Below are 144179 nucleotides of genomic sequence, written 5' to 3' on the forward strand. Positions count from 1 at the left end.
ACCCCATTCAGTCTCCTCCCAACTCTCATTTCCTTACTGTCTCTCTTCTTAAACAAGTATTGTTTTCAAGTAATTCTGAGTCACAGAAAAGGCATGAATGTCCATCACTTCTGGCTAAGTATATTCACTCTAATAGAGTTAAAATTCTCAAGAGTTATGAGACTCTTTCAACCCAGTGGGTATACAGCCACTATTGGGTAGCAGTTTTTTCCTTGACCCCTTTTTTTAACCTTTTCATGTGTCTACTGAGCCTCTTGATTGATGTCCAAATTTTCTATTTAGCTCTGATCTTTTCATCATGAAATATTGCAATTCTCTCATTTCATTAAATGTCCATCTTTTCCTCCTGGAAGAGAAGGCTCAGCTTTGCTGGGTTGTGGATTCTTGGCTGCATTTCAAGCTCCCTTGCTCTTCAGAATATCTCATTCCAGGACCTTTGATTCCAGCCCAGGTCCTCAATAATCCTTATTGTTTCTCTGTGGTATCTGGTTTCTTTCTGACTGCTTGTAGGATTTTCAATTTTATCTGATAGTTCTGGGATTTTCCATAGCATTTCTTGGTGTTTTCATTTTGGGATCTCTTTCCAGAGGGGATCAATGTATTCTTTCAATAACAATTTGCCTTCTGGTTCCATGATATCAGGGCATTTTCCCATCACTAAATCCTATAATATTAAGTTCAGGCTTTTTTTCTCTTCAATGTTTTCAGGAAGACCAACAATTCTCAGATTCTCCTGTCTTGAGGTCAATGGTTTTGCTAATGAAGTATTTTGCATTTTCTTCTATCTTTACAATCTTTTGGTTTTGTTTAGCAGTCTCTTGTTGTCTCATGAACCCATCAGTTTCTACCAATTCCATTCTTTTTTTTAGAGAAAAATTTTCTTCATTTATCTTTTGCAACTCTTTTCTAGTTGGTCAATTCTATTTTCTTTTTTCTTTTTGGTATTTGCAAGGCAATGGAGTTAAGTGGCTTTCCCAAGGCCACACAGCTAGGCAATTATTAAGTGTCTGAAGCCAGATTTGAACTCAGGTACTCCTGACTCCAGGGCTAGTGCTCTATCCACTGTGACACCTAGCTTCCCCGGTCATTTCTGTTTTTGAAAGAGCTTTCCATTTGCCCAAGTGTAGTTTTGAGAGAATAATTTTCTCTTTGCATTTGCCCAATTGAAGATCTGAGAGAGTTATTCACAATTTGTATTTGTACAATTATATTTTCCAAAGATTTGTTTTCTAGTTGTAAGGTGCTAATTTTCTCTTGAGTTTCTTTTCCCAATTTTTCCAATATTTTTTTTTTTTAGTCTTTGCTAGGCAATGGGGTTAAGTGGCTTGCCCAAGGCCACACAGCTAGGCAATTGTTAAGTATCTGGGGCCGGATTTGGACTCAGGTACTTCTGACTTCAAGGCTGGTGCTCTATCCACTGCACCACCTAGCTGCCCCTCTGATTGATTTTTAAACTCCTTTCTGATTTCTTCAAGGAAGTCTTTCTGGGCTGGAGACCAATTCATATTCTCCTCAGAAGTGCTAGATCTCTCTGGGTTAGAATCTCTTTCTTCTATGTATTCCACCATGCCCCCCCCCCAACCCATTTTCGCTGGCCGTTTTTCATCTTTCCAGGATCTTGTGTTGGGCGGGGAGGTGGGTGGTGACTCTTAGAGGTTTGCTTTTGAAGATCCTAGAATCTTTGTTCACTTGGGTTAGTAATTCCAAGGGCAGGCCAGTAGGGAGCACTGGTTGCTTTCTCTGGAGTGTTTGGGACCCTTAGCAGCAGGGTCTGAGTTGACCTTTAACAATATGCTGAGCCCTGGGGGAGGTAGTTATTCTCTTTATGTTGAATGAGCTCTGTTGCCCACACCTGAACCTGAAGGGGTGGGGGGTTTGTTTATTGTTTTCTCTGGGTAAAGGGCTTTTTTGAAAGTATGGACATCAGGTCCTGGGCCCAGCTGGTTGCTCTCTAGGCATGCTCTGAAACTCACCCTCTTATAGCTCCTCTTTCTGGGGCCCCCATATATCAACCCCTCACTTTTCTTTCCCCTTTCCCTTTGCCTCTTCTTCCTTCCCTTTTTTTTTCTGTTAGTTCCTCTTTTCTTTCCTCCCTTTTCAGCTTTTAATACTTGAAAGTTAAGATAAGTTTCTTAAATTAACTGGATGTGTGTTTGTTAATCCTTCCTTGAGTCAAGATGAGTTCAGAGTAATACTCAGGCATTTTTACTTCCTCCCTTCTTTCCCTCTACTGCAATAGGTCCTTTGTACCTCTTCATACAATGTCATTTACCACATTCAATCTCCTCCTTTCTCCTGTCTCTTTATTGTCCCCCCCCCTTTTTAAGGAGATAGTGTTTTTAAATTACTCTATCAGAGTCATGGACAATTCATGAGTGTTTATTACTTCTGGCTAAGAATATTCTTCCTAATAATGTTTCAATTCTCAGGAGTTATGAGAATTTCTCTCCCAAGTGGGGACATAACAGTTTCATTTTATTGGATAGCAGTTTTTTTTTCTTTTCCCTTTTTTACCTTTTCTTGTGTCCCTTGAGCCTTCTGTTTGAAGTCCAAATTTCCTATTTAGTTCTGGTCTTTTTATCAGGAAAAGTTGGAAGTCTCCTATTTCTTTAAATGTCTATCTTTTCCCCTGAAAGAGAAGATGCAGTTTTAACAGATAGTAAATTCTTGGCAGCATTCCAAGCTTCCTTTCTCTTTGGAATTTCACATTCCAGACCCTTTGATCCCTTAATGTTGATGCAGCCAGGTCCTATGTAACCCTTACTGTGGTTCCTTGGTATCTAAATTGTTTCTTTCTGGCTGCAGGATTTTCCCTTTTATCTGCTAGTTCAGGAATTTGGCTACAATATTTCTTGGCGTTTTCATTTTGGGATCCCTTTCAAGAAGGGATTGGTGTATTTTTTCAATAAATATTTTGCTGTCTGATTTCAGGATATCAGGGCAATTTTCTGTCACCAACTCCTGAAATCTTGAGTCCAGGTTTATTTTTTTTTAATTCTCAATGTTTTCAAAAATCCCAATGATTTTTAAATTGTCTCTCCTGGATATATTCTCTAGATCAGTGGTTTTGTTGATGAGGTATTTTCCATTTACTTCTATTTTTTTGATTTTGTTTCACAGCTTCTTGTTGTCTTATGAAGTCATTAGTTTCCACAGATTCCATTTTTTTTACAGAAGAATTTTCTTCATTTATTTTTTTGCAACTCCTTTTCCACGTGGTCAGTTCTAATTTTGTAGGAGTTTTTCCATTTGCCTAATTGTGTTTTTTGAGAGAATTATTTTCTTTTTGCACTTGTCCAATTGAATTTTCCAAGGATTTGTTTTCTTGTCGCGAGATGTTAATTTTCTCTGGCAAAGTGTTCATTTTCTCTTGCATTTCTTTTCCCAATTGTTCCAATTGATTTTTTAAAATTTATTTTTATTAAAGATGTTGAGTTTTACAATCCCCCCATCTTACTTCCCTCTCCACCCCCCCCCCCCCCACAGAAAGCAATCTGTCAGTTTCTACTTTGTTTCCATGTTGTAGCTTGATCCAAATTGAGTGTGATGAGAAAGAAATCATATCCTTAAGGAAGAGACAAGAAGTATAAGAGGTAACAAGAGCAGACAATAAGATATCTGTTTTTTTCTTTAAATTAAAGGGAATAGTCCTTGAACTTTGTTCAAACTCCACATCTCCTTATCTGGATACAGATGGCACTCTCCTTTGCAGACAGCCCAAAATTGCTCCGATTGTTGCACTAATGCAATGAGTGAATACTTCAAGGTTGATCATCACCCCCATGTTGCTGTTAGGGTATACAGTATTTTTCTGGTTCTGCTCATCTCACTCAGCATCAGTTCATGCAAATCCCTCCAGGCTTCCCTGAAATCCCGTCCCTCCTGGTTTCTAATAGAACAGTAGTGTTCCATGACATACATATACCGCAGTTTACTAAGCCATTCCCCAATCGAAGGACATTTACTTGGTTTCCAATTCTTTGCCACCACAAACAGGGCTGCTATAAATATTTTTGTACAAGTGATGTTTTTACCCTTTTTCATTATCTCTTCAGGATATAGACGCAGTAGTGGTATTACTGGGTCAAAGGGTATGCACCAATTAATTTTTAAACTCCTTTTTTGATTTCTTCTAAGACGTCTTTCTGGACTGGAGACAAATTCATATTCTCCTCAGAAGTTCTAGATCTCCCTAAGTTAAAATCTTTGCTTCAAGGTAGCTTTCAATGGACCCCCTCTTTTCACCAGCTTTTCTTCAGGTTTCTAGGAACTTGTTTTCAGAGAGGGCTGGTTTACAGACCTTTGGGGTTGAAATCCCTAGAGGATTTGCTCACTGTATTTAGTAATTCCAAGGGGGCAAGACAGTAGCAGGTGCTAGAGGCTTTCTCTACAGTGTCTGAAACCTTGATTTGTGACCTACTCCCTAGGCCTTCTGGGGGGTGCAGAGCAGCAGGATGGGGATTATCCTGGACTCTCTAGTTATATTGTAAATCTCCTTAATCCTCACTCAGTACTGGGGGCTATCTGCTCCCCACACCTGAGCCTGAGGTGGGGGTTGAGGGGTTGTTACTGTGGAAACTCAGGGACTCCAGTGAAAATATGAGGCTTTGGCCCTGGTCTTCTAGACCAGTTGAGCTGACCAGATCAATGTCTAACCATAGTATGGAACTCTCCTGCCCACTTCACTGGAACACCCCCTCCTGCCACTCACACAGCCAAAACTTCAGCAGCCATTCTCAGGTCAGTTGCTGGCATTACCCCACTGCCCCTGCATTGGCTCTCTGCTCTCTGCCGACAGCTCACCCATGCACCCCTTGAAGGTAGATGTTCTCCTCAGTTCTTTTCTGGATTTTGTGGATCCAAATTCTGTTAAGAGGCTTGATTCATATTGGTTCTGAGGAAATGCCAGGAGAGCTTAGTATAGTGTCTGGCTTCTCTCTGCCATTTTGGCTGGAAGTCCCCCACAACACATTCAAGAAACTCAGTTAAAAGTGACTGCTAGTCACTAATTAGTAACAAATTTGGCAATCAAACCCAAGTTCCCTATCTCCATGTCCAGTTCTCTTCTACTAAATCCTATTAAATGGTTATACAGGCCTCCAAGATACTAGTGCTTATGGTGCATTAGAGATTAAAAAGTACATTTCACTATAATATTACCTCACTGCACTAATCCCAATATTTTCCCTCCCATGAGTGCCTACTGACTCCCATGAGTGCCCAACATTATATCCCTATCCAAAGATGAACTACTTGCTGAAGGGTAAATGCTTATAACCTATAGGGACATGATTAGTTCCTCTTCAGAACTTTTTAAAGGAGCATTTAGAAACCTGGTAGTAAGTATGATTTATACCTTGAATTTGGAAAGATCAGTTTTCAAAAGGTTAAGACTAGCAGATGTTCTTAACTTTATGCTTGTGAATTTCTTAAAAAAATATACACAATTATATTATTTTAATACAAGTGATTTCCTTTGTCATTCTATTTATTTTTTTTTATGTATTTAAAAGCATTATTCTGGGAAGGAGTTGATAGGTTTCACCAGACTGCTTTGGGTGTCTGTGACTTAATAAAGAGCCCCTGGTTAACATAAGGGTAACTGAATTTATGGATTTATATTCTCTTTGGGAAGTCAAACATGGAAGGATGGAAAGATCTCATGAAAGAAATTCTTCACATTTCTGTTTCTTGAAACATGATCTGACTAAAGTAGAGAACATGAGACTGCTCATCTTCTTTTGCCTTTCAATGCTGTCTCAATATTTGTTATTGTTTGTCCTTGATTCTTGAATAAGATCATGACCTCAGGGAGGTGATACCATGACAAGTATGTGAATTGAATTTGAGTGAGGGGGGATTATGCAAAGTCACCAATCCAAAATTTTCTTCCAGTGCCCTCTGGGTCCAGTGACAAGATATAAGATTGGGATGGGTTTGTATGAATATATTTGCAAGTATGTATGTATATATGTATGTGTGTGAGAGAGAGTAAAATTCATAAGACTCAAATGAATTCAGATGACTGGAGATGACCCTGTAAGTGAGGCAATCAGGGTTAAGTGACTTGTTGAAGTGACACAACTAATAGGTATCAAGTGTCTGAGGCCAGATTTGAACTTTGGTTCTTCTGACTCCACAGCTGGTGCTATCTAGTATAACCTCTAGTTAGTCTAACTTAGACATCTAAGTGGTTAGAATGCTTGCCTTGGAGTCAGGAAGATACTGCCCCATTCACTTACTAGATTTGTCACCACACTATGTGTCTGAATGTAAAGTTCTTTTGGCTGCCATTACATACTGTTGACTCACATTGAATACACAATTCACTATAACTCTAAAATAGTTTTCCAGAAAATTCTGGTTTACCTTTTATGCAGATTGTTAGCCCTGCTTTTCTGTGAATATTTTCCAAAGGTGCTAAATTGACACCGGTCTTTACAAAAACAAAAGAGTAGACTCAATTCAATTATTCTAGACAACCTCTTGAGAACTGTTGATCCCTGATATAGTAAATTGAAAATGGGGCATATATCAGGATTAAAAACGACTTTCAAAGATTTCTGAACTTAGACATTATCTTCTTAGTCATCTGGGACGATAATCCTTTGAAGTAAAACTGTCCTTTAACAACATGGAGTAGAACACTTTAGAATCAATGACCCATTATTTTCCCGTTACTAGACAAGACCTAGACAAATGGATTTCTCTTAGCAGAATGTGGATAAGGAAGGAGGATTCAATGATCAGATTTTCAAATCTGGGGAATAATGAAAATGGGAGAAGAACATGGGAAAGAGAATATATGGAGGAAAAGGATGAATCCCTGTTGACAATTTCCATTAATCCTTGACGAGTAAAAAAAGTTCATTTGATCTGAGTAGGTGTCTAGCTGCTAGTCAGATAGAGTAATTGCTGGAAAGCACATTGTCCTTGGAGTTAGAGGATATGATTTTAGTATGATTTCCTTCACTTTCTAGCAGTATGTCCATGATGGAAGCCCTTGATGAACTCTTCCATGATGCAGTAGAAAGAGTATTGCTTCAGGAGTGGATTCACTCTTACATCTGGTGAATACTATTCATGTGACCTTTTCTGCTGACTAGTACTGTTATTAATGCCAGCTGTTGCATATACATTTTTCATAATATGTCAGCTATTCAGTGGATAGAGCACTGGCCCTGGAATCAGGAGGACCTGAGTTCAAATCCAGTCTCAGACACTTAACAGTTGCCTAGCTGTGTGACCTTAAGCAAGTTACTCTTAACCCCATTGCCTAAAATAAATAAAAATTAAAAAAAAATTTTAATGTCCTGAGCTTCCTCCCTATCTGGTACTCTAGTAGATAGATAGGCATCTCTTTCCAGAACTCTCAGGTCTGAGTAAGGAAATGTAGAGCACTGAAGCAAGTACTAATATCCCACAGCTCCATTAGTTAAATTTTCACTTTGGTTTCAGGATTGTGTCTCCTTCAACCTGAATTATTGGATGTAGATCCACAGATCCTCTTTTTCTTGTCTTGGGTTCCAGATCATGATCAACATGTATTAATTTTCTTTTGCTTAAAATGAATTACATTTGGATATTTTATATTCTACTCACCCCAGACAAAGAATGCAAACTCCTTCAAGGCAGGGACTGTCTTGTGCTCTTTTTATCTTCATTGTCTAGCATAGTGTCTCACATGCAATTAGTCTTTTTTTATAGTTTGTTTTAGGTTTTTGTAAGGCAAATGGGGTTAAGTGGCTTGCCCAAGACCACACAGCTAGGTAATTATTAAGTGTCTGAGACCGGATTTGAACCCAGGTCCTCCTGACTCCAAGGCCAGTGCTTTATCCACTATGCCACCTAGCTGCCCCACACAATTAGTCTTTAGGCAATGTCTGTTAAATTGATTCATCATCACCAACACCACTACCACCACCATCATCATTATCTTTTTGAAAATAAAAGGGTTTGCTTCATTATTGGAATTTTCATTGCTAGTGATTAACCCATTCTCTGACATAGAAGATCAAAGATTTAGAGCTGGTAGAGTATTGAGAGTCTATCTAGTTCAATCCATTCATTTTGCATGGATTAGGAAACTGGAACCTAGAGAGGGAAAGTGATTTATCCAAAGCCTTATAAAATGTGGAATCAAAATTTGAACTCAGATCTCCTGTCTCCAAAGTTAATACACTGAGTCAAGAAGCCTCATCAGTGCATAGCAAGCATAATAAATAAAAATTTGTTGACAAGTTTATTAATCACCATCATCAACCTAGCTTATCCAAAAGATCTGTGCCTCTCTGATCTTTATGCTTCAGCCTTTAATTCTTTTTTTAGAGGTCACAACAGTATGACAATTGAAACTTTCATTTTCTCTAACTCATATCTACTCTTCTTCCTGATCCAAGTAAAACAAACAAGCAAACAAAATTAAGTTGAACTGTTGCTGCTGATTTTGTCTTTTGAAATTATGATGTTCTGGGAAGATGGCCAAATAAAAAGTTCTGTCCAAACCCAGTCCTCTCTGACTTCACCTCAAATATATGCTGTTAGCAATGGACAAAATAAAAAATCAGCCAAGAAGAACAATGATCAAGAGTTAATTTCCTTAGTTTTTAAAAAGTGAAATGCTGTGCTGTTGACTTCATCTCTGCTCCTCTTACCCTACCTCAGACTATTGCACGAAGTGCCTGTTTCTTCTCCCAGGCCTAAGCTCCTCCTAGTAAATTCTTTTGGCCAGACAGTACTGTATAAAACAAGTAGAGTTTGAACCTCCCTGGAGGTAGATCACCAAAAGGACCTTCACTAGCCTTAGAAATATCGTCCATTTACAATTTTTCAGCCAAAGTTCGCCATTCTTCAATCAGAATCTCAGGATTGAAGAGATTAGACCAGTACAGAGATGGAGGAATTGATTAAATAAAGGAAGATGTCTAATACAATGGAGAAATTTGGTAGAGTAAGAGAATCTTTTGAGAAAGTGCCAGGAGATGACATGCTTGAAGACCTCAGAACCTAAAAGTTGGAGGAATAATTGTTCCTGAGGGACAGATAAGATCAAAAATTACAGGACCAGCAAAGCCCTCACCCACCCAAGGCCACCTGTCCTCTTTCCATCCAGGCTTCTATAACTTACAGTTAGGAAAGTGAACGCTGGAGAAGGTATGCATTATCATTACTGCCAACTGACAGCCAACTGCATGGCAGCCTAAATAAAATAGCATAAAAAACCCTAAATAAAATATCTAAAAAAATCATAAAAGAAAATTATTCCTAATGATGAGAACCAGAGGGTAAGTCATAATGATTAAACTCATAGATTTCACCATATAAAAATCTTAGCTATAATACACCCAGATATGTGAATGCCAAGATACAGAGTTGCCTTGTCAAAGAAAATAAAAATTCTTCAAGTAGTCAGGAAAACAAAGAAAAGATATGAAAAAACCCTATTGGAATTACCTGAAGCTAATTAAATACTATGAGAAAGAAAATAAAAATGAGGTGTAGTATTAAAAAAGGTACCCTCACAGATTACCTCCTACAGGAGATCTTCAATTCCTCTTAATTCTATTATCTTCTCTGTAAATTATTGCCTAATTCTATTATATATAGCTTACTTTATGTATACTTGTTTGCATGTTGTTTCATTCATTATATTATCAGCTTTTTTTTTTTTTTTAGGTTTTTGCAAGGCAATGGGGTTAAGTGACTTGCCAAAGGTTACACAGCTAGGTAATTAGAAATGTCTGAGGTCAGATTTGAACTCAGGTACTCCTGACTGCAGCGCTGGTGCTCTATTTACTGCACTACCTAGCTACCCCTCACTGCGTCACCTAGCTGCCTCACATTATAAGCTTTTTGAGGGCAGGGACTATCTTTTCCTGTCTTTTTTGTATTCATAGTACTTAGCACAGTGTAGACATAATGCAGTTTGTCCTTTATTTTCAAAGCGGTATTTTTGCCTTCCATGTGAATCAAATTAAAGGGAGGTAAACCTGCACAGAGTCATTAGTCTCACTCTTACAGAGTCATAAAGGTCCAGTGGGAAGACAAAAGCAAAGATAACTGATGATATCCTAATGAATGTGAAATGTGGTGGATGACCTTTGTGTTTTTGACGTTGACCAAGCTCTAAGTTTTCTGCATGGCCTGATTAAGTTGTCTTCTTGGTCATTTGGACAAATTGTTCTCATCTGCCCTTTCTTGGGGTTGGGGTGGGGGGAGTCTTCATTTGCTGGATTTAGATATCCCCTCTGTGGCTCCAAGAAGCTGTAGGTTATGTAATGGCCACAACCTGGTAAAACTTCCCTAATAAATATTTATTGAAGTAATGTATGAGAATACTGAATCACACAAGGAAAAAAATAGACATCTTGTAGAATCAATAATTCCAAAGCATTCCTGTTAAAGAAAAGAGTAGGGAAGAATATCTGAAAGACAAAAATCATAATCAAGAATTTAATAAAATTTAAGAACTTTGAGAAATACATAAGGGCAAATGATGAATAAGAACTTATTTCCAAAAAAGCAGGAAAAAAGCATCCATTTGAGTATCCAACATATCTAAATATCAATGAGGAGAAAAAGAGAAATAAGAAAATCAAATGTTCAAAATGTAATAATCAAGAAAAGAAACTAACATAGAGAAGTCAAATGGAACCCAGATATGTAAGTACACAGAAGAGCATAATGTAGAAGAGCAAGTTAACAGGATCAATATTTGTACAGAAAGGAGATGAAAGATTTGAGAGGAAAGATAAAGTCAAGGAAGAGATAACTTCAAATAAAATAAACAACACCTTGGAGGAACTTATAACAGGAAAAAAAAAGGATCTAGTTTTGGAAAAGCAGTATTGGGGTGATATATGGATTAAATTTCTAGAAGAAATATCAGGTTTTCATGATTGTTCAGTTGGTTCAGTTATATCTGACTCTTCTGACTGGGTGAACTGTACTATCCCAAGGATTTTCCTTGGCAAAGATACTGGAACAGTTTGTCATTTCCTTCTCTAATGTTCAGTTAATCTGTCAATATTTATTAAGCATATACTATGAGATAGGCACCATGATATGTACTGGGATCCAAAAAATGAGGGGCAGTTCCTGCCCCTCAAGGAACTTTCTACACTGGGAAAACAACACAAGAAGTTGTGATGAAAGAAGTGGAAAAGATACTTAAAATGACCCATTCCACACTACCTTTAATCAGAAGGAGAGAGACCCTATAGGTGGGAAACAGTGAAATTATATTTCTCAGAGTTGATGTGATCTTACAGAATGATGAGTTTGGGAAATCATTATAAAGTCCAAAAGTGCAGTCCAGGGTGCTGTTTTGTTCTAATTTTTTCTTTTTTCTTTTTTCCTTATTTTTGTTGGCACAAAGAAATGGTAAAGATAGAAGAAATATTTTAACACAATTTATGAGAGGAAAAACAAAATTAACAAAATAAGCAATTATAGCAATAAATATCCTTTATTGAGAACAGTGCTGGAATAGAATATGGAGAAAATCTCATAATTCATTATTTCTATGAAATACAATTAAATATAAATATATAAATACAGTTAATATGAAGTGATAAAATATAATTTGCTATTCCTTAACAGAATCCAGAAAAGTAGGAGCACCAGTTGTATCATATAAGAATAGATATAGTTTAGGAGAATCAATCATGGAAATTGTATTATTCTTTAAAAAAATTACATAATAAGATGTTGGTTTCTTCTGCAGCTGTCAAGTCTAGATTTGAATTCATTTGGTTGTTCTGGGATCAAAAGCTTAAACTTTCCTATTGAACTTCAATTTTTCCTAATGCTCCCAATATGAGATTTTCTTCCTGTTCAAAGATATGTTCTAGAAGTAGTGCTGTGTACCCTAGTGGTTTCTCTTATTCCCCTTTGACTGAGATGATAGGGCCAATGTCCCCTAAGTACAATAGTCATTGGGCACTTATCCCTTCTCTCACCTTACTAATATTCATTTCATCTCAGAATTTAATAGTGGTTCTGACTTCTGCTAATCGTTTCTGCTTTTCTTCATATTGAATTTCAGTTCACTTTGTTAAATCCCTTGGTTCTAATCTTATACAAAGGATCTTAACTGATTTTATATATCTATAGTTACCTAGAGATATAGAAAGGTAAATAGATTAATATCTATCATCTATCTACTCTATCAACTTTCTATCATATATCTATCTTTTTATCATCTATCTTTACCATTCTGTCAATATCTACCTCTCCCTTCCCCTCCCAAACTTCACTGAAAGTAGCCTTAGAAACCATCTAGTATGAATTCTTCCTTTGATATATGAAAGAATAAGATAGAAGTTCTTCCACTACAATATGATCTTGTTACCGTTTGTTCATTTCTCTTTTATCCTTTGTTTAGTAAAAAGTTATCTTTGACTCTAACTTATCTTCAATGATTATTTGGAAATGTGCAATAATGGATGTTGCTGCTGGCTCATAGGATCTTAGACTCAAAGATCTATAATTGTAAAGCATCTCAGAGACCATTGAGTGCATCCATTCTCACTTATTACAAATCAGGAAGCAGAGGTATAGCATGATGTAGTAGATAGGGCACTTGACTCAGAATCAAGAAGACCAATATTCAGATTTGTTCTTTTTGAGACTATGGGAAAATTCAGACTTCTATTTGCTCATCAAGAAAATGAAGTGTTTGATCTGAAGGTGCCCAAAGTTTTCTTCCAGTTCTGCATCTATGAAATGATTACCCTGAGCCTGGAAAATTTTGGAATTTAGGATAAAATTGATGGCAGTGATTTCTTGCTCTAATGCTGAGAGAGAGCATGCCATAGTGGACAAACCATACTGTAATGCTAAACACAATAGATCATTTCTTAATAGAACATAATCCCATACCTGAAATGTGTTAAATTTGAGATTCTAGAGTTGGGAGGAAAAAGGATAAGGAAAAAAAGAAGATTAGAGGAGAAAAAAATCTGTATTATTGTTATCAAAAAGACAAAGATTAAACTAGATTTGTGGGTGGACTAGACCTCAGAGTTTTTATTCTTTTTTCTTTTTAACCATAAATATTTTTATTCTGAACTTAATAAACACCAAATAGAATTATTATTTGCTCCATCTTTACTTATTTTTCGAAAGAGTTCATATGGAATTGGAGCCAGTTGTTCCTTAAATGGTTGATAGTATTCACTTGTGAATCCATCTGATCCTGGAGATTTTTCTTAGGGAGTTCAATAATGGCTTATTGCATTTTTTTTTCTGAGATAGGGTTATTTAGGTTAATTTAATCTGGGCAACTTATGTTTCTGTAAATATTAATCCATTTCACTTAGATTGTCAAATTTATTGGCATAGAGTTGGGCAAAATAATTCTGAATTGTTACTTTAATTTATGATACTAGCAAGTTGGTTTTATTCTTCCTTTTTTTAAAAATCAAATTGACCAAAGGTTTATCAATTTTATTGATTTTTTTATAAGACCAATTCTTGATTTTATTTATTTACTCAATAGTTTTCTTGCTTTTGATTTTATTAATTTCTCCTTTAATTTTAGAATTTCTTATTTGGTATTTAATTGGGAGCTTTTAATTTGTTCTTTCTCTAATTTTTTTAGTTGCATATTAGTTCATTGTTTTTCTCTTTTTCTTATTTATTCATGTAAGCATTTAAAAATATAATATATCCCCTAACTTCCACTTTAATTGCATCCCATAGGTTTTGGTATGTTGTTTCATTATTGTCATTATCTAGGATGAAATTATTAATTCTTTCTATAATTTGTTGTTTGATCTGCTCATTCTTTAAAATGAGGTTATTTAGTTTCCAAATAGTTCTGGGTCTATATCTCACTGGCCCAACATTGCATATAATTGTATTGCATTATGAATTGAGAAAGATATAGTCACTATTTCTGCCTTTCTGCAGTTAATCATTAGGTTTTTATGCCCTAGAACATGCTCAATTTTTGTATAAGTTCCATGTACTGCAGAGAAAAAGGTATATTCCTTTCTATCCCAATTCAGTTTCCTCCATAAGTCTATCATATCTATGCTTTTAACAATCTATTTACCCCCTTAACTTCCTTCTTGGTTATTTTATTATTAAATTTATCTACATCTGAGAGCAAGAGGTTGAGGTCTCCCACTAGTAGTGTTTTGCTGTCTTATGTCTTTCTGTAGCTTTTTCAGCTTCTGCTCTAAGAATTTGAATGCTACTTATTTAGTATTGAAAGTAGGACCTTTCAGGAGGATATAGTTTCCTTCCTTATCTCTTTTAATAATATCTATTTTTGCAGCTGCATTGTCTGAGATAAGGGTTGCTACCCCTGCTTTTTTCACTTCAGCTGAAGCAAAATATATTTTGCTCCAGCCTTTTATTTTTACTTTGTATATATCTTTCTGCTTCAATTGAGTTTCTTGTAAGCAGCATATTATAAGATTCTGGTTTTTAATCCCTTCTGTTATTCACTTATGTTTTAAGGGAGAGTTCATCCCATTTACATTCAAAGTTATAATTACTATCTCTTTATTGCCCACTATGTTATCTTCCCTCTGTTTGTATTTTTCTCCTTTTCCCCTTTGTCCATATTCCCCAGTATTCTGGGGATTTTCTGAATACCACCACCTTCAGTATGTCTGCCTTCCTATATCTACCCCCTTCTCTTTCTTTCCCCTTTCCCTTTTCCCCTTCCTCCTTCCCTTCCTTCTGTAAGTTCCCCTTTTTCTCCACCTTCATGTCTACCCTCCCCTTTTCCTCTTTTAATACTTGAAAGTTTAGATAAGTTTCTTAACTTAAGAGTGTGTGTAAATTAACTTTAAGCCAAGTCTGATGATTCAGGTGGCTCTAACTTCCTCCTTTCTTTCTCTTTATTGCAATAGGTCTTGTTTTACCTCTTTGGTATAATGAGATTTACCCCATTCAGTCTCCCCCATTCTCCAGTTTTCTTACTTTCCCTCTTTTTAAGGAGGTATTGTTTTTAAATTATTCTATCTGCATCACAGAAAAGTTTGAAGTGTCCGCCACTTCTGGCTAAGTATATTGTCTCCAATAGAGTTACAATTTTCAAGAGTTATTAGAGTCTTTCTCCCAGCTAGGTATATAATCAGTTTCATCTTATTGGATAGTAGAGGTTTTCCCCTTACCCTTTTTAAAAATCTTTGTCATGTATCTCTTCAGCCTTCTGTTTGATGTCCAAATTTTCTATTTAGCTCTGGTCTTTTCATCAGGAAATGTTGGGGGTCTCTCATTTTGTTAAATGTCCATCTTTTCCCCTGGAAGAGAAGGCTCAATTTTGCCAGATAGTAGATTCTTTGGCTGCATTCCTAGCTCCTTTGCTCTTCAGAATATTTTATTCCTGACCCTTTGATGCCTTAATGTTGATGCAGCCAGATCCTGAATAATCCTTGCTATGGCTCCTTGGTATTTAAATTGTTTCTTTCTGACTGCTTGCAGGATTTTCAATTTCTTGGTGTTTACATTTTAGGATCTTTTTCCAGAAGGGATCTCTGTATTCTTTCAATAACTATTTTGCCCTCTGGTTTCATGATATCAGGGCAGTTTTCCATCACTAAATAAAGTAAAATTATGTCCAAGCTTTTTTTTTTTCACTTCAATGTTTTCAGGAAGTTTTAATTCTTAGGTTGTTTGTTCTTAATTGGTTCTCGAGATTACTGGTTTTGCTGATGAGGTATTTTACATTTTCTTCTATTTTTTTTTTTTGATCTTTTGCTTTTGTTTAACAGAATCTTATTGCCTCATGAAGTCAGTAGTTTCCACCGATCCCATTTTTTTTAGAGAAGGATTTTCTTCATTTACCTTTTCCAATTCCTTTTCCAATTAGTCAATTCTATTTTTGAAGGAGTTTTCCATTTGCCCAAGTGTACTTTTGAGAGAATTATTTTATTTTTTGTTTTTGTCCAATTGTATTTTCCAAGGATTTCTTTGCTTGTTGTGAGATGTTAATTTTCTCTTTCAATGTGTTAATTTTCTCTTGAGTTTCTTTTCCCAATTTTTCCAATTGATTTTTAAATGCCTTCCTGATTTCTTTAAGGAATTCTTTCTGGTCTGGAGACCAATTCATATTCTCCTCAGAAGTGCTTGATCTCTCTTGGATAGAATCTGTTACTTCTAAGTATTTCTTCATGGGGCCCCCTTTTTGCTGGCTTTCCTTCATTTTTCTAGGATCTCATGTTGGGGGAGGGGCTGGCTCTCAGAAGTTTGCTTTTGAAAACCCTAAAAGCTTTGTTCATTCGGTTTAGTAATTCCAAGGGCTGGCTGGTAGGGAGAGCTGGTTGCTTTCTCTGGAGTGATTGAAGCCCTCTCCCAATCCTGGAGGGAGTGAAGAGGAAGTGAGGAGGGGCAGCAGCATTTGCATTGACCTTGAACAATGGGCTTGGCCCTGGGGGAGGAAGCCAGTCTCTGAAGTCTACCCTGAGTCTGAGGGGGTGGGGGGTGGTAGCTACCTTTTGTTCCTGGAAGAATGCTTCCCTAAAAGTATGGAGCTCAGGTCTGGCACCCAGGTGGATGATTTCCAGGCATGCAGACCTCCCTTCCCCCAGGCTAAAGACTCAGTGGCTAAAGTTAGAATAGCCTCTGTAACTGAGTTTGGTCCTCTGGCTTCCCCCAATCAGTTTCCATCCCTGTGCCCATCCTCTGGTCTCTGCTCCTGGTTCACCCATGGTCTTTGTTAGTAGGTGTTCTTCTCCTAGCTTCTTTTTCTGGGTTTTGTCAATCAAGTTTCTGTTAAGAGATTTCTTTCATGTTATTTTTGAGAGGATACCAGGAACACTTAACACAATGCCTGTCTTCTCTCCACCATCTTGACCAGAAGTCCTCTGTAGTTTCTATTCTTGCCTGAGATGTTCAAGGAAATGGGAAAAATACTGTACCTGTCAAGTATATTATTATTCTGTTGTTTCAGTAATATCTGACTCTTTCTTACATCTTTTGGTGTTTTCTTGATAAAAAAAAATGCATTAGAGTAGCTTGCCATTTCTGTCTTCATTTTACAGATGATGAAACTGAGGCAAACAGGCATAAGTGATTTACCCAGGGTCACACAGCTAGTAAGGGTTTGAGACTGGATTTAAACTCAGATCTTCCTGACTCTAGGCCTACACCTATTCACTGTACCACATAGCTGCTTTCAAAAAGTAAAGAATATCAATGCTTAAAATTTACTTTAGATTCTCACTAGTTTTAAGACCATGGGCAAGTCACTTAATGATTTGGAGCTTTAGTTAGGCATTAAATATTTAATAAGAGCTTCCCCTATGCCAGAAAATATACAAGGGGTGAATGGTATGAGGAAAAGTAAAATGATTGTTCCCTCCTTCTAGAAGCTTAAATTCTAATGGAAGACAAAACATGCATGCAACTGTGTACATTTATAAACAAAATGGGATGTGATCCCCTATTAAAAGGAACTTCCAGGGACAAAGACTGGGGATGACTTCTTTCAGAAGGTGGAATCTGAGGCATCATAAATGGTTTTAGGGAAAGAGAGGGAGGGAAAAAGGGAGAGAGAGAATGAGAGAGAGAGAGAGAGAGAGAGAGAGAGAGAGAGAGAGAGAGAGAGAGAAAGAGAGAAGGATCTGAGTTTAAATCCAGTCTCAATCCTGGTCAGAGAGAGACAGAGACAGAGAGACAGACAGAGAGAGACAGAGACAAAGACAGAGAGGAAGACAGAGACAGAGAGGCAAAGAGAGACAGAGACAGAGACAGACAGAGACAGAGAGAGACAGAGATAGAGAAACAGATAGAGAGCATTCCCAGCATGAGAGAGATACCTTTTGAAAAGAAAATCAAGAGATAAGCTGTCATATTAAGAACACCAAGGAGATCATTATTGTTTGATTGTAGAGTACATAGAATAAAATTATAGTAAGAAAGATGAAAAAGTAGGAAGTAGTCCGATTATGAAGGGCTTTCAAAACAAATTTAAAAAGTTTATATTCGACCCTGGAAATTGGAAGAGTGAGGTTTTTTTTTTTTATTCAGGAGGTAATATAGTTTACTTTATATGCAGAAAATAATTTTGGTGGCCAAAGGAAAGATGGACTAGAATAGAGAAATACTTCAGTTTTTTCCAACTTTAAAATGTGGATAAAATTACTATTTGTTTCCAGACATATTCTAGTAGAGGGATGGAAGTCACTTGGAATTGGGAAGAATTGACTTCAAGTCATGATTTGGGCACAATTGACTCTTTCTTGTTTATTTTATAAAATTATTTATTATATCAACAACATATGAAGATAATTTTCAACTTTCTATTTTTAGTAAAATTTTGAGTTCCACATTTTTCTCCCTCCTCTCTTCCCTTCATTTTCCTCTTGACAGTGAGTAATCTGGTATAGGTTAGACATATATAACTATGTTAAGCATATTTCCATATTAGTCATGTTGTGAAAGAAGAATTAGAACAAAATGAAAAGAAAAACAAGAAGGAAAAAACCGTAAAGTATAAAACACATTTAAAATTAAAAATATGATAGTGACCCTGGGTGAAACATTTAACCCCTTAAAACTTGGGCATATCTCTAATTCTAAGTTATAGGAATGGTTGTACTAGTATATGGGACTTCTTCACTTTAAATGTTTTGATAACAGCAAAATTACAGGTCTGATATCTCTCTCTTTCTCTCTCATACACACATGTGTATATATATATATTCACACACACAAATATATATATATATATATATATATATATATATATATATATATATATATATATATATCTGTAATACCTATCTCCTAAGATGATTGTGATGTTCAAATTGTAGAATGTATGAAAGACTCCCTGGAACTTTAAAATTTGAATCATTGCTACCATAAAAGCTAGCATCAACTCAGGAAGGAGGAAAGGGACTGTTGACCCAGGAGAGACAGACTTTTTATTTGTCATGCTGATCATATCCACCTCTTGATCATTAATGCCAGTCCTTTGATATTTTGGTTTCAGTCAAAACACCACAATAGTCCATGTAGAAGAGAGCCAGGTACTTTCTAGGTAGGACATCTCTCTCCAGAGCATCTGGATAGTTTCCAGTGTCATAAGTACGAGTGGTAAGGGAATGGGAGTTTACATTAAGGAAACTTTTATATTGGAGGGGAATGGCCTGTGGTCAGGGCTTCTAGAATTTAGGTGGGGGAAGGGTATCAGGCAGCTGTAGGGTAGGACTCAAAGACAAATCAGTTCATCGAAGAAACACAAAACCCAGAAAATCAGCATTTATTCTTTTTTTTCCTAGCTGCCATTACATGATAGAAATGTTAATTATGATCCCTTCTCCTGACCCGTAGAACCTTGGGACTCTGGACCTCTGTGGGTAAAAATTATCCCATAGAGAGAGAAGTCCTAAGACCTTAGTTGATAGTATTATTCCTGCAACATCAATGTTTAGCTTTCACTCTTTAACTCTCACTAAGATGAACATCATGGGACCGCGTGACAGATTAAGATTCAGCTTCATCAAATCTCCTGAATTATTTATATTTCATTCTCTCTGCAATCCCTGTTAGTTTCTCATTAGGTGTAGTGGAGCAGGAGGCACTCAAATTATAGATAGAGCTTGGCCTAATTAGGATAATCATAGTTTCTCTTCTATCCCCTAATTTTAGGATGGCATCAAGTAGAACCAAGTTTGCCAACCTTGGACTCTGGGCTTGGATATTCTGACATTGTTTTCAGAAGAGTTCACTGAAAAACATGGAACTCAGGTAATAATATCCTTCTGTCTTTGATTTCTAAATGGACATTCTTCCATTCTGTTTGTATGTATGTGTGTGTGATGACTATGTGACATTTTTTGGCCATTTAATGAGGGAGACAGAAACAGAGACAATCAGAGATAAAGAGACAGAGATGCAGTCCTAGAATTTTAATAAAGTGTCAAAAAAGGCCATTAACTCAGTTCTTTGTCTTCAAAATCAAGCAAACAATAGTGGTAGATTATAAGAGATTGTTAATTTTCATTCCCCTGTTTAAAGAGATGAGAAACAACCTTGGAAATTGTATTTATAGGGCAACAGAATTAGAACTGAAGAGAACTTAAATATTATTTGCTTCCTAACCCATTACTTTTAGAGATAAGAAAGTCAAGAACTAGAGAGACAAATTCGTACAGGGTTGCATAACTAAGAGGAGAAAGTATCAGCTCCTAAACTTTGCATTTAAGATTCTTCACAATTTGGCCTTAATTTACATTTCAAGTCTTACTTAACACTACTCCCTTTTATACATTCTGCATTGAAGCTCAGATGAAGCCCTGGTTTTTCCCCTCAAATCTATCTCCAACTTCTATTTATTCTCACTTGTTATTTCCCATGACTAAAAATCAAGCTGTCTTTAGTCTCACCTATGAGAATTCTTTTTTTTCTTTTAAGCCCCAACCCAAGAGTTGTGTCCTCTGATTCCTTCATTTATCACCCTACCTCCACTATTACTATCTAAAGTTTTCTTGTACAATACTTACTTTATACATTCTAATGAGAATCGAAGTCCCATCAGGTATGGGTTAATCTCCTTTTGTTATTGCATGCTTGCAGCATAAGACATTACTATGTCCTTGTTGAATTGAATTAACTCATCCAACTCCATCATTTTTGAAAATAGGAGGCCTGAGCCCCAAGTAGATTAAGTGACTTTCCAGAACTCAAACTAGGATCATGTTAAATTTTTTAAAATTTATTTATTTATTTTCATCCATATGCACATGTATATTTTTAAGGTACAAAATTTCCTTCCAACCTCCCTTTCCACCCCCCTCCCCCTTGTCTGAGTGGTGAACAGTAAGGTTAGAATTGTACATACATATTTTGATAAACATGTTTTCAAATTAGTAATTTTTGGTATGGGGAATTAGGATTAAGGGAAAGATATATAAAAGGTAATTTTTATAAAGTGCTCATCAGATTCTGAAGGGTTGGTTGTTTGTGTGTTTTGTTTTGCTTTGTTTTCATTCCTCTGGATGGGGATAATATAGTCCATACCTGGTCTAATACAGTTGCCCCAGCTCTCTGGACTTTCGAGAGGATCTGCCTCCATTAAGGTTGTTCATCTTACAATTTTGTTTGTTGCTCCCATGTTTCTTGACATCCAACCAGAGAGATTCTACCAGCTATGGCTATATCTTGAGTATGAGAGAAATCTCCCATAATACTTTTGCATTCAATAATTTCTTGCAATGTATTTGTAAATAATGGATGTATTTGATCAATAAATAGAGGAACTGCCTTTCATTTCAGAGCCCCTTTAATTTTGTTTTTACAAATGTTTTAAAATTTATTCATTTTCAGGTTGTCTGGATAGCAATTTTTGTTGCTGCTTACATAGCTCTCTTAAAGACTATGACTTTGAGCAAGTCATTTATCTGGGCCACAATTTCCTCTTCTATTAAATGAGAGAGTTGATAAAGTTCTTTCCTATCTCCTGAAGACTTTCTAGCAAAACACAGAGGGTTCATGATCAGTGTATAATCATGGATATTTGACTTATTGAAGTATCCTCCCTTTTCAAATAATCATGAAAACCCCAGATATTTTTTTTTCTTTCCAGTAAGAAAGCAAAATTCCCCTCAAAATTCTGGTTCCTTCTCAGCCATAGAATGATCCAGAATTTTAGAGGTGGAAGTAACCTTAGAAGAACTTTAGTGGTCATTTTGTCTTTCCTTTCATTTTGGAGATGTGAGGCCTTGAGAGATGACATGATATCTAAAGTATTATACATCTATGGACTTTCAGACAGTTTTTTGCAGTGCTTGTACGTTGATTTGCAAATCTTAAAGTCATTTATAAAATAATTAAAGTTACTTGTGTACATGACTATAAATCCTGCTGGACTGTTAAGTTCTTTGTGGGTATGGATGATCAATCTTCTCGAAATCTGTTAGCACAGCTTTACACAAGTTTTTCTTTGAGGCGGGGGGGAGACAGGCATTCAAGTATGAGTTAATAAGCTTAGGGAAGTACTTTTAAGCAGTTCCAAGACTTATTGTGTTACCTGGGACACTGTTGGGTTAAAACACCTGATTATGGTCCCCTATTTCAGTATGGCTCCGAGCCATATTCATTCTGATTCCAAGAGTAGGTATTTATTCTCTATGCCAGAGGTGAATCAAACCAGAAATATTTAACAGAATAAATAAAAATACAAAAAATAGCATTAGTAAGTGGATTTCTAAGTCAATATGAGAGCATTTTTATGGTTTGGTGGTTCTCATTTCAATTTATCTAATGCCACCACCACTGTGCCTTTGTGAATTTTAGGGCTCTAATAAATGTCCAAATCTAAATGGATCTTCATGACAGCAATATACCTCTACCTGAAATTTGTTTCTTAGCAGCCCTTCCTTCTTTAAAGATAGGGTTCTTAATCATTCTTGGATAATGGATCCCTTGGGCAGTTTAGTGAAGTCTGTGGAACCCTTCTCAGAATATTTTCAAATGCATAATAAAATAAAGAGAATTGCAAAAGATACCAATTATGCTGAAAAGTTATTATGAAAATAAGTTCATGGCTCATAGGTAAAGAACCCCTGATTTAAAGCATAGCTCATATACCACCTCCTACTCAAAATTATTCTTAATTTCATCAGTCATTAATACCCTCTCCTTCATGAAATGGCCTAGTATATATTTGCATTTCCTTGTTTCATACAAGTTGTCATCCCTCAGTATAATGGAAGCTGCCTAAGGGCAGAGATTTTTCCCTCCCTATAGTTTAATTTCTATTGTCTAGCTTTGTGTCTTGTCCATGATAAATATCTAATAAATACTTGTTAAATTGAATTGAGTTGAAGAGAAATAAATTAGAATTATTCCCCACCCCCCAACACACCCCATACTGCCTGCTCCCTAAGCAACAAGAGTGATCTATGAACGTAGAATTCTACATTTTTTTTTAGTGGAGAATATATTTATGTGGTGACCAGTTTGTCTGCAGAAAATAGCTTATATTTCATCAAACACAGTTGGGCACACATTGTGAATAGGCCTAGGATAGAACAGTGGGTATCTGGGAAGCAATAGAAGGAATGAGGCTGAATATTTCACAGGAGTTGCCAGAGGAAGAAATAGCATTGAGTTGGACAGTTACAGTACAAGGACCCATTGCAATGTGAACATATGGTGGGTGATGGCTGCCATCATCTCATTCGGGCCGGAATGGGGGTTGTGCATTGGAGGTATTCAGATAGATTTTAGGAAGCAAAAACACTACAGCTGTTTTTTTCCCCCCTTTCACCTTGGCCGGGGAACTCTGAGAGAGCAGATGGTTACTGGTTTCCAGCCATGTTTCCTACTTGCCAGGTCTTGTCAAGCTGCTTTTAACATGAAGTGTAGACAAAATCCGGGAGGTAATATTTTCATTACTATTGGACTTAGTCAGATGAGCACTCTTGTTGCTGAAATGAGTCTCATTATGAAAAAAATCTGTAACTTGGGAGCAAAATCACAAGAGTCAGTAAATCAATATGATTTAATGTTTGAAAAAATGTTTGAAAAAAATTTAATGGTTGGAAATCTCTGATGATGATGTTTTTCTTTCCTGTGCCAAACAATGAAAGAAGGGAAAGGGGGACTGAAGCCTTCAGTTCATTTATGATTAGAGACAAAGTGAAGTATTTTGATCTTGTTATGCTTGATTCTAATATGAATTATTTTATTCTTTATTCTATGATAGTAAAATATACTTTATTCTATACTAAAAGAGTAAAAAATATTTTATTTTAAGATAGGAGAATTGATCTCTTATTTTATTGTAAAATAGTTACATTTCATTATTTTATTATGAAACCCTTTCAGTAAAATACATGGTCTCTGATATTGAGGACTATTATTTTTTATTGTTTTTCCTTTGCATCATTCTCCAATATCTGTCACAATGCATTGTAGATAGTAGGCACAAAGTAAATGCTTCCTAGAATAGAAATAATAAAAGTCTATTTTATTATAAAATTAACTTATTTTGTTTTACTCTATATTATGGAATAATTTTAACTTGTACTTTATTTTCTCATTATTTTGTGATCTCTTCTCAAATAAAATATGAATTTTAAGAGCTTTTATGTATTATAATATTTTTAGAACGACTGCTTCAGAAAAGATGTACGGAACAAAGACTTCTGGGACTTCTGGGGCAACCAATGTATTATGTGCAAAGTGTTTATGTATATATTATATATATATATATTCATTTATGTGTGTAATGATATTGTGTTCTACTCTAAAATGTTATTTTAATTTTATTTCTCTTTATGATTGCAATGTTAATTCTATATTAAATAATATAACAATGATAAATAATAAAACAAAATATACTTTATTTAATACAAATAACAATAAGATCTAGCATTTATATAATATTCTAAGGTTTGGATATTACTTTGGTTCATTATCTCATTTATCTCCTGACATAACCCTCTGAGATAAGTATTCTTTTCATCCGCATTTTACATTGAGAAAACTAATGCTCATTTATTTACTTGACTAAATTTACATTGTTCGAAAGTATCTAAAATATCATTTCTATTCAGTTTTGAGTATCTGGAAATATTTCATTTGTTTATCATTTAAATTATATTTATTTTAGTTTTTCAATATTTAGTCTTTTAATGTTAAAAATAAGGCATTTTAAATTTAGATTTGAATTTATTGTTATAAATAGTTTCTGAAAAGTTACTCATTCATTTTTAATATGACAATGTTTTGGGGCTATTTCTTTGTCATTGACAATGAATAAAGGGCAATAGGATATACCCTCTCCAAAAAATTGAATTGAATTTATTTCTTGATTATGATAATTTTTGGTGCTGGACATATATCTACCTTATAGTTGACTAGTTCTGCTATAGAATACTACTTTTTTTGTTGGGGAATATTTTTATGTGGTGACCAATTTCACTGCAGAAAATAGCATATATTTCATCAAACATAGTTGATTGATCACACATTGTAAAGAGTCGTATCATAGCATGGCAGTTATTTGAGAAATAATAGAGGGAGTGAGACTGAATATTAAACTAAACTAGTAGTTATGATGTAATGGAGATTCTGTTGAATTCGAAGTTCATAGATTTGGGTAAAATTTTTTTGTTTTACTTACCTGTGTGTTCCTGTGATAGTTTCTTCATCTCTTTCTCTGATCCTCAGATTCATGAAATATAAAATGAATGGGATTATAATAGATGATCTTTTTAAAAATATTTATTTTCAGCCATTTGTATATGCATATTTCCAAGTTACAAAATTTCCCTCCCCCTTTCCTTCCCATTCCCTCCCCTCAGCAGAGAATAGTCAGGTTAGCATTTTACATGCATATTTTGTTGAATAGGTTTACAAATTAGTAATTTTTGGCATGAGGAATTAGGATTAAGGGAAAGAGATACATAAGAGATAATTTTATAAAGCGTTCAACAGATTTGGAAGGGTTTATTTTTTTTCCTGTGTGTTGTTTTGTTTTGTTGTTCTTCCTCTGGTTGGGGATAATATAGTCCATAACCAGTCAAATATAGTTGTCCTAGGTCTCTGGATTGTTGAGAGGAGTTGGCTTCCATCAAGTTTGTTCATCTCATATTGCTGTTGAAGTGGACATTATTCTCTTGCCTCTGCTCCTTTCTCTCAGCATCAGATCCAAGAATAGATGTCTTTTGATGTCTTTTGAAAGTCCATATGTGTGAGTCTGTGAACTATATCTTAAAATCTTCTATTATTAGTTCATTCACCCTAAGAAGAAATTAGTAATAACTTCATGAGAAATAATAATCAATAACTGTTTATATAATAATAATATATATAAGAATATATAATAGTCCAGGCTTATGCGTAACAAGACCCAAGAGTGAGTTACCACCAATATTCAGGTTTTTGATTTCACATTATGCTTCTTATTATTAATCATTAGACCTCTGTTAACCCAAGTTTCCTCATCTACAAAATGAAAGGAGTGAACTAGAGATTCATGCCTTTATTAAAACCTCTTTTAAATCTACCATTGTACGGTCTCTGTTCTTTTTAAACTATTCAAATAAAAAAATCAAGCATGATTCTGGAGGATCCATGGTAGGAATCAAATTAAAAGATAATTTATTTTTAACATTCATTCAATTTTTTTGTATTTTGAATTCTCTTTCTCCCTCCAGTCCCTTCCCAAGCCATTGAGAGGCCAAGCAATATGATATCAACTATACTTGTGAAGTCATGAAAAACATTTTAGTCATGTTTCAAAAAAAAAGCAAGAAAAACAAAGTGCAAAAGTATGCTTCAATTTGTACTTAGAGTTAATCAGTTTTCTTATTGGTGATGGATAGCTTTTTGCATAGTCAATCACTTGGAATTGTCTTGGATCATTGTATTGATTAAAGTAGCAGACTCTTTTATGTATGATTATCAATACAATAATTGTTATTTCTATGTCCAGTGGTATCTTAGTTCTGCTCACTTCACTTTTGTGTCAGTTCATATAAGAATTTCCAGGTTTAGGGGCAGCTAGGTGGTGCAATGCATAGAACACCAGCCCTAGAGTCAAGAGTACCTGAGTTCAAATCTGGCCTCAGACACTTAAAAATTACCTAGCTGTGTGACCTTGGGCAAGTCATTTAACCCCATTTGCCTTGCATAAACCTAAAAAAAAAGAATTCCCAGGCTTTTTTCTGAAACTATTTGAGTCAGCATTTCTTACAGCACAATAGCATTCCACCTTAATAATATATCAAAACTTGTTCAGAAATTCCTCAGTTGATGGGCATCCCTTCAATTTTCAATTCTCTGTCACCACAAAAGAAGTGTTTTAAATACTTTTATGCCCATACGTTCTTGATATGTTATTTGTGGATCAATGGGTATACACAATTTACTAGCCCTTTTGATATAGTTCCAAGTTATTCTCCAGAAGGTTGGACCAATTCACAACGCCCCAGCAATGCTTGGCATTCCTGCCTTTCTACCTCCCTGCCCTCCTTACAAGGAATCACACAAAAGATATATCTTGTGAAGGAAACTTGTAGATTATAAGAATGTAATTTTTTTGTCCAAATTTGTTTCTCCACTCACTAGAAGAATTTATGGAAGACATGCTTATGTGAGAAAATTACATAAAAGTGATTACAAAGGCTAATATTTGGGCTCAGATATGGGATTGATGTCAGTTACTATCAAGGATTCTGCATATCTGAAAGTTGCTAAATTTTGCAACTTAGAATAAAGCTAAAATCAATTTTTAACACATTTTTATTTATTTAAGGAAGTAGCGTTAAGTGACTTGCCCAAGGTCACACAGCTAGACAATTATTAAGTGTTTGAGTTCATATCTGAACTCAAGTCCTCCTGACTCCAGGGCTGGTATTCTATCTACTATGCCACCTAGCTTTGCCTAATACCAATTAAAAAATAAAACCATGTATTATTTTCTCTTTCTGTCCTGTTAGTCAACCTGATAGGTGAAAGGTGATAGTTCAGAGTTGTTTTAATTTCCATTTCTCTAATCAAAGTGATTTTACTAACTTTGTTTTTTTATTTTTTGTTTAATTTTTTAATTTAAGGCAATGGGGTTAAGTGATTTGCCCAAGGTCAAACAGCCAGGCAATAATTAAGTGTTTGAGGCTGGATTTGAATTCAGGTCCTTCAGACTCCAGGGCAGGTGCTCTATCCACTGCAACACCCAAGTGCTTCAAAGTTTTGAACATTTTTTTCGCATCACTATTGAACACTTCGATTTCTTTTTATGAAAACTAATAGCTTTTATTCTGAAAACTGCCTTCATATCCTTTGACCATGTATCAAGTGGGGAATGGTCTTATTTTTTAAAATTTGTCTTAGTTTCCTATATATATTTGAGAAATAAGGTATATGACCAATGTTCTAAGAAACTTTCCGGCTATTCTGTCAACATATTCTATTTCATTATCCCCATCTCACCCCTCTTTTCTATATGTTAAGGTATTATATCTCCAACATTCTGTGTTCTGTCTTAAGGTCACTTCTGTCATATTTTTTGCTTTATTTTCAAATGTCTTTTTCAGTTTTAACCTTTTTGGTAAATGTTCCAGAGTCCTTTTTACCTGTGCCATTCTGCCTGAAGATCCCAAATAGCTCTTCTAGTCAACTCATTTTTTGAATTCTTTTATTAGAGAAAAATAAGATTGTTTATGATTACTCCATTTTCTTTGGGGAAAACATTAACTTCCTTATAGAATTCAATTGGATCAGGACAGATTTTGGAACTTTTTCTTATACCAGCAATAGAATAATTTGTAGGTAGAGAGAATTTGTGATGAGTTATTCTCATAATCATTGTTTCTTTTGGGAAAATCTCTCTAATTTATTTCAATAAACATTTGTGCTTTTATGTTTCAGGTTTACCCATTTTAGAAATAATTCTTCTCAAAACATTAAAAGAAATCTATGAATTTCAATATTGGATATGTGAAGTATATAAAGCCTCTGCATGCATTAATGTAAGAATAGTTATATTCATTCATCAAACAATGCCTCCATTGCTACCTGTAATTTAGTGACCAGAGTCTTTCTTTAGCTTTTCATTCTGTTAAGTTAATGGGGATGTCTCATTTATATCACATATTTGGTAGTATATTATTCATCTGAAAATTATCAAACCATCAGAACACAAAATGGACCTTGATCATCACACATGTTGACACTGACAGTTACCTTTCTGGGTTTCAAACTTTGACAAGGACCTCATTTAACACATCTCACTCTTAGTACCTCTGAGAGCACCAATTTTGACGAAGAGAACCCACAACAGAACCCTTCAGAAATCAAAGTATGACTGTGAAATACATCGGATGAGAAGCGGTCAGATAGATAGAAAGAAAGGAGAGCATAGTGTTACCAAAGCCTAAAGGATTTACAGAAGAAAAGGAATGACAATGTCATTGGCTACAGAGAACAATGAGGATTTACAAACAACCATCAGATTTGGAAAATTGCCCTGCAGTTCTAGAACAAGACCTCAAAGTAGAAATAGAAGAAAATCCACCAATCATCACCTGAAAGAGATCCCAGATAGAAAATGTACACTAATACCATAGCCAAATTTTGAATGTCCCAGTTTATGGACAAAATATTGCAAGCAGCAAGGAAAAAACCCCAATTTAAATATTACAGAACTAGAATGAGGATTATACAAGATCTATCAGCTACAGTATTAAAGGACCATAGATATTATAATTCTCTATTTTGTAGAGCAAAAACACTGGGGTTGCAACAGAGGATAACCTACATAGTAAAGTTAAGTGTAATCCTGAATGAAAAAAATAGACAATTAATGAACTGAAAGATTTTCAAATATTTGTGACAAAAACAGCAGAACATAATGGAAATTTTAACATATAAGATTCTGAAGCAATATAAGCTAAACATTAAATACCCATAAAGTCAAATTGCATACTTAAATGTGTAAAAGTTATCATACTATTATGACTATCATCATCATTTGGGTAGTTTGAAGGAAAGGTTTGGACTTAGTCAAGTATGATTGGGTAGCTAAAATGTATAGGCAGAGAGAGGAAAAATAAACAAATAAGGCAGGATTCTCTGGGTATCGCAGTAGAGCAGATAATACCACTCTAAAGAATTCATTTACTCTGATAAATTCATGTGAATTTCTGATGTTTAACATTGGTCAGTACCAATGACTTTGCTGATAAGAACTTTCTTCTTTGGCAATTGAGATTGTAGAACTTGGAAGAACAGTGGCCAGATTGTGTATCCGTACGGCTTGCTTACCAAGATGATAACTATGGACATTGACCTAGAAGCATTTTTGCCCACATTTTTCCAAAATATTCATAGCAGCCCTTTTTTTTGTAGTGGCAAAGAATTTGAAATTGAGGGAGAAAAATTCTTACCTTGCTAGTGTTTTTCTTTTCCCCTTACCCCAGCCTCCCCAAATATCTTTAGTCTACTTTTACAATCATGGCAAATTTCTCCTCACAATGCAATATAAGTCCTTGAAGGCAGGGATGGACTCATTGAGTCTTTGTATCTCCAGTACAATGCACAACCTGAAGAATAGTATATGTTCAATAAATGTGGATTGTTGCTATCTGATTGACTGAATTAGTATACTAGTGACATAAATAAAACAAAACCAATTAGTTAACTGCACCATATAGTTTTACAAGATAAAAAAAAAATAGGGGGAATTGGATAGAAACTTCTCTTGGGGGATGAGGGTGGCGTTTCTTTTTTAGTATGTTATTTTAGCACAAATTTCCATGTTGTTTTTCACATCACATCATTTAGGAGCTATGGTTTGTAATTGCTTAAATATATGAGTATACCTGCCACCTTCAGCAAAGGTTAGTGGTATCTGAGGACATGTAAATCTTCTTTTATGAAAAAAAAGATGTCAACTTAAATTATGTCTTTAGTCAAGGTGTTATAAAACATTGGCTTAGATTATGCTTGCCTGAGGAGAAATTGTATTTTAATTCCTCACTAGAAAATCAAGCCTTATTTATGTAAGATGGTCAAGAAAATGAGATCTTTGACCTCCTGATAGATGGGACTGGTAGGAAATCAGGTCCAAAAGTTGAATTGGCCCCTGTTTGGAATCACTGAATATTTTACACCCTATATTATTGTTTCATGTACTTTCAATGATTAGACAAATAGAGCCCCAGGTTTTCCTTTTATGAAGATATAAATAAATGAATAGAGATTACCAATCAGCCCAAAGAACAAAGATATGAATGAAGATATAACTGTGGAAAATTCAAATGAAATGGTCCCCTTAAGAAGTACATGAGAAGTGAGAGATGTAGAGAGTTAAGCATTTCATATGGGGGAATGATAGGAACTAGCCCTCCATGGGACACACTGTGTTGGATCATATTAAACATTTATTCCATTAAAAGTCCCAGAACTTTGTTTCTTCAAAAAATATTTGTATATGCCCTCATTTAGCCTGAGTAAGTAAATATTTTCAGGTTCATTGAAACTTTAATTCTTTTATATTTTTAATGATCTGTGAATTTGATAATTTAGGTCCCCTCACCAGTGGTGAAATCTAATTTAAACCCTGTTGAGAGATCTTCCCAAAGTTACTAATAAGCAGAACTAGCATTCAAACTCTTGTTGTTTCATATAATTCTCAGAAATTCACTTGCGTGTTCATTTTTTCACTCCTAAATTCACTATTAAAGATGTATTCAAATTGTTAAAATCACTTTTACCATGTAAAAATAGCATGCAATAGTATCTGGCATGACATCAATAGTCTATCCATCACTGATTTTTTTTTGCAAAAAAAATGGATGCATCCCTGGCAGATATCCATTTTTTCCTTATATTTCTTGGATGATATCTATTATGCTTCTTCCTGTGAACAAATTATCATTAGTCATATACTGCACTTTATCTCTCCATTTCCCTTTTGGTTGCTTGTAATCTTAATTTTAATGAAACTGAACTATTCTATTACTTCCAGTCATATAACATCATTAGAAGAATGTCAATGTTACATTGATAGATTTGTCTTGTTTATAGGAATGTGGAAGAGGTCTTGGATATTTGGGAATAAGCTAAACTTTCTCAGTGGTCATCAAACTCTTTCTTCATTCTATTCAATTTTGTACCCAGTTTATTTTCTAGAACCTATCTTGCTGGATCAAGATAGATGCATTATTAGTGATATTTATAAATATCTCACCTAAAATTCTTTAGTAAATTTGGTCAAATATTCTAGCTTATTTAAACATTTTTTTTGCATCCTGACTCTCTTATTCAAAATGTTACTTATTCCTCCAAGCTTTTGTTCATTTAAAATTTGTTATGCATGCCATACATGCATTTGTTGTATTTGAGAAGAAAGAAGAACTCAAACCAAACATAAAAAAAAATCCCCAATTGAACCTTCATATTTTGAAGTAGTTTTTCTCCACCCTTCAGAGTTCCCATAAGCTGGTTTCAATTTTTTTCTTTTTTCTTATTCCATTCCTTTCACCACATTCCTTTTCTCAAATTCCAAAGATCTGACCTTTCAATGGCTAAAAGATTCTGAGTTAGAAACTCCCAATTATGTTCTTATAGGACAGAACTATTGGAGAAGATTTATATTGGATGCATATAAGACACCTGAAAATTGTCTTGATCTCCAAGTAAATCTGACTTTTGGAAGCTGCACTGCTATATGGAGTGAAGAAATGCAGAATCATAGGGTAATTCATCTGGAGTTTGGAGAAGTTCTAGAAGTAACCAAGCTCACCTTTCTCATTTGGATTAAGGAACTGAGATTCACAAAACATAAGTCTCTTCTTAGAATCACAGAATTTGAGAGTTTAAAGGGAATTCAATGACCTTGTATTCCAACCCCCAAATGAAGGGACTCCCATTAGAAAATTTTATGTAAGTCAGCATCTAACCTTTTCTTGAAGATTTTCAAGGAAAGAGTACTTGTTTTTTTTTCAAGGCAGCCCATTACACTTTTGGACAGCTCTAAAGGTTAGGAATTTTTCAATTATTCAAATTTAATTTGCTTCTTTGAAATTTCCAGTTATCACTAATGTTTACATCTTGTATCAACAAATGTACTAAATCAAATCCCTTCTCCACATGACAACCCTTCAGATGCCTTCTCCAATATAACTATTCACAGTTCCTTCAAATTTTCAAGTGACATTTGCCTTTGTCTAAGTCTGTAATAGCTCTCCTATAAAAATCATGATTTTTATTGATCACAGTCATTTTTATTTGTCATATAAGAAGAGAAGCTTTGGGGCGGCTAGGTGGTGCAGTGGGTAGAGCATTGCCCTTGGAGTCAGGAGTACCTGAGTTCAAATCCAGCCTCAGACACTTAATAATTACCTAGCTGTGTGGCCTTGGGCAAGCCACTTAACCCCATTTGCCTTGGAAAAAAAAAAGAATACAAGCCTGGGTCCTAGCACCAGATTTTCCGGACTAGAGTGACCTCTTACTATATACAATTTTTACCTACAAATTGGGACTAAGTTGGCAAGGAAGGGAACAATCAGTCAAACTTGAGAAATCATATGCTACCTCCTTGAAGCTCCCATAACATTATAAATCAGGACTATGTTCTCTTGTCCAATTCAAGGAATTTTTCTCATGTTACCAGTGCTGAATATTTCCTTGAAGCAGATATCATAAGTTGAATATTTCAACATGTTCAGAAGCTGATAGATTGGTTGTAATTTGATTTTACCATGGGGGCTGCAATCACCATAGACAGGTTAGGTCAGGACCTCTTTTGGTTTTGAGCATCCTTACTTTATGGCTACTTTCTTCCCATTCATTTGAGTTCCCATCCTGAATATTTGCTCACCTTATTTCTAAGTTCCTACTATTGGATGAGCTATGGGGACAGACTTGCTAAGGACAGATAGAAATTGTTTTTTTTCAGGATTTGAAGTCAACTATTTAGGTCCTCCTTTTTGGGAATGAATACCCCACCCCTAATACCTTTTCTTAGTCTACTTACAAATTAAAAATGTGTGAATTTAATAAAACCCTCATCTCAATTATGCCATGACTAGGCAGGCCCAATTCACTAATTAAGACATTTGTATGTCACAGGATCTAGATCTAGAAGGAGTCTAATAATGGGTAGCCAATCCAATATTACAGATGAGGAAAATGAGACACAGGGCTGTTAAACTATTTGGTTAAAGTCATAGAAGTGACTGTAAGAGGCACTTTGTCTTGATCACATGTCTTCTCACTGTAAAACCAATGTAATTAATTGAGCTTGTTGAAGGATAGTCTTTATTTTGTCCTTGCGTTATGTATATACACATATTTACACACATATACTTTTTTCCATCATCTATATGAGTGATTCTTTTGTTGGGAAGTGTTCAGAGTGTTCACCATATTTTGCCTATAGATTCTCACAAAGCTGAAATGATTTTTCTCCATTTTATAAGCTTACCTCTTTCCTAGTAGATGGGACAATACAACTTATCTATTACTTATTCCTTGCTCTATTTCTTATCCAGTTTTTCCATTGTCTCTCTAATTAGCAATAGTTATGTCTAGGGAAATCAACTTTTATTTTTCTTTTAAAGTAACTTCTGTACTTTTCCATTATAAAATTTTGGACAGGATTTTCATATATATATATATATATGTATATATATATATATACATATATATATATATTCATTTATTTACTTTAATCACCTGTTAGATATACTGAGAATCCTTCCTCTCAAGAAGCTGAATGAACACTTTTAGTTTTGTTTAGCAAGATGCTGCCTTAGGCTCCTCAATAGGAAGAGATGTGGAAGTAAAAATGATATAATTTCACAACTTATTGAAAAATATGGAATTTAAGAGCAAATAGTTGAGGATGATAGTGAATTTACAATTTTGAGTGATTAGAAGAATGCTAGTGCTCTAAACAGAAATAGGGAAGATAGAAGTGGGCAGGTGAGATGGGATGAATTTGTTTTATTTTAATCATATTGAATCTGAGATGCTCATATAACATCAAATGTAAGACAAACTTATCTTAAGTTAACAAGAGAAGTTGTAAATTGATTTTAATAATATTGGATAAGAACTTGGCTGATAACTAGAGGACCATCTGGTGAATCTCTTATTTCTTAATTACCTCTTATCATGCTTAGTTGCTAGTCATGCAATGAATTAGTCATTTTTTAATAACAGTGTCAGAAAGGCACACATCTTAATCAATATACACCTTATACATGTCACTTTTGGCCATTGATATAAACTCAGATTTGGGGAAGTTTAAATCTTTGTAAATTGGAATTTGTGTGCATCACCAGAGCATATTGTTATTGATAGCTAAGGTTATGAGACTTTTCTTTATCTGGAATAATGATAACAATGCATTGCATTCATGTATTCTTAAATATAGTTGATCATGACTCATCTCTGTTCTTTATTCTCATTTGTTGGTTTGTTTATTTATTTATGCTTAGAAGATGGTCCCAAATCAAATCTCTTTGATATTTGATTTTTGAAAGCTCCCAGCCTCTTGTCATGTGCATTGAGGCATAAATGAACATATTTCTATTCTATTTCTGTTGGTACATATGTGTTCCACAAATGGGCTACTGGTGTGAAGGTGCAATGTTTAAAACATAAATAGAGGATAGGACATTTTTGCTTCAGAGATGTGTTATCTGACCAATTTTGAGAGCTGAATTGAGAGTGACAACTCCATGGTTTTTGATGAATGGTCAAGCTATACTTGGTTCAATCAGACTTCTATTCATAGAGCTTTCTTTCCATTAGTATGGACATTGGTTTGTGCTTGGAGTTGGGTACTTTCTACTTGACTGAAATCATGTTGCCATTTGACTTGATATGATGAGAACAAAAGGTGCGGCTTCAATCTAGAATGTTTACCTACTCTCCCTGCATACCTCCCTCCCTCTTCCCCACTCCCTCCCTCCATCATTTCCTTCCTTCCTTTCTTTCTCCTTCCTTCCTTCCTTCCTTCCTTCCTTCCTTCCTTCCTTCCTTCCTTCCTTCCTTCCTTCCTTCTTTCCTTCCTTCCTTCCTTCCTTCCTTCCTTCTTTCCTTCCTTCCTTCCTTCCTTCCTTCCTTCCTTCCTTCCTTCCTTCCTTCCTTCCTTCCTTCCTTCCTTCCTTGGTAATCTGGAATTCTGTCTTAAATGGAAAAGCAAGAGGCAGCATCTATCAGAAAGGAATGCTAGACTGGTGCACCACAGAATAGAAAACAATCTTTGTGGTTATCTAGCCCCATGTCCTTATTTATAGATATAAAAATTGGGGGTGAAAGTGATGAAGTGACTTGCCTAAGGTGATGCATCAGGCTAAGCAGCAGGTCTAGAACTCAGGACTCCTAAGGTTACTTTCATTATTCTTTTTATTAATTTTCCTTTAAAAAGGCAACTGTCTTTCTATTCATATATTCTCTAAAATGCCTTTGACTTTGGAGTATCTCACTAATTTGAGTCTACATCTGGTTAAGTATAGATTTGAATGGGGCAAATGAATAAAAGGTGAATCAGAGATAAACTATTAATAAATGTCAATGAAGTGTCTACTATATTTCCAGTAAAGACTTATAAAGACTTTGCTGATACAAACATAAATTATGTGATAGTCTCTTTCCTCAAGGAGTTTATGTCAAATTAAGTGACTTGCCCAGGGTCACACAGCTAGTAAATGTCCATTGTCTGAGACCAGATTTGAACTCAGATCCTCCTGATTCCAGGGCTGGCACTCTATCTACTATGCCATTGGTCTTGGAGTCAGGAGGATGGGAGTTCCAGTCCAGTCTCAGACACTTGTCACTTACTAGCTTTGTGATCTTGGGCAAGTCACTTAACCCTGATTGCCTCATTTCCAGGGTCATTTTCAGTCATCCCAATATATATCGGGCCACTGGACCCAGATGACTCTGGAGGAGAAAGTGAGACTAGTGACTTAGTCTCGTACCCCCTCACTCAAGTCCAGTTCACATGCTTATTATGGCATCACCTCCTTGATGTTAGGATGTTCTTTGAGGAATGAAAGACAAATTTCATAGTCAAGTGATGCGATGAAGGAAAAGGAGAAAGACATTCTGTAATGAAAGAAGCTAAAGATACTTGGCTTTGAGGAGAGTGTTGAGAAAACCTAGTGATCTTACAGTGTATTCCAGAAGTAGCATCTTCAAATCATACAAATTTCAATTTAATATCAATTGTTAAATTCAGACAGAGGACATTAAAGCTGCAATGACCCTTAGAATACAGAATCAAAAATAATAGAACTAACAAGAATCTTAGAGATTACTGACTTGTAGAGAGAGAGGTGAATGTAATCTGAAGTAGAGATGTTATTGTACATGCATTTAAAAATGTATAGCTGTACCCTCTTGGAAGTAGAGTCTAAGAAAATGTGATGACTGATGAGAAATAGTAGGGCATAATCAATGGAAGGCAGGCTTTAAAATCAGAAAGTATGAGATTTAAGTCTTTTGCATGGCACATATTAGTTTTGTGATCATATGCAAATAAAAAGCTCTTAGTATTGTTTTATATATGTGTGTCTATGTACATATGTGTATGTATGTATTCTATCTATCTATCTATCTATCTATCTATCTATCTATCTATCTATCTATCTATCTATCTATCTTATCATTATTTTACCAACAAAGAAAACTAAGGCAGACAGGTTCAGTGACTTATCTAGGGTGACTTGACTAGAAAGTATCTGATGTTTATTATATTAAAACTATCCAATAGACCAGAAGTCAGAGTGACCTGAGGTCTAATTCAACATCAGATACTTTCTAGTTGAGTGACCTTAGGCAAGTCACTGATTCTCTATTTGCCTCAGTTTTCTTGCCGGTAAATGATGATAATAAATAAATGAAGACCCTACCTTACAGAGTTATTGTGAAGGTCAAATGAAATAATATTTATAAAACTAAGCCTATAAGCCAAGTGCCTAGCAAAAGCAGATGCATTAAATGCTTATTTATTTTGCCACCTCTACACATATACATAAATACATGCCGATGTATAATAGTTATATGTCTGTATACACATGCAATTATCATGTGTTATTGTCATTCAGTCATTTCAGTTGTGTCCAACTCTCCATGACCCTATTTGGGGTTTTCTTGGTAAAGATACCAAAGTGGTTTGTCATTTCATTCTTCAACTTATTTTACTAATAAATTAAGGCAAATAGAGTGGCGACTTACCCAAGGTCACAGCTAGTAAATGTCTGAGGCCAGATTTTAGTTCAGTTTTTCTTTCCTTCAGTTTGATATTTCCCTGAGGGAAAAAGTCCTACTGTCCATGTCCATGCTATATTATAGCTAGGGGATAATGATTAGGAGGTTGTCCTTAGAATGATGGGGACTTAACTATAAGTTCTGGCTTTGTCATGTGATGACTACTTAATAGAAAATCACTAAATTCTACCAGTATTTAACTGTTTAAGACTAGAAATCAGGGTATATACTAACTTTCATTGGGAAGGAGACTTTTCTAACCAGGAATTCTCTTTACCAAGCAAATCAAAAATTTCACACCATCAAAACTATCTGTGCTGAAAGAACAGATTTGCCTATAATATGCATGTGATGAATGTGCTATTTCATTTGTTCTTATTTTCTATAGTATTCCTTCCTCTAGTCCAGAGACTCTATTCATTATACTACTTACTGTCCCTATTATGTGCACACCCATGCACCCACACATCATGCATGCGTATATTTGTACTGCATATCATATGTATACATGTCATGTGTATATGTATGCATAGATATACATATTCATACACAAACATGAGTTAGTAGTTGTCTTTCATAATCAAAGAAGATCGTATCTTCATATTTATATGATGGTGTGACTTATACATTATATTTATTATAGAGAGGTGAATGCTGTGCAAAGATATCCTTATTACTGCCTTTTCCAGAATCATTTCCCGCCATGGTCTGGTTTAATAGGAAACAGGACTTCTGGAGAAATTCTGGATGCTGTGAGAATCCTTGGTCTTATGGACATGGTTTCCCTCTTACATCAGCAAGGCATCACTGCACCCCAGCAACAATGGGCAAAAACAATAGAATATGATTTTTTAGTGACAAACTGGTGACAACACAGTACATCCAAACCTGTCTCTTGTTGGTCTAATCATCAGTACTCTTTTCCACTCAGGCCAGCAACCATACTTCCCCTGGAATCCAAAAATTTTGTTTTCCCAGAAACTACACAGTAGGTCATGGGAATAATGCCTCTATATCATTAGTGAGCATTATTTATTGTCTGAACTATGAAGGTGCCTCTGACATTTATTCTTGATTAATGGAAACACTCTTGGCAAGGGCTTTCACTCCGGTTCATCTGGCACTGCTCCAAGAATTTCACCTCTAACGGCATGTACATATACATACCTATGTGTTTTAAATATAAATAATTTTGTATATATTTATGTATATATATATATGTAATTATACACACATATAAGTATATAAATATATTTAATACCTATAGAAAATGAGATCAAATAAAATAGCACATTCATCACATGCATATTATAGGTAAATCTGTTCTTTCAGCACAGATAGTTTTGATAGCGTGAAATTTTTGATTTGCTTGATAAAGAGAATTCCTGGTTAGAAAAGTCTCCTTCCCAATGAAAGTTAGTATATACCCTGACTTCTAGTCTTTGACTGTTAAATACTGGTAAAACTTGGTGATTTTCTATTAAGTAGTCATCACATGACAAAAGCAAAACTTGAAGTCAAGTCCCCATCATTCTAAGGACAACTTTCTATTTATTATCCCCTAGCTATAATATAGCATGGACATGGACAATAAGACTGTTTTTCCTCAGGGAAATATGAAACTGAAGGTCTATAGTTTTGGTAAGGGGAAGTGACATAATTTCTGAACTCGGAAGGGTCCAAATACATAAAAGTGGGCATCCCAGATGTTAAATAGTGGCTCTGCCATTTGGATGCTAGTGTCAGCAGTTGTTTCTAACAGTGGGAGGAGGATTGAGAGGTAAGAGAATCTTTTAATAAGGTATATGTCACTCTGAGCTCAGATTCTTTATTAAAAATAGAACTAAGTATTCAAGATTGCACTCTGAAATTTCGAGGAAGTATTTGGAATCCTTTGAAAGGATAATAATGATGATGACAATGACGATGGTGGCAGTGATGAAATGTATATGATGTTTTAAGATTTGCAAAATTCTGAAAAATTCTATTTCATTTTATTACATATGGTTTCTTTTAATCATTTCTCCTTTTTTCTTCACTTTTTTTTAAACATAAGCATTCCTGGCAGGCATTTGGCTGAGAAAGAATACAGATCGGCCATTTGCTCAGTTTGTTTAGAAGGTCAGAATATAGAATATGAAAGTCAATGGAGCTTCTTGCCTTGGCTAGAATCCCAGTACTAAACCCCCTCCCTCTCATCTAAACTCTGCTTCTCCAATGTCTGATTGAGGTTTAAATAACTTGGTGCCAATGGGACCAACAAAATGAACTGAGCCTCTGAGTCCCCATTTACTTGCTCACAAACAGGCTCCTTATGCTGTTTTCATTTTTGTCTCTGTATGTACATTGTCATCACAGAGCTTTACATGTAATAGACACTTATTGATGGCTTGTGTAACATGTATAAGAATAAAAATGAATGAAAAATGAAAATGTCTACTAGAACCACTAAGTTGGAGTGCTGCTTAATCAATAACAAACATTTGTATTTAAGATCAAAATAATTATTTTAATAGAACAAAAATCTATTTTTTCTCCTCATTTCACTTGCTTGGATAAAGGAGGACTCTTGTAAAAAAAAATGAGTGAAGCAAGACAAATTCCCCCATTAGTCATATCCATATATGTGGATAATTCACACAGATGTATTCATGGTCATGTATACTCAGTTTCTCAATTGAATTTCAAGCTTTAGAAGTTCAGCTTTCAAAGTGTATACATATATGTTTATATGAATGTGTTTGTGTGATTCCTAGAGTCCCTCATCATCTCTCCATCAAAAAAGTGGTTAGTATGCTTCATCATTTGTTCTATGAAATAATGACTGGTAACTATTGATCAAAATTCTCAAGTCTATAAAAGATATTTGTCGTTTGCTGTGTATACACAATATTCCAGGCACATTGGAGATACAAAGGCAGAAAGGAAATAGTCTCTAACTTGAAGAAACTTGCCTTTTTGTGAAGAAGACAATGTGTACATAGACAAGTAAATACAGATTTCATAAAAGCTCATCTTGGAAGAGAGGGTAACTGGCTGTTACATTGACTACCACACTTTTTTTTTTCATTTTTTCTGTGTCTATTTCTTATATCAATGACTAAGAATCAAATATCTCCACAGAGCTAAAAATAATGTGAAAACATAACTCCTGGGTTTCATTAAGGTGGTAACCAAAATCATCAGAACCATCTGAATCGAAATGATCCCTTTGGTCATTTGTTTGGTTTTCTAAATATTCTATATTATTGCCTATTTAATTATGCAATCATTGGAAATTACCTACATTCAGTCTGAAGTCCAAATGATATAAGATCTCTACCACCTACTACCTGTGTGACCCTGTGTAAATCAGTAAACCTCTTTGGGCTTCAGGCTTCTCATCTGTAATATGACTAAGGTTGGACTAGATAGCCGCAATTGTCTCTTTTAACTCTGAGTATATAAACCTACTTCTGTATAGTTCATTGTTTGGAATCTAAATTAGATCATTGTGCAACACTGAAAAATTACAGAAATTAGATGCTAGATTTCATTAAAATGGTATGTCAAAAATACTAAAACTATCTGATCCAAAATGATTTCCTTGTCATTTCCTTAGCTTCCCTGCTTCATGCCAAATAGCCTATGTATGTGAACACGTGTACATGTATATATCCATATAATACATTATATATACTTGATCTTGATTCTACTTCCACAATACTTGTTCTGTTGGAACATACACATATACAGATAAAAACAAATATATATCAACAAGATGTGGCAACTGATTTGAGATAGGGTATGAAAAAAGGAAAAGTCAACACACAGAAATTTCCTTGAGAACTTGGATCATTTTTAGCTTTCTTCATATTTCCAGTGTATAGTAATCAGTTCTGTAAGTGAAGGGAAGTAATATAGCTTCTTTCATCCTCAGTTTCCTCATTTACAAATTTTCCTATCCACTTTTAAGGACTCATTATTGTATATGGAGAGAACTTAGCCATTTTCTAATACAAACACTTCGGGATCAGAACCAAAGAAAAGGTTAGGTCTAAAGATGTTATGATTTGTCTGTGACCTCAGAGGTGGTTAAGCAACAGAACAAAGATTTGTACTCAGAATCCTTGACTTTAAAGACAGTACTTTTCCCCCCAGAAATGATATGTGTAAGGCATTTTGTAAATTTTAATGAATTATACCAATTTAAGGTATATAATGAATAGAAAGATTTCTGAGCTAGGAAGTCTGGCTCCATCATATTGAAGTGTACAGCTTTAGGGTTATATTTTTATTAATGGGAAATAAGAGGGGTAAAAATAATTTTGTGACAAATAAATATTTTAAAAAATATATTGCCTGATGGGAGATTTTAGCAGTAGTATTAAGTTAAAACAAATCAGTGAGCATTTTAAGAGCTTATACAGACAGGCAGTGTGCTAATTCCTAGAGATGTAAAAAATAAAAAAAAAAAAATAAAAAGCAGACACTAACCCTCAAAGTAATTCCTAATCTAAAGAGTATATAGTGTAGGCAGTGAACTCAGAAGAAGATGGGGAAACTCTTAAGAATAAACCCTTGGATGTCATTGTCAATGTTATTCCATATGACAGAAAGCTGAATTTCACACTTTCCAGATGGACAAGTCTATAGAAATGAATAAGATCCATATTAACCGGAAATCTATGTGTTTGCAGCCAACTTTAGGATGACATACTCTCTATGGTCCCTGCCAGATCTAAAATTAGACTGGCATATACATGGATGTAATTTGTAATTGAGGTGTAAATAACTTGGTGGCCTGGACTACCAGGTAAATTGAATTGAACATCTCTCTGTCCCCCTCCAGCTGCTCATAATCTCTTTATGTCTGTGATAGAATGCCAATGAGCCAAGCAAATTGGGCTCCTTGTTCATGCGATCTCTAAACTTTAGTGACTGCCAGGATGGGGAATGAATATTGTCCAGGGCAAGGATTCTGTTTATATTCTGTCCTGTATCCTCAGTGCTCCATAAATAGTAAGGGTAACTTTATATTTCTCTAGTGCAGTGGTTCTCAAAATTCAGTCTGGGGACCCCTAGGTTCTTGTAGGGGACTTGCAGGTCCAAGCTACATTCATCATCATCATCATCATCATCATCATCATCATCATCATCATCATCATCATTTGTTTTTAATTTTTAATTAGATAAATATCGATAGATATAAACCACATATTTAAAAAGCTCTTTGAAATCTTTAATGATATTTAGGGGTATAGAATAGTTCTGATACCAAGAAAATTAAGAACCACTACTCTAGAACTTTAAGATTTAAAATTTTTTCTTCTAATACATTTTCTTATTTCTTTTTTCTTTTTTGCAAGGCAATGGGGTTAAGTGACTTGACCAAGGCCATCCAGCTAGGTAATTATTAAGTGTCTGAGGATGGATTTGAACTCAGGTACTCCTGACTCCAGGGCTGGTGCTCTCTCCGCTGAGCCACCTAGCCACCCCTTCTAATATATTTTCAAAAGGGATTTAGTGATTTTGACCAGTCAGATTCTAAATTTTATGTTGTTCTCTCATAGGTCTTCAACTGGAAAGAAATTTAGAGGTCAGGCGATCATGAATCTAGAGTGGAAACAAACAACAGACATGACAGTCGTATCTCCTTATTTTGCAAATAGGGAAACTGAAGCCTAGAGACATTAAATAATTTGTTTGCATTCATACAAACATCTAACTCTCTCCTGTGGCTCCAAAGGAAGTTATAACATATGTAGTGGTCACATCCCAATAAAATGCATCTCAGCATACAGGCTAAACAAGTTTGAGTGTAACTAATGGAATTCAAATACATTGGTGTGCTCATAGGATGTCTACCCAAAGTGCATGTGAAGACTTCTTCCATAGAATGGGCAGGTGAAAATTATTTGTTAGAACAGACATCAAGGGCATGGAAGCAGGCATTGTGGAGCGCTTAGAGCATGGTTAGATATCAGAGAGGACAAGAGTATCTACTACAGCCTGGTACATTTCTTGTCCATTATTTTGACTTGTCTAGTCAGCAAATTTTGATGATTCTGAAAGAGTGAGGCTGATAAATTTGTGCAATTCTTCCTGATTTAAATCCAATTCACATACAAGTCAAGACATTACCCCATGACGCCATTGGGCCTCTTAAAAAAGAAGCAAGAGGGGCAGCTAGGTGGTGCCATGGATAGAGCACCAATCCTGGAGCCAAAAAGAAGCAAGAACAAGTAAGTGTCCTAGAATTCTCAGGTTTTGTGATTCCAAATATTCTTGCCAATGTACTACAGAGCTTCCCAATCACTGTTTTATTCCCCTCTGCTTTGACTCTGCCCATTCTGAGATTAATTTATTGAAATCTTCAAAACCAATCCATTATTTTTGCCGAGAAAATCCCAAATGGGGGTCACAAAGAGGTAGACATAAGTGAAATGACTGAATAATAACTTGATGGGTTTATAATTTTGTTGATGTGAGTCCTCCTGATGCTGACACCATTACAGTCTAATTTTCCTTATTAGATAATTATGATAGTTGCTATAGCCTAAAAATTCATCACTTTATTCAGTATGTAAACCTTCAAGTGTGAACTTGGTCAATAGATATAGGGTCCATCATTGGCTTTCTGTTAGGACCTAACTATACTTGTGCTCCCCTAACATGGCTTTGGAAAAGCTAGGTTCAATTTCACACCAAAGTATCAGAGGACTTAAGCAGAGGAATTTATTAGATACCCAGAAAATAATGCAAATTGCTTATGACAACATAATAAAACATCAAATTAGTGATCCCTAGAGAGCAACCTCATCTTACAAAGAGATAGAAATATGAGATCTAGGAATGCAAACTCAGGTCTCCTGACTTCAAACACTGCAACCTCAAAAATTAAGTTGTCATGACAATGATAAAAGTAACTATTTTTTCTTGAAAATTGGTCATCAGAATGTGGAATTTTGAAAAAAAAATAACCTGGAAAGACTTGCATGATCTCATGCTGAGTGAAGTGAGCAGAACTAGGGGAGCATTATATACAGTAACAGCAACATTATATGATGATCAGCTATGATAGACTTAACACTTCTTAGCAATACAGTGATCAAAGATAATTCAAGAAGAGCTATGATGGAAAATGCCATTTACTTCCAGAAGAAGAAATTTGGAATTGGAATGGAGATCAAAGCACACTGTTTTTACTTTTCTAAGTTTACCTTTGGTTTTATATATTCTTCCTGTATTTTTCCACCTTTCCTGATTCTTCTTTCACAACAAATACTATGGAAATTTTCAACAAAACTGTATTAGTTTAACTTATATCAGATTATTTGCTTTCTTGGGGAGGGGAGAAGAAAGGGAGGGAGGAAGAAAAATTTGGAAATTGAAATTTTACAAAAACATATAGTGAAAACTACTGTAATGTAATTGAAAAAAATACTGTTAAATAAAAAAAAATGATCAACCAATACTGCAAATATCCTAGAAGCCATATTGAGTCATAGATCTAGAGATAGAAGAGATCATGGAGTGCAGTAGTTCAATGCTCTCATTTTGTAGATCAATAAATTGAGACTCAAGGAGGCTAAATAAATGGCTCATAATAAAACAGGATGCATTAGAAGCAATATCTGAAATCAGATCTTCCACACTTGATTCTGATGTTAATGCTACTGCTTTTTTGAAGTCTTTATTCCTTGTAGGGGACATTCATATTCAAATTCATGTTTTTCTTGACTTCTTGTTGGCACATTGTGTCAATAAATGGAATTTTCTGTAGAAATTCATGAAACTAATGATATCTGTCAATCAGTCCATAGATGAACTCAGTCAACTTACACTATCTCATCAAAATTATTTGAACCAAGACCATTCCTTCTTCTGGTATGAAGATGTTAGCATTATTGTCTTGGCTAGATGTTCTGTAATGATATAGTTAGTCAGGCAACTTCAGACTTATGGTGAAGGGGATCATGAATAAAATGCCTTTCTTCACTGTTGTTCTTTCATGTTCCATATAAAAAGGTCTTCATTTAAGGAGTGGGGAATAACCTAGACCAATAAGTTAGTCAGTCAACAATTTTTTTAATCATTTGCTCTGGGCTAGGTACTTTGAAAGATAGTGGGAATGCAAAGACAAAAATAAAATATCCCTGAGCTCAAAAATCTCATGAAGAGATCACAAGGGAAAAGCAGCAGAACATAGTGAAATGAAATACCATATCTAAAGCTACAAAATCTGTATTTTAGTTCACGTTTGTTCATGTAATATCTCTATAACTTTGGACAAGTCATTTCATTGCTCAAGAGATAACAGAGTAAGGGAAACAGTTCTGTATCTGGAATCATATTTGAGTTTTGAATCCTGGTTTCAACCTATGAAAGCTTGTATGTCACTTAAATTTTGTGGATCTTGGTATCCTCATCTGTAAAGCATCTGGTATAAGTTTCTAGGGGCCCAGAGATGAGGAGGGGATACATATTATTTTTAGGATTATTGGAGAAAAGAAAAAAAAGAGGGGCTGCATCCTTACCACTGTTCAGTTGTATATGGATAGATGATTATCACATGAATGATGGACTACTCATTCCTTGCTTTTATTTTCTCTCCCAGAAAAAAAAATGGTTTTTGGATTAGAAATAACAAAAAAAAATGTCTATTTGGGAGTTGATACTAGAAAATATCTCTCTTTGATGACTTTGTCTTTAGATGCAGATGAATTGCATTTTTGCATAGTGAAAAAAGGGGCAAATGATATTGCTGTACCTTTGATGGTAATCTTTGAAAGATTCTGAGAACTAGGGAAGAGTCATGAGAATGGATAAGGTCAAGTGTTCAAACTTTCTAAAGATGAAAGAATATGGAAGTTGCAAACTATGCACTGACAAAGTAGAATATGATTTCTGGCAAAATGCTATTATTAAAGGAATAGTGGGCATACAAATAGCTATAGAAATGGGAATGGCAAAGTAAAAGAATGACTCCTTTGAATAGGTCATGTGAGAGTAACTTCATTTCCCTTTTGGAGAGGGTGATTAGACTGTTGTAGATCAAAAGAATTCTGTGGAGATAACTAGATTTTAACAACAAAGTTGAAAAAATTACTAATGATTTTCTTGTGGGGAAAATAAACATCAATTTTATGATTGCAAGGTTATATAAAATTGAAATTGAATATATAGTTCTATATATATCATATATATATACATATATGCATATATATATATATATATATATATATATATATATATAGTACCTATTAAAAGTTTAATGCCAAATCAAAAGTTCTCTAGTTTGAGTGTCCCCCAAATTTTGTGTTTTATCTTCTGACCGTGGACATTTTGGGCAATAATTTGAAGCACAGATACCATCTTTGAAGCACTCTCATAGACAGATGATACCAAGCTCATATGAAGAGCTAGTCCTGGATTAATATAGTAAGAATCCACAAAGATTCTAAATGGTGAGATGAACTGAATATAACTTGAAAATTTAATTTAAAAAGTCATCTTCATGTGTAAGATGATGGAGGCAGAGTGTGTTTTGGAAAAAACTACAACTGGGGATTTTAGATGACTAGAGGTTTATTATCAGTCAACTCTATTACATGGAAGACCCCCCCCCCCCCAAAAAAAAAGCTAGTGCAATCTTTGACTTTGTCAAGATAGGCATAAATTCCAGACCTAGATAAGTGACAATCTTGTTCTACTCTATCTAGTTTGGAGTATTATTTCATATAGTTTGCTGTATTTATATAATAAACTGAAAACAGAGGATGGAAGCTAGAATATTGAATGGTCTCAAGATCATGGCATATGAAGTTGAGAAGGGATATTTAGCCTGAATAAGAGCTAAGAAGTATAGAGGGGCATGAAAACTGTCTTTAAATATTTTAAAGAGTTGTCATATTAAGGAAGTATTTGATTTATTCTGCTTGGACTCATCAAACATTTTGAAAGTTCCAGATGAGATTTTAGCTTGAGGGGGAAAAAAGCAAAAAAAAAAAAAAACTTCCAAAAGATTAGAGCTAGCTCAAAGTAGAATACAATGGCTTAAGACAAAGTATCATTAACTTTAATTGAAATTTTTGAGCTAAATCTTTATGACAACCTCTCTAGTATATTATAATAGATTCTTGTTCAAAAATACATTGGATTAGGTTATTTTGAGGTCCTTTCTCACTCTGAAATTCCATAACCATGAGATTCTCTGTCATCATGTTCTGAGGACTTCTACTACTCTTATACTGACTCTTTTTAAGATATAGATTACATTTTAGGACCTGTCCACACATTACATAAAAAGAAAAAGGAATTTTGTAGTAATACAGAGATAGATCTTAAGATAGTTATATAAGCTTCAATAGGTGAATCTATTTGGCCCCACTTGTCAAACAGGGAGATGGGTTTATGTATTATGGGAAACAGATATGTAGATTACGGTTGATACATAAATAGAGGTCCATATAAAATCTATTAACTAATACTTCTTAGGGCCAACTACATTTTGAAAGCAAACACCAATGGCTAATCTATGTAGTACTTACAGTATACAAACTTCATTTGCACTATCTTAGTTAACAACTGACAACTACATATTTCAAATGGGTCATAATCTGAAATAACTTGTCCTCTGGGTTACAGTTTAAAAACTTGGCTGTATATTATAAAGAGGACTATATCCTTAGACTAAAACCCTATTCCCTGGGGAGGGGAGCAGAGTCAAGATGGTGGTGCAAAGACAGGGACCTGCATAGCTTTTTCCCACACTACTACAAATACTTTAAAATAATTATTATAAACAAATTCTAGAGTTACAGAATCCACAAAAATAGTGTGAAACACTTTTCCAAATTGCATCTGGGTGAGTGAGAAATACAAGAGGGATCTGCCCCAGCAATCCAGGAACAAGAAGCAGAGCAATTAGATCAGTGACAGCAGCAGAGGTTTCCAGACCTTTCAGTCCAGAGACACTATAGAAAATTTGATCTCTTTCCTATCAGTGAGGAGGAACTCTGCTGCTTTGCCATACTCAGATCTGTTTCATAGTCCTGGGTCTCTGTCCCAGGAAGAGGAGGAGCAGAAGCACAGCAAAACTTGCTGCCACAGAAGAGTTTTGGAAGCTCCTCATAGTTCTAGAGCAGAAAAAATGTGCTTGTGTTCACACATAGACCAGAGTACAGGCAGGACAGGAGAGTATTAATTACCTCTCCTTAGGTCATATTGGAAAAACTGAAAATTTATAGGTTCCTTGAAGAACCTCTGGAAACAGTTGCAAAAAAATTCAAAAGTTTGAGACGATTCACCCTCTACTCTGAAAGCACTATTTTAACAAAGAGTTAAAATCAAGTCATAGACTTGAGAAATGAGCAAACAACAGAAGAAAAAAATGACTGTAGAAACTTACTATGATGAAAAGGAAGATGAAAACATAGTAAGAAGAAGACAACAAAGCCAAAGCCCCTACTTCCAAAGCCTCCAAGAAAAATATGAATTGGTTTCAGGTTATGGAAGAGGTCAGAAAAGAATCTGAAAATGAAGTAAGAGAGATAGAAGAAACTTAGGGAAGAGAAATAAGAGTGATGTGGGAAAATCATGTAAAATGAGTCAGCATTTTATTGGAGGAGACATACAGTGAAAAAAATGAAGAAAATAACTTTTTAAAAACCAGACTGGGACAAATGGCAAAAGAAAGACAAAAAAGCCAATGAAGAGTTGGGGCAGAATTGACCAAATGGAAAAAAGAAGTACAAAATCTGACTGAAGAAAATAGTTCCTTATAATATAGAATTGAGCAAAGGGGAGTTCATGACTTTGTGAGAGAACAATAAACAGTAACACAAAACCAATAAAACATGGAAAATAGAAACACAATGTGAAATATCTCATTGGAAAAACAACTGATCTAGAAAATAGATCCAGTAGAGAAAATTTAAAAATTATTGGACTAACTGAAGACCATTATCAAAAAAAGAGCCCAAACATTTAAGAACTCCTTCATCAAGGAGAAAATATTGCAAGCAGTCAGAAATAATGTAATCATAATGGAATCACAGTCAGGATAACAAGATTTTGCAACTTCTATGTTAAAGGATCACAAGACTTGAAATATGATATTCCAGAAGGCAAAAGAATTTGAATTACAACAAAGAACCAACTTCCCAGCAAAATTGAACATGCTCTTTCAGTGAAAAAGATGGATATTCAATGACATAGTGAACTTTCAAACTTTACTGATGAAAAGATGAGAGTTAAGCAACAAAAGAACCTGATTTTCAGATACAAGACTCAACTGAATCATAAAAAGGTAAATAGGAGAGTCAAATCATAATAATGCGAATTGCTTATATTCCTGCAAAGGAAGATGATGTTGATAACTCATGTGAACTTATTTATTTATTAGGGCAGAGCATAGATAGGATATGAACATGATGGGATAATGTATTAAAAAGATGAGAAAGGAATCAAGTGAATGCCTGTTATGGAACATTATTTTTCTATTAGAAACCAAGAGGGATAGGAATTCAGAGAAGCCTGGAAAGACTTGTATGAACTTATGATGAGCAAGATGAGCAGAACCAGAAGAACATTGTACATCATAACAGCAGAGATGGCAGAGATGATCAATATTATTGGAATTGCTCATTCCATCAATGCAATAATCAGGGAAAATGTTAGAGCATCTGTGATGGAGAATACCATCTGCACCCAGAGAAAGAACTGTGCAGTCTAAAAAGAGACCAAAGTCTATTAATAAACTTCAATTTTTTTAAATAAAATGTCTTATGTACTACATAATTTTGCTAATTCCAATATTTTATTTTTTCCTCAAGGATATGATTTCTTTCCCACACATTCAATTTTGATCAATGTATAGCATAGAAACAATGTAAAGATTACCAGACTGCCTTCTGTGGGGGGATGGGGGAGGGTAGGGAGGATGGAGGAAAGATTGTAAAATTCAAAACCATACAGAAAATGATTTATAGAAACTACTATTATATACAATTGGAAAACAAATAAAATATTCATTAAAAAAGATGAGAAAAGGAAAGAGTACGATAGAATGAGATAAGTTATTTCACATAAGAGGCAAGAAAAAGCTTTTCTAGTGGAGTGGAAGAGGGAGGAAGTGGAGTGCGTGAACCTTATTCTCACCAAAATTGACTCAGAGAGGGAGTCACATTCACACTCAATTGGGTATAGAAAGCTTTCTTACACTAAAGGAAAGTAGAAGGGAAAGGAAATGGGAGAAAGGGGATATTTGAAGGAAGGGAAATGAGTGAATAGTTAGAAGTGAGTAGTCCAAATCAAATCAATTTGAGTAGAGACAGGGTCAAAGGAGAGAGAGAATAGAATAAATGGGGGGATAGGATAGTGGGAAATAGAGTAGGCAATAATAACAATGAAAAAAATTGAAAAAAATTTCTCTGATTAAAGCCTCATTTCTCAAACATAAAGAATTGAGTCAAATTCATAAAAAATAAAAGCCTGTTCTCAATTGATAAATAACCAAAAGTTATGAGGAGCAGTTTTCAGATGTTATTAGTGCTGTCTATGATCATATTTAAAAAAGTTCTAACTCACTTTTGATTGGAAAAATGCAAATTAGAACAACAATCCTGTTGAATTGGTTAATAGAATAGAAAGAGAAAATGCTAAATGTTGGAGGAGAAGTGGGGAAAATGAGTCAGTATTGTACTGGGAGATGAGAAATGATTTGATCATTCTACAAAGCATGTTGGAAGGGCATAGTCTTTGACATATCCTTTGACCTAATCACTACTAGGTCTATGTTCCAAAAGAGATGAAAAATAGTAAGATATATATACACACACATATATACACACACACACACACACACACACACACACACACACACACACACACACACACAGAAATAAGGAGAGAGAGAGAGAGAGAGAGAGAGAGAGAGAGAGAGAGATTGAGATTTTTGTGTCAAGGAATTGTAAAATTGTAAATTGAGGTGATGTCCATCATTTGGGGAATGGCCAAACAAATTGTGGTCTGTGATTAAGATGAAATGCTAATCTATTGTAAGAAATGATGAGCACAGGAAAATCTGGAAAGACTTACATGAACAGATGCAATGTGAAATGTCCTGTGTATGCAGTAACAATAATATTTTAGGATAGTCATCTGTGAGTGACAGCTTTTCTCAGCATTGTTGTGACTCAGCACAACTCTGAAAGACATGATAAAGAATGCTATCCATCTCCAGAGAGAGAGAGAGAGAGCTGATGGTGTCTGAATACAGATCAAAACATACTTTTTTAAACTTTATTTTTATTTTGGGGCACAGGGGATCTTTGTCTTCTTTTACAATATGACTATTATGGACATATTTTACATGACAACACAGTTTTAACATATCAAATTATTTGTTTTCTCAGTAGGGGGTGGGGCAGGAAGAAGGGAGAGAAATCACAACCCAAAGTTTTCAAAAATGGATGTTTAACACTTGTTTTTGCATGTAGTTGTAGAAAAGTAATGTTAAATAAAAAAAATTGTTAGGAAAAAAGATGTTGCCTCGGTAAAGCAACTAGATAGTGTGGTGTTTTGTGTCCTGCACTTGAAGTCTGGAAAACCTGAGCTTTCAACAACATTTACTAGCTTTGTGGTCCCACACAAGTCACTTTAATCTCTATCTGCCTCAGTTTTCTCATATATGAAATGAAAATAGTAGTACCATCAGTCTTCCAGAATGGTTGTGGATAAAAATTAATCAATATTTCTTAAATGCTTTGCAAACTTTCAAGTGCTATATGAATTTTGTTATTATTGTAATTACTGGTTTAGAAGAACTTGGAATATAGATTTAATTTTTGATTTATCCTTGGAAAATAGTATTAGAAGCTGCCTCGGTTTATGGTGAGAAGAAAAATGACTAGGATCAGGTTATCTAACTTGATTAGCACTAATAGCTATGGCTTTCAGACTCACATCTTTTGTAATATTTCCTTTGCCATGAACCCCTCCCTTCTGGTTGGGCAGGGAAAATGAGTTAACACTATTCTCCCCCCCCCCCCACTCATTGGTAAAGGAGAATGTAAAGCAAAATCTCTGTTGCTGAGCTATAAATTTTTTTTTCTTTTCCTTTCTCTTGTTTTTCTGTTAGAGTTGGGAGTTTGCTTTGTGTCAAAGAAAATTCCAATTGGATTAGGACAGTGTCTAAAAATGCAGATTAAGCACATAATAAATACCTGTTGACTTACTGAAAGGTATATATTGTTAATCTATGGATATGCCTGCATCTTATATTTTAGATTTATAATGGAGAATTCTATTTATATTATACAGAATTCAAATTTGACATATGAGCATATTTGTTCTGAGACAAGAATTCCCCCTTTTTATATTCATGATAAGGCTCCACTTATATTAAGTTTATGTTTACATTATTGAACTTATGATTTCCCCTAAGAAGTATCTCCTAGACCTCATTAAAAAAGTCTTTTTTGCAAGAAAAAAATATGCATCGTGCAATTTAGTCTCCATATACTCTTATGACCCATACCTGGAAAATTTCAAAACTATCAACCCCCAACAGTTTTGTGTTGTAAGATTCAAAAAGATTACTTCATTTTGAATGCTGAGACAATCCTGTAAGATAGGAACTAAAGGTATTATTAACAATCTCATTTTATAGATGTGGAAACTGAGGCTTAATTTAAAAAAACAATAGTTTTAGAAGAACAGAAACCTATATTTTCCTTATGTCAAGACCATGACTCCATCTAAAATGAAATATTGCCCCAAATATGAATCTTCCTAAGATTTATTTGGCATTTATGGATTTCACTTACATCTCAATTTTTATTTGGCATTATGGATCAGCATCACTGGGGATGCAAAAATTTTTCTTTCTCAGAATATAGATGGTCATTTCTGGGTAAAACTATTTTGCTTAGAGGATCCCTATTGTGATCAGAGACAATTAAATCACTCCAAGAAATATTTAAAAGTATTAGAGCTAAATCATCCTTTTAGTTTTTTACTATCACCTTTCAAGGGACTCTGCTTGATATTCATGTTGACTTTTCTCCCCATTCCTCTGCCTAAGTCTAAGTCACTACATATGTATTGACTATAATAAATAGGTGAGAATAAATGTCTTAAAGAAATTACACAACTAAATTAGAAAGGAAATTGAATCAAAGAGGAAAAACAATTTTTAGCCATCATGCCAAATAATTAAACTGTCTTTTGATGAATAGAAAAGAGAGAGGGTTGCAAGTGTCAGACCTCTCCAACAAGACTATTACAGTGATGGGTGCATGGGTGAATGAGGTATTAAGGAAGGACTAGTTGAGCCCTTTGGAGTCCACCTGATTTACTCAACTTTCACCTATGGTTCCAATAAACTGTAACAGGCAAAGCAGTCACATTCTGATAAAAATGTCTCTGAAGATAAGCCAAATCAAGTTGAGGCTAACAAACAGGCATATTCATGAAATAGCTGTATGTGTCCAATACAAGCATGGGAAGACTTCCTCTGTTTGAATTGACTGATGAAAACACTTTGAACAGTTATGAAGGTGTACCTGTCTCACTTAAATCCAATTCATTCACGAGTCAATTCATCACTCCATAATGTCATTGTTTCTCTTGAAAACAAAGAACAAATGACAAGGAAAGGTTCGAAGAAACCTTAAGCCTACTACTGGAATGCTTCCAACAACTTGGCCACTTCTGATGGGAAAAAGGAAAGGATATGTTTATTAGAAAATGCAGTTTGGTAAATGAAAAACAGGAAATAGATCTTTATTCAAGCTCAGCAAATACCTGGGCCTTGAGGGTATCCATCTGTGTTTTGGAAGAAAGTACAAAATTGAAAAAAAAAACATTAAAGATGGAAAACTTTCTGTGATGTTTTTCTCTTGAAAGAAAATTTCAGAAATCACATGTTAGACTCTCCATTAATCTTTTTTAAAGACAAAGAGATTTAATGAATGTTTTCAAGGCTAGGAGTCTATGAATATAAAGGATGTAATTCTTGACTAAGTACAACCTGAGGAGGTCAGACATCTGTGACTGCTTTCCTAACCTGTCGGAATTTTCTGAAACACTAACAAAATAGCAGATAAAGACACGTTTGTGAGTGTAATTTACCAGGCTTTTTTTAAAGCTTTTGATAAGGTCTCATATAAATGAGGTTATTAGGAAATAAATAACAGTGGGCAAAAAAGGCACCATCTTGCTATAGATTAAAAAACTGGTTAAGCTTCTTGAAATGAGTGTGGGGTTTTTGAATGGAGAAAGGTTAATGGAAGGGTGACCCTGGGGTTGAGATAGGAAGCTGTGGTGTTTGATATATTTATTAAGGATTTGAAAGAGGATGAAATAGTGTGATTTGGCTGTCTTAGCAATGAATTGGGTCCTGGACTCTTGAGAGCCAATTCTTGGCCCAAGGGGAAAATATACCCAAACATTTATTAATGTCAACTTAATTCTCCTTTTGCACAAGACGGATCCAATGGAATTTTTGTACATTCACATTGAGCATAAACATGGTATTAGCATTGTGGGTCTTTCAATGTGCAGAGTATGTCCTCAAATCATATAACATATGTTAGATCAATGATTTTATTTTTTCATTTCAATAAACACCTACTATGTGCTAAACCCTTTGCTAAGCAACAGTGATACAAATATGAAAAAAAAGCCAAAACCTTCAAGGAGCTTACAATCTAATGTGGGAAGATAACTGAAAAGAAAGCTGAAAAGGAAGTTATAGGAAAAAAGTAATTGGGGAAGGGGCATGGTGGAAAAATTAAAGAAATGCAAAATGAGAGGGATAGGATAGAAAATCTTAGGGACAAGATAGGATAAAAAATGAGATGTCTCTCCTCAAATGGAATTGTTTATAGCGTCATACTTTAATCAGAGGGTCAGTGGTTACCATGATGTATGAGTATTTCACTTGCACAAAAAGGACACTGATTAAAGAAAATTTATAATCTTCCTTTGGGTTTCATAGGGTAGAGAATAACACACACACACACAGACACATGGAAGCAAACACACACATCACCTGAATGTTTTGCTGGACTTCATCTCCAGAAACTCAGCATTTTCCAAAATGAAATTAGCTTTGAAACTCTCACTTCTTTATACCATTTCTCACCCCATATTTAGAACTTCATCATGCCCTCATGCCTCAGCTTTTACACTTCTTTTTATATGTTTTCTTTCTCATAATAATTTGAGTTCCTTGAAAGCCCATGCTATCATATATCATATCATATGTAGTATTCATGGTACTTAACACAATGTTTGGCTCTAATTTCTCATTTATTCAATCTGTCTATCTATCTATCTATCTATCTATCTATCTATCTATCTATCTATCTGTCTGTCTGTCTGTATGTCTGTCTATCAGTCTAGCTAGCCCACTATGTAACATTGTCTTACAAAAATATTACCTTTATCTCTTTCTCTTCTTTTCTCTCCTCTCTTATATCTCTCTTTATTTCATCTCTCTCCTCGTCTTGACCATCACCTTAATTTAAGTAATTATATTATGAATTAGAATAAAAATCACTTAGTTGCATCCCTTCATTTCTTAAATGATAAAACTGAGACATGGAAATTCTAAGGGATGTGTCCAAGGTTGTGCCTGGCACCCTCAGACATATATATTTTTTGAGCCATGGTCCAAATTCACTGTAGTTCCCACTATATCATGCAGTTTCTTAGTAACTAATTCTTAGAAATCAAACTTGAAAAGGCTTTCTGACAAAAATACGTGATTTCCCTTTTCTCAAAGCTATTTAAAGGAGTTACTGAAGTTATTAGGATTTCAACATGGCTATGGGATGAGGAGTCATCCTCCATGTCTTTGATATTTAGCAGCCATTTTCCCTTCAGCATTCTGCCAGACCATGACCTTGAAATCATTATTGCTCACAGTTTGGCAGACACTGGCTCATTATGGTTTCCCTGCTCCACAGGCAATCAGACTTTTTGAAGTTTTAAATGGGGAAGTATGTAATTAACATAATTTAAATTACAAGCCATCTAATTTTGTACAGTAAATAGAAGAAAAATGAAAATCTTTTTCCAGGGTTCCCCCAGAGCTGGAAATACGTGGCCTTCAGAATGGCCTTAGCTTCAGTCATCAGATTATGCTAGCAGCATAATTGAGCTCTCTGAATCCTTAGAGTGTTATATGAGAATATGTGGTTAAAAGGCATGTTTCAGTCAATAAGTAAGAAGGGGTTAATTGAAGGAAACCAGAATCATCACTGACTGACTAAGTTTCAGGAAATTCACTTTAAGTACTGACTTCTCTTTCAGAAATTTTATTCCCTCATTTCCTCATTCCCTCACAAAAACTTTCTGAGTGTACCCACCATCTGTAGTATCGTTAAACTACATCTATTGTTCCTTATTTTCAATTATTCTAATGATTGTCAAAGGGAGTCTCATTCCCAGCCCTTATCAATGCCCACAACCCATTGGATTGGTTGAGAACTAATTTATAGTCTTGAGGTTAGAGGAGGTCTGCTTAACATTAAATGAGTATTAGAAATGTTGGCTCCTTATCCAATGTGGACTCCAACATTAAATCTTTTGAGGTTTACTCTTCTCTGGAGACTACTTAGTGTCCTAGCTATGAAATTGAGTTTCCTTGGCCATTATCACTTTTCTGAACTCTAAGGAAGGTTATATCAATTCATGACTATTGAGTTATACAGTCCATCCTTGATTAGCCAGAAAGAACCCCACTAACATTCTCTCTCACTGAACTATAGCGGGTTTTCTTGCAATTGTGATTTTTCCCTCTCTCTTTTCAAATCATAGAAAAACATGTAACAAAATAATCTTTAAATTTATAATGTGTGCCCTTGGTTCAGTATGTAATCAAATCAATATTTTACATCCTTTGCATTTATAATTCTCATAGACAAGATTTGATATTTATAATGATGACACCAAAACAACTATCCAGTACCTTCAATCATACAGAAAACCTAATAATAATTTATTTCATTAGACTTTTATCTTATTAGGCCATTCTGAAGGTCACACATTTCCAGCTCTGGGGGGACCATGGATAAGAATTTTCATTTTTTCTTCTATTTACTGTACACAATTAGATGACTTATAATTTAAATTATATTAAGATAAATGTAAATACTAAGTTATTTGCCAGTATCCCAGTGTGGGTATGTTCTCCGAAGAGTACATTCAAAAGGAAGCCAATGATGAAGCCCTCTGATCTCTTCTCAATGGTCTTTTTAGGATTTTTTTTTTGCAAGGCAATGGGGCTAAGTGGCTTACCCAAGGCCACACAGCTAGGTAATTATTAAGTGTCTGAGGATGGATTTGAGCTCAGGTACTCTTGACTACAGAGCCAGTGCTCTATCCACTGGGCCACCTAGCTGCTCCTTCTCAATGGTCTTTTGATAAATTTGCATAGTCATCAAATGTAAAAAATCTGGATGAAAAATTCAACTTATAAGCCATTCAGTTAAGAGTCATTTTAGTTAATGGCTATGTATGAAAATGATGGACAACAAATGCATTTGTAGCTACCCTTGAGTAAAGAATCAGAGGACGTTTTCAGTGAACTTGGTTAACCATCTATGAAGGATATATGGAAAAAAAAACTGCAGGTTTAATTCAACTCACAAAGTATTTATTAAGGCTCTACTTTGTCTTAAGAACTGGTCAATCTGAAACAAAATAGAAATAGTTCCTAACCTCAGGATTTCATATGCTATTTGGGAGGCAGTATGTACAAGAATAGGCAATGAGATGGAAAAGTGAATAGAACACCAGGCCTACAAAAAGGAAAAACCTTACTTTAAATCTGGCTTCAGACATCTAACAGCTGTGTGACTCTCAGAAAATCACTTAATCCTATTTTTCTCAATTTTCTTATCTGTAAAATGAACTGGAAAAAAGAAAGGCACCCCACTCCATTATCTTGGCCATGAAAATCTCAAAAAAAATATTAAAAATCTCAATGAAGAATTGAACCCGAATCCCTGAAAGGACTGAACAGCAAACATTCTCTTAATCAATAAACTCTATTAACCATTCCACATACAAGAAATTCCATCTCTGAGTTCCCCATTTTCTCTGGAATGCTTTCCCTCTCTCCTCTCTACCTATTATCTTCCCTCACTTCTCTTTAGTCCAACTAAAACCACATCTACTATAGGAAACTTCTCTTAACCCCTCTTAATTCTAGTGATTTCCATCTTTTAACTATTTCCTATTAATCAACTTTATTATGCAACTTTATTATGTAAATTGTTTGAATAAACTATTTGCTTATTGTCTCTCCCATTAGATTGTTCTTAGTACTGTGCTTTGAAAATGTTAGATGTTCAAATGTCTGACTAACTGAAGGAAATGCTAACTCACGGGATTCTGAAAAATACTCATGTGAACATGGACTTTGAACTGGACCTTTTTTCCATATAGGAATTGCATTAGGAAAGAACCAAGAGAGAAGGGTATATTCATTATTGGATAATCCTAGGACAGAGATTATTAAACTACTAAATTCCTTCTAAATATTTATGAAGACTAAATATTAAAACTCTTCATACCCTTTGATACAGCAATACAGCTACTAGATCTATACTCCAAAAACATCAAAGAAAGCACAACCCCCCCCCCATATGTACAAAAATAATTTATAGCAGTTATTTTTCTGGTGCAAAGAATTGGGAACTGGAGAAGGAATGCCTCTTAATTGTGGAATGGCTGAACAAGCTATGGTAGTTGTTGAATCCCACTTCTGGACTCCCTCAATCTTCCCTAGGCTAGTGCTGGAGGGGTGAGAGACAAGGATAACAAAAGAAACAAGTACTCCATCAAGATCTCCAAGTGCTCCATTTATTTTCCAAAACACAATTGCTTAAATACCTTCGAGTTTCTAATCCACTCCCACTCCTGTTGCACTTAGTAAGATAAGACTCTGGTACTCAAGGACACCAAGTGAAGATAATTTACAGTGCTCTCACACACAACAGTCCCTAATAAATCCCCCTTCCTGTTTTTGAAACAAAATTATTACATAATGAATGTCACATAAGTTGTAAACAAAAGTTCAAAAATAGTATATACAAATGCCAATTTAACAAAACCAATATTCCCAAATTCCTTGGAATACATATTATCCCTAACCTATAGACAGACAAAGATTAAAAAGTTTTTCTCTTGCCAACAAAAAACTTTTTCAAAGCAATCAAATTCAAAATTCAAACTAAAAGGAGTAACTTTTAACTTTACCTATTTCAGAATTTAGACACTAACACAAACACAGAAAAGAATTCTTTTGTATTTCAAACCAAAATCTTAAAACATAGAAACATTTTCCCACCTCTCCAGGCCAGTGGAGAGATGTAAAACATCCTATTGATGATTAAATACACATATACACATACACCAAAATATTAATCATAGGCACAGACTTCATTTGAAAGACAAAATCCAAATTTCTCAATCCCAGAAAAAAATCTTTTCCCCCTTTTTTCTTAACTAATTAACCACAAATATTCTCAATCAATAACTTATTGAAAAAGATAGTCATTGCCCACTCTCCCCCTTCCCAAACCAGGAAGAAGGCATGGGGGTCCTTTGAATTCTAAAATAAGCTTTTTGAGACATGGGTTTGAGTTTCAAAGTTCCAAAAAGGAAGACTTCCCTTCTCCCTCCCACCTCCCTCTGCAGAGGGTGGGAACAGCAAAGAATGAGAGAGAGCATTTGCAATTACTTGAGTTGTTGACCACAGTACAATTTGGAGTTGTTGCATTTTGTGAACAATAGTCATCATCATAACAAATTGTCCAACAGGATATGACACTTTAGCTCTTAACAGAGGAAGCTTGCAATTCAAAGTCCTCTGCTGCTGGAGCAAAGTTCTCTACCACAGGGTGTAGGCTGAAAAGAGAAACTAGCTGTATTTGTCATCTGTGTCAGTATCTGCATCAAAGTCCGCATTGGGGTCTGCATAGGCATTGAGAGGTCTTTGCAGCTGGTCTCAGGTCTAGGGACCTGGATCGTGCCCAGAACGCACAGCTTGGTCAGGCAGGCAGCCGGGCCAAAAAGAACACCAAGCAGGTTCTCTGCATCCTGTTCATGGAGCTGGTGCTTGGTGGCAGACTGCTGCTTGAAAAAGAAGCTCCATCCCCTGGAGCACTGCCTCAGAGACTACTTCCTGCTGACTCCTCAATGTTAAATACTTTCACTGGTTCCTCTTTGTTTAAAATTAACCCCCAAAGTAACAAATCAACCTGTTACTTTCTCCAGTCTTCTGCTATGGGATGTCACCTGGTTCTCTTGCTTGTATCTGTTATGTCCTTATATTGGACTTTACTGAGATAACTCTGTCTTTATTGTCTCAGTTCAGGTGCCATATGTTTAGTCCCAGTTCGGACACCAATATGTTGAGTCCCTTTATCTTCCCCAGGTGAGTGTTGGAGGGGCTGGAGACAAGGATGACAAAGGAGACAAGTACCCATCAAGATCTCCAAGGGCTTCATTTACTTTCGAAAACACCAGTGCTTAAATACCTTCCCAGTCTCTAATCCACTCCCACTTCCGTGGCACTCAGTAACATAAGACTCTGGTACTCAAGGACACCAGGTGAAGATAATTTACAGTGCTCCCACACACAACAGTCCCTAACAGGTAGCTTTAAAATAAATTTTTTGTGCCTTGCTGTAATTAATAAGAAAAACTCAGGAAAAGAAAGTTAAAGGAATTTTTTTCAGCTCTAATACAATAAGCTTTAGTTGGACCTCAACTAAAATACTAGACAGGATTAAACAGCATTCATAGAAGGGTAGAGGCATTTTGATTGGAATAGGTGATGGCTATTATCCTTTGAACTTAAAGAGGACCAAAATGACGTCCCTGTCTTGGGGTCAAGATTCAGTGTGTCCAACTGTGGCTGATCAGACTGGTCAGAAGGCTCTACGCCAGGTCAGGAACATATAGGCCACGTGAACTTTTGGAATGGATATGTCTCTATATGCATATTTCATTTTTCTTTTGAGCTATTGCAATTCTGCTTTGCTCATTGATCACAATTAGTTCTTTGATCCATGCTATGCCTTCCATGCTATGCCTATACCAAAGTTCTTCAGAAAGATTGTCCTTGCAGCCCTTCTTCTGGGCTCCTTTTGAGTATTTGCCTTGTATGAGTTGTCTGTAAAATAGTCTCTTAGGCTAATATGCATTTGGCATTTGAACAATATGATTGGTCTATTCAAACCCTCGGCAGTAGAGTTTGAATGTAGACAATTCGACTCAAGAGAGCACTTCACCATAGAATACCTTATCTTGCCAGATGATTTTCAGAATCTTCCTAAGACAATTCAAATGAAAGCAAACTGTCCAGATTTCAAAGGAATATAACAATGAGTTCAGCACAGTGGCTCAGCAGACCTTCAGTTTAGTAGGCAGCCTGATGCCGATTGTTTCCCACACTTTCCTCTTGAGCTAGCTCTAGCTGTGTGTGTCAAACTCAAAATCTTTGTGTTCATCCTTGGAAAGTATACTACCAAGTTATGGGTATTCATCCATGTGTATTCACATGAATCTCACAGTATTCAGAATTTTTACACTGGCTGTAATGAATGGTCACCTATATGAATGGTGTAATGCTAACTGGTGGAGACCCTCCATTGTCTTAATTTTAATTATCAGGCCAATATTGGCATGAGTGGCAGAGAATCAATCTATACTCTGTTGCTTCAGAGCCTGCATCAGCTACACAATCAACTGAGAATAAAAAATCATGCACCAACTCTTCCTGTACTTTAGTCTTGGCTTGTGACCTTTGAATAAGTTACTGTCAGTGCAGTAGTTGACCTTAGAGTGACTTTTTTTTCCTTATTGACATCAGACAATATCACTAAAAACATACTCAAAAGCCCATGCATTACTCCATTGGTATTTGGGAAAACTACCATGGAACTTGCATAGAATACTGATAAACTTCTCTTGAGAACCAGATTTTCTCATGCTCTTCCACAAACCTTTATGAATGACAGAATCAAAAGCCTTGATCAGATTGATAAATGTTATGTACAGACTTCTATTTGCTCCTATCATTTCTCCTGGAGTTGTTGGGCAGCAAACACACATCAACTGTTCTTTGGTCCTTTCTGAAGTCACATTGGCTCTTGGGTATATGACCACCCTTCAAATGAAGTGCTGATCTATTAACAAAGACTCTGGAATGAATCTTTCCAGCAATGACTAAGAGAGAAGGAACACCTTAATTATTTCAGGACACTTCTTTCCTTTGCCTTTAAAGAGATGGAAGCATACTTCACCTCCTGGAGAATAGCATCCTCTTGTCATATAACCTGGAAGATTTTAGTCAGCTAATGTATGAGTTGTGGACAGATGTGTATTTCAGCACCAGGAATGGAATCAGAACAAGGACTTTGCTGTGTGAGAGGTACCTATCAGGAGTGCCATGAAGCTGGCATAGGTTTCATAAACAAAACAAATCTAGTCAACAAGACTGTTTGCCTCCCAAACAGAGTGAATGACAGACAGATAATGTGATTTCCAGGTACAGGAAAGTACCATACTACAATCATCAGAGTTATGCTCCCATTATAGTGAGTCATGATATGGTCAAATAAACAAATATTACGAAAACTTGGAGATTCTTACTTTTAAACCAGAATAGACATAGAGTGTTAGATATAGCAGGTTGGCTTTGGGATGAATAGTGTCAGAAACAGCAACAACAGATATGTCTTACTACTGAAAACTTCTGTATATCATGACCTCATCACAATACTGCCTTCTATTTACTTAAAATGTCCCCTTGCAGAAAACATTGGCATTTAATAGATAATGCCACAATAAAAATAATAGACAAACTGAACATGAGAGTAATGTAGGCACTGTAGGATGCAGAATGCTGGAGCAATCATAGACTTTTCCTCTCCAATCTAAACAATTGCATTCAACAAAAGCAGAAGCCCCAAGGCAAGAAAACTACCAGCAGATTTATTTCCACAGACCAGAGCACTTTTCTGTGAGTGAACAGTGTTACTAAGTTGGAGGGAGAGCTGAGTCAACACAAAATTTTCAGAGATTGGTGTGCAGCATTGTATTTACTTATCTGGTCCAGGATCCTCAAAAACATAAAGAACTATTTGCTGAAAATGATGGGGAGGGGTGGAATTCAGAAGTTGTTAAGTGAAAAATGAGAACTCCAGGTGGTTAACTAGCATGAAAAATCTATATCTAAGAAGACCGTGTTTAACTGCATCAAAAACAAAGTGAAAGAAAAGCTTAGGGAGATTCAGGGTTCTTGGTTCAGTAAGAAGATAGAGGAAACTCATTTCAATATTTATAATAACAATCCAAAGCACTGTTATGGTGCCCTGAAGGCTATTTATGGACCACAACCCTGTGATACATCTCAACTACTCAGAGCTGATGTAGTCACATCAATTAGTAATAAGGGCATAATCCTGGGGATCACTTCTATGGTGTTCTTTACAGACCATCATCAACGAATGCTGAAGTCATTGACCATATCCCAAGGGTTGAAGTCTATTCTTCTATGGCAGAATTTCCATCTGAAGAAGAGAGTGGACATATCATTATGAGAAGAGAATAGGGTTGCCTTAGCTCCTTCCTCAATATATAGTATCATGGGGAGATGGTATGCACGATGTCATTTTTTACAGGTGTAGTTTCTTCATCTGTAAAATCACAAAAATCTCAAAATTGGAAGAGATTTCAAAAGTTACACAGTCTATATGAACCTGAACATGGATCCCTCATTATATTTCCTAATATTTTTGCTTCTGATTGCACAATTCCAAAAACAAAATAGGCCCTTAATTTCCTATCTGATTTTTGCTTGTGAACATCTAGGTAGGGGCAGCCAATTCTGTTGTTGGATAACAATAATTTTTTAAAGAAAAAAAATATCCTTTTATTTAACTTAAATTTTCACATTTGCAACTTCTGCTGTTAGTTCTGCTCTCTGGGGTTTTACAGAACAAATCTAATCCATCTTTTAGAATAGTTACTTCTCTAATCTCCTTGATTTTGACATTTGCTTCAATAATGTATTTCCAATGTGTTCTACACTGACAGTCCTTATTCATGTCTTCCCCTGAGTTCACCAGAAAGAGTCCATAGAGATATTTTAGTACCCATGTATTGTATAATTTCCTTGACTTTTTTTTTAATATTTTAAAGATACTACTTGAGTATATTGGGCACCTACTGTCATTTCTCCTCATTCCTTCTGACTCGCTCATCCTGTCTTTATAGAATATCTTTTGTGAGGGGATTTTTGCTCCTTTTACTTCCAACTTTCTGCTCCAATCCATCATGCATCTATCCCTTGCACCTGTGCCCATTTTTACATTTCTCAATTCTTCCACAGGATAACCCTTCAAATAATTGAACACAACAGTCATTTACTCTTCAAAAACCTAGTCTTCTCTTCTTTAAGGTTAAGTATACTCAAATTCTAAAACACATATTCCACTATGGTATGGACTCTAGAAATTCCACAGTCCAATATAGCTTCCTCCCCCCTCCCCCACCAACATATCAATCATATCAATGCCCTGTCCTCTAAACAATCATGGTTTTAATGATTTAAATTACCTGTTTAAACCATTTTATTTAGTTAAAACCTTTAAGAATGCATTTAGGGTTACCCAGTCACATGCTTTTTAAAAAATGTGTTGATAGTCATAGCATGGTGTTGGACTAGTTGATCCCTAAGGCTTCTTCTAGCTTGCAAATTCTGTGATCCAAGACAGGGTTTCCTTGGGCAGATGCCAGAAGAGTAATGTTTCCTTGTGCTCCATGACCCTGCCATAGAAATCACAGTGCTTGATCTGTCTAACAAGGAATTTTATTCAAAGGACGGCATTAATTTTTCACGCCTGTATTTGGGAGCAGCTTATTTTCAAAACAAAACAGAAACCAAGCCTAGCCAGGTCTCCACCCTTTGATGCTAATAAAGCAATTGTGCCTTCACCTGGGTGATCTTCTCCTGTAGACAATCAAAGCTGTGACTTTGAAAAGTTACTGAATAATTCATTGATCTGATACCTTCAGTTTTCAGTGATTACTGGCTGTTTGTTCTGAGCTTGTCAGCTGTGAAGTTGTATGAGGGGCTGATGCCCATCAGTCACAAGGGTCCATTCTCACTGCCTGCGACATAACAATGTCTGTTTTGATGATGTATAAAATGTAACTGATAAACATCTTTGCAGTTGATGGAGCACACATTTGAAAGTGGACAGCCTAATATACCAACAGAACAAAAAGTAATTCCCCTTACTTTCCAATCCTTTGCCTATCTCAAATCCCCCAATCCTCTATAATATTCTTGACAAAAAAATTTTAAAAAATATAATGATTAAAAAAACCCTGTTAAAATGTAAATATTATTCAGAGTAACAAAATGTTAATCTTTTCTTAGTCATTCATACTCTAGTTTGGACTCGTTTATAGAATAAAATTTAATAGAGCATGGAACTCTTATATAACAAATATTCATCTTAGAACTTTCTACTCCTCAAATGGGTAACTGTAAAATATATTGTGGTATGTGAATATAGTAGAATGCCAGTATTATGCTGGAAGAAGTAATGAATATGAAGAATTCAGAGAAATATTGGAAGATTTATATGAACCGATGAAAATTGAAATAAATGGGGAGACTAGGTCCCATGGTGGATAGAGCACTGGCCTTGGAGTCAGGAGTACCTGGGTTCAAATCCAGCCTCAGACACTTAATAATTACCTAGCTGTGTGGCCTTAGGCAAGCCACTTAACCTCATTGCCTTGCAAAATCCTGAAAAAAGGAAAAAAGAAAATTGAAATAAATAGAACCAGAAAATCAATATGTATAAATACTTAAATTGATTTGTAATCTTGTATATTTGTGAATTCTGTCCAGTGAATCATATTGCATCTCACTGATGGCTGTCTAAACTGTGCATCTAAAAGGCAAATGAAGAGAGCAAAATAAGAAATAACACTGTTTAATGATGACCAAATTTATCCAGAAAGATATGAGATGTACCTCTCTCTTTGGTGGGGGATTATAGATGTGGAATATTACATTTACTATCAGATCATTAACACGTTTAATTTTGCTTCCTTCCTTTTCCTTTTCAGTCTGCCTCCTTCCTTCCTTCCATCTTTCTTTGTTTCCTTCTTTTCCCTACTACACAACACATTATAGGAAATCTTTACATCTAAAGCTATCCCTTTTCTAAGTTTAGCTATTTCTATTAAGAATACTGAATTCTCTCTTACACTGATTCACAACCTCCTAGTAATCCTTGACTTCTATGACTCACTTTTGTCAACTCTTGTCACTTCTATTTCTACATGTTTTGCCTTTGACCCTGGTCCTCTACTCTCATGATCACTACCTTAAGTTCCAGACTTTATCGCCTCTTACCTAGACTATTGTGATAGTCATCCAAATCAATCCCCTTCTTCCAATCTTGCCACTTTCCAATTTATTCTGTAAATAGCTGCCAAATAAATGTTCCTTAGACATAGGTCTGCTTCTCATTATTTTGCTAAAAAAATCTCTAATGGTTCCTGTTGGCTTCTATCCAAAAAAAAGCAACACAAAGTCACTGCATATTTTTTTTACTAAAATGTTGTGTGTGTGTGTGTGTGTGTGTGTGTGTGTGTGTGTGTGTGTGTGTATGTGGACATTGAAGAAGCTACTGTAGTCTTCCAGGTAAAATGTAAAAAGGGCCTAAGCTTGAAAAGAAACTATATGAGTACAGAGAAGAATCTGCTCATGAGAAATGTTGGACAAGTAGAAGCAACAAAATGCTGCTGATTGTCTATGAAATGGATATAGGGAAAAAAAAGAATCAAGAATGATGACAAGATGTCAAACTTGGGATGGCATATTACAAAACAAAAGCAAGGAAAGTAGGTCCTTTAAGGGATAAATTGCACTGTGTGTGTGTGTGTGTGTGTGTGTTTGTGTGTGTGTGTGTGTGTGTGTGTGTGTGTGTGTGTGTTCATTCAAGAATTGGGCTTTCCTGGTTGTAGTCATTTGACATCTTTTGATCTTGGAAAAGGAACTTTCTCTTTTCTGGGTCTCAGTTTTCTTATATGCACAATGCAGGGCTTTCATGTGATTTTCTCTAAGATCCTTACCTAAGTTCTGTTATACTTTGAAATAAAGCATTTTAGTGTTGTCAGGATGAAGGACCCTGATGATCTCACTATTTTCCTTCCTTGTTACCCAACTATTATTTAATGAGTGCCTTAATATAATTGCATAGTACATTAGCCTTAAACTTAATTTAGGTCATTTGTTACATGCTTATGAAAATGGGTCGACTGAATACTTAGCTAGAATATATGTCTATTGTTATTTCCCTTTCATTTCAATATACTATATTGAAAAAAAAGCAGTGAAGGTTAATGAATAGTGGGTTGACCTTGGACTCAAGGAAGATCTGGGTTCAAGTACTGTCTCTGATTAGCTCTGGGATTTCAGTGAGTCTTTGGGCAAGTCATTTAACTTCTTTATATTTCAGGCAACTCATTTGTGGATATGTTGCCTTCTAGATGGTGGTGTTCCCTTAGCTGACAAAATCAAATATCTTTTTTTTTTATTTTCTTGTTCAGTCATTTTAGTTATGTATGACTCTTGGTGACCTTATGTGATTTTTTTTTTTTTTGGCAAAAATACTGGAATGGTTTGCCATTTTTTTTCCTCCAGCTCCTTCTAGAGATAAGAAAACTGAGGCAAGCAATTAAGTGACCTGCTTAGAGTCAAATAGGTAGTAAGCATCTGAACTAGATATGAATTCAGGATAAAGAGTCTTCTTGACTCCTCATCTAATGTTCTATCTCCATTGTGTCACTTAGCTGCTTCCTTTAGACTAGAATGCTATCAAGTTATAACAGGGTAATTTAACATTCTTAGTACACAATACATAAATATCAAAATGGCCCCATCACTCTTTACAAATCCACCTATATTATGTAAAAATGAATCCAGGAATCTTCAAAACTCAAGTTTTTTTTAAAAGTAGGCATTAATTTAATGTAGATTGAATAGATTCAACTCTAAGATGGAGTTGCTATTAATATACTTTTAAAATTTTCATCTTTTTATATTAAAATTAAATAGAAATAGTCTTAAATCCTTGAGGGATGTGCCATGAGGTAGCTGGGTTCTCATTTGAAATACACACATATAAGAATATATACATGTTCAGAAAGACACATATATCAACAAACCTGAAATCTCCTTATCATCAGGGGTCATCATAAACCCAACAGGAGAGAAACCCAGGAGTGAAATTGCAGGTAATTCTTTCCTAAGTATTGCTTTTCAGTTATTTGGAGCAAATCTCATTGTGACATGATAGGAAAAGTATGATTAAGAAAAGAAAAGAGTATATAAGAAATGAAAACTCATAGTACTGTTGGTCTCCCCCTGTCTATTGCTATCTTCCAAGTACATGTATAATAGTTGTGGTTATGTCCCCAGAGGTCTATAGTAGACCATCTTCATTTTACTCTCTAGTTACTCTATCAATTCCCATAAACATTTTTTTTCAAAGTCAGTTCTTACAGATGAGTCACATCCAGGCTGGTCCTTTTAATTTCTGGTCCCATAGCAATGTCCAGTTGGTCATTTTGAGGGAGCTGTCCCATAGACTTGTTTCAAAAATACCATCTGCACCCTACCCAACCCTACCCTTTATCAAACATCCCAATTCCTACTGTGCCCACCATCAATCAATTTTTCAATCACCCAACTTCACAACCCAAATCATCCTTGGTTTCTCATTCTTTCTCACTTCATATATCCAGTCAGTTGTTAAGCCTTGTCATTTTTTCCACCACAACATCTCTTAGGTTCCTAAATACCTGTTTAGTCACACTTCTTTATTACCACTCACCACTAAATGGTGAGATGAATCCAGTCATTTCATTCTTGAGTTTCTTGTGCAAATTTCACAACTGACTTGTTGATAAACCAGGAAGCAGAAGTGAGGAAGGAGAGGATTCCTGTCAGTGGGAACATCCAGTTCAAAAGCAGAGGGTTATAGGTGGAAAACTATTTAAAACAGCTCTTTTCATTGTGGCAAAGAACTGGCTATCTAGGGGATGCCCATCATTTGGGGAATGACTGAACAAAGTGTGAAACATGAATATAATGAATCATTTTTGTTGAATAAGAAATCAGGAGGGATGGAACTTCAGAATAACTTGGAAAGACTTGCATGAACTGATGCTGGGTGAAGTGAACATAAGCAGAAGAATATTATATGCAACAATTAGCATCATTATTTGATGACAAACTATAATGGACATGTTCATTTCAGCAGTATAATATTTATAGAGGGAAGCTATGTGGTACATCAGGCCAGAGCACTGGCCTTGGAGTCAAGAGGACAGGAGTTCAAATTTTGCCTCAGACACTTTATGCTTACTAGCTGTGTCACCTTGGGCAAATCACTTAACCCCAATTTCTTTGCATACAGGGCTATCTCCAGGTGTCCTGATCCACATCTGGCCATTGGACCCAGATGGTTCTGGAGGAGAAAGTGAGGCTGGTGATTTAGAATAGCAATCCCTTCACTCACTCAAATCTATTTCATATACTTGACATGCACCACCTCCCCGATGACATGGTCTTCTTTAAAAATGAAGGACACATATGTGTGTGTGTGTGTGTGTGTATGTGTGTGTGTGTGTACATAACTAAAGATAATTGTAAAAGACTTGTGTTGGAAAATTCCATTCATATCCAGAGAAGGAACTATGGAGTTTAAACGCAAAGCAAAGCTTCAGTTTTTAAAAGTTGTCTTAGGTATTTTTTTCACCCTAATATTTTTCCCATTCCAATTTCACTTTTCTTTCACAACATGATTAACATGTATTTATGATTAACGTAGTTATACATGTATAACTTATATCAAGTTGCTTTCTGTCGGGGGCTGAGGGTAGGGAAGGGAGAGAAGGAGAAAATATGAAACTAACTACTTTTCAAAAGATGATTGCTGAAAACTATCACTACATATAGTTGGGAATGTAAATGAATAAAATATAAAAATGAAAAAACATAACGTTGAAAGTTGTAGGTAGAGTCATATGAATATGAGATGGGCAGTGAGTGGTTCTGTGTAATTGGATCATAAAGCATATGAAAAGACTAACAAGTAGGAAACCTGAAATGATTATGATGAACTTTAATTTTCAAATACAGGATTTTATATATGATTGTGGTAGGGATAGGGAGCCATTGCAGATCATTGACCATAATAGTGACATGATCAGATCTCTACTTTAGGGAAATTCCTTTAACAGCTGAGTGGAACAAGGTGTTTGAAATTCTTATGGTCAAAATAATCATCCTATGATTTATGAATTTTTGAAAATACCTGAATTTGACCCCAGACATGAGACACTCCATTTCAGGACTATATTTTAAATCTTTCAATCTTATTGACATTTTCCAGAGTTTATAGTTTATGGTCATAACATTGAGGAACCCAGGATTACTTCCATGTCACAAGAAGATGTCAGAGTGGAATTTTAGTGAGGTATTTTTATTTGTTTCTATTCTAGTCAGACTCTAGCTATAACTGTCTTTTCCACTTTATCTTCTTCTCCCTCTCTTTCTGTATCTTTAACTTCCTTTCTTTTTCACAAACACATTCTCATAGCTGTTATCTCTATTTCTCCTATTTTTCCTCAAGGTTTACTCACAGGGCAGTATCGTGACACTGGAACCCAGAGCTTGATTGGGAGATGAAGCACTTATATTGTCAATTTACCAGTTTTCTTACCCTTGACAAGATATTTCATCTCTCAATCAGTTTCACATCTGCAATTTTACAAAGTTGGACCAGACATAGCTTCTGAAATCTATGATCTTGTAGACAGTCAGTCAGCCAGTCTATCAATCTGTTTGTGTATGTATTCATCTGCCTGTCTTATCTGTCTGTCTGTAAGTTTATATCTATCCATTTTTAATCTGTCTTTCTGCCTAAATATCTCTCATCTATCAATCTGTATATTTATCTACCTATCATCTATCTACTTTTCTCTATCAGAAGAAACATGCTTTAAATGCAAGAAAATATATCTGGAACATTTTCCTTTTAAAAATCAAAATCAATAGTTATCACCATTCCCATTCCCTTTGACAAGTAGCCCTCAAGGGCTCCTTTTGTCTTTCTTAAAGTACTAAATGGTCCAATCTTCCATATACAACTTTTATCTTTTTCATGGGCAGGTGATCATTTTTTTTCATTTCTCCATTGTATGCTTGTGTTGTTTTGGTGCCTTGAGCTAATGTTTTCAATGGCAGCATTCTTCAGTTCTCTTTTCTAATATATTTAAAGTGATGACAGCTTTTGTGTCTCTATAAAATGGATTTGGGTCACTCTCGGGTTTTAGCATCAATCTTGGGAGGACCATGGCCAAGTTAGCCTCCATTTCCCTTCTGTCAACATGTCAGAGAAACACAGGATGTATTTGTATCACTATAAAAATAATGCCACCAAACTAGTCATGAAATGACCATAGAAACAAGTTTAAATGAAAGCATTTTCCAGTCTTTCAGAGAAATACGTTAGAAAGTCATTGTGAGAAAAAACAAGAACAAAATAAAAACCTATTCCTTACATGGTTCTATACCACTACAGAATAACATAATGAAAAAAGTCTTGAATTAAGTAGAGGACCTAGTTTTGAATCCAAGTTCTGACCATGGCTTTACAAACTTAGACAATTCACATAAATCTCTGGGCCGTAGTTTTCCTTGCTCCATCAATCAAAAAGCATTTATAAATGGCAAGTATGTGCCAAGTATTGGGGATGGATTTTATCATCACAGACTTAACATTCTATTGAAAAAAGACAATTGTAAGGTTATAAAGTGTATGTATAATTGTTAGAAATTTTCAAAACATGCTGTGCCAGATGCTAATGATAAAATACAAACTTTCAAAAAAAATTATGTTCCTGAAGGAACTTATATTATAATGGGGAAGACAACATATAACGCAGAGAAAAAAGAGATTTGAGGGGGTAGGCTCTTATTGGAAGAATATACATGTAGAATGATGGAAATTGTATGTAGGGCAGATTTTACTTATCAAAGCTGGGGTAGAGAAGAATAGGATCCCAATTTGTGTTGGTGTGGTGGAAGGGGTGGAAAAAAATGAGGAAGACAGATGGCGGGGGATAGGCAGCTCAAAGGAAGGCACTAGAAACTAGATAGATCAGATAAGGGAGCATATAGAAATTGGCATTTGTATTGTGTCTTAAATGAAACTAAATCTTCTAAAATGTGGAGTTGAAGAGAGTATTCCAGGAATGGGGTGGGGGGGCTGGCTGCTGTAAAAATACAGACATAAGTTTCAGTTTGTCTGAGGCAAAGCCAATTCTGAAAGTAAAGGCCAGGCAAGAATTGTGACAAAAAATGGTCTAGTTTGCCTTCATAAAGGAAGTCAAGATCTCATCCTCCTGATGTCAATTGTCCTTTTGAAGAATGAAGGATGGACAGCAACAAGAGAGGGAGGTTCATGTGTGAAGAATAGTTAGAAGGCTTGATTAGCCAGATTTTACAGTATATGGAGGGGGTATAATATAGAATGTGTTTGGAAAGATCAAGTATGTCCAGGTTTTAAAGAGATTTGAATATAAGAAGGGTCAATATTAAATCTAAGAGCTAATAAGGAAGTTATTGAAAAAGCAAATTTCATGGTCAGAGTTATTCTTTTTTTTAACTTTTTGAAAACTTTTTTTACTTTTTACTTTTTTCCAGTTACATTTAAGATAGTCTTCAACATTTATTTTTATAAAATTTTGAGTTCTAAATTTTTCTTCTTCCATCTCATCTTTATCTTTCCCCAAGATCACAAGCAACCTGATTTAAGTTATACATATACAATCATGATAAACAAATTTCCATATTAGTCTTGTTGTAGCAGAAGAATCAAAATAAAAAGGAAAAATCTTAAGAAAAAACAATAAATAAATAAAAAAGTGGAAACCATATACTTTGATCTGCATTTAGGCTTCATAGTTCTTTCTCTAGATGAGGATGGTGTTTTCTATCTCAAGGATCAGAGTTATTCTTCCAAAGAATTTTGGCTTAAGATAAAAGGTAGATTCTCTATGACTACAATGAGGATAATAATATTCGAGGTTTATATTATGATATTACTCTATCATAAAACTCAATGCCCATAATAATTTTTCAGTTATCATCGTATTTTCTTTTTTTTTTAAGTTTTTTTTTTTTTTTGCAGGGCAAATGGGGTTAAGAGGCTTGCCCAAGGCCACACAGCTAGGTAATTATTATGTGTCTGAGACCGGATTTGAACCCAGGTCCTCCTGACTCCAGGGCTGGTGCTTTATCCACTGCACCACCTAGCCGCCCCTATTATCCTATTTTCAAAAGGAAAATACATACAATCATAGAGGAATAGAATCTGAGAGTAGGACTGTGACCCCGTTTCCATGGAATTCAACCCATCTCATTTACAACACGTCTGGAAAATGTTAAGCAATCCAATATCTCCTTAGAGACCTCTCGTGAGAGGGGGAAAGTCAACCACCACTTATGTTTGGGATAATGTTAATTGGACTAATTACCTAATACTAACCCTAAATTTACTTCCTCATGACTTAAATGCAAAGCAACTAATTCTGTCTTTTGGCGACAAGCTAGAAAATATTCAATATTTCATGTGGCTAGAATTATTTTGGCCTATTCAATATTTCATACTATATTGGAAAAAAAATGAAAGAAATACATATGATCATTAATGTACAATTCAGAAGCAGTGCTTGACATTTTTTCCTTAAAAGATGCAAATATTCAGGAAGTCAATTGTTAACTGTAATATGTTCTTATCTCTGAAATCCAGAATAAAACAGCTTCTCTTGTGGCCTTTTGTATTTGCTTCTATTTAATGTAAAGCACATAACATCCTTGAACCCATAAGCAAAGACAAATTTTGTAATGATAATTCCATAGTGTAAATATGTATTAGATATTCTGATCTGGCTCAAGGGACAGGCTGATGTGAATATAAACAGCATGAGATTTTATGAGTCTCACTCTGCATGTATAATAGTTGCACAGGTAGGCTGGCCATCAGGTGATGGTTTCCTCCTACTCCCCCATAGCTACAGAAATGCAGAAAAATATTCTCCTAAACCAAAGAGGGGTTGTGACCTTCCGCAAAGGAGAAAATTAAGTACAATTATGGATCCATGAAGTCCTTAAGTATTTCATTCCAGTTCATCCAAATAGATTGATTCAAACATTCAATTCAATTGGTCATGTGATGAGATACCATAAAGGAGAGAACAGCCTAATATAAAGGGCTGAGCTTTGGTTTCAACTTCTAAAGCAACCTGGGTTTGAATCCTGCCTCTGATACTTATTTCATGAGCATATTCATGTCATTTAATCTCTTCTAAGTCCTTCATTTGTGAAATGGTTATTACTTTACTCAACTTAGCAATTTATCTTTGATTAAAAAAAATCATTAAACACTAACTTTTGACAAGACACCGTGACAAATATTGCGAATACAAACAGAAGCAAAGAGTTTAACTTTAAGGTGTTTATTTTTTAAATTTTATAAAATTTTATTTAGGACAATGGGGTTGTTACTTGCCCAAGGTCACACACCTAGGCAATTATTAATTGTCTAAAACCTGGATTTGAACTCAGGTCCTCCTGAATCCAGTGTCAGTGCTTTATCCACTGGCCCACATAGCTGCCCCACCTTCAACATGTTTAAACTCACAGAGGGAATATATATTAGAAAGTTAGCCTATGAACCAGGAAGTTATAAATTCAAATTCTACCTTTGATCCATAATAGTTCTGTGAATTGGATATATGACTTAATCTAGTGTTCTAGCAACTTTTTAAGACTATAGTTTGCAGAGAAATGATTATTCTAACATAGCTAAAGTAAAATACCTCATTTTCAAATTCCCCATAGCAATGAATTCACATATCCACATAGCCTTTCCTTTCCCTACTATTTCTGTTTTTGTTTTTGCAAGGCATTGGGGCTAAGTGACTTGTCCAAAGTTATACAGCTAAGTGTCTGAGATCTGATTTGAACTCAGATCCTCCTGTCTCCGGGGCTAGTGCTCTACCCCCTGGGCCACCCAGCTCTTCTCCATATTCCTCCCATTCTTACAACATTCTTGTTGGGTAGTTTTTTTGAACGTTCTTGAAAATAGGAATCTCACAACTTTCAAAAGAATGAATTCCCTTCCATTCTTGATGATATTTTCATTTCTTTTAGATCTTGTAAATTCCTTCTTAACATTAGTCTCCTTATGCCATTTCTACCCTTTTACCCAACCAGATTCCTCAGTGTCTTTCCCTTCCAATTTTTAGCTGACTGCTAATTCCAAGTCCTGCCACAGGGAAGTCCTTTTTGCAAAATGAATTGAGGACTGAGCAATCATAGTTCTTATATTAAGTACTGTGATCTTAAGTCATAAATGATGAAGGTTAAACACCTCTGGCTGTTGCAAAGTTACTCTGAGCACAGGGAGACAGGACCAGGGAATCAATCTTTTTTTTTTTTTTTTCCTGGAGTTCACTTGTAAAAAGAATCACCAGCTCTGACAATGCTTTTATTGCTATTATGTAGAGTAGTACAGAAAGTAGTCAATCATAATGCTTGTCATAGTTTTCTATATATACACAACTTGTTTGACTATATTGTTGATATAACCTTAATGTAGTAATTTTCATTTTCTATTAGTCACTGAATAAAACATTTTAAAAATCAGTTGATTTTTTAAAACTAATCTTGAAAATTAGGATTGAGATAATTATATTGTGTTCAGGTGCAGTTGTGATAATATCCTGCATTGTTTGTCTATTTTTTTATATATACTTCATTAGCACATTTTCCCCTTTAATAGAAAATAAGCTCCTTGAGGCAGGGATTATTTATTTATTTATTTGTTTATTTAGGTTTTTGCAATGCAAACGGGGTTAAGTGGCTTGCCCAAGGCCACACAGCTAAGTAATTATTGTCTGAGACCAGATTTGAACCCAGGTACCTCCTGACTCCAGGGCTGGTGCTTTATCCACTGCGCCACCTAGCTGCCCCCCTTACTTAATTTTTATACACAGTTTTTGAACTTGCTTTTGTACCCAAGCATCTAGCATGGTATCTGGAATAAATAAGATCTTAATAAATATTAGTTGATTAATTGATTGAAAAGTAACCTGAATATACTGATATCATTTGATTTTTGTAGACAGTGTAGATCTTTGTAGATAGAGAAAAATCAGTTTTAATACAAATAGTATTCAGGTTTAAAATATTCTGAAGTAAATCCATGAAATTATAATATAAGATATTTGAGGGCATAGTTAATTAAAGAAAGGATTACCAAAATTCAATTCAACATATAAGGTGTAAATTCCTGGATCCAGGATTATTTTTTATCTTGGTCTCTCCATTACCTACAATCCTTGAATCACAGTAGGATCTCAAGAAAGACTTGTCAAATGGTTGATTTATTGAAAGGCACCCTGCCTAGGCACTGGAGAAATCAAGAAAACTGAGAAAACATCCCTAACAACAAAGAGACTGTATTTACTGGAAGTACATAGTCTGTAGAGATAGATGTCTCTCTAGGGTTGTGGCTTATTAAGCTTTGCTTTTGTGTTTGATGGGGATGTTTTCTCCCTATACTGTAACTACACTATGGGATATCTAGCTTAGTAGACAAATACAAGCAGTTAGCTACTTCCATTTTCTTCTTCATTTAAAGTTATTTTGGTTTTCTGAACAATTCTAGGCATATATATAACTTATCAGGTTTCAGTAGATCAGTTCCATCCTTCCCTAAGCAGCTGTCATCTTTACATTTTAAGCCATTGTCCAGAAAGTTAAATCACATCACTTTCATACTTTTTAATTGCAAATTCAATTCAATTCAAATCAATTCATCATCCATTTAAGAGCTGCCTCCAGTATACCAGGAACTTTGATAAGTTCTGGTGATACAAACTTTGATTAAGTTCTGGTGATACAAAGGCCAAAAAAAAAAGAAACATTCTCTGCCTCCAAAGAACTATTATTGTAATGACATGAAAATTTATCTCACTAGTCAATGCAAGTATGACTTTTTAAAAAACCATTCAATCTAAGAATCCTATGAGAGAAGGCCAAGAAAAACTTGAGTTAGAATTAAATGTTGGTTACTTAGGTGAACAATCTCTTTTGCCCAGAGCTTCCTTTGCCTTACTCTTTTTCTTCTCTTTAGTAAGACATTATGAAAGGGGGTATTTTTCAAGATTAATGTTTTGTCAGATGCTAATCTAGTTTTTATGGAAGAAAGAGTGACATCTCAGTGTTACATTTCTATAAGGAGATGATGCCCAGTTAAAATATGACAAGTAATATTAGCAGCATATAATGCTTTCTCATCTATAGATGACCTTTAAAGAGAATTGTAGTTATTATCTTATGATATTCCTTCATTTATTATCCATCCTATTGCTGGATTCCATTGCCTTTATGTAGCAGAAATATAGATACTTGGCTTAAAAATAGAGAAATATGATTTAAGTATTATAATGGCTCTAGGCATTCAAGTCTAATTCAATTTTTTTCTCATTATGTGAGGAATTTTGAAGATGATGGTGGTTAGTAGACCAGGCAGTTTAGTGGAGAAACTCAGACAACTTTATCTTTTACAGTTAAATTAGTCATAAAAGGCATTTTTTTCCAGACCTGGCAGAAGTTCATTCAAGTGATTGGATGGGATTTTGAAATTGCATTATAAGATATTATTGTTGAGTAAGACTTCAATATTATAAGTAAAAATGACTGACTTGGACAGTGAAGAATAAGAAGACTATCATTTTTCTTGCTCCTTACTTACTGGAACATCCCCTAGCCAGGGTAGAAGTTGTCAATTAAAATGATTAAGAGAGATATCTTAAACCCCAAATCACATTTTAACCCTAACTTTAACCTTAAAGGAATTTATTCTGTGATTCTAGAAAAGACTTAGTCTTGGTTTAGTATCTTTCTTCAATTGGAACATATTTATTCCATCCCCCCACCCCCCGAAACAACAGTTCTTTTTTTCCAAAGATTTTTACTTGTATTTTTGGGAATAAGTTTCTTTTAATGATTGAAGAAAATGTTTTTATAAAAGATCTGATTGAAGAAGGCTACTAGAGGTCAAATGTCTTTTATTTTATGTGGCCTTCCAATTTCAAACATACAGGAACAAAGAATGTTTCATGTCTCACTGGAGAAGATGTCATATCCTGTTTCTGTCTTTTAGTCATCCTTAATTATTTCAGTGTTACATCTCTGCTTTCTGCTGGAGGGTGGTCATTTTTTTCAGGAACATATGTTACCAAAATGTCTGATTATTGCTGAAGCAGAAGGAAGAATGAGCTTCAATATTACTTTCCAGGTGACATGTGAAATCCACCAATATTTCTATGGACATTGTTTGGAGGAAAATAAATATGGAACTTTTATTAATACATACCATGGAAACAATGTTAAAGACTAACAAACTTTCTTCTGTGGGGTGTGGGAGGAGGGAAGCAAGATTAGGGGGAAAATTGTGAAATTCAAAATAAATAAAATCTTTCCAAAAAAGTAAATTCATTTTTATTAATATTTTAAATGAAACCAAAAACTAAGGGATTATTTATTGATATTTTATTTTTCCAAATACATGTTATGAAAGGTTTTTCGACATTCATACATATGCAAATGTATTTTTTAAGTTACAAAATTTCCTTCCACCCTCCCTTCCCACCCCCCCTCCCCTCAGGGGTGAAGAGTCAGGTTAATACTGCACATACATATTTTTGACAAACATGATTACAGATGAATAATTTTCAGTATGAGGAATCAGGATTAAGGGAAAGAGATACATAAGAAATCATTTTTGTAAATTGTTCATTGGATTGTGAATAGGTGTTTATTTTTTCTTTGACTTGTTTTTCTTCCTCTGGATGGGGATAGCATTGTCCGTAGCCAGTCTAATAGGGTTATCCCAGCTTTCTAAACTGTTGAGAGGAGCTGCCTACATCAAGGTTTATCAGAACACAATGTTGTTGCTGATGTACATTGTTCTCTTGGTTCTACTCCATTCCCTCATCATCAGATCCTGCAAGTCATTCCATGCTTCTCTAGAGTCCAACCATTTATAGTTTCTTATAGAACAATAATATTCTGATACCAAAACTTGTTTATTTTAGTTTACCAAAACTTGTTTAACTACTCCCCCATTGATGGGCAGCCCCTCAATTTCCAATTATTTTGGCCACTAAAAAAAGAACTACTATCGATATTTCGCAACATGTAGGACTTTTCCCATTTTTTATAATTTCTTCTCGATATGGTCCTAGAATTGGGATTGCTGGGTCAAAGCATATGAACAGTTTTATTGTTTTTTGAGCATAATTCTGTATTGCTCTTCAGAAAGGTTGGATCCATTCCCAACTCCATCAGCATGTATCAATGTCCCAATCCCTCTCCAACCTCTCCAACATTGATCATTTTCCATTTTTCTCATCTTAATCAACCTGATAGGTGTGAGGAGATAACTCATAGTTAGTTTAATTTGCAGTTCTCTATTCAATAATGATCTGGAGCACTTTATATGATTATATATATAGCTTTAATTTCTTCATTTGAAAACTATTTATATCCTGTGACCCTTTATCAGTTGGAAACTAAAGGATTTTTAGTGACATTTCATTTTGATGACAATTAGAATGTAAATTCCTTATCAGAATGTAATCTTTTTTGAATGACAGAATGGATAGAGATTTTTTGGTGATAGAAGGGATAAAGAACTAGATCTAGAATCAGGAAGACCTGAGTTCAAGTGTGACCTCAAACACTTAATAGTCATGTGACTTTGGACAAGTAGCCTAATTGCTGCTCACTTCAGTTCCCTCAATTGCAAAGTGGAAACGATAATTATATTTACATTTCATGGTTTTTATAAGAATTAAAGAAAATAATATTTGTAAAGCACAATTCCCAGCACATAGTATGTATCATATAAATAGCTATTCCTTTGTAGTTGCTATTACTTTCACTCAGCATGGTATTGCTGCATTAATAGGTTCCTAATATATTTTACTTTAAAATTGATCCTTAAACAGATTTAATGAATTCATGAGCTCTATCTTCCTTGGCATTTGAGCTTAGCTTCCCCTCTCTTGAAACAAAAGACAATTGAATGAAAATATAAATTGAGTCTAACTTGTTTCATAATTCTAAACATCCATGTGAACACAGGACACAGGAAATATAATCAGAAACTAGAGACTTTGTGTACCTAATACAAAACTTAGAGATTTCTGAGAACATCCACCTCATATATTTCTTCTTTTATCATTTTTATCCTAGGATTTGGCACCTTGAAAATACATCATTAACTTAATCAGCATCATCACGTTATATATCAAATTCTGTACTTCAAAATAATTAGCATTTGGCAATGGAAATGACAAGCAGGAACCAAACATTGAGTCCCTACTATGAATTTTTTTAGATCAAGTCCTACCTACTTAATCCCACTTCCCCAACATTAGTTTTAAATTTATGTATGAGTTGAAAATGATCACTAATGTCTCATAACTCTTGAATCTTATGATACTGTGATTCTAAAACAGATGAAGTATATTAGGTCATAAGCTGCAACAATGGAAATAATGTCCACAATGATAAAAATACAATATCCAATTCTGAAGCAAATGCATGTTGATATTGGTTAATTAATGTTGAAATTTACATATCGATAAACTCAGATTTCTTGTTAGCCTTTTTTTCTCTTCCATTAAAAGAAAATCTCAGTATTAAGAACCAAAAGAAAAGGAGAATATTTTTCTATAATCTTTCTAGAAACTCAAAAGGCAGGTTTTTAGTTTAACTTGATCAGGACTATTTACAGCAATGCCCAAACTAATCTGCTGGACTGAAATTCCATTAGAACTTTGCAGTTAATGAACCTTGTTTGGATTCTGATGAGAGTTTTCTTCCTGAGACCAGCATAAATTCAACAAATCATGTAAATATCTGTTGGAAAACTGCTGCTGTAGTCCTGGAATCTACACTGCAGAAAGAAAAAAAGGTGCTGTTCACTTGGACCAGTGCTGAAGGTAAGTTTATCAGCAGAGGAAATATTATCTATTAATCTGAAGCTTAGAAAAGTTGCTAGAATGGTCTGATAGGAGGCTTAAATATATTCTTGTATTTTTAAGGTTAAAAAGAATTCTGTCAAGATACAAGTTATGTAATGAGTGGTGTTGTTGTCATTGTCATTAGTAAATAACACATCTCACTTGATGAAGGAATATAGCCTTCATTTAGGTCTTAGTGAAAGGAACTTTTAAGCCTCATTATTGTTCATTCTTGGATATTGATATTGCTTGAGGATATTGATCAATGATCTAATTACAGTCCAACCTCAGTCTCAGAATAGATTTCTGGAATTCAGTAATATTTTCCTATGGGAGGGGTGGCTAGGTGGCCCAGTGGATAAAGCACCGGCCCTGGAGTCAGGAGTAACTGGGTTCAAATCTGACCTCAGACACTTGATAATTACCTAGCTGTGTGGCCTTGGGCAAACCACTTAACCCCATTTGCCTTGGAAAAAACTAAAAAATATATTTTCCTATGGGAAAACTAAATTACCCATAAGTCAATTGGTCATCTAAATAAGTTATTTGAATTTCATTGTTCGTATGGACTAAGGAGGGAGGCATCTAATAAACAAAGATCCAACTGTAGGAGGAGTAATGAAGATGAAACAAACAGGTCATAAGTAATGGATAGAACAAGATCTCTTTTGTTAGTTGTAGAGTCACAGAATCTTGAAGGAGACCTCGGAGACCATTGAGTCTATAATGCAACTAAATAGGAATCTCCTAAATAACATACACAAGAAATGAACCAGGATTTACTTGCTTGAAAAACCTCTAATAACAGCACATTTCCTAACTCCTGAAGCAATAAATTCCACTTTGGGTAGTTCTAATTATTGTGAAGGTTTTATTCCCTTACATAAAACTTAAATTTACCTCCCTCCTTGCAACTTAATTCACATTTTCCTAATTTTGTTTTCTGGGACTAAGCAGAACCAAATTAGTCTCTGTTCCATGAAGTTGTTCTTCAAATACTTGAAACAGTTATTACATTACCCCGCCATTTTTTCAATGATCTCTTCTAGGATGAATCACAGGTTCTTTCAACTAATACTTGTATGACATATTCTCTGGATTCTTTCCCATTCTGATAATTTTCTTCCATAAACTTTCTAGCTTATCAATTTCTTTCCTAAAGTATGGCTTCTAGAAATGAATACGAGCAATGCTCTCAAAGTGGTTGTATTAGGAAAGATTATAGTAGGAGTGTATCCTATCTAGTCCTAGAAACCAGGTGTCTCTTGGTTCAATGTAAAATGGAATTTGCCATTTGGGCTATCATATTACAATTTAAATATTGAGGTTTCATCTATTAAATGGCAATTTAAACAGTGACTAGACTGATTTGATGATAATTTGATTCAATTACTAAAACAATTTCTTATTTTTCCAAAGAGCACTTTGTTTAAAAATAAACAAATATACTTTTTCAGTACATTTAAAATGATCATTATTTTAATATTTTCATATGTGTCACCTATTTTCAATATTTTTCTAAGCTCCATAATCATATGGAATTATTTTATTTATCATTGTATTTATTACTTGGCTTCAAAACCTACTTCTATCATGGAAAAAGCAAGACTAATTGTTATTTCTTTTTTTTATTTTAAAGTCTTTAGCAGTTATTTAGTTATTTAAAAGGGAGAAAGGATGATAATCCCAGATTATGACATGCTTGATTAAGTTATGTATTATGTAATAGCAAATATATAATATATATAATAAGTTATAATACAACTAGATAATAAATTCAAATAATTTTTGATAAGAAACAAAGTTAAAGTGCATGTGTGTGTGTGTGTGATACATCACTACAATAAAAAATCTTATTTGACCACTTAGTTTCTGTGTGATTTATGACAAGTCACTTCAGCTATGTTTACCCGAGCTGATGTATTTGTAATATGGGGCTCATAATACTACTTAACTCCAAGGATTGCTGTGAGGCTTAAATGAGATAATATTTCTATCTGATAGGTAGGAGACCTTATTTGAGTGCTAGATATTACTTTACATATCATTTATTATTCTTACATCTGGGCTACCAAAATGCCTTAAGGGTAATAGCTTAGGAGTCTGAGCATTAACTATCAGAAATACAGTCAAAGCTGTCTCCAATGAGTTTTTGACTTGATGCAGGCTGCAATGTTAGCAGAAAACTGATTACCAGATTACCATATAGTGGCACTATCAGATGCTTCCATGAGGAATCAAGGCCAGAAGCCAAGGGAAAAGCATACATATCTACTTTGTTCTTCAAGATACTGTTCCTAAGATTGATATAGTCCATATTAATTGTATAAAGTCATATTAGGGAAATAAATCCAGACAAAATATCAGAGGTATTATTATAACTTCTTGAATTATCTCGAATACTTCAAATTATCTGAATTCATAATGGTGGATAAACCTAATTGCATCTTTCATGTTGATACTTCCATTCATTCACCTTAAATATCATTTTCACTGCGACATTCATTGCTACTTCAAAAGTGGAACAATGTTGTTCATCATTCAGTGTTTTGATGATGTTCCTGATCTGAGTTCTAAACTAACTAGTTTTGCTACAAATACTATCTGTGATACTAATGAACTCTCTCATAATAATAGTGTTCAGAATATCTTCCATAGAAACCAACATAAGGTCATGCACATAATAGGCTCTTAAATATATATATATATATATATATATATATATATATATATATATATATAAAGTTGAAATTAATAGAATTGCATATTTTCAGAAGCATTGACCAATAAGTATATCCCATGAATTTTTGGTGAAAATATGAAAGGATTTTATTCTCCATTGAAATTATAGACTAATAAAATTGAGTGGATTATCAGTAGAATAATTAAAAGAATACTGCACTTGGAATCAGAAAAAAAACTGGGTTCAAATTTGACCTCAGATACTTACCTGTTATGAGACTGTGGTCAAGTCATTAACTTCTATTTGCCTCAGTATTCTAAACTGTATTATATGAATAATGCTTTCAGGATGGTTATAGGAATAATGTGAGATAGTGTTTCTTTTTTTTTCAAAATTTATTAATTTATTTTTAATTTATGGAATAAAAAAGGATTTCCATAAAAAAGTATAATAAAAACATGATTGCACATGAAACTACAAATGTGATAGCATTTCTAAAGTACTTAGCATATGGTCATATTACAATGTTATCTGTTCTAATCATCTGTGCATGTCATGAAATCATTTACCTGATATCATCATCATCTTTGAAAACAATTCAATCAATCAATTAATCTATGTAACCAAATATTACCATACTAATGATTAGACCATCAAGAGACAGGTTAGCTTTACTGCACTGTGTTAAGATTGTCACCATAAGATTATCATCCTATCTCTCTGCCCAACATTACTATAATGTTCTAGTGCTTCAATGATGAGGGAAAGACCTATTTCTAAAAGCCCACAATCTTCTACCAGTACCAAAGGTCCTCTTTCCTAGAATATCAATCCAGTGAGCTTAAGATACTCTTGGAAGAGGCAGTGAGAAGGATACCATTGCACAGCATTTCTCTCACTTTTCTTAATGTAACATGTATGTCATATCATCATCCACTTCATGTCATGGTCTTCTCTGATTTTGAAGGAAGGCAATCAATCAAGTGAGCAAGCTGGCATATAATAGGTTTCTTACCTTGTTTCTTTCCTTGCTAGAGATAGAAGAAATAAAAAATAGAATCTTCTTCAAAATCTTACATTTTATAACTATTGAAACTGAGACCAAGAATGACTTGACAAAGATAAAGCAGGTAGTAAGTAGTAAAGTAAGAATAAGATTTTAAGTTATTGAAGGGCATTAAAAGATACCAAAAAAGTAAATTCCCATTTTTTAAATAAAATTACCTTCTTTACATTACATTATCTTATTTGAACATCATAAAGATTTGGTCAAGTTAATACTATTAACCTTTCATAAAACTCTGTGAGACACACTATTATTACTCTCATTTTACATTTGAGAAAACCAAAGTAAATAACAATAATGTATCCAGTGATACACAGTTAATTAATTCATTAAATGTCATTTTAACCCAAGACATCTTTATTCTGGGTACAGCAATGCATCCATAATACAAAGCTGCCTCACATCCAGAAAAGATAAAATATTAACAAATATGAATTTGACTTAATTTTTGTATTAGTTAGCTTTGAGGGAAGGTGACTTGAGATGCAAAAAAGTCACTTGACAAATCTGGAGAAGTACCTAGGGATACTATAATAAAATAGGTCTTTACCCTAGCACCTCCTAAAGATTTTAGATTCAATGTGAAACTGATGAAATACCTTGGGAGAACATATACTAAAAGGGATACAAGGACTGACAAAGTACAATGGTTAACAAAAAATTAATGCACCACAGCTCTGCTCTCTTTCCTCCTAACTAACACAGTGAAAGAAAATAAGAGTATTGCTCCCAAGAATGATTATCCACTGAGGATATAATAATGTTTGAGTATGTGACATGATCTGATGATAAAGTAGCAAACCTCATGAAAATCGGCCCAGATCATTAATCTTATGGGAAAAAAAAACAGTGTTCATAGGAACATGGTGAAAGAAAGGGATTTTATTTCAGGTACAGGTAAGACCAATTGATTTTTGACATTCTTGTCACATTCTATGATCCTCTCTTTCTATAAAGGCTCATACTTGACTAGCCCTTTATGGTTCTAAAGATCTTTCACAAATATTATCTAATTTAATCACCAAAAGTGCTTATTGAAAGTATTACTATTCCTAGTTTGTGGATGGAGTGACTGAGGTTCAGAAAGGTTGCTTGAACTTTAGCTAATATGGTAGATTTGGAAATCAATCCAGACTTCTTGGCTCTAATTATCAACTATGGTATTTATATCATACAATCTCTGAATTGTAATGAATCAAATTTTATTTATTTATTTGTGTTTATTTGTTTATTCAGTCATTCAATTATTTATTCATTGATTGATTAATTGATGGTATTCTGGGCCTTTTCTGCATCTTCAATGTTTTACTATAGTCCTTGTGTTATAATCCTTTGCATCTTTCTCTTTTGTTTTTGGGAAATAAAAACTTCAAAAGGGAGTTAACATCTGTGGTGCAGGCAGTGGCTGACCACATCTTAATGAAGGGAATGAGTGAGTACAAGACCTGCAACTATCAAGTTCTGTTTGAATTGTGTGTTCTCAATGTCGCAATTCATATGGGACCATATGGCCAAAGAGCAGTATCAGAGTCATAAAATTAGAGAATTTTACAGAGGGAAAAGACTTCATAATACACCTAATGAAACCCATATTTAATTCAGATTTTCTGCTATAATTCTACTTTTTGCTTGAAAACCTCGAGTGAAGGGGAACATGATCAACTGAGACAGCCCATTCTATTTGGAGACAACTCTATTTTTAAAGAAATGTTAATTAATATTGAACTCTAATTCTGCCTCACTGTAGTTCCTATTCATTGCTCCTATCTTACCCCTTCAGTGCTAAGTAAATATGTCTTCCACATAATAACCCTTCAAAGCTAAAGATGACTTTCATGTCTTGCTAAGTCTTATAATTCTTTTAATTGATCTGTATGCAACATGGTACAGTCTTCTCACTTTTATCTTCCTATTCATTTAATATCTTGTAACCCTAATATCTGTCATCCACAAATGGAATTCCCATCACTAAAAATCACCTTTCTTCTTTCTGTTCATAGGAATATATTTTCTCAACTTCTAACTTCTACTGTAATATTGGGAGAAAAGAGAAACATAAAATTTTAGAAAATAATGTAGCTAGGCAAAAGAAATCTCCACTTTGGTTATATTTGGAAAATGCATATTCATTCTGTATCTTGATTCCATTCCTTCTTGAAGCTTTCCAAAGACTTCTTATCTTGCCTCTCAATTCACCCCCCCAAGAAAGACAAAATTCGTATGCATTTATTCATACTTGTTTTTTTATGATAATCAAGTACCATGTATATCAAATGTTGGAACAAAATTCCCCAGAGTGAATTCTTACAATTTCTGAATTCTCAGGAAGCCTGAAAATGGCCTTTCTTGGCATAGCCTTCCTGTGTTGTATCGGAGCACCTGTTAATACTATCGTACCTTTCTACATCAAACTGTAATTGGTTTGTTCTTGTTACTTTTCTGTATGTGTTCCAACGAAACAACATATGGAGAGAAAGGTAATGTGTCAGATTCCTTCAAGAAGGGGATTTTCTGTTATTTGCTATTTTAGGGTTGCTGCCTTTTTAGTTTTTTCCTCTACTCCTATAGAGTAACTGTCAGAGAAATAATCTAAGAAACTCAATTCTTCTTGGCTTTTTTGCCTACCTGTTTGATTCTGTCATGATAGAGGGCTTAGAATCTCTTCATAATTTGTTAAGACACATCAACATTGTATCTATATGACATGTATACATGGACATATATAAGTGCATATAGATGCACAAATGTACACGTTAGTAGTGACAGGACATTTTATTTCTTTTCATACTTGCAAGACCATTGTTCTTTTTTTACAAATTGACATATTTCTCTCCACTTTTCTGGAGGAACTGTTCTGATCTCTGATCTTTGCCATATGGACAACTGAGGGATTCATTCCAAAGGCTGAGACAGATTATATACTTGACTTCAGTATTAGGAGAAATTAAAATGGATGCTTTAGGATTTCATGCTGTCAAGTGAATTTGTATTTTGGAAACAAATAATGAAATGTTTCACTGAAGGAAAGGCTTACTTTTCATTTATTCCTCATAGGTCTGATAACTTTTAATCTCTTCCCATATAATTCATCTTTGGGAGAAACAGCACATTCTTCATGTAGAGGTCTGGTCATACTATCTTCTTGCTTTACAATTGTCAATGACTTATATCAACTACTCAATAAATTAAATTTACATCTATAAACATGTATTAAATGCATACTGTATACAACTAAGATTTATTATTAAAGATCCAAAGATAAAAATAGACTCAATTAAATGTTTACACTGATTAATCAGTTTACATTGATTGAGTCAGGAGTGTCAACCAGTTAGCCATCACTCAACATTCATTTATTGAACATTTAATATTTGTTAAGCAAAATATTCTTTGCCTGGTAGGAGCTCAAATTCTATTTTTCAGTTATAAAAATTTTTTATTTGTTTTCCAATTATGTACAATGGTAGTTTCTACCAATCTTTTTTTTTGTTTTACAATTTTACAATTTTACAATTTCCCCCCTTCCCTTTACCTGCCACCCAACAGAAGGCAATCTGTTAGAGCCTTTACATTTATTTCTATGACATACATAGATCAGAATTGAATGTGCTGAGAGAGGAAAAACCAGATACATAAGTAGGAAAGAAAACATTAGAGATAATAAAATGTAACACATAAGACAACTTTTTAAAAAATTGACTAATAAACTTTAATCTGTTTTTGAACTCCACAATTCCTTCTCTGGATATAGATGGTATTCTCCCTAAAATTGTCCCTGACTATTGCACTGATAGAGTTAGCTTGTGCAGCAAGGTTGATCATCATCCCCATGTTGATGTTAAGGTTCTTCTCATCTTACTCAGCATCAATTCATATAAGTCTTTCCAGGCTTTTTGAAATTCCAACCTTCATGATATCTTATAGAATGGTGTTCCATCACATGCATATAACCACAATTTGTTCAGCTGTCCCCCCAAAAGATGGACATCCCCTCAATTTCCAATTCTTTGCTCCTACAAACAGAGCTGCTTTGAATATTTTTGTACATGTGGATTCCCCCCCCCCCCCATTTTCATGATCTATTCAGAATATAGACCAAGTAATGGTACTGCTAGATCAAAGGGTATGCACATTTTTATTGCCCTTTGGGTATAATTCCAAATTGCTTTCCAGAAAGGTTGGATCAGTTCAAAACTCCACCAACAATGTCCTAGTGTCCTAGATTTCTGACATGCCCTCCACTATTGATCATTATTCTTTCTGATCATATTGGCCAATCTGCAAGTTGTGAGGTAGTACTTCAGAGATCCTTTAATTTGCATTTCTGTAATCAGTAGTGATTTAGAGCAGTTTTTCATATAACAATAGATAGATTTGATTTCCTCATTTGAAAATTATGTTTGCATAGCCTTTTAACATTTGTCAATTGCAGAATGACTTTTTTTAAAAAATAAATTTGACTCAGTTCTCTGTTTTAGAAATGAGTCTTTTGTCAGAAACACTAGCTTTAAAAATTGTTTCCCAATTTTCTACATTTGTTTTGATCTTGATTACAGTGATTTTCTTTGTGCAAAAGCTTTAATCTAATTTAATCTAATCAAAATTATCCAATTGGTTTTTTTATAGTGCTCTCTGTCTCTTCTGTGGTTATTAACTGCTCTCCTTCCCTTAGGTCTAACAGGAAAATTATTCCTTGATCTACTAATTTGCTTATGATATTGTCTTTTATGTCTAAATCCTGCTCCCATTTTGACCTTAACTCAGTAAAAGGTCTAATTCTAATTTCTGCCATTCCATCTTCCATTTTTCTCAGCAGTTTTCATTGAAGAGTGAATTCTTATCCCAGAAACTGGATTTTGGGTTTATCAAATAGTAGATTACTGTAATTATTTCCTGCTCTCTCTTTTGCATCTAGTCTATTCCATTGATCCACCAATCTATTTCTTAGCTAGTATCAGACAGTTCTGATGACAGATGCTTTATAAAATAATTTTAGATCTAGTAGGGCTAGACTATCTTCTTTTGCATTTTTTCCATTAAATCTCATGATATTCTTCACTTTTTGTTTCTCTATATGAATTTAGTTACTATATTTTCAAGCTCACTGAAATAATTTTTGGAGGTTTGATTGGTATGGAACTAAATTAGTCATTTAATACAGGTAGAATTGCTGTTTTTTTCTAATAACTTGGTCTATCCATGAGCAGTTGATATTTGATCAGTTATGTAGATTTGATTTTATTTGTGTGAAGTGTTATGTAGTTGTTTTCCTAAAGTTTCTGAGTCTGCTATAACAGGTATACTCTCAAGTATTTTATGTGGTCTGAAATTATTTTAAATGGGATTTCTCTTTCTAACTCTTTCTGCTATATCTTGTTACTAATATATGGAAATGTTGATGATTTATGTGGGTTAATTTCATATCCTATGACTTTGCTAAATTTGGCTTATTGTTTCCAGAAGTTTTTTAGATGATTTTCAAAGGTTCTCCTAGGTATAATACCATGTCATCTGCAAATAGTAGTCTAATTTCTGTCTAATTCTTCAATTTCTTTTTCTTCTCTTATCACTGAAGCAAACATTTCTATTATAACATTGAATAGTAGTAGATAATTGACATCCTTGTTTCACCCCTGATCTTATGAAGAATGCTTCTAGCTTATCTCATTGCATATAATTCTTGTTGATTGTTGCAAATAGATCCTGCTTATCATTTTAAGAACCAATTCAATTATTCCTACACTCTGGAGTTTTTAGTAGGAATGGGTGCTATATTTTGTCAAAAGTATTTTCAGCATCTATTATGATAGTCATTTGATTTATGTTAGGTTTGTGTTTGATATATTCAATTATGCTGATAGTTTTCCTAATATTGAACCAACCCAGCATTCCTTGAATAATACCTACTTGGTGATAGTGTATTATTAGTAATAACTTGCTATGATCACTTTGCTAATATTTTATTTAAGATCTTTATGCCATATTCATTAGGGAGATTGGTCTATAGTTTTCTCTCTCTCTCTCTGTTTTGACTCTTCCTGATTTAGGTATCAACAACACTTTGGTGTCAGAAAGAGTTAGGTAGAGGTCCATCGTCACCTATTTTTACAAATAATTTATATAGAATTGGAATGAATTGTTCCTTGAATGCTTGATAGAATTCACGTGTGAAGTCATTTGGCTCTGGAGATGTTTTCTTAGGGAGTTCATTGATGGATTTTTGAATTTCTTTTTCTGAGATAATGTTATTTAGGTTTTTATTTCCTTTTTTTAACTTTGTAATTTATATTTTTATAAATATTTCTCCATTTCACTTAGGTTATCACATTTATTGGGTGAAATCATACTGAATTTCTTCTTTACTGGTAGTAAACTCACCTTTTTTCATTTTTGATATTAGTAACTTGGTTTTCTTCTTTCTTTTATTAATAAAATTAACCAAAGATTTATCTCTTTTCTTGATTTTTTTAATAAAACCAATTCTTGATTTTTTATTAGTTCAATACCTTTCTTGTTTTCAATTTTATTAATTTTTCCTTTAATTTTCAGAATTTCTAATTTGTATTTAATTGTGGATTTTTACTTTGCTTTTTTCTCTAACTTTTTAGTTGCATACTCAGTTCTTTGATTTCCTCTTTCCCTATTTATTCATGTAAGCATATAGAGTAGGAATGGGTGCTGTATTTTGTCAAAAAGTTTTTTCGGCATCTATTGTGATCATCATTTGAATTCTCCTTTAATAACTGCTAATAATGGGATGGAATCACCAGTAATATCTGCTTTAGCTACTATATGCCATAAGTTTTGGTATGTTTCCTCATCTTTATCATTGTCTTGGATGAAATGATTATTTTTTTCTATGATTTATTTGATCCACTCATTCTTTAAAATGAGATTACTTAGTTTCCAATTAGGTCTATCTCTCCATGGTCCTTTATTTATTTTTTATTGAATCATGGTCTGAAAAGGATTTATTAAATATTTTTGCCTTTCAGTATTAGATTGTGGGGCTTTTATATCCTGGTACATGGTCAATTTTTGTGTACTGCAGAAGAAAAAAGTGTATTCCTTTCTATCCCTATTTAATTTTTTCCAAAGATCTATCATGTCTAAATTTTGTAACATTTTATTTACCTCCCTAATTTTCATCTTGTTAATTTTGTAATTAGATTATCTAATTCTGAGAGAGGGAGGTTGAGGTCTCTCATCAGTAGTTTTGCTGTCTATGTCTTCCTATAACTTATTCTGCTTCTCCTCTAAGAATCTAGATGCTATACTGCTTGATCTAAACATATTTAGCACTGAAATTACTTCATTGTCTATGGTATCTTTTAGAAGAATATAGTTTCATTCCTTATCTCCTTTAATGAGATGTACTTTTGTAGCTGCTTTGTCTGAAATAAGGATTGCTACTCTTACCTTTCTAATTTCTACTAAAGCATAATATATTCTGCTCTAGTCTTCTCTCTGATTATGTATTTCTTGTAAGCAGTATTAAGTAGGATTTTAGTTTTTAATCTACTCTGCCACCTGCTTCTGTTTTATGGGAGATTTCATCCCATTCACATTCAGTTATACTTACTCTTTTTTTTTTAGGTTTTTGCAAGGCAAATGGGGTTAAGTGGTTAGCCCAAGGCCACACATCTAGGTAATTATTAAGTGTCTGAGACTGGATTTGAACCCAGGTACTCCTGACTCCAAGGCGGGTGCTTTATCCACTATGACACCTAGCTGTTGAGGACCAAGTAAGTATACTTACTCTTTATTGCTCTCCATGCTATCTTCCCTAATTTGTATTTTTCATATTCGCCAGTATTTGGTACTTAATACCACTTACCTCAGTGTGTTTATCCTCTCCTATCCAATCCTCTCCTTTCCTTCCCCTTTCCTTTAACCCCTTCTTCTTTCCCTTCCATCTGTCAGCTCCTTCCCCCTCCACTTTCCCCTCTTAATACTTGAAAGGTAAACTAAGTTCCTAAACTAAACTGAATGTTTGTGTTTGTGTGTGTGTGTGTGTGTGTGTGTGTGTGTGTGTGTGTGTGTGTGTGTGTGTGTGTTTTAACCACTCTTTGAGTCCTATCTGCCTATATGCTGAGAATAAGATTCGGGTGGTTCTCACCTCCTCCCTTGTTCCCTTCTATTGCAATAGGTACTTTGTACCTCTTTATGTGTTGTAATTTACCACATTCAATCTCTCCCTTCCTCTCATCTCTTAACTGTCCCCCCTTTTAATGAGATTATTTTTAAATCATTCCTTCAGATTAATGGACATGTCATGAGTGTTCATTACTTCTAGCTAAGCATATTCCCTCTAATAGAGTCACTGTTCTCAAGAGTTATGAGAATCTTTCTCCCAAGTGGGGTTATAAAAGTTTTAATCTTATTGGATAACTTTTTTTCTTTTCCCCTCTTTACCTTTTCATGTATCTCTTGAGTCTCCTGTTTGAGGACCAAATTTTCTGTTTAACTCTGATGTCATCATCAGGAAAAGTTGAAAGACTGCCATTTTGTCAAATGTTCATTTTTTTTCTCCTGAAAGAAAAGGTTCAATTTTTCTGGATAGTGAATTCTTGCCTGCATTCTACACTCTCTTGCTCTCCAGAATATCATCTTCTGGACCCTTTGATTCCTTAATGTTGATGCACTCAGATTCTGTGTAATTCTGAGGCTGTGGCCCCTTGGCATTTGAATTGTTTCTAACCCTGTTTGCAGGCTTTTCTCTTTGATCTAATAGTTCTGGAGTTTGGCTATGATATTCCTTGGTATTTTCTTTTGGGGATCCTTTCCAGGAGGTGATCGATGTATTCTTTCAATGACTATTTTGCCTTCTGGTTCTAGACTATCAGGGCTGAAGTATGAAATCCAAGTTTTTTTCCAAGGTTTTCATTCAGTCCTATGATTTTTAAATTGTCTCACCTGGATCTATTTTTGAAGTCAGTTGTATTGCCAACGAGGTATTTTGCATTTGCTTCTATTTTTTCATTTAAAAAAATTGTTTAACAGATTCTTGGTGTCTTGTGAAGTCATTAGTTTCCACAGATTCCAATCTTTTTTTAGAGAAGTGTTTTCTTCATTTACCTTTTGCATCTCCTTTTCCATTTGGTCAATTCTATTTTTGAAGGAGGTTTTAAGCTTTTACATCTGCCTAATTGTGTTTTCAAAGGATTTGTTTTCTTGTTATAAAAAGTTAATTTTCACTTTCATAGTGTTAATTTTCTCTTGAGTTTCTTTTCCCAATTTTTCAATTTGTTTTTAAACTCCTTTCTGCTTTCTTCTAAGAAATGTTTCTGGGCTGGAGATCCATTCACATTCTCCTCTGATATTCCACCTCTCTTTCAGCTGGAATCCTTATCTTCAAGGAAACATTCAATGTACCCTGCATTGCACTGGCCTTTCTTCAATTTGAGCCCTCTACCTAGGGTCTTGTCTTGAGGGATGCTCTGGTTTCACAGACCTTTGGTGTAGAGATCCCTTGAGGCCCTGCTCACTGGGGTTAGGAACCCAGGGGGTTACTCAGTTCTCTGACCAGTAAGGGATGCCAGAAGTTTTCTATGGATTGTCCATGTTGTTGGTTAGTGGCCCAATCCCTATGCCTTGGCAGAGTCTGTGCAGTTTTCATACAATCTAAGTTGGGCTCTCAAGTTGGAAAGTTGATGGGTTTAGTCAGCAATTTGCTCTGGGAGAGATCTACCATCCACACCTGGACCTTAGGGCAACTTCTTAACACCTGGGCTGTTACTGAGTTTGTTCTGGAGAAAGTCAGCACCACTCAGAGGAACAAGGGAGGGGCGAGCTCAGCTGGAAATGTGGGGACTCTGCTGAAAACACAGAGGACTCATGGCCTTGATCTTAGAGAACACCTGAGCTGACAGGATAAATGTCTGGGACTTGTGCTGGATTTCTCCCATACCCATGCCAAACATACAATACAAGCTTCTACAGCTGTTTTCAGGTCAGTCCTTGGGCCTCACCCCACTGCCCCTGCACTGAGTCTCTGCTCTCTGGCCTCAGAATGCCTACACAACCCCATGACAGACTTTGTTGCTCCTCGGTTCTTCTTTGGGTTCTGTGGATCCAAAATCTTTTAAGAGGCTTTTTTTCATGTTAATTTTGAGGAAGGGACAGGAGAGCTTAAAATGATACCTGGCTTCTCTCCACCTTCTTGGCTAGAAGTCAGGAGTTCAAATTCTAATGGCAGAGACATGTTGATAAAAAGGTATAAATGGGTTACATCAAGAGGAGCTGGGGGATAGTCTAAGGGAATAAAGTAACCTTTATTCACCAGGACTGAAAAAACATAGTAATTAGCCATAAAAGTCTAAATTTCTGGACATAGTTTGAGTTTATCAAATTGTCAATTCCTTGTATTCTATGTTAATTGACTTTAAACTCAAGCATATTCCTTTGTGTTTGAAATTTCTGCATGCTAACAAGATTATTAATTTGCTAATATCTCAGATCCAATAGATATTCATAATTAGGCAAGTCTGATTTGAGATACTTCCTATCTTCCCAACTAATGTTTTAGCTCTCTAGTCTTGGGTAGGGACTGAGCATATACCTCTATAAATTTTTCCATTCCTTTTTCAGCCACATGCAGTGAAGCTTAATGTTGGCTTTTTAATTCAAGATGTCACAAAAGTATCCAACCCCAAACCTGATCTTAATAATGATTTTAATAATAAAACCTTAGCTTAGGAACTGGAAAGAAAAGTAAAGTCCCTCAAGTCCAATTCCTTCTCTTTAGAGTTGAGGAAGTTGAGATGCAAAGAAATTACTTGACATATTTAAGATCATATAATAAGGAGGTTGTGAAACAGAATTTGAACTCTGTCCCCATTATTTCAAGTTAAACAGTTTTTTTTTTTCTCTCTGCACCATGATTCAGATCAAAGAAATTAAACATAAAAGAAAAAATAACACTTGGTCTTTATTATCTCATAATCTCTTGACCTTTTTTCTGTCCAAATTCCATTAAAAACTTAGGGAAATAATGTTATGATGATGAAAATATCAGCAATTCACATTTCTATAATGCTTCAAATTTTACAAAGTTCTTTCTGTGACACAATTTTGCAACCTAGATAGTGCAAATATCAATGTCCCCATCTTAAATATGAGGACAATGAGACTAATGAGGGATGTCTTGCTGAAGGTCAAAATTTGAGTTGACACTAGAATTCGAGATTTCTGACTTTGAGACCATTGAGCTCTCTTTGAACTATTCCAACTTTGAACCCAACCAGAAAATAAAAAGCTTCCTTTTTCTTTTTTCTAAGAAGAATAAGCTACAAGGAGGAAAAATGATCCATAGTATTCACATTTGTGAGAAAGGTAATCCCCCTCCCCATACAATGGATTTGAATGACATTGGCTATGTAGATATTATCTAGTTACTTCAGAGAATGCAAGGGGGAGAATGACTGAAAAACATCCATTATTTATACATTGACAAAAGAAAAGAGAAATCTGAGCCTAGTAAAATCAAATAATAATACCTTAAATATGAGCTTTGTGGCCAGAAAAATACATTAGTGTCAAGTGTGCCTATATTAATTGAAAAAACCTAAAGTGGAGTAGCATCCTGGGGCTTTATTCACTGAAAAGCAATGCAAATCACCAAGAAGAGCATTTAAATTGAATGTCTAGACTGGACATCCCAATAGTTGGATATACCACTTGCCCCTTACTATATACTTTAACCTTGAGCAAATCACTTAACCTCCCTGGGCTTCTATTTCCTCACTGGAGAATAGGAAATATGGCTAATGTTTTTCCAGTTCTATATCTATGTTGATTATATAGGAAATATTGCTTGCTCAAGAATTATATCAGATGTTAAAGTAAATGCCATCAATAATAAAGATAATAAAACAAAAGTTTATAATCCTTTTTTAGATACTATGCAAATTGAAACTTACATAAGCAGATTCACAAGAAATGGACAAAAGCAAGGGAATAATACCCAAAACAATAAGATTATAAAAATGAAAAAAGTGGAAGAATTCACAACTCTGGTCAATGTAGTTATCAACCATGATTGTTGAGGACTTGTATTGAAGCATGCTACCCACTTCCTGATAGGGAAGCAATGGATTCAATATGCAGAATGAGATAGACATTTTTTGGATGTGAAAAATTTATCAATTTGTTTTGCTAAACTATTATAAGGTTTTTTCCTCTTTTATTTAAGGAATCTGGTAGAAAGAGAAATGAAATGTTGTTAAAATATGGCATATTATTTAAATAATGGAATTAGCTTCCCCTTGAAACAAAACCCAACTCAAAATTTGATAGTTAATTAGAAAAAAAAAGTCTAAAAAAGGAAGGGAAATAAAAAAGAATAAAGGGAGGATTTAAAGATAAGTTTTAAAAATATTTTTATTTAACTATTTCCAAATTAATTGGAAATTTTTTAACAATAATTTTTTAAAATTTGAATTCCAAAATTATCTCTTTTCCTTCTGACCCTTTGAGAGAGCACACCCTTTGATATCAATTATATATATATATATATACATATATATATATGTATATATATATATATATATACATATATATATATATATAGTGATTAGTCTTAGTCTTTTTGGAAAAGAAAACAGACAAAAATAAAGTAAGCAAATATATGCTTCAATTCACATCCAGAGTCCATTATTTCTTTCTCTGGAGATGGATAGAATTTTTCATCATGGTATTTTGAAATTGTTTTGAATCATTATATTGATCAGACTAGTTAAATCATTCATAGTTAAAAGATGACAAATTTTGAGAATGAGTAACTAGGTTTGCATGCACTATTTTCCTAATGGAATGTAGTCTTCTTGTGAGCAGGGATTATTATTATTTTGTTAATTTTTATTCCAAGAGCATGCATAGTTCTCACATAGTAGTTGATAAATAAATTCTTCTTACTTAAAAATGGTATTACCATTAAAAGAAGTAGAAAAATCAACATAGGAAATAGATATCAGTTGATGTGAAAGAATGAATTCTGTATCTGGCATCAGAAAAATGCATTTGAATTTCTTTTCTTTCTTACTTTCTATGTGGGACTGCACAAGATTCTTCAATTTTTTAGACCTTAATAACAGTATCTGAAAAACTGGTGAATTAAATAGACTTCAAGGACTCTTTTAGCTTTACATCTCCAACAATCAGTGAATCAACAAATATTTGAAACATTACTCTGTTATAGATATTGGGGATACGAACACACACACACATACACACATACACACACACAGACACACCAAGTCCCTGACCTCAAGGCATTTGCATCCTTATGACTTATAAGTTCTGCTTTTGGCCTGTCCACTTTGAGGTATGATCAAGTAGATTATATTTAGAAGGAAGTAAGAATTGAAGTTTGGGCAGGATTAGGCTACAGAGCTTGTTTTGGAGAACTGATGCTTAGAGGGAATGACAACTTTTGTTGAAGTGGTTGTAGGGAGATGATGTCTATTCTCGATTCTCTAAGAAGATCGTATCTATTGGATTTGAGTGGGTGGGAGGACTGTGAAAAACCACCAGTCTCATTTTCTCCTTTGGAGATATATGGATTATATGATCCCATATGAATCAGGATGACTGTGGATGACCCTGGATGAGAAGCAATCAGGGCTTAATGATTTGCCCAAGTTAGTGAGTATCAAGTGTCTGAAGGTGTATTCAAACTCCTGCCCTCCTGAGTCTATCCACTGCACCACCTAACCATCCACCTAGTGCAGGTAGAACAAAGGAGAAGAGTAAACTCATAATAATGGGAGGTAGCATTTATGAAGGTATTTTATCAAGCATGTTAGTGTAAGTAAAGTCGCTTGTATTCTATGTGTGATACATGTATATATTATATATACATATATATGTACATATCTATACACACATATATATGAATCTGGATATGAATATTTAGAAATATGAATGATGGATAGCACCTTATTTATATTAAGATATTAAAATACTAACACCAGCATTATTGTACAGTCTACTTATATTTGCCTAATCACCATTTGGACCTGGCTCCCTTGATTAGAACCAGAGCAGTCTAATGCAAATTACCCTTTTCTGAAAACTAGGACAAGCTTCATGCAAAAGTGGAATCAACAGTCACTGATTCTCTGTTCCAATTGGCGGAAAGTCTAGAAGCCTAACCTCTATTTGAACAGATGTGACCAAAAAGCAAAACAAACAAATAAAAAACAAAAAAAAAAAAAAAGCAAAATGAAACAAAAACAAAAGCAAAGCAAAGAACCAAAAACAACCAAACAGCTGCTTTCTGTCCCATTAAAAACAAACTACCCAATTTTCATCAACACTTAATTAAAGAAGTAAATAAACTTCATGAGCTTTTGGTCTCCTCATTCTTTCCCGCTCAACTTCTGTTTTGATTTTGTTTCCTGCTATAAGGAGATAGCATGTGCATACTTGAATAATTTTCTTTTACTGGGACATCCTTCTTGCCATGGAATTAGTATCTAATAATGCCTTGTCCACCAAACATGTCATTTGGCAGGATGTATTAGGCACAGTTCATCTTCCACTCTAATTTCCTTGTTAGCTCAAAGGGTTCTTTATAATTGTCCCTGAGAGCTCATGTCCAGTTAGTTTAAATCTCGTTGAGACCCATTATTGTTTTCTTCAAATCTCCCTCAAATGGTATAATAAGACTTTTATTGTTTAAATTACAATACAGGTCTGCTGGGTTGCTCTGTTGGATGTGTTCTCAGTGTGGGATTATAGCCTGTGAAGGCAGGGCCCTTCTCCACCTTTGGCATCTAATATGGCATTCAAGTGCACTCTTCTAATGATTTAATCTGAATTGCAAAGCACAGTCTTATGGCCCCATTTACATCTCCAGTTTTAGAAACTACTTTTTATGGTCAACACAGATTTTTAAAAGAAAGCAATAAAATGGATGAACTATGTTCATTAAGTGAAGGCAAAAGAATATTCGGTAACTTGGGGATGTGATAAACTGACCTTGAGACTAAAAACAGTGATTTCTTCATAGCACTTCTTAATTCAGGATTCTGAAATGATCTAGTAAATCAAGTCCAGATTTCTCAGTCTAGTATGTCTGCTTCCATTCCCTTGCTGCTGCTGTCCTATGAGGATTTTCTTTTAAATGTTGCTGTCTGGTAGCTAAAGTTCTGCCCATTGACAACTCTTTGTAAGTATTAGTTATCATTGATGTGCTCTAAATGATATCTGCAACACAATAATAATAACCCATAAGGTGGGATAGCCAAGCAGTGAGAGCAAAGGACAACAGATGGATTATTTTGGGAGCCAGCTTGGTGAAGTGAAAGAGATCTGTCTTGGAAAAAGAAGCTGAATTTGAATGTCTGTTCTGCTATTTATTTCCATGTATTTCTGAGTCAGTCATTTAACCTCTCTGGGCTTCAGTTTTATCATCTGTAAAATGAGACAATTTATAAGATGGCCTCTAAGGCCCCTTTCAATTTTAGAACTCTTATTTTATGGTCTGTTTTCTTCCACTATTGATATTCTAGTATCCATTTAATATCAGAATACTCAGAGAAAGACCCCTTTATTCTGGGTCAACTTTTATTTTTAGTTTTTGCAAGGCAAAGGGGGATAAGTGGCTTGCCCAAGGCCACACAGCTAGGTCATTATTAAGTGTCTGAGGTCAGATTTGAACTCAGGTACTCCTGACTCCAGGGCTGGTGCTCTATCCACTGCACCACCTAGCCACCCCTGGGTCAACCATTAATGAAGAATTTAGTTCTCAATTAGGACAAGAACATATGAGTTCACTTCATTCTACAGTCTGACTTTCTCCATGATGCCGTCACTTCAGTAAAACATTGATATATCTTGTCAATACGTTTTATTTCTTATTTTTTTTTAAATCTCCCCATGGTGTGGAACATTTTGCAGCAAAGACATTTGAGAAATAGTTGTTGATTTGAATGATACCCAGATCAATCCATGAGTGGTAATGTACAGAATTAATGTACAGTGGTAATGGACAGAATTGTGGACTTTGAATGGGGAAGTTTTGTATTTGATTTCTTTCTCAGATTCTTAATGGATAGAATTGTGATCCTGGGGAAATCATGTAATTTCTCTGTGTATCATTTATAAAGTGTGGCTAATAATACCTCCTATCTCCCACAAAAGTTGCAATGTTCGAAAGAGATAACTTCTGACAAGCACTTTCCAAACATGGAAGGATTTTAGGAATGTTCACTATTATTATTTTCAGTAAGACTATAAAGAATGGCAGTATAGTGTAATGAATAGAAAATTGTCCTCAAAGCCAGGAAGAGTGGTGTTGAAATCCCACTTCTGACAATGATTGGCTTTGAAACCATAGACAAATGACAGCTTCTATATTTCTCTTAGTGACTATAAGTGGCAGTGAGCATGTAAATCTACTTTAGTAGAAGGAATATCTTCAGTTACGATTTCTTATGTCAATGAAAACCAAAGTCCAATTCCTATCCTTATTGCAAAAGACCTGGAATAAAATGGATGTAATAGTTGTGCTTCTTTCTCCTGTAAGACAAGATTAGAAATAATGACTTATGGTCATTTAGGTTTAAGGATAGGCAATATAGGCCTAAGAGCTTATGCATTGATGGAAGTGGCAATTCCAATTTCAAATATAGTAATATGGACAAAACTATATGCAAATAGTAAAATGCTATTAATTGTTGGCTACTATTTTGACATGAGTGGGCTGGCAAATGATGACCATTCCTTGACCTATGCATAGTTCATACTACCATATGGATGACACAGGGATTTCTACTGGTATTTACAAAACGTCTTCTATTTAGGTGTAAAGTCAGAAGAACATAGACACAATGACGAGACAACACTGAATGCGTATATAAAAGAGGAAGCATGGCCCTTTTCATTCTTTTTCTTTCTGACTTGGAGCAGGAAAAACTAATTTGAACTGCCTCCCCAAGAGTCAACAGAATGAAGGGTGACTGTCTGGTCTACCATCATTGCAGAATGATAGCTGACATCTTCCCCTTACTTGGGGACTCCACCTTTTAATTGTCCAAAAAGGGGAAGATGCCAACTATCAAGCCCATCAACAGATCAATCTATCCAGTAGAGATGCCATACCCTACAAAGAGCTGGTTCAGCAAAGTGAATTAACCGTTATTAGCTCAATGTTCTGTAGTGATATTCTTGAGGACTCCATAAAAAGAAAAAAATCTGGGGGCCAGGAGGGGGAGAGAAGGTTCATTTTTGATACTTGAGTTGTACACGTGCTTTATTATAATATATTGTGACTGCCCATCATCACCAAGAATTCCACATATTCGTGGGAAAAGTATGTTTCAGGTTTTGAGGTTAGATTATTTTGTACATCTCTTCTTGCTATACTTTTTTAGTAAATATTTTTTGCATAAGGTAATTAAGTTTGGCTGGCTCGTTGTTGATAGTGAGTCCAGTGATAGTGGTTCAGGGGCACTAGCAATAGAAAGCACAGCTGTAGAAAATAATCAAATATAGGAATAACTGGAGGAAACATATTTTTATATTGAATTATCGCCATTACTAACTATTGTTGCTATTATTATTAGTAGTAGTAGTACACTCTTGAAATGCCAATCTATGCTTATATTAGTCTTATTTAGAGGGGAAAGAAGAGGGGAAAGTGCCATTATAATGACAAAAGAAGATAGATGAACTAAAAATGCCACACTTGTATATAAATGATCTCTATGGCGAGCTGAGTTTTCAACAGTGTGATTTGGTTCTAAGGAATCATCATCCTCCATCTTGCCTTGTTTTTCATTTCCTCCATTACTCTTGGAATGATCTCATTTGCTGTGTCTGTCCCTTGAAGAGTCACTTTGCTTATTATAGGCACAGACCGTGTAGAGTCAGCAATAGACTATAAATTCCCCTAGTGTGATGAAGCACTTGGTCTTAATTGTTTTCCCTTTAGCACAGTCAGGAGGTCTGAAGCTAAAATGGCTAACTGAGGCATGATTGGCAATTTGCCTCAGTTTGTATGTAGCCTTATGGACATTGAAAATTAATGACTGCTTCAGATATTAAGGTAATTTGAAATAAAAAAATCCAAATAAACCCAAAACACCAGTGCCAAAATCACTACCTTGTTTCCCAAATTCCAACAAAAGTCCAGGTTCCATGGAGGCTCAGTTGACTGGAATCCAGTTAATCAAGCCCTAAGCAGGTCAATTGTTTTAGGTTGAGAGATCTGGAACTTTTGCTGTATCACTCTGCAGAATGTGTAACCTCCTCCTCATTGTCCCCTATTTCTCCCTTGTATCACCAATCAGTTGCAAAGTGTTGATGCCACTTCCAGAACATTATTCTCATGCCACCCCTTCCCTCTAGTCACATTCCTCCCAATCTTATTCAATGCCTCATTGCTTTGTACTAGCATGGATGATTGCATTTGTTTCTTCTTCTCTCCAGTCTTTCCTTGTTTTCCCCTTCTCTGTGGCCAATATAATCCTTGATAATCTTCCTCTAGCCTGTTTTATCCTGATGGGCATCACGTTATTTTTCCTTATGGACTATACATTCCAAGTCAACTAGACTCCTTGCTGTTTTCTGGAAAAGACATTACATTTTCTTATTTTGGGGTAAATTCTCTGTTCTTGCCTGGAAAGCATTATTTTCCTCTAGAATCCTTTCCACTTGTCAAACTCTATCTGTCTCTCAAATCCATTTTTTCCTTTCAAAATTCAACTGAATCATCATGTTCTACATGGGACCCTTTGTCATCCCATCAGTTGTCTGTTTTCTCCCTCTTGAAATTATTTGATATTTTACTTCATGTTCGTGTATAATTGACTTTGTGTCTATTGTACATGGACATATTTCTTCCAAGTAAAATATCTCCTGAAGGCAAATACTGCTTTATTGTTTGCATCTCTAGCAGAGCGCTTTGCAATATTCACAAAGAGTATTTTTAGTATTCTGTGACCTCCATCTCATTCAAAGTTCTATTTAGTACTAGAAACTTTAAAAATAAGATTGTATCTACTTTAAGATAGATTGTGTTCTTTAGTCTATTGTGTGCATTATAAATAGAAGAAAATGAAAGCATGTCTGACACAATTTCTCATCTGTAAAATGGGGTGAATAATAGGGGTTATGAAGATGAACTGAAAGGAGCATTTTGCAAACCTTAGATTGGTATATAAATGCTAGCTAATGTTGGATTCGAATACATACATCCCCATTGCTTATCTACTTTTCAACTACCTTATTTAGACACTGACTATTTTTTCCAATTATAAATGAGCACATGATGGTTTACAGAGCACTTTGAAGCAGGGGCTATTATTGTCCTCCTTTTAGAAATGTGGAAATTGGGGTCTTGAGAAATTAAGTGACTTGTTCAGTGACCCACAGCAGTATCTTTGATAGGATTTGAACCCAGACATTCCAGAGTCTGGCAATCTATAAACAGAACTACCTAGCTGTCTATTTTTTAATCAGTCTGGTAAGCAACTCTCTCAAAGTTTTATCATTTAAAAATCTATAGCCTTTGGAATAATAATTGTTTTTGAAGATCCAAATATGTAAATTCCTTTTTTTTATCTTTTCCTTTTATTTTTTAAAATACCAATTCCTGGAAATGAACATGAAAATCAATTAGCCACCATGAGCAAAAGAGCCAGCAACCCCAGTTGCTAGTGTTTGTATTGATTCCTCATATTGTAGAAGTTGCAAACCCAAAGGTGTTCAGTTTGCAAGACCCTCTGTCCTGCAGAGACATCTAAAAACCTGATGTGCTTTAGTTGCTGACAGGCAACCCTAGTTGACTTTTGGAGAAGCAGGTTTGAATTTGAAAATCTTTTCTATTTCCTGCTAGAAATGGGTGTGAGAAGGCAGAAAATTCTGTCTATTCTTTTTTTTTTATTTCCAAGTTTAAGGTGACCCAAAGAATTTACCATAGATCTGCAAAGCTGGCCAATCTTGCAGAATCAATGTTGGGGCTCAAACTGTTCAATTTTATCAATAAGGGTCTTGATTTGACTTAAATGAATCTTATTAAAATTAAAATAAAACACAATATGCATTTTCCAGACAGTGAATTAATTATGAAAGGGTTGCAAAGTTTCTAACCTTAAATCTGTTTTTGTTCTTTGTCTGAAAGTGACCTTTTTTTCCCCTTAAATTTACTCCAAACTTAATGTGGCTTCATGCTGTGAAATTATATCCAAATCACACACACAGCCTATTTGGTCTCTCTTTTAAATGCAAATAAAAGTTCAGGCAAGACGTTTTCCATCTTTGTCTCAAAAAGGGAGGACTCATGATTCTGAAGTCTGGTCTCAGTAGCCAAATGAGTGGGAATTAGGTGAGCTCTTTGTGGAAATGACCTGCTTATGTAAGACAAGAACACATTATACAATGAAAAGGATCTTGGGTTGGAAATCAGAGGATCTGAGTTCAAATCCTGTTTGGGTTCTTATGACCATGACTCTTCCCATCAATCAAATGGAAAAATAAATGCTTTTTATGTTAAAGGATACTGGCAGGAAAATTTAGTGAGAAAAGATACATATAGTTCTTTGCGAACTTTAAAGCACTATTGGAATACTAGCTGTTGTGTCTATCCATAAATGAACATGTCCTCTGAAGTTTTCTCTAGATCTTTATTTGATATTAAGCCACTAAAAGCAATCTATGTCTCAGTTTCCTCTTTTGTAAAATGAGGATAATCGCCTCTTCCTCAAAGTATTGTTGTGAGAATTAAATTAGAATCTCTATTTAGGTATCTTTTTATCATCTACCTATCATATATATTATAATATATATCTATTAAAGATATATATATATATATATATGCATATATATCTCTTTGGAGACATTAAACTGTTCTATAAATGCTAGTTTTCAGTAATATCTATAAAAGGAGAGATTGGATTAAATGATCTCTGAGACAATTTCTTGCTTTTGACCTGTGATCCTAAGTTATTTAAATAACTACATGCCTCAGCTTGCTCATCTGTTAAATGAGGGGTTGAACTAGATGGCCTTTGAGGAACCTTTCAGCTATGCATCTATTACTTAAAGATCCTCTTACTTGGTGACCTTTATTTCCTTTCAGCTTTAAGCTGATGGTTTAGGGTATCAAAGGGTCGGCAAGGAAAATAAACAGATCATCATCATCATCAACAGCAACAATAACAAGAAAATGTCTGTCATTATCATGAAATGCATACAAAATAGAGGAATACAGGAGCTAAGAGGTCATATACACAAAGGGCTGATTCACGATGATTTAGGCATTCACTGAGGACATTTAATGGTTCTTAACTACTATCTCCTGACATAGCCTTCTCTATTCTTCGAAAGCTCTAAGAAAAAGGAAATTATTCTATTAACTGAGTTAAAACTTTTGTTTGTACCATCTGTCAAGGCCTTGGAGTTCTGCCCCACTAGGGATCAAACTGAAAAACTATAATTTCTTGTTTTGAAATAGACCTCAAAATTCTATCAAATTATTTAACCTATAAACCCTACCCAGAGGAAGGATTGTTCTTCCTGATTCCAAAGCTGGCTAGCTATGACATCGTGCTGCCTCACCTCTTTGTTGTGCATTGGCTTCTCAGTAAAACGAGAATTTTTATGTCACATGAAAGTTTATAAAACAATTTACATATATCATCTCATTTGATCATCACAATCACTCTGGAAGGTAGGAACTATTATGACCCTCATTTTCCAGAAAAAAAGTAAGAGACTAAGGTGATTAAACTGACTTGCCTGGGGTCACAAAGCCTAATAAGTATTTGAGAAAAAATTTGAATTTAAGTCTTTCTGACTTAAATTCCAATACTATACCATAGATGTCTACATGCATATTTTCTTCATATTTTTATAAAAAACTTTTTGAGATAAATGGGCTAAATAACTTACCCAGGATCACACAACTAAAAAGTGTCTTCCTGCACATACTATTTCTCTCTCTTTTTTAAATTAGAAGGGTTTTTTTAGACAATTTGGGATTAAGAGACTTGTCCAAGATCACACAGCTAGTAAATGCCTGAGGACAAATTTGACCTTAGTTTCTCCTAACCCTAGGACCAGTGTTCTATTCAATGCATCACCTAACTATCCCCAACATTTTCTCATTAAGATGTAAACTATAGAGGTGCATGATAATATTGATCATGCCTAGAGCTCAAAGTAGAAATATGAAGCATATCTGTATTGCAAAGCTAATGAAGGTCTCAGGGTTTTCTTTACCATAGAAGAATACAAAAGGCAGAGTTAGGAAGGACCTAAATAGTGTTATGTCCTACCCTTCTTTTTTACAGAGGGAGAAACCGAGGGCTAGTGAAGTTAGAGTATATATCTATAACCACACAAATACTTAGTGAAAGTATAAGTAAGGTCAATGTCTTCTCTGTTTACTAGGACCCCACTCACCTGAAAGTTATGATTTGAACAGTTATTAGAATGCTACAGTTGGTACAATTGTGGGAATGTTTTCTCACAGCACTGAAATTTAGAAAATGGAAAAATGTTATGTTTCTTTTTTTTAGCAGCATACAGACAACTGATCTTAGCCTCTAGATAGCAAGAATAGTTAGGCAATGTAGGAAGAGACAAATGACTCTTGCTTACTCTCCCATTCTCATCACCATTGTATTATGGCAACTTTTGCATTCAATTTGGCATTACAGAATCATTTCTTCTGAACATAATAACAATAGCTAGACTTTGTGTAGAACTTGAAGGTTTATAAAGTACACAAACATACACACACACAACATTATTGATCATGAAATACATTGACTACGGTTCAAGATAGCAATATGAGGCATATCCACATTGCAAGACTAATGAAAGTCTCAGGAGTTTTCATTACCAGGACTTTTAACATTTTTAAGCTCCTTGAGCTCTGCAACTTCCATATTTGTCTTTGAATGTACATTGCTTATCATGCTACCTTTTAAGTGATTATGCCTCATATTCACATAGTGTCAGAGACAATCTTTGAATCTAGGTCTTCTACTCTGTGTGTGTGTGTGTGTGTGTGTGTGTGTGTATGTGTGTATGTATGTGTGTGTATGTGTATGTGTGTGTGAAGTGTAATTTGCACCTTGATCCAGATCTAGCCCTATCCATTGCCCCACTTGATTACCTTGATGCTGATGTCTACTTGAATTAACTTCCCCAACTTCAGCAAAACTCATATAATCTCCAAGTTTCCCCCCAATAACAACAGATATTCAATAGTAGATATTTTTTTAAAATAGCGTACTATAGTAAAAGTCCTACATCACATTAGTCAATAACATCCAAGAGTTTTTTTTAATTGAGAGGGGAGGACAATATTGGGTGTTCTCCTTTTCTATCAATTCAGTGTTCCTTTGAAATCTCCATCTTTTGCTTATTGAAACAAGGTCTTGCCATCTAGCACTAGCCACTTTTCTATATCAATCATGCATCTTAGAACTATACAGCTTTTATTACCAACTTTCTATCAAATTATATTAGTAATAACACTAATCTTACCATAACTAATATCGACTTAATCACACAAACAATAATATTCCTTTATGGTTAGTCCATTAGCCTACTTTCATCTTCATCCAAACATTCTGATTTTTAACAGCTCTGTTACCCAGGGAACAAGACAGCCAACCAAAAAAAGAGAGAATGGTCAACGGGGAATTAAGGTAACACAGATGTTACAATGTTCCAATGAGAGAAATCTAATACAACATAATTTTTTCCTTCTGGTAACAATGCTGTGATAACAAATTGGGTCACCTAAACATTCTCTTCATTAATTGAGGTATTATTGCATCTTGAAGGCAATTCTTATCTTCTGAATTTATTGAGCAAAGTAATATAGTAAATAACAATATCAAATAAATACTATTGCTATTTAAGAGAAGCTAGTTGGCAAAGTGGATAGAGTATTTGGCCTGGAGTCAGAAGACTTGAGTTCAAATGTGACCTCAGACACTTACTAACCGGATGAATCTAGGCATGTCCCTTAATCCTGTTTGCATTGAATGAGTGAGAAGTTAATGGCAAATCACTTCGGCATCTTTGCCACAAAAACCCCAGATAGGGTCATGGAGAAGCAGACATGACTAAAATCAATGAACAACAAAGTTGGCCTAGGAGATGAAGCACCAGATATGGAATCAGAAAGATTCAAGTTCGAATTGAGCCTCAAGCACTTAGCTGTATTCTAAGCAAGTGTACTCTTACCCTTTGAGGTAGAATAGATATATGGTAAAGCACTTCAGTGTCTTGGCCAAAAAAAATTCAAACGTAATAGAAATTGATATTTATATAATACTTTAACATTTTAAAATATTTTTAAACTCTTTGATCTCTGGAACATCCATGTTTGTCTTTGAACATACATTAGTCACACTATCTTTTGGAGTGAATATGCCTCATATCCACATAGGTTTCAGAGGTAATATTTGAAGTTAGGTATTCTAGACTCCGACTCTTAAGAATTTGTCCCTTATATGAGGAGTCACAAATTTATGAGGTGTCTGGGGGTGACTTCATTTTTTATAAGGTTTTCCTTACTGAGGTCATTTCTTTGGTAACATGGAGGTGACCATGGATTTTTGAAGGCACCATCAGTAAAAAGGAGCTATGGAACACCTGCTTATTATAGAAAGATTCTTACTGTTCACCCTGAACCATATTTAAATGGAAGACAAGCCCAGGTGGGCTCAGAGAGACTCAATGCAAAGTTTACTGTTACATATAGGTTTCTTTTCAGCTCCACACATCATAATATAGTGTGGAATAAGACCATTCATTAAGGTAAGGAAAGTGTTTGGTCTTCATCACCGGAGATAGTATCCTTAGTCAAACTTATTGATAAATGCATAGGTCATTGAAACATATGTGATCAGTGAGATATTTTCTCTTTTTTCCTTTCTTTTCTTTTTCCTTTCCTTTCTTTTATTTTCTTTTGCTGTCTTTTCTTTTCTATTCTATTCTTTTCTTTTCTTTTCTTTTCTTTTCTTTTCTTTTCTCTTTTCCTTTCCTTTCCTTTCCTTTCTTGTCTTGTCTTGTCTTGTCTTTTCCTTTCCCTTTCCCTTTCCCTTTCCCTTTCCCTTTCCCTTTCCCTTTCCCTTTCCCTTTCCCTTTCCCTTTCCCTTTCCCTTTCCATTTTTCTTTCTGGAAAGGCAATGGGCTTAAGTCAGTTGCCCAAAGTCACACAGTCCTCCTGACTTCAGGACCACAGTGCTTTATACTGTACCACCTAGCTACCCTTCAATGATATTTTCTGAAGAGATTTTCTTCTTCTGCATGTCAGCCACTTTTAGTTAGAGTTACACATTAGAAGTGTATCCATGAATTCAATAATTCAATCCGACCATTACTTATTAAACATGTACATTGTAGATGATATTGTGCTAGGTGATGGGGATAGAAAGCCAAAATGGAAAGAAAAAAATATCCTGACCTTAGGGACCTTATAGTCTTTATCTAAATGGGGTGTTAAAATGAATGCAATAAAAATAATTTTATATGTCCATTTTGTGATGACACAGTCATTTTGGGAAAATATTTTCCCACCCTCAAAATTGAAATCTTCAGAACAAAGCCAAACACCAAATATAAAGACATCTAATAATTTGTGAAACATTCTACTTCCTTTCTTCCATGAGATATTTTGAGAAAGAGGAAGAGATTAACCTCTATGAATATCCCATGAGTCGAGCCTTAAGATAATTGGGAAATTTATAAGAGATGGAATGATTATCCAAGCTCAGGGAATTTTAGCATAGAAAAGCATAATTAATTTAATAAGACATCTTCTTTTCTTCTTTGAATAAGAGGATTATTTTATGGGAGTAAGATGTATGAACAATTCCTAAGCACCTCTATGAATCAACACTTGGGAAAATCAACTTAAACAAGCAGGTTTGGAAGGAGTCAAGTGCTTCAGCCAATTGGATAAAATCAATGTTGAAATGAAATCTATTGTGACAGGTATAAAGAGTTTGATTTCCCCCTTGGACAATGTATACTATTAGAAGGAAATTCTCAAAGATTATTCCTTTATGTGCTTCAAGAGTCAGGAACCTTAGAAGGCAGATGACTTGTGCCTATACCAGACAACAGCAAGTTAGGATTGGTAGGATTGAGATTGGCATTGAAGTACAAAGAAGTGTCACACAAGAGCACCCTCCTCCCTCCTCCAGGAGTGACTGGACTAGTTGCAAACAATGCACCCACCTGTGTTCTAAGAGAGAACACAATAGACATAGAGAGGAAAGGCAACTTCAAGGTGTGTGTCCTCAAGGATGTGGAGAAAAATATGGGATCAGGATATTATGATGGACTCAAACTTTGAGGTATGATAAAAAAAAAAACTCCTCCCAACCCCACCTACAAACCTACACCTCACCTCCAACCTCCTAAACACACGCCCAACCCCTCATACAAATAGAGAAGAAATGTCATAAGGACTCCACAAAAGGAGAAAAGAGTTTCTATCAAACCTGGAAATATGAATTACCTCTTTGCCACATATGCTCTCTAAGCCTATGTTTGCATTGCCTTGGACTGAATATATTTGGGTTTTTGGGGTGTTTTTTGTTTTGGTTTTTGTCCAAGGCAATGGGGTTAAGTGGCTTGACCAAGGCCACACAGCTAGGTAATTGTTAAGTGTCTGAGGCTGAATTTGAACTCAGGTACTCCTGACTCTAGGGCTGGTGCTCTATCCACTACTCCACCTAGCTGCCCCCATATATTTGTTTTTTTAATGTTATTTTATTTTTTTCTAGTTACAGGTAAAGATAATTTTCAACATTCATCTTTCTGCAGACTTTTGGGTTCCATATTTTTCTATCATATTCCCTTCCCTTCCTTTCTCCATGGCAGTCAGCAATCTAATAAAGGCTGCAAATGCACATTCATATTTAACTTTTCCATATTAGTCATGATATGAAAAATAAATTAGAACTAAGGGTAGAAAAGCCATGAGAAAGAAAAACCACAAAAGAAGTTTTTAAAAAATGAACAGTATATACTCTGCTCTGCATTTGGATTCCATAGTTCTTTCTCTGGATGTTGGTGATATTGTCCATTACAGGGAATTTAGGATTGACATTGATCACTGAAATGCTGACTCTGCATGTATTTGTTGAAAAATGTTTCCCAGAAATTTTTTTTGAAGGAAAAGCTGTTTTGTATCAACAACTTTTACTCTATCTCCATATCTCTGGCCAGCTAATTGATAATAAATGAGGAATGAATCATCTGGGGATCCTGATTGACTATTGGAACAGGATCCTAACACCTTAGGGTTATACCTAGCACCCTGAAAGAAATCATCAGCTGCCATCTGTGGATTCAACTTGCCAGTCTAAGCAGGATCTGAGAAGCATCGCCAAGGAGATTTTCCACATGCATCAGTCTAGATAGAGGAGGTATGATATCAGATTTATTGTTCCCATTCTAGAAGTTTGCATTTGAACATGCTTACAGTTTTTACTACATTGGTCAGTAGGTTGATAAAGGAAAGCATGATCACCAAATCTTTGTCCTTTATGAAGTTTCAGCAGTTTCATGTTTAAAATCCACCTGTTTATAATTATTTCCATTAGGAGAATGAAATATACTCCTATGCTCAATAAAGGTAATGATACTTAGAACTCTCTGCCTCCTCCCTCATCAGACTGGAAAGGATTTGAGTGTTGGCTCTGCCTCAGACTATATGTCTGCTGATGGAAGACTGTCCCTCCTTGGTTCAGATTGGTTCATCAGCAGTTTTTCTGCCAGGTGAAGAATCATTCTGGAAATGGAGTTTTTTTTTCCCTTAACAGCTTATCATTTATCAAATGTATTCTGCAACACCTCTTGGGGACAATGGCATCTGGCATCCCAGGAGTAGTAAGGTCCATGCCAGATAGAATTCTGATAGGAAGCTTGCAAGAAAAATCATAGGTCCATAGACCATTTGGGAAGGGAGGGAACCTTGATGTAATTTAATTTAACTCTTTCATCTTACACAAGTAAAAACTGAGACGTAGTGAGGTAATCTGACTTGCTATGGTCACACAGACAATTTACAAGGAAGATTCAATCAATCCAAATATGCCAGTTGCATATTTAGGGATCCAAAGACAAAAGTAAACTTCTACCTTCAACAAACTTTCTGTCTACCTTACTCTAATCTCACAAAACAATTTTGGAATTACCTTTAACAGAGGTGCCTTTAAGACACATAATAGTAAATTGCACATTATGGTGATTCTTTCCTGTGAGCTGGGACTTTCAGATTACTGTTATATACTCTCCATAGTATTGTAGTTCATTCTTTATTTCACAGATAACCAATAAAATCACAGGATGATGTCTTGACTTGTTCAAGAATTGGATTTAAGTGAGGTAGAGTTGTGCCATGGTGTAGAGTTGTACCTCTGGGTTGAAGTCTTGCTGAGACTTTCAGGGCTCTTAATCTACCTGAGGTGCCACCTCCAAGATGTTGTAGTATGCCCAACGGTCACACCTTGGCAAAACTAACTTGGCAGATGGGCTAAACCAGATTGAGGGCAACTAAGGGGTTTTAGACATATAGAAAAGTTAGGGGGACTCTATATATCTATCATATGCGAAGATATTTATTTATTCATTGTCTCCTCCTATTCGAATGCATTCTTTGTTAAGGAAATCATTTTTGGGGGCGTCATTTTTTACTCCTTGGCCCTCAACAAAGCATCTTACGTTTTAGTAAGTGCTTAACAAACACTTGTCGCCCAACTGCTATCACTGAGCATAGTACCAATAAGATTATATCCTATAGAACCAAAACAAGAGCCACAACTGGTATTAACAGAGCACTTTAATGTTTAAAGAGAGCATTGTAGACTTCATCATTGAGCATCCCAACCATCCTGGAAAGTAGGTGCTATCGCTATCTTAACTGTGACACCAGTTAATTTATTCACCAGGGTCATACAGTCAACAAAAGTTGAGGCCAAATTTACAATCAGGTCTTCCTGACTCCAGGGCTAGGACTTTATCCATGATGGTATCTATCTCACTTAAATAAACCTGAATGGTTTATAAAGCAATATTCTTTTGACTCTGATGGGAGGTAGGGCCTTCAAGAATCTTTGGTTTCATTGATGTAGGTACTCCCTTTCCTTCTGAAGGTGTTCATGCTTCCCATGCCTTACTGGATGATTTAGGGAGTTCTTGTTGCATCTCATTCCATTCTGAGGCAACCAGCTATTGAGGAATATTTTCAAGCTGGTCTAATCCTGTGTCACCAGCAGACTCATAAATTGCTAGTCATTGGGAGACCATACTTTTCAGCTCTGTAGAGCATTCACTGCTATGGTAGAGTAATTGAGAATGAATGGTCAAGAGCATACTGTGTTCACTTTTTGAAGTTTCTTTATGTTTTTTCTCTTTAATTTTAATTCTTCTTTCATACCATGACTAATTTGAAAATATGTTAAAAATGACAGTACATGTATAGTTATAAAAGACTGCTCACTGCTATGGGGGAAGGGAGGGAAGGGAGGGCGATAGAAAAATGTGGAACTCAAAAACTTACAAAAGGGTGAGAATTGAAAACTATATTTGCTTGCCACTGGAAAAAAATAAATTTAAATTAAAAAGAAATCATTGTTAACTCTATGACACAAAAAAAGACTTTTGGAGATGATTTTCCTTTAGACAATAATGACCCTGTTATCCACTAATTTTTTTACAAGTAAGAAAACTGAAACTCTAAGAGGTCAAGTGAATTGTCTATATATTCATTTTGAGTAATTGCCTGAACTTCAATTTGAGCACATGCCTTCTTATCTCAAGATCTTATATTCTCTATTAGTTTCCTTGAAAAAATTGAAAATGATAACTGACACTTACAGTACTTTCCTTTTATTGATGCATATGGTTCTTGCAGTCATAAGAAGCAACTATTTCAGTTGTTAATATCTCCATTTTATGGAGGAGGACACTGAAGCAAAGAGGTTAAATGACTTGCCTGTGGTCATAGAACCAAGAGACACGTGGTGTCTCCTGACTCTAACAATAGTTACGAATGGTCATTAATATGAAAATTGCTAATGTTTATAAACTTTAATAAGCTTTACAAAACACAACATATGTTGTCTTTTTCTGATTAGTTATATCTGATATTTGGAATAAATGGATACTTAAATATTAGGAAACTATCATGATAAATCATGAATGAGAAGTCAACATAAAAATCACAGTATTCTCAACAAATACATAACAGACTTTTCAAGAAATATAACATTCATTTTCATTAATTTTTAAATTTGAATTTTATTTATTAATATCTTATTTTTTTAATATTGAGCTTAACAACCTCAAATAAACTGAGTTTGTTCTTTTACATCATAGGAGAGAAAAAAGAGGATTATATCCAAAAGTATAAATTATACCCACATACATTATCTCAATTGAGACTGTTGTAAGATTATTGTGATGTCTATGTTATCATTATTATTCCCATTTTGAGATGCAAAAATTGAATCTGAAAAAAAATGATTTCATGAGAATCACAGGAGCTAGTAAGTATCTGTGGTAAGATTTGAAGTGAGGTCTTCCTGCTTCCAAAATGCAAAATGTCAGGTGCTAGGGTAATCTGAAAGAAGATGTTTGGAATGCTTTTTGTGCATTTTATTTATATCTATTTTGTTATAAATGAGACCCCCTAGTCTATGTTGAAATCCTCTGCTTTTCAATAGGAGCCTGTTGATATTTATACAAGCTCTTTGCATTTTACAAAAAAGAAAAGGATGCCAAGGATGTACTGTTAACATGGAAAAAAATAAAAGCAGTTTTGTACTGGTTAGATCTTTTAGCTCTTATGAAATGAAATAAAAATATAATAGATATTTCTCTTTTTCCATCCCTTTGGGCATATAAAGAATTATTGGCTGTTGAGAAACAAGCTGATAACCCTTTATATCATCTTTTGACAATGCACCAAAAAATAACCTTTTTATCATCTGCAATCAACAAATCGTCTCCATTAGAAAAGCTCTAAAAAGAGGGCTAAATAGCTTGTCATTGGGGGTGTTTGAAATTCTTTACACCAAGCTTTCTGAATGCCTTCTTGATTGTATCATTTGGGCAAATAAATGGTTGGTACCACGTGCTTCACAAGGAATGATGAACTAATTCCACTAGAACCTCCAAAGAGTCTCTTTTAAATCTTCCCATTTTAAATGCCAGACTCCATCCCAAAACTTTGCATTCAAGGAAGACTGCTAGTCTAAGAACACCTTACCTCATTCACCTCTTTTCTTGCATTTGAATGAAATAAAGGGAACATGAGATGACCTTGCCATAGACAAGTAGAATTTTCACTTTATATCACCTTGAAAAAAATTGGGATTTTTGACATCAGAGAAAGTCAGTGTGTGTACTCCTAAGATTACAGATTGAAAGCTGCAAAAGATCTTGAGGGGGTTACTGAATCCACTTCTCCCCAACATTATGAATGAGAAAGCTGAGCCTCTGTGATCTTAATTGACTTTCTCAGATAAAGTGACTTACCTAAGGTCATATAGCTAGGCAATTAATGAGTGTCTGAGGCCCAATTTGAACTCAAGTACTCAGACTTTCTCAGAGTCACAAAGCTAATAAGTATCCAGGACAATATTTGAACTCAGGTTTTTCCAGACTCTAAGTCAACCAATAAGCTTTCTTGTATTTTATACATTTTCTCTATCCCCTTTCTAACAAATCTACTAGAAAGTGGAGAAAATTTAACTCACATTGGAGTCAATTTAACAAGTCCACCACTAATGTAACTTTGAACAAATCACTTAACTTTATTCTTTTCCTCAACTAAGAAAGGTGTAGGTGGAGTAATAGTTCCCTCTTGCCTTTAAAATAAAATAGAGTCTCTTAATTGACTTTTTAAAAAAAAGTTTTATTTATTTAAGGCAAAGTAACTAAGGTCACTTAGCTAGGCAAGTAATAATTGTCGAAGGCTGGATTTGAACTCAAGTCCTCCTAACTCCAGGGCTGCTGCTCTATCTACTATACCACCTAGCTGCCCTCCTAATTGACTTTTAAAGATCTAGATTTAGCTGAATTTCTAAATTCGTTGCATTTCCCTTCTTTCAATTCAATAAGCATTTTTAAAGCCTTTTCTATGTACAAAAGCTGTGCTAAATGCTAAAGATATAGTTAATAAAATGGAAGGCATTATCTTGGCCTATGGTATGAGATGATCTGAGCGAGGGAAGAAGGGATGGAATTTGAAACTCAGAGCATAAAAACCCATAGATTTAAAATTATTTTAATATGTAATTGAGAGAAAAGATATATAAATATGTAAATATACACATTTATATATGCACATTCATGCATACACACAGAAACACAATACAATTCCTACACTTAAGAAATTTAAAATATAAAGGGGAAAGGACACAAAAGGAGTCAGGAGTGCAAATGAGAGGTGAAAGAAGAGAGACTAGTGGGTACTAGGCATGGGGGCTTCTAACTTGTTGAACCTAGGCAAGACAGCAGAAGCAGAGTTGGGTGAACACAAAAGTCCAGGATCTATAAAGGATATCACTGGACAGAGTTTGGATTTCCACCTCCCAGCTCCCCAGTCACATTCTCTCTTTTGATCAAACTGATATATGTGCTATTCTAGCTCTTATTTATATATCTTTTGCACAGATTGTCTTTAATATCAGTAATGTTTTCTGCCTCAGCACACCTCACAAAAATCTCTGACTTACTTCAATACTCACCTCACATCCTATGTCTTACAGGTATCCTCACCTCATTCTTGCAATGACTAGTTCTGTAAGCCCAACATGACTACATACAGCGTACCCCTAATTTTTTCATATGCTATTTTTTTCCTTATCAATAGAATGCATCTTCCTTGGGAGTTTCATTTTTCTATTAGCTTCTCTTATATGCCTAGTACTATGATAGGAGTACTTTGTTTCATTTACTTGTTTCTCAGTTATGTCAGATGTTTATGTTCCCATTTGGGGTTTTTTTTGCAAAGAAACTGAAGTCATATGGCATTTGATTTAGCAGATGAAGAAAATGAGGCAAACAAGTGACTTGGCTGAAAGTCACTTGGCCAAATTTGAAATCCATTCCTAACTCCAGCATTCTAGCTGTCTTTCCTGGTAGAATATATAAGCACTTAATAAATGTTTTTTTGAATGAAAGAACAAGTGGATGATTTCTGTGGTTCCCTTCTAAACTACAATGTTTGAGACAGGATTTGAAGTCAATTCTTCCTTAGAATGTGTTCTATGCATTTGCAGTCATTTCCATATTGTCTTTCCCTTTAGAATGTAAGCTCCTTGAGGAGAGGGAACTTTTTTCTTATTTTTTTGTCTTCTTTCAGTGTTTGGGACTTTGTATGCTTTTCATCAATTTTTTAAAAAAATTACTCTATATCCAATCACTTTTCTTTTGCAAGGCTTTGAGTTTTACAGTTTTTCTCCTTCCCTCCCACCCTCCCCCTGACAGAAAGCAATCTGATAATAGTCTTTACATTTGTAACTACGCTAAAAATAATTGATTGTGTAGTGAGAGATAATTCAGATCCAAAAGGAAGAAAGAAAACATCAGAGATAATAAATTATATAATACATAAGACAAATTTTAAAAATTGGAAATAATAAGCTTTGTTCTTATTTAAACTCCGCAGTTCCTTCTCTGGATACGAATGGTATTTTCTATCACAAGTCCCTTAAAATTATCCTTGATTATTGTACTACTGAATGAACAATTTTGGTTGATCATCACTCTAGCTTCCACTAAAAGCAAAGCAAAACACTAACCAGTAATATACAGCCCCATGCAAACAAAAGGGGCCACAGCTTCATCAAGGAAGAGCTTATTTTGCCTGTCTAACCTTTAGAGATTATTGTATACTTGTATGTGTAATTCAGGACTTCATCAACAAGTTTATTCTTCTCTGGGCTTTGTGACTGCATGGTAGAGTTGAAAAAGTATGAGATAGAAAAACCATACTTGAATTCTAATCTTAGAACTGCCACTGAATTATAAGATGACTTGGGACAGTCACTTTTTCTCCAGAGTTCATTTGTCACAGGTGAAAAGGGAAGGGGACAGATATGATAGCTTTTGCCTGGAAACAATAGGGAAATATTGTGCCAACCTTTGTTTTAAGATGGTTATTTTTATGGATGTTAAGCTCAATATAATTCCATAGTGTGATATGTGATCCAAGAAGATATGTAACTTTAGAGACACAAAAAATATTGGGCCCTGAGAGAAGGAAATGATAGCTGAACTCTGTTCTTTACTCAGATTATCTCTGTAGTACTGTGTTCAGTTTTGGTCACCATAATTTAAAAGACAAACTAACAGCATGGAAAACATCCAAAGTAATGACCCCAAAGTAGACTTGAGAAAATAGACATGAGAAAAGGTCCAAAAAGCAAGTAGGACATAGGAATGGACATGATCCCTGTATCAAGTGAGATACCATGGGTGACATATTTCTAATTTTAAATATGTTGAATATTATTATAGTTTCCATATAATCTTTTTAAATTTTAATGTATTTTATTTTCCACCAATTACTTGCTAAAACAGGCATCACAGCATATTTAAAAAAGTTTTGAGTTCCAAATTCTATTCTTCTCTATACTTCCACTCCTCCTCCTATATGGTAAGCAGTCCTATATAGTATTTACAATGCTTTTGCCAAATAATCTTAGGAGTCATAATCCCCTTAGGAGGGGCTTTAAGAGCTTTTCTAGTTCAACTTTTTCATTTTGAAGATGTAGAAAATGAGTTATCAAAGTGACTTGCCAAAATATTGAAAGGGCTACCATTAGGAAGGGGTTTCCCCACAGAATTAAAGTCACTAGAAATGTTACAGGGAGGCATATTTTGACTCCTCAAAAAAGGGGAAAAAGTTCTTTCTAACCATTAGAACTGGACTTAAGTGAAACAAGTGGACTAAGTAGTGAACTCCTTTTATCCAGATACATTGAAGCAGGGGTAGGTTGACCCTGTCTGATACAGAGCTTTCAGTTGGACTTAACTTTTAATATCTAGAATCCCTTTTACATTTGCAACTATATGTGCGTGTGTATGTATGCATATATATATATATATATATATGTTTAAAACATAAACATGGTTAAAACATATTTATGTTTAAAAATAATATGATATATTGATATATATGATAAATAATTAGCTACCTAGAAAATAGTGTTGAAAAGGGATTTGAAAAAATATAAATGACCTAATTTGTGTGACAAAGAGGCAAACATTAGCAATGAGAGTAAAAGAACAAAACAAATAAACCAAAAAACCTGCTAAAATCTACCAATTTCATCTTTCTCTCATTTTAACTAAGTCATAACTGCTGGTTCCTGGCTCTTTGTCTTTCACTTCAGTATTGGTTTTTCTCAGGAGCAAAAATCCCAGTGTTTAACATTCAAGTGAACAAGACTGTTAATTTTTGCTAGCAAGTCACAACACTCTCCTTTCAGATGGTTTGATTATTTCTTCTTGGTACTGATTGTCTTTACCCCAAAGTTACTTTTCTCTCCAGAGAAGTCTTCTCTTAGGAACATTCTAATTCAATTTCCTTTTTCTCTCCTCTAACTTTTGTAAGGAAAATCTATATCAATCCCATCTACTTCTAATTCATTCCTCCCCAATCTGAAACTCAATAATTTAACTTTTTAAAAGAATCAGATTATTTTGTAATCATATCCAAAAGAAGATCACAGTTAGTAGATTTCAAAGTTTTAAATGGCAACTGTGAGTTTTATGACAAGAATTCTCCTTTTTCCTTTAATGACTCCATAATATGAAGGCTGAACTGAATTCAAAAAATTCCAGTTTTAGAAGGGACCCGAACCCTGAAGCCCTTTGATTCAAACTGTAGGTGAATTTGAATATCTATTACATATCCAGTGCCCAGTAGTATTTGTCCAACCTTTCTTTGAAGACCACTAATGAGGAGGAGCCCATTGCCTCCTATATTTTCTCTCCTCTCCTCTCCTCTCCTCTCCTCTCCTCTCCTCTCCTCTCCTCTCCTCTCCTCTCCTCTCCTCTCCTCTCCTCTCCTCTCCTCTCCTCTCCTCTCCTCTCCTCTCCTCTCCTCTCCTCTCCTCTCCTCTCCTCTCCTCTCCTCTCCTCTCCTCTCCTCTCCTCTCCTCTCCTCTCCTCTCCTCTCCTCTCCTCTCCTCTCCTCTCCTCTCCTCTCCTCTCCTCTCCTCTCCTCTCCTCTCCTCTCCTCTCCTCTCCTCTCCTCTCCTCTCCTCTCCTCTCCTCTCCTCTCCTCTCCTCTCCTCTCCTCTCCTCTCCTCTCTTTTACACACACACACACACATACACACACACACAGTATTTCTCCTGCCATTCTTTCTCCTATATTTAACTTTACATATAGAAAATATATATCCATATATTTATATATTAGTTTTATATTTATATTACATAAATATGTATGTGCTTTTCTCCCATTAGAATAAGAACTCCTTGCTAGGAGAGACTACTTCATTCACTGTATCACCTCCTATAGTGTATCTTCACCTTAGCAAGTGTCTGACACATAGCTGATACCTAATAAATAGCTGAATGATTGATTGATGTCAGGCTTCAGTCCTTCAAATACTCTAAGACAGCTTGCTTGTTCTTCTCAGCTTTCTTTTCTCAAGGCCAAGCAAACATGTTCAGTTCCACTCACCCAGCTCCTTATAGAGCAACAACATGATCTCCGACTCCTTAATGAACTGTCAAAAAATGTGGTACCTGGAAATCTCATGATTTCTTTTAGACATCGATAATTCATTTAAGGCATTTACTACTACATTTTACAGTCATGTAGAAAACAGATCTCTCCATAGGGATCTGTTTGGGGAGAAGTAATTTTTCATGATAAAATTTTTAAACGTTGACAGTAAATTTAGGTTGATAGATAGCTATCAAATAATCTCAAAACATAAAAAGAAATAAAACTGAATTGGAAAGGACCTTGCAAGTGGTCACTGAGATGCCCTGGAACCCTCCTCTTATCCTGATGCACACTGACTGACATTATTATGACACCATTCTTATTTTTTTTTCTTATTAGCATTCCTGTCTCTCTGACCTGCCATCCTCAGCGAGCTGGACATTTTGCTGAAATCCAGGATGCAAGGTATCAAACCACAAGTGCTACATTGGCTGGGTCCCTTCACTTGGAAGCTAAATTGCCAGCATCTCTCAACTTCCATGCCTGTAGTCAGTCTAAATAGAAGGGGGATGCTTTCCTTTCCTGTGAGCCTTTGTCCCTACCATGCAGCTGGGGACAAAGATAGAGGCATTAGCATTCAGCTGGTCGCCAGGGGTGGCTGTGTCCTCTCCTTTCCTGCAAGGGCCCAGTTATAGTCGGTCTGACAGATTTGCTTTCTCTTCTACAAATACAGAGCTCTTCTCCTCTTCTTACACTGCAGTAAATAACATGGCAACTTTTTGACACCAGAAATGGAAAACTCATTATATACAGTGGTGTGAGTGCTTCATTTTAGAAGGCACCGAGTGAAGCTTGAACAATTCAGACTTCTCAAGTGTCACTCTGCCGGATTATTGCCCAGATGCACTTTTTCTTTCCTTGGCCAAAAGAAAAAAAAATGGCACTCAGGTCGTGTAAGTAAGTACTTCTCCAAAAGAGGTAATAAACACCATTCTTTCCCTGGAAAAGTGTACTGTTGGAAACCCAAGAGAGGGGCCTGCACTTTTACATGGGGAGAAAACAGTGCTCACTCTTGCCCCTGCAGAATCATCAGGTTGAGGGGAGCATTGGGCCAGAACTGGCTCTGTGAATAGACAGAGGAGAAAGTTACGTTTTGGGGATGATTTGAAGTGCTAGGAGGGCTCTCCTACTTCAGTTTTGATCATGATGCAGCAGGCATTGTTGAAGGTATTGAGGTTATAACAATCTTAATCATTTAAGTTGCTAAATAGCAAGCCCAGCAAGAGATCAGGAACTAAGTGACATAGTAGGCAGAATGTCAATCTCCTGCTTTTCTTGATTGTGTGTTGTACCACAAAATAATCTTTTGTTATTCAGATTCTAGAATGCAAAAAAAAGATTAATTTACGTGTCTAATATATTAGTGGCATAGAGAATAGACCACTGGCCTCGGAGTCAGGAGGACAGGAATTTGACTTAACCCTGAGTGCTATGCATCCAGGACCATCTCCTGATTCATATCTGGCCACTGGATCCAGATGACTGTGGAGGAGAAAGTGAGACTGGTGATTTAGCATGGGATCCCCTCATTGAAATACAATATGGGGGCGGCTAGGTGGCATAGTGGATAAAGCACTGGCCTTGGAATCAGGAGTACCTGGGTTCAAATCCGGTCTCAGACACTTAATAATGACCTAGCTGTGTGGGCTAGCCACTTAACTCCATTTGCCTTGCAAAAGCCTAAAAAAAAAGAAAATAAAGAAATATAATATGATGTGCTTGTCAAGCCATCACCTCCCTGATGTCATGGTCTTTTTCAAGAATCAAGGACAAGGCAGCTAGATGGTGCAGCAGATAGAGCACAGGCCCTGGAGCAAGGAGGACTTGAGTTCAAATCCAGACTTGGACACTTAATAATTACCTAGCTGTGTGACCTTGGGCAAGTCACTTAACCCCATTGCTTTGCCTAAAAAAAGAATGAAAGACAAATGTTAAAATTATTTTTGACAAATAGCTTTCTTTGTTATTGGACATTAAGAATTTGCTGGATAGCATGAGCACATGGACTGATTTAGAGATGACCAAAACAAGAGCTGTCCCAAAGTGGAACTGGATTCTAGGGGAGGCTGTATTTTTCCCCCACTGTAGGCTCATGACTGTGTTTAGTCTGGAGGAAATTCTTTTTCTGATATGGATTAGACTATATATCCAATTGCAAATTCTGTGATTTAGTGATCCTAAGGGACAGAGATGAGACCAAATAGTAGTGGAGATCAAATTATCATAATTATTTGGAACTCACAGTATATCTTGGTCTTTTAATTTCAGTTCAGATTGGGGGGGTTAGAGAAACAAAAAAATTCTATTCTTAGAATAAATATCTAATCTGAAGTAACATGAAGTACCCAGCTTAATGCAAAGAATCTCTTCTAGATTATTCTAGATAAATGGGTAAACTAGCTTTGAACCTTTCCATGATGATTAATATATTGCCAGACAAAATATCCTATCCCCTTAGTACCTTTTTTCCTCTCACAGCTCCAATTGAGGGTAAAAAAAAAAGCTTTCCGTTATTTTAACTGAATTTTGTCTTTAGCTCCTGATCATTGGAAGAAAAAAATCATAGCAACATTTATTTTTATTTTTAATTAAATTTTTATTGAAAACTTACTACTGAAAATCAATGAAATTACCTAAATTTGCTTAGGAATCATTTACAGTTAAATTAATTAATTTTAGTGAGCAGAATATCATGCTTTTTTATTACTGCCTACAATTCCACTTCCAACTAACAGCATTTTCTCTTTATTATTTTCTTCCTTCTTGCCTTTCTTTCCATCCTTTTGTCCCTTCTTTCCTCTCTCACTCTTTCTGTCCCTCCCTCTTTTCCTCCCTTATTCCTTCCTTTCTTCCTGCCTTCACTCCTTCCTTTCTTTCTTGCTCTTTCTTATACTCTTAATCTCATTGACTCCTTCTACAGTAACTTTACCTGTCTCTGGTAAATCCTTTTACATATGATGTAAAAATTCATTATCTAATTAAAACTTACAAAATACTTAATAAGCCTCTGTTTTCTGTAGAACACATTGCTAGGCAAAAAAAAAGACATCCAAAGAGCAACAGTCACTGAATTCACTAATCTAATAGAACAAACTATGCATAAAATTTGCAATAATATATAGAAAGTGAAAAAAGAAAAATGCAAATTAAGTGCTAAATATGAAATATAAAATCAGACATGTTTCTTCTGATTTGGGTCATCAAAGAAAACTTTAAAACTGAGTTATGATATGTTAACCTGGACCTTAAACGATGGTACTATCTCAATAGTCAAAATTGAGAAGGTTAATGAAGAAAGAATTTCAGCCATGGGAAATAGCATAGAAAAAAAAAGGGAAGAGGACATGGGGACAATGAACTTCCTGGTTTAGCTGAAACTTGTGAAGGGGAGTATTATGATTGAAGCCTTTGATTATTTAGTAAGGAGTTAGAACTTTACGTATTAAGCAATAGGGATCCATTGAGGTGTTTTGAAATAACAAATGATACCACAATGTGTGTACATAAGGAAGATTAATTTGATTTTCAGGATAAAGGACAGATGGGAGAGAAGAAAGAATAGAGACTAGGAAACTATTCACAAAACATTAATTTTGACATGGAACACTGTGAGGAATTGACATAGGATAGTGGCCAAGGAAATAAAAAGAGGTTTAATATTTAGTAGTAGAAAAGACAGGATGAGACTTACTGGGTTTGGAATGAAGGTATGTTGGGGTTTTCCTCTACAATTTTGCATGATTGACAAGGACTTGGATCTTTATTCCCATTGTAAGGTTCAGCAAATGAGACCCAAAGAGATTAAGTGACTATCTGAAATTCACTCAAATGTAAAGGCACAGAGCTGGAACTGGGGCCCAATCTTCTCTGGTAGAGAAGAGATTGGCTTTTGTAGAAATATCTCCAGTGCTTAGCAACATGATTTGTATATAGTAAAGCACTGAATAACTGTTTTTCATATATTCTTACATATATTCATATATTCACTCATTCATTCATTTATTCTGACCACACATGTTGAAATCTTCCCAGTACTCTGTAGTAGGTAAAACCTCATTATTTTATATTTTCTCCTTAAGCAAGAGGGATTAAAATGAAAATCATAAATCCAAGCAAATATTGCCTTTGAATAAAAAAAAGATTTAAAATTTCCATACCTCCTTCTCTCCAGCAGTCAACTTTATTTTTTGTTAGTGTTCATATGTTCAGCTCAATTTGAACACAGCTGACAGATTAGATTACTCTAATAGAGCAAGAAATGTTAATTGGTCTTTCCATGGTTCACACATCAAAGGCAGAATGGAAATCCTTACCTTTTCATTTCCCCAGTAAAAAAAAAATCAGGTGGTAGATCGATTACCATTTGAAAATTATTTGGCAATGATATGTCTATAGTTACCTTTTATACTTGTATAGCTCATTACAGATTAGAAACTCTTACCTTAAACCATCTGTAAGATGCAAAGATGGTGCTTTATCTTTAGTTTACACATGAGGAAATTGGTGCTTCAGAAAAAAAATATTTGCCCAAGATCACTTAGCTATAAAGGAAGAAATATATGTTAACTTCTCCACTCCAGGTTTAATGTTCTTTCCAGGAGATAACTTTCCTTCCAAGTTTAGCATTTAATGTTCATGAACTTTATCTCTTCCATGCAGTGCAATGTCTCTCGCTGAGTTCTCCAATGCCCCCAACAGATTCATAGATCCATATCAGTTATCTCTGTGTACTTGACTGACCCAAAAAAGGGTACTAGCTATTTTAATAAGAAACATATGTTATTACTATCCTTTCTGGTCATATTGGCCAGAAAAGGACTCATTTCTAAAATATACAGAGAAGTGAGTCATATTAAAAAAGCTATTCCCCAATTGACAAATGGTCAAAGGATATGCAAACGCAATTTACAGACGAGGAGATCACAGCAATCCATAGGCATATGAAAAAATTGATCCAGCAATACCACTACTGGGTCACCATGAAGAGATGACAAAAAAGGTTAAAAACATCACTTGTTCAAAAAAAAATTCATAGCAGTCGTGTTTGTGGTGGCAAAGAATTGGAAATCAAGTAAATGTCCTTCAATTGGGGAATGGCTTAGCAAACTGTGGTATATGTATCTCATGGAATACTATTGTTCTATTAGAAACCAGGAGGGAGGGGATTTCAGGGAAGCCTGGGAGGGATTTGCATGAATTGATGCTGAGTGAGATGAGCAGAACCAGATAAACACTTTACACCCTAACAGCAACATGGGGGTGATGTTCAACCTTGATGGACTTGCTTATTCCATCAGTGCAACAACCAGGGAAAATGTTGTGCTGTCTTCAAAGTAGAATACCATCTCTATTCAGAGAAAGAACTGTGGAGTTTGAACAAAGACCAAGGTCTCTTATGTTTAATTTAGGGAAAAAACTGTTATCTTATTATCTGAACTTGCTATCTCTTATAGTTTGTTTCTTCCTTAAGGATATGATTTCCCTCTCATCACATTCAATCTGGATCAATATATGCCATGAAAACAATGTAAAGACTGGCAAATTGCATTCTGTAGGGAGAGGGAAGTAAGATTAGGGGGAAAATTGTAAGACTAAAAATAAAATCTTTAAAAAAATAATGATTTGGGGTATTTTTCCATATGATCATATATAGCTGTAATTTCCCTTTGAAAACTGTCTGTACATATCCTTTGACCATTTATCAATTGAGGAATGACTTGTGGCCTTATAAATTTGATTCAATTTTCTATATGTTTTAGAAATGATACAATTATCAGAGCTCCTAGTTGTGAAGATTGTTTCCCAGGGTTCTTCCTTCTTAAATGATTCCTCAGTTAGAGAAAATAATCACCAAATTTAGCCTTCCTTTCAATTAAACCTCAACTTCTTTCCTATAAATCAGTTACTGGAATGCAAAACTGCTCCCTGACTCCATTGGATGGAATTTTGACGACAAGGATGGTGATATGACACTGTGATATAACCTGTCAAGTTTTTTCTTTATCAGAGTTTTAAAACAATCATCAAACTTACTTGGCAGGTATAGGGAACAATAGAGAGAATCAGGAAAACCTTACTTACTACCTATTTTACCATGGGCAGGTTACTTCACACCCTAACCTCTGCCCCCTCATCTTCAAAATAAGGATTATAAAGTGCCTTCTCTGAAGAATTTTTTGGAGGATCAGGTAAGTATATAAAGACTTTGCAAACATTAATTTCAATAAATTCTAGTTCTTATAACAACTCAGTAAAATAAAACTTGGACATTCATGATATTCATTCATTCATTCAAGACACAAGAAATTTCATCTCTATGCATAGAAGTTAAATAGATAAGATATTATTCCTACCTTCCAGGACCTTATACTTTATAGTGATGGAGAGAATATATAAATATAAGTAGCTATAATGCATAATGGGATATAAATGGGTTAGACAAGAACCAACAATGCTCATGGGGAAGAAATCTTTGAATGGTGTTTTGAAAGATGAGAAATCTTTTTTATAGAATCCTTTTTTATTAAATATTTTATTTATATTGAGTTTTACAATTTTCCCCTAATCTTACTTCCCTCCGCCACCCCCATAGAGAGCAATTTGTCAGTCTTTACATTTTTTCCATGTTGTGCATTGTTTCAAATTGAGTGTGAGGAGAGAGAAATCCTATCCTTAAGGAAGAATCATAAAGTATAAGAGAAAACCAGATCAGACAATAAGATATCAGTTTTTTCCCTTCTCCATTGCCGATAGCTAATATGATGCAATCAAAATTATCTAGTTTGTTTTTAGTGATGCTCTTCATCTCTTCCTTAGTCATAAACTGCTCCCCTTTCCATAGATCTGACAGGTAAACTAGACCTTGATCTTCTAATTTGCTTTTAATATTGATTTTTAAGCCTAAATCCTGTATCCATTTGGATCTCATCTTGGTTATAGCATGTCAGGTGTTGGTCTAATCTCAGTTTCTTCCATACTAACTTCCATTGCAGTTTTTATTAAAGAGAGAGTTTTTATCCCAATAGCTGGACTCTTTGGGTTTATGAAACAGCAGATTACTATAATCGTTTCCTGCTTTCGCACCTAGTCTATTCCACTGGTCCACCACTCTATTTCTTAGCCAATACCAGACAGTTTTGATGACTTTATATTATAATTATGGATTGGGTAAAGCTAAGCCCCCATCTTTTGTACTTTTTTCATTAAATCCCTGGAAATTCTTGACTTTTTAGTTCTCCATATTAATTTACTTACAATAATTCTAACTCATTAAAGTACTTTTTTGGAATTTTGATTGGTAGGGCATTAAACAGGTAGTTTAGTTTTGGTAGAATTGTCATTTTTATTATATTAGCTCTACCTATCCATGAGCAGTTGATGTTTGCCCAGTTATTTAATTCTAATTTAATTAGTGTGAGAAATGTTTTATAATTGTTTTCAAAAAATTTCTGAGTCTGCCTTGGCAAATAGACACTTAGGTGTTCTATTTTGTCTGAGGTTTCTTTGAATGGGATTTCACTTTCTAGCTCTTCCTGCTGTTCCTTGCTAGACATATATAGAAAAGTTGAAGATTTATGAGGGTTTATTTTATATCTTGCAACTTTGCTAAAATTGCTAATTGTTCCCAGTAGGTTTTTGGATTTCTTGGGACTCTCTAGGTATACCAACATGTCATCTGAAAAGAGTGAGAGTTTTGTCTCTTCCTTCCCAATTCTAATTCCTTCAATTTCTTTTTCTTCTCTATTTGCTGAAACTAACATTTCTAATACGATATTGAATAGTAGTGGTAATAATAGGCATCCTTGTTTCACCCCTGATCTTATTGGGAATGCCTCTAGCCTCTCCCAATTGAATATAATGCTTGTTGATGGTTTCAGATACGTACTACTCATTATTCTAATGAGCCATCCATTTATTCCTACACTCTCTTGTGTTTTTAGTAGGAATGGGGGATGTGTTTTGTCAAATGCTTTTTCAGCATCTATTGATATAATCATATGATTTCTGATAAGTATATTATTGATATAATTAATTATACTAACAGTTTTCCTAATATTGAACCAACCCTGTATTCCTGGGATAAATCCTACTTGGTCAAAATGTATTATCCTAGTGATAACTTGTAATCATTAAATAAAATCGCATTATTTTATTTAAGATTTTTGCATCTATATTCATCAAGGAGCTAGGTCTAAAATTTTCTTTCTCTGTTTTAACTCTTCCTTGTTTAGGTAACAGCACCATATTGGTGTCATAGAAAGAGTTATGCAGAGTTCCGTCTTCCCTATTTTTCCAAAGAGTTTATATAGAATTGGAACAAATTGTTTCTAGATGTTTGGTAGAATTCACTTGTGAATCAATTAGGCCCTGGAGATTTTTTCTTAGGGAGTTCAATGGTGGCTTGTTGAATCTCTTTTTCTGAGATAGGGTTGTTTAGGTATTTAATATCCTCTCCATTTAACATGGGAAACATATTTTTGTAAATATTCATCCATTTCACTTAGATTATCAAATTTATTGGCATAGAGTTGGGCAAAATAATTTTAAATTATTACTTTAATTTATTCCTCATTGGTGGTGAGTTCACCTTTTTCATTTATGATAATGGCAATTTGTTTTTCTTCTTTCTTTTCTTTGAATCAAAATGACCAGAGGTTTATCAATTTTATTGGTTTTTTCCTAACCCCAACCTTTGGTTTTATTTATTCAATAGTTTTTTGCTTCCCATTTTATTAATTTCTCTTTTAATATTTATAATTTCAAATTTGGTATTTAATTGAGGATTTTAATTTGTTCTTTCTCCAGTTTTTTAGTTGTATATTTAATTCATTGATTTCCTCTTTCTCTAATTTATTCATGTAAGCATTTAAAGATATAATGTATCCCTTCACAGCCACTTTGAGTGAGTCCCATATGTTTTGGTATGTTGTTTCATTATTGTCATTATCTGGAATAAAATAATTCTTTTTATAATTTGTTTTTTGATCCATTCATTCTTTAAAAATGAGGTTATTCAGTTTCCAATTAATTCTGAATCTGTATCTCCCTGGCACCGTATTTTGTATGACTTTTATTTCATTGTGATCTGGGAAAGATGCATTCGCTATTTCTGCCTTTTGGCAGATGATCATTAGGTTTTTATGTCCTAGTACATGGTCAATTTTTGTATTAGTGTCATGTACTACAGAGAAAAAGGTATATTTATTTCTATCCCCATTCAATTCCCTCTATAAGTCTATCATATTTGTTTTTCTAACAATCTATTTACCTCCTTAACTTCTTTCTTGTTTATTTTATGATTCGATTTATCTAGATCTGAGAGTGGGAGGTTGAGTTCTCGTAGTAGAGTTTTGCTGTCTAGGTCTTCTATAATTCTTTCAGTTTCTATTTAAAGAATTTGGATTCTATCCCATTGGGTGCATATATATTCAGTATTGAAACCACTTTATTGTCTATGGTACCTTTTAGGAGGATAAAATTTCCTTCCTTATCTCTTTTAATGCTATCTCTTTTTGCAGCTTCTTTGTCTGAGATAAGGATTGCTACCCCTGCTTTTTTCACTGCAGCTGAAGCAAAATATATTTTGCTCCAACTGTTTTCCTTTAGTCTATTTGTATCTCTCTGCTTCAAATGAGTTTCTTGTAAACAGCATATTGTAAGATTCTGGTTTTTAATCAACTCTGCCATTCGCTTACGTTTTAAGGGAGAGCTCATCTCATTCATATTTAAAATTATAATTACTAATTATTTATTGCCCTCAATTCTATCTTACCTCTGTTTGTATTTGTCACTTTTTTCCTCCCCATTTATCCATATTCCCCATTATTTTGTTTTTGAGTACCATACCCTGCAGCCCTCCTATATTCACCCCTTCCCCTTTCTTTCCCCTTTCCCTTTTTCCCTTTTCCCTTCCCTTCCTTTTGTTAGTTCCCATTTTTCCTGTACCCCTCCATTTCTCCATCCCCTCCCCTTTCCTGCTTTTAATACTTGAGAGATTAGATGTTTTTTAAGTTAACTTAGTATGTGTATAAATTACCTTTAAGCCAAGTCTGATGAGATGAAGATTCAGGTGTTTCTCATCTTCTCCCTTCTTCCCCTCTATTACCATAGGTATTGTGTACCCCTTAGTGTAAGGAGATTTACCCCATTCAATCCCCACCCTCCTCCCATCCCTTTCCTGTCTGTTTTTAAATCATTCTGAGTCATAGAAAATTCTGAGTATCCATCACTTCTAGCTAAGTACATTCTATCTAAAGGAGTTACATTTCTCGAGAATTATTAGAGTCTTTCTCTAAAGTAGGGATATAGCCAGGTTCATCCCATTAAATAGTAGTTTCATGGATAAGCCATGAGTGTCCATCACTTCTTCTAGGTATATTTTCTCTGTTAGAGTTATAATTCTCAAGAGTTATGAGAATCTTTTTCTCATGCTGGGATATAGCCAGTTTCAACTTATTGGATAGCAGTTTCTTTTTCTTTATCCTTCTCTTTTATTCCTTTTCATGTGTCTCTTGAACCTCCTGTTTGATGTCCAAATTTTCTATTTAGCTCTGGTCTTTTCATCAGGAATTTTTGGAATTCTTCCATTTCTTTAAATGTCCATATTTTCCCCTGAAAAAGTAGATTCAGCTTTGTGGGATAGTAGATTCTTGGCTGCATTACAAGCTCCCTTGCACTTCAGAATATCTCATTCCAGGCACTTTGATCCCTTAATGTTGATGCAACCAGGTCCTGCATAATCCTTACTATGGCTCCTTGGCATTTAAATTGTTTCTTTCTGGCTGCTTGCAGAATTTTCCCTTTTATCTGATAGTTCTTGAATTTGGCCACAACATTCCTTGGTGTTTTCATTTTAGGATCTCTTTCTGGAGGGGATCGATATATTTTTTTCAACAACTACTTTGCCCTCTGGTTTCATAATATCAGGGCAGTTTTCCATCATTAGATCCTGTAATACTAAGTCCAGGCTGTTTTCTCTTCAGTGTTTTCAGGAAGTCCAATAATTCTCGGTTTGCCCTTCCTCAATCTATTCTCGAGGTCAGTGGTTTTGCTGATGAGGTATTTTACATTTTCTTCTATTTCTTCTAGTCTTTGATTTTGTTTAACAGGTTCTTGCTGTCTCATGAAGGTATTCATTTCCACAGACTCCATTCTTTTTGTAGAGAGGAATTTTCTTCATTTACCTTTTGCAATTCCTTTTCCAATTGGTGAATTTTACTTGACCAATTGAGGTTTTGAGAGAATTATTTTCTTTTTGCATTTGCCCAATTGAGGATCTGAGAGAATTATTCTCATTTTGTACTTGTCCGAGTTTATTTTCCAATGATTATTTTTTTGTTGCTAGTTGTTAATCAACTCTCTCAAATTTTCCAGTTGATTTCTAAACTCCTTCCTTATTTCTTCAAGGAAGTCTTTCTGTGCTGGAGACCAGATCATATTTTCCTCAGAGGTTCTAGGTTTTTCTGAGTTAGGGTCTTTTCCTTCCAAGAATTTTTCTATGGATCCACCTTTTTTGCTGGCCTTTCTTCCTTTTGCTAAGACCTTGGGTTGGGGAGGGGCTGGTTCACAGAGGTTTGGTGTTGGGATCTCTAGAGACTTTACTCACTGAGTGTAATTTCTTCAGCTGGTCAGTAGGAGGTGCTGGTTGTTTTCTCTGGAGTGTCTGTGACCTTGATTGAGTCCTTCTCCCTTAGCCTGGAGAGCATGATTGAAGCTGTTAAATACTTTTGTCTTCCATCAGTGGTGGGCTTTACCCTCCGGTGAGGTCATCCCACTCCCTACTTTCAGCTGGGCTAATTCTTCTGCTCACACAGCTATGCCTGGGGCCGAAGTAGTCCATAATTGTGTTTGTTCTGGGAAGAGGCGTCAGCAGCAATGGAGGCATGGACTCGGAGTTCCTCCAGACCAGAGGAATACAGGGATGATGTCCACTGCTCTCCTGCACCGGAACTCCCCCCCCACCCAGTGCTGTTGGCAAGCTCCTGAGGGTCAGCACCAACACCAATGCCTCTGCTCCCTCATTGACCTAAGCCCCAATGGTCGACCAGGCTTTAGCCCCGCTGATCAAGCAGCCCTGGCTCTTGGGCCCTCAGGCTCCTGGGCTCCAACCCAGATGCTAATCAGACTGATCTGGGACTGATCTGCCCTCTGTCCCCAGACTTACACAGGATAGCAGAAAACAAATTGTTAAGAGGTTTGTTTCATATCTTAGGTGGGGAAAGGTCAAGGGACTGTAGAACTATGCTTGTCTTCTCTTTGCCATCTTGGCTGGGAGATTGGATGAGAAATCTTTTGATAGGAAGAGCTGGTAGGGGAAAATTTTCTTGCTGTAGGCAAGGGTCTCAACCACTTACATATTTCACAGAGATTCTCCTTGAGATAAAAAAGCAAAATATTTTCATCCACAATGGAGAGTTTTGGGCACAAAATAAAATGCATAATTCTCCTTGCTACTACAATAACCATGTATGTATACAATAAGTTGCATTAAAAGTAATATTAAGAATTTGCTTCACTGAAAACGACTAGCAGTGTAGTGAGAATGAGCAGGAGACATTGGAGGAAGACTGTTTTTATTTCTAAGAAATAGTAAATGAATAAGAAAAGGGCTTCTATAATAGTGTAGGGGAGAACTATCTATGGAAAATCTGTTCAAGAAAAATTTATTAAATAGCAATTATACATGTGGTATTGGAGGACAGTCATTTTTGGAATGCTATGGGTAAGTATCAATATGGAAGACAGGCATTGTTTTTCATTGATAAGGTCATAAGTCTTTCGATGTTTTGATGCTATTCTTATGTAGATTGCAGAGTAACTTGAGCTTTGTCAGAAAAGCCTCTATATGATGACTTCTTAACATTTACTGGATCTGAAATGTTTTTGATGTGATCTTTCAGCAGAAAATAGAATTTCCTGATTTTAGGTTCTTAGCAAATCAGTTTACTTTATCTATGCCCCATCCTCACTGGTTGTTAATAACATTTCTGAACTTTCCTTGTTTTGCCCGTTTCTTGTTTATCTTCTTGGACCCATGTCAATTAAACTGTCAAAGCAGTCATTTCTCATTTACATAATGAATAACTCTTCTCACTGGTGTTGTCAGTCTTTGAGGCTTCCTGGTTTGCCTCAGAGCAATGATTTATGCATTGGTGTCCTTCCAGATTCAACTCCTATTTGCATGATTGGTGTTTTTCCTTGGCTTGCTCTTCAAACCTAGAAGCTGTATTGAATTCTCTTGGGGCTTCTACCCATTCAAGAACCAGGCCCTGCCTCCCTGCCTCTTGAGTTTATTCATTACCTTGGAAGTTCATGTAGCATTTTATTGATTTTACAGTTATCACTTTGACATTTCAAAGTGTCTGTGGTCAGTGTCTCTTCCTCTATTTGTACTGTGAGAAGTCATGCTCTCTGTGCTGGATCATACCTTGTGTTTTCCCAAGTGGATAGCCATGTGGACAGGGCTATTGAATTGGACATTTTGACTGATCTGATGGGTCAAACCACTTGTGTTTCAGAGAAATAATGTCTTGGTTGATTTTCTTACTTTGCATTGTGTAGTTATTTGACATTGTTAACTGAATTTATCATTTCTGGCATCTGAACTCTTAGATTGTGAGCTCTTTGGAGGAGGATCTCTCTTTTGTTTTTCTTAGATATACTAATGTTTAGCACAGTGCTAATTAATATAGGTTAACTGACTTGAAATTTATAGAGATAAACACAAAATCTTAAATTCAGTGTTTGCTAAATCAGTTTTCCCAAATATAAGGTGGGGGAATCTTGACAAGACAGCAGTTTCTCCAGACAAGATCTGAGTAGTAACCCAAATCTAAAGATGAGTTAATATTATACTGATATACCAACCAGAATAACTCATGTGACCTTAGGCTGAATTACTAGAGGTAAAGCCTCTAAAATCCAGGTGCTTAATCCCTCTATTTTATTGTGTCTTGGTCAGGTCACATTTGTATTATTGCATTATGTTCTGGGGGCCATACTTTGCCAAAAATGTTTAGAAACTTAATAGCTTCCAGAGAAGAATAGTGAGAATGATGAAATGTCTCAAGTTCATCTCATATGAAGAATAATGGAAAGAAGTTGAGTTGTTTAACCTAGGGAAGGGAATGCTTCTTTGAACATGATGACTCCTTTCATATAAAACAAAGCCAATTATAGAAAAGGTCTAAATTTGTACTTTACAACTATTCTTAGCCAACTCTACATGTGCCATGAATTGTTTTCCTTAGTTTATATTCCAACATCATCCTCTTCCTATCTTTCCTAGGATAAATGCAGCTCAGTGACTAGAAAAGTTCAAGAAATCCCCAGGATTTTCTTGAACTTTTTTAGTCACACATTACAGTTTTTGGCCTCTGTGTTTGGAGGACAGAGCAGAAAAAAAGCCCCTTCCCCCCAAAAAAAATAAACCCCCAACAACTTCCCTTTCTTCTCTTAATCCCCCTTTACAGAGGGCTTAAAATGTCATTTATTCCTTTTTATGTCCACCAGCTACTCTGGTTGGTTTGAATTTCATCATCATCATCTTCATTTGTCCCCATTCCAGGGACTCTGTGGCAGTCTCCTGCATGTCCCACCTTTTAGAGTTTTCTTTTGTACATTGCATTGTATTTTCCTTTTAGGTTGTAAACTCTATTCTGTTAGGTATGGAATGTGTTTCTTTTGCCTGGTATATAATAAACACTTAACAATCATTAATTTTATCATGTCATATTGTTTGACCCCCAAATATACAATTAGTATCAGATAATAGAAGGTTAGAAGAAACAAATGTAAGTTTAATGTAAACAAAACATGTTCTTGACAAGTATAACTACACAAAAGTAATTTAGGCTGCTTTAGGAGGTCTCCTTGGAGGTCTCCAAATGGAGGCCAGTTGGGTCATAATGAATATTTTTCAGTGATGAGAGTGGCCCTACATTTTGCTTTGAAACCTCCCTACTCTGGCATCCTAGGTCAGTTTTGCCTCTGATTTTCATTTGGGGAGAGAGGCAGTACAGTTTCTGCAAATGAAGTTGGCTTCTGAGTAGCATTTTGGATTTCATGCTTTCAGTGACTAGAATGTCTTTACACCTTGAAATATAACTGATAACTATTTCTTTTATGCTAATATGCTAATTTTATCCTCAGAAGTCAGAACTTCTTGCCAACAGTTTTTCTATACTAATGATGTCAATTTCTAGGAACAGTGTAGAATTCTGTGAAAAAAGGCTGTTAACTAGTGCCCTTCTCCTTAGCTATCTCTTCCTATCACTCTTTGGCCTTGTTAGCATCATAGGCTAGTGTCCCAGTCTTCTGTGTCTTGAATTGATTGCTTCATAATGGCTTTTGCAATGAGTTCTGGAAACATTGCAGTTTCCCAATGTTTGAAGAATGCAAGCTGGGCTCTTAGCCACAAGGGCATTGCAAGGTAAGAAGGAAGTCACTTCTATTCCTGCCAAAGGTGCCAGCCAGAAGACTCCAGAAAGATTGCTCAGCAGTGGTGCAGAGTTGCTTGATGGAAAATCAAAAACAAAAACAAAAACTTTGTATTTGCAAACCCTGTAACATAACACACACACACACACACACACACACACACACACACACACACAAAACCAAGTAAATTCCCATCAATCTCTTGGCCTTAGTCTCCATGTCAGTCCAATGAAGAGTCTGAACCACATGATCTCTTAGGTTCTTTCCAGGTTTAGCGATTTGGATCTTGATTTCAGTGTGAATGCAATACTACAAGAGGATTAACTCCTAAGAGAGATTGTAGGATAAAGATGAAAAGTCCTAATTGGCAGACATCTTGATGAGAGTGATTTAATATGCTTCCCAGAGATCCCATCAAAAGAGAGATTGATCCAGGTTCCCCTAGTCCTTGAGCTACTGCCTAACACTAAGTTAGGTCCTTTTCCAGGACAGTTAATTGATACCTTTATGCTCATTAATTGTACCCTTTCAGACACATAGTAAGTCATTTTGGACTCTTTTTTTTGGCATTTTATTTCCTTCCTAGGTAATAATTTGAGTAAAGGAAAGAAGCTGTTAATTTTTCTTAGCATTTGCATAACTTATGCAGGCCTGAGGGGTATCTAGGAACTTGTCATACAATTCTGAAAAGCTGTTACTGTATGACTAGCTGTCATATGGTTCAGCATGTTCTTCAAACATACTGTTACGCTATAATTCAATTCATTTTAATTCAGTTCAATGAAATGCTATGTAGTTCTATAGCAAAAAAAAAAAATCATGAAACCCCTACTATGTCCTAGCTACTGTGCTGAGTACTGAATGTACAAAGAAATAGTTTTTTTTTTCCCTTGATTAGCTTACTTATACCACTGGGTGATAAACCAGAATACCAGTAAATATAAAGAAAGTCCCATGAAACATAGATGAAATAATAGAGAGAAGATTGAATAAGAAAACATTACTATCAGTCCCTCAGTTTTATAAATGGTAACATATTTGAGATTTAAAAGAGAAGAAAAACATTTCTTCTAGTCTTAATTACATAACAAGAAAGAGCTTCTAGTTGCTCGTTGAATTCTGAAAGCATTGCTCTATGTTTCATTTTCTCCATAATGATCATTATCTGGATATCAGTGATTGAGGGTATGGTATCACAAACTTTGACCTTAGTTTCATTTGCTAAGTTCACTTACTTAAAACAAAACAAAATAAAATGCAATTTATGTGGACAATCTCCTTTTCCAATGATGCCTCATGCCTCAAATAAACCCTTTGTACATGCATAGCTTCTATCTCTAAAATAACTTATTTCTTCTCTCAGAATTATAAGCATGTGCATCAGAAAATTATAGAATGATCAACTTGGACCACTTTTTTGTCATTATTTAAATTAAAAGTATGGCTAAACTCTTATTTTTGAACAGGTAAGAGAAAGTCTTAAGCCAAATAAGCAAAAAGAAATTAGGTAGATTACTTGAAAAAGTCTAAGCTTATGAAGTTGATAATGATTTAGAATTAGCAAAAAATTATTAAATTTGGTAATAATTAGGGGACATTTGAATGAAAACAATCCCCAAACCCAGTTTCTGCCTCTGTTTCAAAAGAATAATGGGATCTAGAACAATTAAGGAAGCTAAACAATGTTTGTCCTTCATTCTCAAAGAGAACTGAGATTGGAGATCAATCCAAAGAAAAAGGGAGTTGAATTCGTCAACAACAAACAAGATGCTGCTTCTCCAAGCAAAAAATAGAGCAACAGATGCTTTCAGGTGAGAAATCATTACAGAAAAATTATACAAGAAATAAGAAAAGTAGTGAATCTTGGTGATGCTTCATTCAACGATATTGAGAGATCAATTGTTGTCTTATTGCATGCATCCAAAAACTAACAGAGAATTGCCCAAGATTTCTTAAAAGAGATGGTAACCACTCATTCTCTTGATTCACGTGGATATAAATGATATTGCTAGAAGAAATCAGAACATGCTGTTACCTATTGAAGGCAAGGATTCAATATACATATGACTAATAAAGTAGTCTGAGAAAGAAATTTGAAATTAAGGACAATTAAATGTAAGGAGGACAGTTGGCGAGAATCCCTTTTTCATCATGGGAAGTCAAAAGACATATATCTAAGTCATGCATTCCAGAAACAAGGTTAAGTATGACAGTTTTCACTCCCTTTCAAATTTCTGAAAAAAAAGATGCCTTGACTAACAGTGTTTTGGTGCTTCTACTCTTATAGTGACTAAGTAATTTCTGAGCCTTTAAAGGTCCAAGTCAAGTAGGTATGAAAAAGTAATAGATGCTCCTCCAGAATCTTGGAAAACAAAAATGGCTAAAAATATAGCAATACTTACCATTTATATGCTGCTTTGCACACCTGTTTACCCTTTTATATTTACAAGACAACTCTATGGTGAAGTGGTTAAAGTGCTGGGCAGAAAGATTTGTGTTCAAATACTTCTTCAATTAATTATAATTGTGTGACTTGGGCAAGTCACCCAACTTCTCTGTCTTGCGTTTCCTCACCTATAAAATGGAGTTGATAACAATAGCACATTCCAGGCAGGTTATTGTATAATTTCAGTGAAATAATATGCATAAAATAATTTATGAATTTCAAAATAATATCTACATTTATATATTATTAACATTGTTTTATATATGTGTGTGTGTGCATTTTTGTGTTTGTGTCTTGATGTTTTTAATTGTAGCTTTCTTTGGGGTGAAGGAGGGAAGAAAAAATTGCATAGCAGAGAACCAAAGAAAACTTATTAAAAGGAAAGAAAATCTGGGTTGTGTTGGAAACATCATGTAGTATATACCCATATATTTATATTTAAATAATTATTTTGAAATAGAAATTTTATGTTTGATAGAAAATTTTTTCTTTATATTCTGTTGTGAACATGGAAATGTTCTTTTTCATTTGGTATTTGTTTAAAATCATTAAAACATTAAAAAATAGTTATCTTTAGACCACTATAAGATTTATAAACTTCTTTAAGTGTGTTCTTAATGGATATTTGTAACAATTCCATTAAGTAAGGACTATTTTAATCTTCATTTTGCAGTTGAGGAAATTAAGTCTGAGAGAAATTGAATGACTGTCCCATATAATACCAGTTTACAAGGGTCTAAATCCTCATTTGAACCCACGTCTTCCTGATTCCAGGTCCAGAACTTTATCCACTACTCTACTTAAAAATATCATCAGGGGGTGGGGAGGCTAGGTTGTGCAGTGGATAAAGCACCTGCCCTGGAGTCAGGAGTACCTGGGTTCAAATCTGGTCTCAGACACTTAATAATGACCTAGCTGTGTGGGCTTGGGCAAGGCACTTAACCCCATTTGCCTTGCAATAACCTAAAAAAAAAAACAACATTGTCAGTGGTGTTGAAGGGAATATTTATGTTCAGGTGTAGGCAGGTTGTCCTTAACAGGTTGTGAAGTGTCTTCCAACTCTGAGGCTCCATGATCCCATTGCTTTTGGTCCCCACATAAACATGTAAGTTTAAACGAATTGCAGGGAAGGAATCACTCATAGTTCATTTTATCCCTTGTCAGTATCCTACCATATTCAGATAGATCCCCACCAAATGATTTTGCTGATGGCTGTTATGAAGTTGGCATTAATCATTAATATTTTTCACCTGAATGAAGTAACATGATGTAAATTAGAAAAGCTCCTTGGGTAAATAGAGCTGGAATCTTCTGTTGAATTTGCAGTAATGACAATTGTGCACCATTTCCATTATGCGCTGCCAGCCATCTGCCTCATTAAAACTGCTAAAATATAGCAATACCTACCATTTGTATGCTGCTTTATAAGCCTTTGATGTTTGAGAGAGCAAAATGCTTGCAGTAAGTTGAACGATTTATAACAAAGGAGTCATATTATATTAGAAGCAAAGTTTAATTAGCTCAAAATGGTATAATGTGGTATGAAACAGAGCATGCCTAAATATATTGTGGAAGTATTTAAGGCAAGATGAAAATTTATTATGTGGAAATTGTGGACATTAAAATTCAATATTTCCACTTATAGTTCCCTCCCCCTACCCCTCTATTCAAATCATGGATTATTCTTTGCCAAAGTGTGGGTACAAAAATGGGGCAAAGTGAACATAGACTAAATTTGGTTTAAAAAGTTCAGAAACTTCTCTTTTGGCTTTTATTCTTTAAAAGGAAGATACAGAGGGTAATAGTTTTTTCCTGAATCAGGCTCTAAGAGGGAGATATACCCTATACACTAGAGACTATTAAAATGTGGCTAAAATACTTTATTTGTTCTGAATGAGACACAGTAAATACCATAGACTTCCTCCCAATTTGGAAGATGAATGCTTGTCACCCTCTATCATCCTTCCATCCCCTAAACTAAAATTCACACTTGACTTCTAGTTTGCAATTTTTTTTCTTTCTTATTCTTTCATTCTCTCCTCTTTTTCATGTCCAGATAGCTGCTTTCAATAAACTTAAATTCTAATTTTCCTTTGAATCTCATCAACATTTCATCTTATCTATCTTTCATATCTTTTTCTCTCTTCCATCCATCCTTCCTTCCTTCCTTCCTTCCTTCCTTCCTTCCTTCCTTCCTTCCTTCCTTCCTTCCTTCCTTTGTTTCTTTCCCTCTATTTCTATCATTTATCTATCATCTATCTATCTTTCAACTTCATAGTATAGTCCCTGGGACCCATTAAGAGCTTACTTAGAGAGCACTTTTTCATTCATATATCTTTTCCCTCATACATTGGTAATGTTGTCTTTTAAAGAAATCGACCAGTCCATTGTTTGTTTTGTTTTTTTCATGTTTTCTTTGATATCAGATAATGAGCATAAAAAGTGAACACAAACTAGGTAGACCATATTATGGCATGTGTTTAATTTTCTACTGTTCAGTTCCTAATTTATTCATAATGCTGGGTATTCCTAAATTGATTCCTGATATGCAAATTGTTATATGATAGTCTTATTTATGAATTTTCCTCCACTGTTTTGTGGCTAGTTTTATCTGTATCAGTTGGGGATAAGGCATGGTAGCTAATGTGACAAGTCAGTTCAGTTAAGTAGTTGGTCATCTCTCTGAGATATCTAATTCCATTGATTTTTTTTCTTTCAATTGCTTAGTTCACTTCTACTGACCCAATTGAACTATTGCTTTGGTATCTCATAAGCAAAGGATCATGTGTTTTTTCTGTTTGGAATGGTGAATTGAGTGATAAGTCTCAGAGGGCTATCTGAATAGCTTAATAAAACAATTCCAATACTTTGCAAATACCATATGAGGAGCTATCTAAATGCTAAATAAGGCTAAAAAGACTATATGAGACTACTAGGAATATTGATAATACCCACCCTTGTCTGGGAATAAATGGCAATGTCCTTAGGATACCTACAAGGGCATGAGATTACAAACTTTATTAAATATTTTTTTCTGATTGACATTATTATGGATTTCACATATTATAATAGGAAGATTTCTAGAATGAATAGAGGCACTTCTAGATTTTGTCAATATATACACACTTAAAAAAATTGACCTGACTTTTTGGCTGTAGATTTTGCTGAGCTGCCTGGAATAATTGCATCTGCTTATTTATCTCAGACTTAAATTTGATTAGAAAGTTTAGGAAATGTTTATTTAAAGTATCCATCCTAGAGATTAAGATTTGTATAATATTTTAGGGCAGAATATGCTGGGATAATCATCAAAGAGTTAGAATTGAAAGGAACTGAAGATTTGATTTTGTTCAACCCCTTCTTTTTAATTGATGTGGAAATTAAGGCTTCAGAGGAAAGGAGAGAACTAAAATGGTCTGCACAAGGTCATATAAGCAGCAAACAACAGTAATGAAATTCATTTGACTTTAAAACCAGCACACTTTCTACTCTACCATACTAAAGATCACAGGTAAATTCATCCTTAAAAGCAAATTGAGCACCAAGAGTATGGATTTCATTTATCTTTACAAATTTCTTCAATCCCTCAGTAACCAATGCTCTCTTGCAACCTGCCCCGTTTCTTTCCCCTGCCTCCCCCAGTCAAGATGCCAAATATCTTCATGTGATAACACACACTTAAAATAGCCATTCACAGTTTTCAAAATCCTTTCTTTCTAACAGATCTGTGAGGCAGCATATGCATTATTGTCATCATTTTATAGATGGAAAAAAATAGGACTTGGCAAACCAACTAGAACAATCCAAATTCCACTTCAAACTCAAGTCTTCTGAACTCAATGGTTCTTTATCCCATGCTTTGGAATATCATTCATTCCCTTAGGATCTTGCTAAGTAATATATC

The 144179-nt window shown here is 34.9% G+C and overlaps 1 long non-coding RNA gene across 1 annotated transcript; it reads right to left on the reverse strand.

Moving 5' to 3' along the window:
• Positions 1 to 25420: 25420 nt before the first annotated feature.
• Positions 25421 to 65793, reverse strand: LOC141516536 (uncharacterized). Its single transcript, XR_012476726.1, has 3 exons — positions 65708 to 65793; positions 64206 to 64280; positions 25421 to 25716 (listed from the first exon to the last, which is right to left on the reverse strand). It is a non-coding gene; the product is annotated as an uncharacterized LOC141516536 (long non-coding RNA).
• Between the last annotated feature and the right edge of the window lie 78386 nt (positions 65794 to 144179).

This window comes from Macrotis lagotis, chromosome 3, assembly GCF_037893015.1.
Source record: "Macrotis lagotis isolate mMagLag1 chromosome 3, bilby.v1.9.chrom.fasta, whole genome shotgun sequence".
NCBI classification, from domain to species: Eukaryota; Metazoa; Chordata; class Mammalia; order Peramelemorphia; family Peramelidae; genus Macrotis; species Macrotis lagotis.